Genomic DNA, 144,179 nt, shown 5'->3' on the forward strand with positions numbered 1-144,179 from the left:
GTGTCTTGAATTTAAACATCATGGAGGGCATGGATGGAATGGGATTGTGCTGATTTTTGTGTGTTTTTCGATTTTTGGGGGTGTTCATCGGGACTGGCCATGTGGGTGGGGGCCATTTTGAGTGCTGGTCAGGCAGGCCCTGGCCATGTGCTGGGAGGCAAGGGGCCATTTTGAATGCAGGCAGTGTTCTCAGGCCTGCACCCATTTTGCCTAGCTTTCATCCATTATGCCCAGGGCTAGTGAGTGGTGCATGGGCCTAGTCTTTCTGTGGGGTGTCTTGAATTTAAACATCATGGAGGGCATGGATGGCATGGGATTGTGCTGATTTTTGTGGATTTATTTTTGGGGGGGTGTTCATGGGGACTGGCCATGTGGGTGGGGGCCATTTTGAGTGCTGGTACAGGCAGGCCCTGGCCATGTGCTGGGAGGCAAGGGGCCATTTTGAATGCAGGCACTGTTCTCAGGCCTGCACCCATTTTGCCTAGCTTTCATCCATTATGCCCAGGGGTAGTGAGTGGTGCATGGGCCTAGTCTTTCTGTGGGGCGTCTTGAATTTAAACATCATGGAGGGCATGGATGGCATGGGATTGTGCTGATTTTTGTGTGTTTTTCGATTTTTTTGGCTGCAGCTGGGGCCTTTTGCCCAGGGGTAGTGAGTGGTGCATGGACTGAGTCTTTCTGTGGGGTGTCTTGAATTTAAACATCATGGAGGGCATGGGTGGCATGGGATTGTGTGGATTTTTGTGTGTTTTTCGATTTTTGGGGGTGTTCATGGGGACTGGCCATGTGGGTGGGGGCCATTTTGAGTGCTGGTACAGGCAGGCCCTGGCCATGTGCTGGGAGGCAAGGGGCCATTTTGAATGCAGGCAGTGTTCTCAGGCCTGCACCCATTTTGCCTAGCTTTCATCCATTATGCCCAGGGGTAGTGAGTGGTGCATGGGCCGAGTCTTTCTGTTGGGTGTTTTGAATTTAAACATCATGGAGGGCATGGATGGCATTGGATTGTGCTGATTTTTGTGTTTCTTTCGATTTTTTGGGGTGTTCATGGGGACTGGCCATGTGGGTGGGGGCCATTTTGAGTGCTGGAACAGGCAGGCCCTGGCCATGTGCTGGGAGGCAAGGGGCCATTTTGAATGCAGGCAGTGTTCTCAGGCCTGCACCCATTTTGCCTAGCTTTCATCCATTATGCCCAGGGGTAGTGAGTGGTGCATGGGCCTAGTCTTTCTGTGGGGTGTCTTGAATTTAAACATCATGGAGGGCATGGATGGCATGGGATTGTGCTGATTGCTGTGTGTTTTTCGATTTTTTGGGGTGTTCATGGGGACAGGCCATGTGGGTGGGGGCCATTTTGAGTGCTGGTACAGGCAGGCCCTGGCCATGTGCTGGGAGGCAAGGGGCCATTTTGAATGCAGGCAGTGTTCTCAGGTCTGCACCCATTTTGCCTAGGTTTCAACCATTATGGCCATGGGTAGTGAGTGGTTCATGGCCCTATTCTTTCTGTGGGGTGTCTTGATTTTAAACATCATGGATGGCATGGGATTGTGCTGATTTTTCAGTGATTTTCGTTTTTTGGGGCTGTATTTGTGGCCTTTTCACCAGGGGTATTGAGTCTTGCATGGGCCTAGTCTTTCTGTGGGGTGTCTTGAACTTAAACATCATGGAGGGCATGGATGGAATGGGATTGTGCTGATTTTTCAGTGTTTTTCGATTTTTCGGGGGTGTTCATGGGGAGGGACAGGCCATGTGGCTGGGGTCCATTTTGAGTGCTGCTAAAGGCCCTGGCCATGTGCTGGGAGGCAAGTGGCCATTTTGAATGCAGGCATTGTTGTTAGGCCTGCAACCATTTTGCCTACTTTTCAACCTTTATGCCCAGGGGTAGTGAGTCTTGCATGGGCCTAGTCTTTCTGTGGGGTGTCTTGAATTTAAACATCATGGAGGGCATGGATGGAATGGGATTGTGCTGATTTTTCAGTGATTTTCGGTTTTTGGGGCTGTACTTGTGGCCTTTTCACCAGGGGTATTGAGTCTAGCATTGGCCTAGTCCTTCTGTGGGGTGTCTTGAACTTAAACATCATGGAGGGCATGGATGGAATGGGATTGTGCTGATTTTTCAGTGTTTTTCGATTTTTGGGGGTGTTCATGGGGAGGGACAGGCCATGTGGCTGGGGGCCATTTTGAGTGCTACTACAGGCCCTGGCCATGTGCTGGGAGGCAAGTGGCCATTTTGAATGCAGGCATTGTGTTAGGCCTGCAACCATTTTGCCTACTTTTCAACCTTTATGCCCAGGGGTAGTGAGTCTTGCATGGGCCTAGTCTTTCTGTGGGGTGTCTTGAATTTAAACATCATGGAGGGCATGGATGGAATGGGATTGTGCTGATTTTTCAGTGATTTTCGTTTTTATGGGGCTGTACTTGTGGCCTTTTCACCAGGGGTATTGAGTCTTGCATGGGCCTAGTCTTTCTGTGGGGTGTGTTGAATTTAAACATCATGGAGGGCATGGATGGCATGGGATTGTGCTGATTTTTGTATGCTTTTCGATTTTCTTGGCTGCGGCCTTTTGCCCTGGGGTAGTGAGTAGTGCATGGACTGAGTCTTTCTGTGGGGTGTCTTGAATTTAAACATCATGGAGGGTATGGATGGCATGGGATTGTGCTGATTTTTGTGTGTTTTTCGATTTTTTTGGGGTGTTCATGGGGAATGGCCATGTGGGTGGGGGCCATTTTGAGTGCTGGTACAGGCAGGCCCTGGCCATGTGCTGGGAGGCAAGGGGCTATTTTGAATGCAGGCAGTGTTCTCAGGCATGCACCCATTTTGCCTAGCTTTCATCCATTATGCCCAGGGGTAGTGAGTGGTGCATGGGCCTAGTCTTTCTGTGGGGTGTCTTGAATTTAAACATCATAGAGGGCATGAATGGCATGGGATTGTGCTGATTTTTGTGTGTTTTTCGATTTTTTTGGGGTCTTCAACTGAACTGATGTTCTTCTGTCTTCCATTGCTTTTAGGTGCACAAGACTCAAGAGAACCACCAGTGCCAGGAAGAAGTCCTGCAGCGGTGTGTGTGCAGCATAACGTCACGCGACGTCACGTCTGGCCACAGACAACTCTGCAACTCGTGCAACTGCGGCCTGCTGTTCTGACCTGCTCTGAAGAAGATGGCCCCAAAAAAAGTACCCCGTAGCTCCTCTAGCAAGAAAGTTGACAATAAGGAGCAGAAGAAGCAAGTTACCAAGGAGACTGGTGTGCCGCCCGCCACATTTTTTGGGAATTCAAAAAAAAGTACACCTGCAGCAGCGGGATCTGCTGGGGACCAAGCTGGGAGCAGCACCCCCGCTCCATTGGGCCCAGTGCCACCACCACCACGCTAACTTAAGTCCAAGCCCTTGAGTGCTGCAGAGGCAGCCAGTCTACTTCTTCAATCACCATCGACCAGTGATGTTGGCTCATCGGAAGAAAGTAGCAGCAATGTCCCTCAATCAACACAGGTTGTTGTAACTTATCTGACAAGTGTTGAACAACCACAGCCGCAACAACAACCACATGTGCAAGTACAAGCCCAAGTACATGTGGAAGGAGAGGCAGCGCAAGGAGATGCGCAAGCAGAGGTGCATGGAGGGGCACAAGTGCCCACAATAGTTGTTCCTCCCGAAGTAGGGGCAAATCAGGAAATCGACATTCAAGCCGAGGTATCATTTGAGGAAGCCACTCCTGATCATTCATTGTCTTCCACATCCTTAGCAAGGAAAAGATCAAGGATGGTGTCTACATCTTCTTCAAGCCCACCTCCTTCTGATGATATGGATCAAACTTGGGAACCACCACTGCCATCTGAGAGTGAGGCACACCATGATCTGACAAAGCTAGCTAAGCGTAAAAGGAAGGTCCCCGAGCGTCTCAAAGTTATGGAGTGTGATGATGCTCAACAAGAAGTGGCGTATACTCCTGCTGATGAAGACTCTCACGACGACTATGCAGTCATCATACACGTCACTCCAGCCTCAGCGGGCATGCAGCAAACAGACATTTTGACCCTAGCCCGAAAAGCTGCTGAGCGTGATGATGTTGTCGACGAGGAGGCAATGGGAACACCACCATCATTGGAGTTAACTAGTACACCACCTACCGCTTCCATATTTCTTTCTCACCAGAAGGGACCTCCATCCACCTCGACCTCAATTAGTGGTGGTGCAAGTGCACAACGTAGTAAAGTTCGGCAACACAAATCCTCCACTTCATCTGGCATTAGCAGCATGACCACCACCAGTATCGCCTCCTCCGGCCCCCACAGACATTTCAAGTCCGCAGTTTGGGACTTCTTTAGTGTTTGCCCAAAAAAGGAAAACATAGCCATTTGTAGTATTTGTAAGCTTGCAGTTAGTCGTGGTAAGTTTGGTACCAACTATAGTACCGGAGGCCAGAGAGGTCATCTTGAGAGACAGCACACTGTTCAATGGTTTGCGCACCTAAAGGAGATCAAGGGATCCCGAACTGGAAGTCAACAAACTGTATCCGTTGATGTTTCATCTGATGATGACGAGGAGGAAGAAGCGTCAAACACTTCACTTACACCCAGTACCCCTGTCAGCACACCCCCTGTGAGCCACACTAAGAGTGTGGGAGAGGGTGAGACACCAATGCGAAAAAGTTCACCATCGAGCGTAACTGAGTCGAAGAAGTCCTCATCATCATCCCGTAAAATGGTCCAGCCCACCATTAGAGCCACGTTGTTTTCAGAAGCGCCATTTGATCGCAACCACCCACTGACGCGTCTGTATAACACTAAGCTGGCTAAAATGCTAGCTCTGGACATTCTCCCTTTTTCTTTTGTGGAAGGGGTTGGTTTTCTAGAATTAGTGGCAATGCTCAGCCCTAAATGGAAGGTTCCTAGCCGGTTCTATTTTGCTAGAGTCGCGGTTCCAGCACTACATGAAGATGTGCTGGAGGTGATTGGGGCAGCTTTGCAGAAGAGTGCTGTTCACACTATACATCTGACAACAGACATGTGGACCAGTGGCGCAGGCACTGATTACATGTGCATCACTGCACACTGGGTCTCTTTTTCAGGGGTTAAAGCAAAGCTAAATGCAGGTGTTGACCCGGACAACGTTTTTAAAGCTGCTTGGAAACATGCAACACTAGCCATGTTTGGCATGGAGAAAAGTCATACAGGAGAAAACATTTTGAAGGAGTTTAACACAAAGGTCTTTCAATGGCTGTCCCCCAAAAAACGCACGATTGGTTATGTTTCCATGGATAATGGCGCCAATGTAGTTAAGGCCATGGAGCTGGGTAAATATTTCAGAGTGCCGTGTTTGGCGCACTGTATAAACCTGGTTGTTAAAAAATTCTTGAGTGAAGAAAGTCCAGTGCGAGTTAGTGACCACCTGCCGAAGAATGTGCAACCATTTCAGCCTTTCTTTTAAAGCCCGGAAGCATCTGAGGGGCCTGCTACATGAACCTCGAATGCTAGTGAAAGCACTCATCCAGGAGGTGCCAACACGTTGGAACTCAACCTTCTACATGCTTGAGCGTCTGTATGAGCAGTTTACGGTACTCGATCAGTATTTCTTAACACTGTGTACAGCCCAGAACGACCTGAGGCTAGATGCGGCGCAATGGGAGCTAGTTAAAAGCCTGACAGACATGCTTCGTCCTTTTGAGGTCTTCACGCGTGCAGTCAGCAGGGAGGACTGTAATGTGGGAAAAGCTATCCCATTGTTGCGCATACTGGAGCACCAACTGAAGGCGGTGTCTTCTATGTTTTTAAAAAGATTTAAGTTTTTGCGGAGAAATTATTACAGCGCCTACTTGGCGATGAAAGTCTTCAAATGATCTACTCAGAACAGCATTACATTTGTGCTACTATTCTGGATCCACGCTACAAAAAGGCACTGGCAGGCAGAGCATTCTTTGCTTTTGGTGACGCAGATGTTAAAAAGTACAAACATTGGCTAGCTGTGTGTACCGACCGGATTTTCCGCTTAGATGGGATCAGCCCCTAGGGGCCCCACTGACCCAGCCGGAACGTAATCACCTCCCTCCTTAGAAGGTATTTACAATGGGTATGGATATATGTATGTACATTTCGTACCTAAGGATGGGGAAATAGCAATAAACATGCATAGGTTTTCTACCATATCCTATTCATATCAGCTAGTCTCGCGGCCACTCAGACCCAGACTAATCTACCCTGGGGCAGATATGACACACAATCCGGCGTGTCTACACACATGGGTCTGCAGCCCCAGTGCTCTCATTTACACACGGTTCACAATCTGGCGAACCTCCACGCTGGTCTCCTCCCCAGCGCTCTCATTTACACACGGTTCACAATCTGGCGAACCTCCACGCTGGTCTCCTCCCCAGCGCTCTCATTAACGCCACTTACCAATGACGACCACTTTCCTATGAATACCTTCAGTTTTCTCTCTATATGTTGGGAAGTCTCTCTCACTATTCACTAAGGGTTCGCTCCTACAATATTAGGAGTTAGTCAATTAATAATATGTACCTTCTGCTCCTGGCATCAAAGGTCCCCTCGCTTCCTATTTGTTTGGTCACTCCTTACCTGATCGGGATTTCACATCCGTTCATGCAAACAATGCTCAACTAGAAGTATAAGTTACCATGATTGAACAAGAATACAAGGCACATGTCAGTTCACTAAGAACTGGGGAAGTTTTTATTTTAACAATGATAAAATACACATACACAAATCTATGGGGTCTCTTGATTAACAGGGACTTTAACACACCGCTGAAAAGGAAAAGATTAGACATACAATAGCCTAGGGAATAAGGACAAGATTAAGGAACAAGATCACCTTGGGAGTGTGAAGTCTTGCTCTAGCTGTCATCTGGGCTCCCCTCTCGTCTGTGTCTTGGCTCATCTCAGATTCTCTCTCTCTCCTGCACTCTTGGATACACCTCTGCGCTGATCACTTTGCACTGGATTTCTCTCCCCCACGGACTCTCTCCACCTTCCAACTTCAATCTAATAGTTTCTGCCGCTCTGATCACCGGTCATTCCACTAGCTTGTTCATTCTGGGTACGGTCTCTGTGCCAATGTCCAATTAACTCCAGCTGCTCCCACAGGTTAATCCACGATATAGATAAGTAACTACTTCTGACTGCTTCCTTCAGTTCCAGCTCACTGACTGTCTGTTTGTCTTCTCTCTGTTCCAAGCATTTTCTGTCTCTTCTCCTCTTGCAATTCCACTCCTCCAACTCTACCAACACTCTCTGCTCCTCCAATTCAACTAACTGCAACTTCAGATCAGCTCTCTCTCTCTCTCTCTCTGCTCTTCCAACAACTTCTCTCTCTTCTACCACTCCAGCTCAACTCACTGACTCCGCCTCTGCACTTCACTGATATAGAACGCTGTTTCCTCATGGAAAGTTCCAGCCATCAGCCTGCCGCCCATCAGATCCCTGCACCACTCCACGTCAAGGACACACACCCAGCCGGCCGGCCTTTTGTTGTGTCTTCCACACAGAGAATAATACAGCCTACCGATAAGGGCTGGCCCAGACCGGTTCTCTCCAAGTGAACAACAGCTTTAACTATAAACTTTACCTTTTCCCTTGAAGCCTCTCAGCTCCATCAACATGGAGTCTGTCTAGTTCTGGGCCTATACGCCTGAGAAGGATGAAATAACCCTTAGCTCTGTCAGAGTACCTACATAAACCGTACCAATGTGTAATATAAAGTCAGGACCACAGGATCAAACTTCTACTATAAGAAATAATGACAGGCCAAAGCCAATAGGCAATAGATGGCCTCTTCTATGTCTGAATGAAAGGGCCTAAAAGGGCCAACACAAGCCAGGAACACACATCCTAGATGTGAGCAAGATTAAAGTCTATACTACTGCTAAATAGAGCCAAAAAGCCTGTCTATACACTGTGTCAGCCATGAGGCTTGAAAGAGAACGGCAGAAAATTGAAGGAAAAGGCAGTATATCAGCAGGCCATCCCCAGTCAAAAGAATCTACTTCTGCACCTGTGTCTGTGGCAGAAGTGACCTCTCAGCCGTTAAAGACACTAGCAACCGGATCATCTGCACCAGACACAACAGTAACATTGGGTGAAGAAGAGGATTGGCTAACTCAGCTTGGGTTTGCTTCTCAAAAGGTCCCAGCAAAAAGTAAGCAAAGTGGAAGAACCGTGGAGAACCTTGAGTCGATGGTGCAGGACTATCTGAATGACTCAACAGAGGTCTATGTTAATGCTGACCCATTGGCGTATTGGCATGGGAAAAAAGAATTGTGGCCAGAGATCTCCAACTTGGCTATAAACTACTTGTCTTGCCCATTCGCAAGCGTGTCTTCTGAACGTGTTTTCAGTGCTGCTGGTGGCATTGTAACTTGCAAAAGGACCCGCCTCTCGCCCAAAAATGTGGAGAGGTTAACAATGATCAAGATGAATCAGCACCTCATACCACCAGATTGCAAAGTACGAGAATACACGCCGGAAGAAAACGAGGAGGACAGCAACTTAGATGAGGGAATTTCTTCTCTGTTAGTTGACCTACTCCCGCCTAAATTCGCAGAGTATGAGGACAAACTCTTATTCCCTGACACCGAGCCAAGAAAATGAGCCAATGAATCAATAACTTTCTTTTTCGTCCTTATTCACTTTTATTCCTGTGTGTCTGTCTTTCTTTGTTTTGCACAGTTAATATAATTAAAACTTTAATCACCTAATCACAAAAACAAGCCCATCAGCAGAACTGTCTTCACTTATTTGCTTATTGATTTGAAGGTGCCGCAGTCTGCATTCCTCATGTTCACAAGTTCACAAGAACATGCTCCTCTATCCTCCTGCTCCAGACTCCTATTTCCCTCAAAGCAGAGGGCTGGATTACGCAAAATGAAGAAAGACTCTGCACTTGTGGAGGTGTTCTACTTCTTTGGGGGTAAGTTGGCGGGTCTTGGGGCATTGATGGGATGATCTAATACCGGATAAAACTGGTTTGGACAAAATCAGACTTGAAAACGTTTTTGCCTTTTTGCTCACTATCATGTTTTCTGGGGCCTGTTTGGGGGGCTTCCTGGTGTTTGTGGGTGGGTTTCGGGGTCTGGGAGCACTGCTGGCGCAGTCTAATGTTGATTGCATTTGTTTTCTAGGACATCCCTGGTGGAAAAGTGGAGTCATGACCTAGCTGCACGGCGCGTTTGGACAGAAAGCCGAAAAATATTGTTAGTATGAGATTTCCCATTTTTGCTTTTTGGCTGTTTGGGGGTGTTGTGCTTTTTTGCGGGTGGGTTCGCTGGTCTTGGGGCATTGCTGGGAAGGACTAATACCGGATAAAACCACTTTGCACCAAATCGGAGGCGAAATGTTTTTTGCGTTTTTGCTGACTTGCTTGTCTTTGAGGTGCTCTTTGGGGGGGGTTCCGGGTGTTTGTGGGTGGGTTTTGGGGATTGGGAGCACCGCTGGCACAGTCTAATTTTGATTGCATTTGTTTTCTAGGACATCCATGGTGGAAAAGTGGAGTCATGACCTAGCTGCACATCGCGTTTGGACAGAAGGCCGAAAAATATTGTAAGTATGAGATTTCCCATTTTTGCTTTTTGGCTGTTTGGGGGTGTTGTGCTTTTTTGCGGGTGGGTTGGCGGGTCTTGGGGCATTGCAGGGAAGGTCTAATACCGGATAAAACTTGTTTGGACCAAATCCATGAGGAAAAGTTTTTGCTTTTTCTGAAATTTCGCTTAATTTAGCGTTTTTTGGGGGCCTGTTTGGGGGGCTTCCTGGAGTTTGTGGGTGGGTTTCGGGGTCTGGGAGCACTGCTGGGTATGGATACTTTTGATTGCAAGAGGTTTGAAGCAAATCCATGGTGGCAGAGGGGAGTTAGGGCCTAGCTGCAGAGCGCGCGCGGAGTGATTTTGGAAATTGCCCTGGAAATGACTAAGTCCCCATTTTTGTACTTTTGCTTTTTGGCTGTTTGGGGGTGTTCTACTTGTTTTCGCCTGAGTTGACGGCTCTGTGGCCATTGCTGGGAAGGTCTAATACCGGATAAAACTGGTTTGGACCGAATTGGAAGCGAAATTTTTTTTGCTTTTTTGCTGACTTGCTTGTCTTCGAGGTGCTCTTTAGGGGGGTTTCCGAGTGATTGTGGGTGGGTTTTGGGGTCTGGGAGCACTGCTGGCACAGTCTAATTTTGATTGCATTTGCTTTTCAGGAAATCCATGGTGGAAAACAGGAGTTATGTCCTAGCTGCACAGCGCGTTTGGACAGAATTGACAGAAGGCCGAAAAATATTGTAAGTATGAGATTTTCCATTTTTGCTTTTTGGCTGTTTGGGGGTGTTGTGCTTTTTTGCGGGTGGGTTGGCGGGTCCTGGGGCATTGCTGGGAAGGTCTAATACCGGATAAAACTGGTTTGGACAAAATCCATGCGGAAAAGACTTTTGGGAAGAATGGAGGCAGCACCAAGCACGAAGTAAATCAACAGGAAAAGAGTTGTATCAAAAAATATATTTTTCTTTTTATTTTCGTATTTTCAAAGTGCACAGGACAGCCAACGCATTTCGCTCCCCAACCATGGGAGCTTCCTCAGGGCTGAAAACAACGTGAAATATACACTTATATTAATGAAATATACTAACATAAAATAATCACAGCAAAAAGACATACAAGTGTTAAAAACATAAGATCAGGCATTCGGAAGCCAAGGAGATGACACAAAACCTAAGGGGACACAATAACAATCCTACTAACTAGAGGGCATGTTACCCAAATTCGAGATATACAGACAGCAATGATGGTAAAACATGGTAAATACAGTAACCACATCGTTAAGAGAAATAATATACAACCATGTATTGCATCTAAGATTTCAGAAAAATGGGTCAGTGAGAAGAATAGGGTAGGGCAGAGTTCACAAAAGGAGGAAGCTAGAGAGGAATAAAAGTAAAGAGTAGAATACATTTAAATACTACTGAGCACGGTATGGAGTGTTAACCAGTTCTAATAAATGCAAAATGACTAATCCTAATTGTTCCAGAATATATACATAGTATTTCTCACCAAAAGTACTGGATGGTTAGTCTTGCTGTAGCGCAATAAAGTTGGCAAAGAAGCTGGCCAGTGTAATGATAAAGATGCTGAAATAACAGAGGACAGGATGTATTAATGTAAAGGTAAAAGCGGGATTGTTAAATCCTCAAATGAGAAACACCTGAAATATGAAGTAGACAAAACTATTCAGTGCGAGAGAACAATATTTAATCAGGATATATTAAATGTAAAGGTAAATGTGGAAGTGTTAAATACTCAAATAAGACACACCTAAAATATGATGTCATCAAATCATATGAAGGGAACAGTGTCTAATCAGCCTCTAATCAGCCTATGCCCTAGGCCAGACTAGGGGGTGGGAGACCAAAAAATCAATTAATCAATAAGTACCACAGGCTCTTCATCAGGTACACCCCTTGATCCTGGTGGTATTATGGGAATTTCTGATTGACCTAAGGGGTAGACTAAAAATCCTTGTCTCCTCACCTAGTGCAAAAATTACAATATTGGGAATGAAAGTGTCAACAAGCGTCACGGGCCGTCAGGTTGATCACACCAATTGTATGAACGGTTATCTCTCAAATTGAATCTAGAAGAAATAAAGATAGAAAAGTGTCATAAGTATAATGACACATAGGTGGTATAACCCAAATCAGGAAAGCCAGCAGTTTTGCTGGTATCGGTCCTATTGTGCTTCCAGGGCAATACGCATGATGCAGGGTTATGAACCCGATCTGAATAATTGTAAAAAAGGGGGGGAGCGGGTGGGGGGCGGCGACCGGGGGTCGATCTAAAGAGTAAAGGTTATGAGGGATAACTCACATTAATATCCTAGGTAGACTGTACGTGAAGCGACGTATGTGCAGTCCTTAATAAGCTGCTACCACACGTGCTACAATGGGAGATAAAAATCTAAAAGTATATTATACACCCATCAGCGATCAGGATAAATAAAAACGTGTATCTAAATTTCGCAGTATACATACTGTAATATTTATCCCTAGCGGTCCCGTTTTAAATATATATATCCTAAAGGTGCCCATTAACAAGGGCCCAGAGACAACATAGTTGAGATGTCTTGGCTCATAGATAGAACCAAGAGACCAAAAAAAAAGGAGAAGCGCATACATTGAACTCACCAGTATAGTGTAGCAGAGACACTCATCTGAAGTCTATATATTAATGTACCTAAATCGTGAATCAACTCAACTTAAATAAAACGCCCAGCATAACATGCATACATGCGGAGTATGTTCTCCCCACTGCCCCCGGACAGCATGCAAAAGAAAAGTAAAGTATAAATCCAATGTGCAAGATACACATCGAAAGTATTTAGAAGCGAGCGCATTGAAAGTGTGAATGCAGCCGGCTTAAATGGTCAACACCCAGAGGGAAAGTACTTCCATGTGCAAAGTGCACATTAAGAAAGGGTTTAAAACAAGCGCATATACATGCAGCCGACCGAAAAATGCAAAGGAAACTAACTACGCAGTAGGGGGTTGATAAAGAACCTGTTACAGCTAACGCTTACCTCCAGAGCTTCGTCTTGTAACCACGGCCCGCGGCGGATTCAATCGAATGGCATCTGTAAGATCGAGCCCGGTTTTTAAAAGCCGGCGCGCCGGTCACATGATCCTTAGTACCAATCTCCCGGGTGTTGGAAGGGAAAGCGACACCTGATCCAGCCCTCCAATGTGTGGTAAGCAAAAAAGGAAAGCAGCGACGTCCGAGTGTGGCGGCCATGATAGACTCGTCAAAAATACACTAAAAGGTTATAGCATACGTAATGAGTGAGCAAACATAATCAAACCTAGGGCAGTTTTTTACAATAAATATAGGTCGAAAAAAGAAGGAATAAAAAGGGAAACAAACCAGTGAATACGTTAATGCCCAACAACATGTGGAGGGTGAAAAAGAGGCAAAAGTGGCGCACGAAGATGGCGGCCATGATGGACTGATAAACAAGCCACTAAAGCGTTATGACAAGCTTATTAAGTAAGCGAATTTCGTCCAACCCCAGGCAATAATGTGCATAAAGGGGATGGAAAAAAGAAAGCAACAATGAGGACCCGTTACTGCTGGTGTGTGGAAAATGATCCCGGTCGGCAGAAAATATATAGAATGGTGTAAAATGATGATAAGGGAGTACCAGAATGAATAATCGGTCAAAAAACAATAAAAAGCCCCCAGAACCATAGAACTATCGGGTTGACAACCACGGCTTGGTGCATTGGTATCAGGATAAAGGTTATCTATAAGCCAAAAACAAGTTATTATTATTGCACAGTATGCACAGTAAAGGGTGAATGCACTAAAGCGCAAATAGATGAACATGAACATTCACATGAGGAGACAGAATAGGGTGGAGAGACAGAGTACAGAGTAAATCACATTGCATATGATTAGAATCGGTTTAGAAGGTCGTTTGGGTCACTCGAAGGTGGAAACATGTCATGTAGACCCAAAACGGAAGACAGAATGAACTGATTGTACAGGCTTGGGGATATCCAGATTTCAAAGAGATATACCAGTTACAGACAGCATAAAATTAGAATTAACAGTCAGAGTGGCAATGGACCAAGTACGTCTAACCTGAGAATAGGGCAGGAGATACACTATAGGAAATAGTGCATTTCGTTATCAGAATTATGTCCCTGGTTGATAGCTCGAAGACGACATATCCATTTGGCTTCCTCCCTCCTTAGGGTTAGCTCCCTGTTCCCACCTCTTTTGTTAAATGGGATATGTTGAATCGCATGGAATCAAAAGGTATCATCGTTTACATGTTCCAAATTGTAATGTTCCATTATTGGGTGTCTAGTGTCCCGATTGATGATTGCCTTGCGATGCTCTTGAATTCTAAGTTTCAATGGTCGTATACTGCTGCCCACATATATACGACCACAGGGACATCCTAGGACATAGACTGTATAGGGGGTGTTACAGTTACAGAAATGAGTGATTCTGAACCTGCGGTCGCTGTTGTATGAGAAGGTGATGGTCTTATTCCTACCCATCTCACAAGTGTTACAGGTTCCACATGTGAAGAAGCCTGTAGGTTTAGGAGCTAACCAGTTTCTTTCATTGGGGGGTCTAGTCACATAGCTCGGGCATAATTCTTTGCGTAAAGAGATGTCCCTCCTGTAAGTGCTCAGTGGTTTTTCGCCTATATGGTTTTTTAGGCCCTCATTTCCGGTTAACAGGTGCCAATTCTTCCTGAATATGTTAAATATTTTGTCACTATAAGTTGTATACTGGGTGACAAACCTCACTCTGCTGGATCCTTTATCCAATTTGGCTCTTTCATTCTTATTAATAAGGGTAGTTTCCCTGTCCACTGTCTCAACTCTGCATACCGCTCTGTTAATGGTTTGTGGGTCATAACCGCGTTTAAGGAATCTCAGTTTGGTCTCATTTACGTTTTCCCTGAATGTATCTTCTTCACTGCAAGTTCTGCGCACTCTTGTGAGTTCGCGAAACGGAATGTTTCTGATAACCGAACTAGCATGCGCACTGGAAGCATGTAGTACGGAATTACAGGAAGTTTCCTTCCGGTAAAGTTTGCTTTGAACCCGACCGTTCTGTACGTAGAACGTGATGTCCAAAAAATTAATACTGCTCTTATTATGTGACATGGTGAACTTCACATTGTAGGCATTATCGTTAAGTTAGACAAAATAGTTGGTTAGTTCCTCAACAGTCCCTGACCACAAACAAATCACATCACCGATGTACCTCCCCCAGAACACAATATGATTGGTCCAAGGGGAGGCACATCGGTCCCAGGCATGCTCCCTCTCGTACCACCCCATAAAGAGGCAGGCATACGAAGGAGCAAACCTGGAACCCATCGCGGTACCACTGGTCTGTTGGTACCAGCAATCATCAAAGAGAAAGTAGTTATTGAGTAGAATGAGGTCTATCATCTGCATAATCATTTCGTTCTGTGAGTAGAGCTGTGCATCCTCTCTATCCAGAAATGATTGGACTGCTATTTTCCCATATACTCTGTCTATACACGTATAGAGACTGGTGACATCCAGTGTGACAAAACTAAGGTCATCCGACCACTCGAAATCATTCAGTTTGACCAAAACATCCTTGCTATCTCGAATATAGGAAGGGAGACCCAGGACGTATTTCTGCAACTTAAGGTCCACATAGTGGGAAAGACCTTCAGTGGGTGAGCCCACCCCCAAGATAATGGGTCTGCCAGGTGGAAACCCATCTCCCCCCTTGTGAATTTTAGGGAGGATATATATACAAGGGAAGGAAGGGTGGGACACGTGTAGAACATTCCGTTTGGCGAACTCACAAGAGTGCGCAGAACTTGCAGTGAAGAAGATACATTCAGGGAAAACTTAAATGAGACCAAACTGAGATTCCTTAAACGCGGTTATGACCCACAAACCATTAACAGAGCGGTATGCAGAATTGAGACAGTGGACAGGGAAACTACCCTTATTAATAAGAATGAAAGAGCCAAATTGGATAAAGGATCACCCAGTATGCAACTTATAGTGACAAAATATTTAACATATTCAGGAAGAATTGGCACCTGTTAACCGGAAATGAGGGCTTAAAAAACCATATAGGCGAAAAACCACTGAGCACTTACAGGAGGGGCATCTCTTTACGCAAAGAATTATGCCCGAGCTATGTGACTAGACCCCCCAATGAAAGAAACTGGTTAGCTCCTAAACCTACAGGCTTCTTCACATGTGGAATCTGTAACACTTGTGAGATGGGTAGGAATAAGACCACCACCTTCTCATACAACAGCGACCGCAGGTTCAGAATCACTCATTTCTGTAACTGTAACACCCCCTATACAGTCTATGTCCTAGGATGTCCCTGTGGTCGTATATATGTGGACAGCAGTATACGACCATTGAAACTTAGAATTCAAGAGCATCACAAGGCAATCATCAATCGGGACACTAGACACCCAATAATGGAACATTACAATTTGGAACATGTAAACGATGATACCTTTTGGTTCCATGCGATTCAACATATCCCATTTAACAAAAGAGGTGGGAACAGGGAGCTAACCCTAAGGAGGGAGGAAGCCAAATGGATATGTCGTCTTCGAGCTATCAACCAGGGACACAATTCTGATAACGAAATGCACTATTTCCTATAGTGTATCTCCTGCCCTATTCTCAGGTTAGACATACTTGGTCCATTGCCACTCTGACTGTTAATTCTAATTTTATGCTGTCTGTAACTGGTATATCTCTTTGAAATCTGGATATCCCCAAGCCTGTACAATCAGTTCATTCTGTCTTCCGTTTTGGGTCTACATGACATGTTTCCACCTTCGAGTGACCCAAACAACCTTCTAAACCGATTCTAATCATATGCAATGTGATTTACTCTGTACTCTGTCTCTCCACCCTATGCTGTCTCCTCATGTGAATGTTCATGTTCATCTATTTGCGCTTTAGTGCATTCACCCTTTACTGTGCATACTGTGCAATAATAATAACTTGTTTTGGCTTATAGATAACTTTTATCCTGATACCAATGCACCAAGCCATGGTTGTCAACCCAATAGTTCTATGGTTCTGGGGGCTTTTTATTGGTTTTTGACCGATTATTCATTCTGGTACTCCCTTATCATCATTTTACACCATTCTATATATTTGTTGCCGACCGGGATCATTTTCCACACACCAGCAGTAACGGGTCCTCATTGTTGCTTTCTTTTTTCCATCCCCTTTGTTATGCTTAGATTCTATGCACATTATTGTCCTGGGGTTCGACGAAATTCGCTTACTTAATAAGCTTGTCATAACGCTTTAGTGGCTTGTTTATCAGTCCATCATGGCCGCCATCCCCGTGCGCCACTTTTGCCTCTTTTTCACCCTCCACATGTTGTTGGGCATTAACGTATTCACTGGTTTGTTTCCCTTTTTATTCCTTCTTTTTTCGACCTATATTTATTGTAAAAAACTGCCCTAGGTTTGATTATGTTTGCTCACTCATTACGTATGCTATAACCTTTTAGTGTATTTTTGACGAGTCTATCATGGCCGCCACACTCGGACGTCGCTGCTTTCCTTTTTTGCTTACCACACATTGGAGGGCTGGATCACGTGTCGCTTTCCCTTCCAACACCCGGGAGATTGGTACTAAGGATCATGTGACCGGCGCGCCGGCTTTTAAAAACCAGGCTCGATCTTACAGATGCCATTCGATTGAATCCGCCGCGGGCCGTGGTTACAAGACGAAGCTCTGGAGGTAAGCGTTAGCTGTAACAGGTTCTTTATCAACACCGTACTGCGTAGTTAGTTTCCTTTGCATTTTTCGGTCGGCTGCATGTATATGCGCTTGTTTTAAACCCTTTCTTAATGTGCACTTTGCACATGGAAGTACTTTCCCTCTGGGTGTTGACCATTTAAGCCGGCTGCATTCACACTTTCAATACGCTCGCTTCTAAATACTTTCGATGTGTATCTTGCACATTGGATTTATACTTTACTTTTCTTTTGCATGCTGTCCGGGGGCAGTGGGGAGAGCATACTCCGAATGTATGCATGTTATGCTGGGCGTTTTATTTAAGTTGAGTTGATTCACGATTTAGGTACATTAATATATAGACTTCAGATGAGTGTCTCCGCTACACTATACTGGTGAGTTCAATGTATGCGCTTCTCCTTTTTTTTTTGGTCTCTTGGTTCTATCTATGTTGCAATTTACTTAGGAGAGAGCCAAGACATCTCACCTATGTTGTCTCTGGGCCCTTGTTAATGGGCACCTTTAGGATATATATATTTAAAACGGGACCGCTAGGGATAAATATTACAGTATGTATACTGCGAAATTTAGATAAACGTTTTTATTTATCCTGATCGCTGATGGGTGTATAATATACTTTTAGATTTTTATCTCCCATTGTAGCACGTGTGGTAGCAGCTTATCAAGGACTGCACATACGTCGCTTCACGTACAGTCTACCTAGGATATTAATGTGAGTTATCCCTCATAACCTTTACTCTTTAGATTGACCCCCGGTCGCCGCCCCCCACCCGCTCCCCCCCTTTTTTACAATTATTCAGATCGGGTTCATAACCCTGCATCATGCGTATTGCCCTGGAAGCACAATAGAACTGATACCAGCAAAACTGCTGGCTTTCCTGATTTGGGTTATACCACCTATGTGTCGTTATACTTATGACACTTTTCTATCTTTATTTCTTCTAGATTCAATTTGAGATATAACCGTTCATACAATTGGTGTGATCAACCTGACGGCCCGTGACGCTTGTTGACACTTTCATTCCCAATATTGGAATTTTTGCACTAGGTGAGGAGACAAGGATTTTTAGTCTACCCCTTATGTCAATCAGAAATTCCCATAATACCACCAGGATCAAGGGGTGTACCTGATGAAGAGCCTGTGATACTTATTGATTAATTGATTTTTTGGTCTCCCACCCCCTAGTCTGGCCTAGGGGCATAGGCTGATTAGAGGCTGATTAGACACTGTTCCCTTCATATGATTTGATGACATCATATTTTAGGTGTGTCTTATTTGAGTATTTAACACTTCCACTTTTACCTTTACATTTAATATATCCTGATTAAATATTGTTCTCTCGCACTGTATAGTTTTGTCTACCTCATATTTCAGGTGTTTCTCATTTGAGGATTTAACAATTCCGCTTTTACCTTTACATTAATACATCCTGTCCTCTGTTATTTCAACATCTTTATCATTACACTGGCCAGCTTCTTTGCCAACTTTATTGCGCTACAGCAAGACTAACCATCCAGTACTTCTGGTGATAAATACTATGTATATATTCTGGAACAATTAGGATTAGTCATTTTGCATTTATTAGAACTGGTTAACACTCCATACCTTGCTCAGTAGTATTTATATGTATTCTACTCTTTACTTTTATTCCTCTCTAGCTTCCTCCTTTTGTGAACTCTGCCCTACCCTATTCTTCTCACTGACCCATTTTTCTGAAATCTTAGATGCAATACATGGTTGTATATTATTTCTCTTAACAATGTGGTTACTGTATTTACCATGTTTTACCATCATTGCTGTCTGTATATCTCCAATTTGGGTAACATGCCCTCCAGTTAGTAGGATTGCTATTGTGTCCCCTTCGGTTTTGTGTCGTCTCCTTGGCTTCTGAATGCCTGATCTGATGTTTTTAACACTTGTGTGTCTTTTTGCCATGATTATTTTATGTTAGTATATGTCATTAATATATGTGTATATTTCACGTTGTTTTCAGCCCTGACGAAGCTCCCATGGTTGGGGAGCGAAACGCGTTGGCTGTCCTGTGCACTTTGAAAATACAAAAATAAAAATAAAAATATAGTTTTTGATACAACTCTGGTCCTGTTGATTTACTTCGTGCTTGGTGCTGCCTCCATTCTTCTCAAAAGTTTCTATCTGGAATTCCAGGGGGACCGAACCGCAGCAGGTCCTGGAGGTTATCAGCACAACAAGACTGAATACTTTAAGGGACGTTGGAAATTTGAGGTGCTGTTCGCTTGATCCGCTGTGGAACATTTTTCTTTTGAAAAGGCTTTTGGCACTTTTTGTAACTTAGGGTTCGTTAGGGTTAGCACTAGCAGCACGATTTCATGTGTTTCGGGGTGTTCAAGATTTTTGCACCTGAGTTCTGGGGTCTTAGAGCACTCGTGGGAATGTGTAATTTTGGTTGCAAGTGATTTGAAGAAAATCCATGGTGGGAAAGGGGGGATTTGGCTTAATTAAAGAAAGCGTTTGCACTATTCTTAACTTAGGGCTCGTTAGGGTTAGCAGTATTTGTATTGCATGTGTTTGGGCGGGGGGCTGTTTGTGGGGGGGTTTGCGAGTCTGGAGCGATGCTGGGCATGGATACTTTTGCTTGCTTGCAAGTGGTTTGAATACAATCCACGGTGGGTAAGGGGATTTGGGCCTACTTTTACTTTCAAAGTACGTTTTGTCACCAGTTTTCTACTAGGCCTCGTTTTTTGAGATCTGACTGGGGTCTTCTACATTTTTGCGACTGGTTTTAGTAAGGGTCTGGGTGGGAGCACTGCTGGTAAGGTCTAATTTTGTTCTAAAACACAGTTTACAGTACACCTAGCTTGAGGGGAAAGATGCCCCAAATTAATTTGCCCATACTTATTTATCCTTCAAAAGGAGACTCAGACAGAGTAGGCACTTTCAAAAATATTGTACTGTCTATTAGGAAACTCTAAGTGTGACTTTTTGCACTACACAGCGTACATACCTTATATTTATTTGTCAGTGGTGTTCTAATATCACTTCCTGTTTTTCCATCAATAATTACAGGCCGGGTTTCAGTCTGTGCAATGGGAAAAAAAGGATGAAGTCAGGCTTCACATTAGCGAGCCGCAATTCAGCATCCGCCAGGCAGGCAGTGGACAGGGTGTCTTCTGGTCACCAACATTGATGGACGGAGCGTCAGCTGGAATGGAGGAGTCCCGCTAATAAGAGGAATGGTTTGATGCATGCAACTTACCAAATTCAACAGGACAACTACAACAACATACAGATACATATCTTTTCTAATTATCTTTAAAGTAATGTTATTGCTGTGAACTTCTATGAGTGTGAGTCTGCATTTCTTGGACCTTTGCTTTTAAATTCATCCCTACAGCAATTCTATAGGTTTTACTTCTGCTATTTTTTAAACCTAATTTAATGTAAGAAGTTTTTCTCTGAGTGCAGAGATAGTCAAGTGAAAACGCTGCAGCCCTGTACTGTCGCATTCTGTCATTCACGGTTGTCGAAAGTACTACTTACTTTTCAGTAACCATGCATGCAGTAGTGCATGCACTTCCTTTATGTCACTTAAAAGATTTATGGTTAGCTTTGTACCCAACGATTTCTTTATCTTCAATTATTGTTTGTCCATGCTGTGCTTTTTTTTTCCTTCTCCCAACAAAACTTTCCCAAAAAAAACCCCATTCCCATCCATTTTCAAAACCCTAACCCTCTTCCCCCGGGCTGTGTGGTTTTGATTGATGTGTGACTAAATGACAGCAATCATTCCACAAACTTGCTGGGGAGGATAAGGTCATAGCAACAGGCTGGTGAAGGAATCCGAGGATATATTCTATTCTTACTCAGCTTGACACTCAGTCACTATTGGCAAAGGAAATCAGATTTTCATGTGCGCCATCAACTTGATAGGTCATCAAGATTAGAACATCCTCCTCCTAGACGTGGCAAATTATTACGCTGCTGTGTCCTTCACCTTCGGTACTATTTCTTGTAGTAGTAGCCAATGTCAAAGAAATTCAACGCAAGTACTAGTTATACTTTCAATACTTTACCATTTGTTAGGCTACATTGTGGCACTGTTCTAGTGTACTGTCACCTGCTATATTCTCTATTGTACCGTTCTAATGCTACGGTAAGCACAAACAAGGTTTCATTTTCTTTTTTTTTCAGATGTTGCTACTGCCACTGTGTAACACCACTAGTACCAATGCAATGATGAGATTACATCCGCCCAGGATTGCCAACCTTAATCGCCATTTGCCGTGCAGCCAGCCCTGTGCCTAGCCCTATTTCCAAAGACAAATTACAGGTAAAATAAGCGTTTGGGGGGAGGAAGTATAATGGAGTATTAGGAGAGACGAGAGACTGACGCTAGTACTAGTAAAGTCCTAGGACTATTGAATTCACTTACTCTGTGAGAGGCACTTAGTTTTGAAAACATTTGGGTAATTAATTACACAACTTTAATCAAGATGCCACTTCAGTTTCACAAAAACAAAGTTACTGTTAAACCCCCACCCACCGGCCTCAAAAGCAGTAAAAAAAAACATGTATGCTAAGATAAAGTTTAAAGTATATTTATATCTCTGAAAAAAATAATCTCCCACAAGACCCAACCCACCCCCACTCCCTAACCCCAATGAATGTCTGTGAAAAGTCCAAAAAAGTGAAAAAACCCAACTCCCAATTCCCACCCCCCAGAAGTCTTTAACCCCATGGCTGCTAGGCGTTTTCCCGTCCTGCGCTGCAAATTATTCTTTTTCATTGTTTTATGACGAGCTGGCCTTGTCATCCGCGCACGGCAGGTAAGCGCCATGACGAGGCCAGCTCGTCATTAGCCTCGAAGGGGTTAAAAAAGGGGCAAGGGACAGTCTCTCCTCCTACTGCTGGCTGCTGCTGCTGACTTTCTGGGCCAGGTCGGAATGCTCCTTGCGGAGGGTCTCGAGCAGGGTTTTCGTGTTGAGCAGCTCCTGCTCGAGGTGGGAAACCCTCAGGGAAAGGCGGTGCATCCGTTTTTTGCAACTGCTGTGGGGGGCAGCTGATGTCTTTGCTGCTCGGCGGTGGCGGGTGGCTGCGGCAGCGGTCCCCCGGCTCCGTACCGCTGGAGACCTTCTGCGCTGACTGGGTGACCCAGGGAGTGCGCAGGAGGATGCAGCTGTGCCGGTAGATGTAGATGTAGACTGCGTGTCCCCCTCCTCCTGGGCCACCAGCCGCCGATATTCAGAAACAGTGGCCTCCAGCCTCCGTTGCCGGGCCCATCTAACCAGCTCCTTCCGGGTTGGTTTGGAAGGAGCATCTATATGAAGAAAGAAAGACATAGTCTGTAACCAATGCTCTTTAAGATTAACACAAAATGATTCAGCAGAAAGTGTGTCACAGTAGAACTAGCAACTTGCAAGTGCAGTACATAACTATTGTGGCCAGTATCTATCTAACCTTCCACTTCTTCACCCTTGCTCTAACATTAGTGGGAGTTTAAGGAATCAATTCTACGAGCACTATGGACTCACTCCATTAGAGTCGACTATGACAGTACACCAGTCTTATTCTTCTTCTTCTCTCTTGTTTAGCAAAATTGGTACGTTAACTTCTGCAAGCCGGCATAATGCCAGCGCAGTCAACTTCCACCCGAGAAAAACAGACGCCCGCCATGATGAGTGAGACAGACTTGCGTTACTGTACCAGTCCAGTACATGCAGGTGGTGATGCTCTTACTTTTCTATTACGGGTGGCACTGAGAATAATCTGTTACAAGGGCTACTGCTTAATTAATTTAACTTTCACCCTACAGTGCCTGCAAATGAATACTAGAAAAGGAAAATGAAGAAGATAAATAATCTGATTATCTATCACTGCACATGGTATGTATTTGATTACATATGGGATGACTTTAGGTGCTTTGCTTTCTATTGACTGAACAGTGATACATCCACACATGAATGACCGAATTCTACTAAACTTATTAACAGAGGTAGTGAGTGGCCATCGTAATGGCCGGATATATGCTGTGCTTGCAATACAAACTACTGCTACTATTCATGGTAGTATTCGGGCAAAAACTTATTTTCCTTGCCTTTCCTACACTGGGACGGACGTGCAGGTGCGGTGTTACATGCTCTTCAAAGTAACACTTAGTTCATCGAGTGACCGTCTACTCTCTCTAGATACACATATGCTATCTAAGAGTCAGATAGTACCATGATCCAGGCATCCATCCATTCAAACTATGGGGCAGATTAGGATTGCGGATTTCCCTCATCCTCTGGGCCGGCGGAATCCACCGCCGGCCCGGAGGATGCGGGAAATCCGCAGCGGACTGAAAAAGACCCTCTACCAGATTAGGATGGCTGGGGGATCGTTTTTCAGTCTGCAGCTTTTCTGCCGCGGTCGCCTCCCGTCCGCGGCGGAAAAGCACTAACATGGCTGGCGGTGTCTATCAGACACCGCCAGCCATATTAGGATGTCTGGAGGAACATGCCTTTACATGGCGGCATTTCCGACGTGCAAAGGCACACGGATTTTTGTTTGGGGGCCCGTTGCGGGCCCCCAGAGGTGAAGGGGGGTGGGGGGTGCACATGGGGGGTACCTATGGTACCCCCCTGCATTTGCCTGCACAAAGCGGCAGGCACCGCGCGGTGCCTGCCGCTTTGTGCATGCAAATGCACAACTTACATTTTTATCATTGCGGCGGGTGCTGCTTCAAGCAGCACCGGCCGCAATGATAAAAATGCAGGAGACCGCCAGGGTGGCGGTCACATCCTAATTACCACGTAGGGACCGCCGCTGCCCCTGCGGACGGTCCCTCCTACTCTATGGTGGCGGATGGACTCAGGTCCATCCGCCATCATAATAGGCCCCTAAATGTCAATCATTCTTCATGTCTCTAATCTGGACAAACCTTAAGTTTTCTCACGAGGAGCAGCACACTATGCAGTCTGCAATCTCAATAAGTAAGGAATATACGAGCTTACCACTGCCCGCCACTACCGTGGCAACCTGCACAGCAGTTTGGTCTGGCACTTGCACCGCCTCCTCCCCAGAGCTTTCCTCCTCCACCTCCGCGCTGGGCCCAGCACCAGATGTTCCACCTACAAAGTACATTTAAGAATGTTAGATGTCATAGACATACACCACTCACTAGTATTTTGTCTCGGAATGAAGAAATGTGAATACAGAAACCAATCTAATAATTTGTGACTGTCTACTCTAAAGTAAAAATGTCCCTTTTTCCAGGGAAGGGTGTTGTCTTGCTGCACTTTTTGGCACAACTGATGAATGCTTGCTTTTTAACACGCACCATTTTCCTCATAACAGACAGAAGCTTCACTTCTAAGAACAAATCATTAGGACGAAGGGACCAATGATTCAGCACCAAAAAGAAAAATGAAAGTTCAAACCAAGTGAGGGCTCGGCTCGCCCACAATAAATGTGTGAAATAAGAAATGACTAAGCACTTTTCCATTTTTAATGAACCGTTTATGTTTTATGACAAGCTTGATTTTAATAAATATTTTTACTTTTAATAAATCTTTAAAACTTAAATACACTCTGTGGTTTTTGGTCATGAGTGAATGAGCAAAAGGTTTTGCAATTTGCAAGCATGAGTCCGTGCCTCGGACACTTCTGGACTCTGACTCCGTACTCTTGTCCTGCGTTGGATAATCATCATTGGGGATCAATCATCGATGAATTTGGGAGCTAAATGACTCTGCCACACTATCTAGTCAGTAAGGAGATTGGGGGTTCTCCAAAGTCTGATATCACTGAGGTATGTGGAAAGAAAGTCTACCTGCGCCTATTATAATTGATAAACAATGCACCATTTAGTGTCCATAGTTCTGTTTGTGCAGATTTGTCCCTGCAACAGTAGTAGAATGGATTGTCCTCCTATCCAAACCAAAAGTAAAGTAGTATCTTATTCACCTTTTTATTGTTGGTAATTGCCAAAGCATAAACATTTAGAAGACTTGAAAAGACATTATGGACAATCCCAGAGGACCGCACTCAGTGCATAGAGCTATTGCTGACTGGAATGGGAGTTTTGTTTTACACCTTTTGCCAAATGTGCAATCTTAGTTAGCTACACAGACAGGCTAATAAGAATAATCTAGTAATACCACAGGGAGTCATAGTCGAGGCAGGATAAGAATTTAGATACAGTCTACAAGAAGATCAAAATCAAATGAGGAACGCTAGGAAAAATTAGGTACTCTATATTAAAATTAAAACTTACCGGGGCCAGCAAATGAGCCGTCGCCTGACCAATCCTGGCCTTGTTCAGCAGCAGCAGCAGCCTCCTCCAATGCTCTCTTGCCCCTGGGGGGAGCTGATGTACAACATGAAAGAAAGAAAGACCAGAAAACATGGATGATATTTGTCAACCAAATCAAACATTTCAAAAGAACAATAAAAAAATATTTTGGCAAAATAGCAAATGGACAAGTATATATTGACCTATCTCATGTGGTCTACTACGATATTAGTATTGCTTGATTTGCGGACCGTCGACTTGGAAAGTTATGTAACTCACCAAACAAACTACTAAAAAGGTTCGCCTAAGACTGTCAGGCAGCAGTCCGCAGCACGCGAAGTGACAGATAAAGTCCATTGTGATTGCAGATCAGCGACAACACTAAAAAGTTTCCTACTACATTAACCAGTCATTAAAATACTCAAACTATCAATCCACCACCACTATTTCTTCTTATTGCCAGGTGTACAAAGGACTGGACTTGAGTCTGTAGGGGCTGATTTAGAACCCCTTGCGGCTCTTTCGCTCCATTGTTGCGTGACTTTTGTGACGCAGCGGCAGAACAAAAGAGGCGCCATGGTGCGGCGTATATTAACAACGTGACGAATATGGGAGATGCATCACGTTGTAAAGGCTTGTGCCATCAGGGGGCGTTCCGGTGCAAGGGAGGGCGTTCCTGCGCAACAACGCATCCTAAAAGTGGCTGAGGGAAATCTACAAGATTTCAATCAGTCCCTTTGAGGACAATGATGCGTGACTCAAACCCTGCGCCTGCTTGTAGCAGACGTACGGCTTGACGCAGAATTGGGGAGATAGGGCACCCCAGAGCATTGCTGGAGCTGCGCCATCTTTGCGACGCAACTCCAGCAATGCGCCGCCTTTACGGCACAGATGCGTAACGCTTCGGTGACGTTTTGGGCCCATGGTGAGTCGCATTATAAATACGGCACACCATGGGTGGTGGTGGCGCGGTGCACAATTACTGGCGCATCCCTGCTACTTTGCAGGGATGAGCCGGTAATTAAAAATCTGACCCTTAGTGTCTAGCATTACGCATAAACTACACTTGTGCCTAATTTCACAGGCCAATGAAATGAACACAAAATCGAAAACAAATAAGCATAGTAGCAGCGCTACTGAGAAGGAGAGCAGTGCACCTGAAATGCACAGAAGATTTTGAAATATAATTTACCTACAATGTAATCAGCAGCATTATTGCTCTTGGTAAAAAACAAAAATTTGCAAGATAATAACACACAGAGCAGGAGAAAACAGAGTAGTAAAGAAATAGCTACTACTACTCACCAAGCCCGGGGATCTCAAGGTCGAGCAGATTGCGTTCCTGATCCAGGAGATCCGTCCAACTAAGCATGGGCGGAAAATCCGTTCCGCTCGCGGATTTTGCGGATTTTCGGGAAATTCGCAATCCGCGAGATTCGCGAATCTCCCGCAAAATCCGCAAATCCGCGAGCAGCGGATTTTGCTCGCACTGCTCGCACTGTTCGCGTGAGTGCAAAATTGCAGAAATACGCTCTTAGCAAAACTGAAAGTAACTACTTACCAGGTTCAAAAGTTCAGGCTCATCATTAGTAGCCATTTCCTGTAGTGCTTCCTGAGGGGCCCCTCCAGAGTTCAGTTGCCAGTTGAAACTATTATGTGACCCTGCTCTGAACCTCAGAATAGTTACACATATGCCACAAAGGTCCTGAATTACAGCTAAGGGAGACAAGCAGGAGCCAGGCTGGAAGTTAAAATCCATTAATCAGCCCCTAATTCATTATTGTCAGTTGGGGCAGGGCAGGTGTTGTAACTAATTTTGCAACAATGAAAGCACTTAGCAAGTGCAAAAGATCACTAATCAGGGCGCACTAAGGAAGCAGGTGCCAGCTAAAAAAATATTCTGTGACACATTAATCAGCCCCAAATTAATTCAGGTCACTTGAGGCAGGGAAGGTGTGCTTTGCTTTGCCGAAAATAATGTACACTGGACAACCAGAGGGTGTGGTGATGAAACAGAGGGTGGCATGGGTGGGCCAGAGGGTGGCATGAGTAGTCAGAGAGTGGCAGTGGTGACAGAGAGTGGCAGTGATGAAGAAGAGTGTCCCAAACAGGCTGGACTCGTAGAAACAACAAGTTCGCAAAACTTGCGACCCGACAGGTAAGTTCGCAAATTGCGAAATTGTAAAAACCCTCGCGAACTGGCAGAAACACGGGCGAACACAAAAAAAAAAATAATCCGCAAATCCGCGGGAATTCGCGGATTTTGCGGATTGCGAATCCGCAAATCCGCAAAATTCGCGAACGCGAGATCCGCAAAATTCGCCCATGCTTACGTCCAACAGTGGGTGGCCTGGTTGTAGGTGCGCCGGACCCGAGAGTGTTGGTACATGGCCCGGCACACCTTCTCCCACCGCTTCCCACGCTCCTGGATCCCGTACCCGCTAGCGATCCTGCCGCCTGCCATGATGGTCCTGGGGAGGCGGCGCTGAACATAAAAAACGAGTGCGGCCACCTCCTCCGCGCTGAAGATCTCCCGGGCTGTGACAGTCTCCCCCCTTAAACGCCCGCATGGGAGCCGGGCACTGGGTGCGGGACCCTTCCCCTTCTCAGGATGCTTCACGGCTCCCTTTACCATGGTCTGGGCAGAAAGGAAGCTACATAATAAAGAAGAAATAGAATAGGGAATAAGAAAAGAAAAGAGTTTAAAAAAGTAGTTTAAAAATAACCAAAAGTAGCAGAAAACACAAAAATATAGAGCTAGAAAAATAGAGGGATAGATAATAAGTAAAATAGATTAAAAAAAACTTCAAACAAGCAAAGGATGGCAGAAATTTAGAGAGGATACAGAAAGCATGCCCAGAACCATAGCAATAAATGAGAAACAAGATGGCCACGCCCATTCACGACCGCGTGGGTAAGTTCGCGCGAGATTTTACTCGCGATCACACGCGAAATTGTACTAGCGAGCCGCACACTTTGTGAGATTACACATCGCGCCCGGAAACGGAAATACGTCATGCAAACAAGATGGCCGCGCCCGTGAACGACCGTGAGGGTAACTTCGCACCGTTGCGCTACAAGCGGCTCGCTAAAACGCCCAAAACCTTGCGAACTAACACGCCGAAAAAACAAATCGCATATTCGCACGAATTTGCGGCTTCCGAATTCGATCTCGCGCAAATTCGCGCCCCGCGAATCCCGCGAAATTACAGAAAAACGAGTTTTGCAAAACTGAAAGCACTCAGCAGTTGCAAAAGTTCAAACTCATCTTTAGTAACCATTCCCTGTAGTGCTTCCTGAGGGGCGCCTCCAGAGTTCAGCTGCCTACTTGCAACTATTCTATGACCCTGCCCTGATCCTCACAGCAGGCTCATAGAATAGCTACAAGTAGGCCACAAAGGTCCTGGGGAAAAAAATTGCACTGCAACAGAAAGCAAATTACAGATAAGGAAGCAGGTGCCAGACTGGAAGTTTAAATTCAGTGACACATTAATAAATCAACCCCAAATTAATTCATGTCAGTTGAAGCAGGGCAGGTGTGCTTGCTTTCCCCCCCATAATCTACAGTGATGAACCAGAGGGTGGCATGGGTGAACCAGAGGGTGGCAGTGGTGAAACAGAGGGTGCTGCTGTGAACCTGTGATGATGAACCAAACGTAGAAACAACATAGTCGCGATTGTTGCGAACTGACAAGTAAGTTCGCAATTGCGAACTGGTACAAAACCCTCGCGAATTGGCAGAAACCCTTGCGAACACAAAAAAAAATCTGCAAATTTGCAAGAGTTCGCAGATTTTGCGGATTGTGAATACGCAAATTCACGAATGCCATATTCGCAAAATTCGCCCATGCTTAGTGGAGAGAGACAAGTACTTGGTGGAGGCATAGTCTGATCATTGCCCCATCTTATGTATCTTTTAATGGTCCACTGCTAGAACCGTAGTCCCTAACTGGCACCTAGACCCGGCAATGAGGAGGATCAAGCCTTTTGGGTTTTATTGGTTGAGTATTTCTGGTTTGACAATACGAGGTCGGCCTCATCGATGGATGCTGAATGGGAAGCCATGAAGGTGGTGATTAGGGGTTATTGTGTCTCTAATAAGGCGGGGTACAATCACAATTGTGATCCGATATTCGACATTAGGAGGTGGTGAGTGATGGTCTTCGGCGTGAGTTGGAGGGGACACCAGATGGGAAGTACAGGGTACTGGAGGAAAGGGAGAAATTTTTCGGGTTGGTCAAATGCCTGCAGCATTTTGAATATAAGGCATATGCTGCTAGGGCTCACGCAGAGAGGCGGGATGCTGGCTTGACTACTTCGGGATGAGTACTGGGCCCATACCATCCTCCGAGTACATGACTTCTCAGGGCAGGATATTTTCACTCACAATGAGATTAGTGGGCCGTTTTACCACCATTATAGCAAGTTTTACTCAGCAGAACCCAGGTGTAGTGATGCATACAAGGTGAGTTATTTCTCACTAGTATCGCTTACTACTAAGGTGGCGGACCTGTTAGGGGCAAATATTACTGAACAGGAAGTCTAGGGTGCAGTGAATGTCATGGCCAGGGGGAAGCTGTTCTATTTAGATGGGCTCCCTATAGAAGTCTATACAGCGTATGCTCTGGTCCATGTTCCCAAACTCATGGTCCTCTTCAATGACTCTTCAGCGGAGTCTGCTTCCTCCTTCTATGTGCGAGGACACTAATGTGCCATTTCCCAAGAAACATAAGGACCTACTCGTCCTTGAGTCCTACCCCCCACTTTCAATGCTTAACTCTGACTATAAAAAATACTGAGCAAGGTGTTGGCAACCCACTTGCTTCCCCATATGTACTCCCTGGTTCCCGTTGATCAGTCGGGCATTATCCCCATGCATAGCACTATGCCAAATATTTGTCTACTGCTTCTCACCTTGGACTAACGCAAGAGTCTGTTGCTGTGGCATTGGTCATCTCGGTGGATATCAAGAAAGTTTTTGACGCGCTCCAGTAGTAGTTCTCATATGCCAACTTGTTTTGCATGGGTTGGGTCTTCCCTTTGTCTAATAGTCCTGTACACTTGCCCAGTGGCTAGTTCCCGCACTGGCTCTCTGTTTTTAGAAGCTTTTGCTGTAAAACGGGGCACTCTGAAGGGTTGCCCCCTATCTCCCTTATTGTTTGCTCTCACCATGGAGCCATTTGCATATGGCTGGGTCCAAACAGGGTTGGTGTGGTGAGCAAAAGAACAATGGATTAAAGCCAGATCTTTATCACTGGAGTGAATGTCTGCATTGATCAGCATTCCATCCATCATTTGTTCATCTTGCTTTTTAGGATTTTGTTAAGCCTTCCTCTCTTTTTAGTGTGTGGCACTCGAATGTGCTCGTTAGAATGGTGTGATATATGTGGGCCAGACCGCTTCTGCGGATGCTGTATTAATGCAAACTCCTGCTCTCTGTGGCTCGACGTTGGGAACGACTTGGTCTCCGACGCTGGATGGCAGACTTGGTCACCTTTTGGGTGAGCTTTTTGTCAGTGGTGAATTGTTTACTTTTTATCCCTTCGGCAGTCTTATGATCTTCCAGCAAGGCATTTCTTGTTGCACAGTGCGTTGGCGAGTGATGGAATTTGTGGATGGCCAGCTGCCGGAATATGATTGTCTTCACCTGCTTTTTATTATCATAGGTCAGATTAAGGCGTCACACTGCTGTATATGGTTCTCCTGCAGGGGAGCCAGCAAAATCTTTCGGAGCTCCACAGGTGTTGGAGAATGGATATTTTTCCACCACAGACTGATCAGGCTTGGAGGGATTGTGGAGTGCACTGCAAAGGTTTCCCAGAATGCTCACTATAAAATCATCCAGTCCTGTTATTTGCATCAGGTCTACCTTACCCCTAGGGGCATACATATCGAGGGGCATATTTACGAGTTCTGGCGCATCACTGCAAATCAGCAGGGATGTGCCAGAACAGATGCCGCGCAATTCCTTCCCAGCGCCACCCGAAATGTGTCGCATTTACAATGCGGCGCACCAGGGGTGGGGCGATGCATGTCGCATCCTGTGGCCTAAGGGTGGTGCATTGCTGGAGTCATGTCACAAGTGCGATGCATCTCCAGCAATGCTAAGGAGTGCCCTATGTCTAACATGCTGCGTCACTCCTTACACCTACTTCAAGCAGGCACAGGGTTTTGACGCAGCATAGAAGTAAAAGTGACTCAGTGAAATTTTGTAGATTTCACTGTGTCACTTTTGCGAGGTGTTCCTGCACCAGAATGGCCACCCTGCGCCGGAACCCCCACATGAAACCTAACGCAGGTTTCATGTGGCGTCGGGCTTTACAACGTGACGCATCTCCCTAGATGCGTCACATTGTAAATAAGGCGCAACATGGCGCATGGCTTACGCTTAAGCTGCATCACAGAAATAATGCAACGGCGGCGTAAATGTGGCACATGGGGCTTGTAAATCTGCCCCCATGTTCCTGGTGGCATTGTATGCTTGCCCCTGATGTGCTACGAAGATCTCAGCTTTCTGCATATGGTGTGGTCATGCCCTTTATTGTCACTATACTGGTCATTGGTCATCCGAGTGGTTCACGGTGCCACTGATTGGAATTTTGTGCTTAGTTCTCAGCTGTGTCTACTGGGCCTTCAAGGTCACGCCATGGCCTGGAAGGCTACGGATTCTGGACCAGCCCCTAATTCTCGCTTGCAGTCAGATCAGGATGAGTTGGAAGTTGTCTCGGGCTGGATATATATTGAATGGGGTTTCAATGACGAGATGGGAGGAATGTGAGAGGGAGGCACTTTGCAGGGGAGAGGCCAGGGGAGTGCAGTGGGTGCCAAAACTGCCAGCCTCGGTACAAAAGGGTGGTGATGGACGGAGCATCTGAATCAATCAAACACTCACACCCAGTCAAAAGATCTGGATTTAATTCATCACCGTTCTTTAGCCCACTCTGCCACCCCAGTTCAGACATGGCTATATGCAAATCAGTCTGACCCTGTGCCTCGTGGGAACAGTCCAGCCCGAACTGCCAAGCCATGTCTTCCCTGGACCGGAAACAAGCTTCCGAGGACCGGTTTCTGGCATTCCAGCCGTCTTCAACCTGGCTTGCTTGAATCCAGTGGCAAAGTGAGCCAGAGACTCACGTCTGAGCATACCCTGCCACACTTATGGCGGCCAAAAGTGGTACAAAAGGGGGTGGTGATGGACGGAGCATCTGAATCAATCAAACACTCACACCCAGTCAAAAGATCTGGGTTTAATCCATCACCGTTCTTTAGCCCACTCTGCCACCCCAGTTCAGACATGGCTATATGCAAATCAGTCTGACCCTGTGCCTCATGGGAACAGTCCAACCCGAACTGCCAAGCCATGTCTTCCCTGGACCGGAAACAAGCTTCTGAGGACCGGTTTCTGGCATTCCAGCCGTCTTGAGCCCGGCTTGCTTGAATCCAGTGGCAAAGTGAGCAAGGGACTCACGTCTGAGCATACCCTGCCACACTGGTATACTGCTATGATGGCCTGTCCTCGAGTGAGCAGGACAGTTGTGTTATTGTAGATGAACCCATTTTTGCAAGTCTTTTCGCTGGCTGCTACCTCATTGGTCATGACATAAGCCCGGCCCATCCGCTGCTAAAGATGTGTGGTTTCTATGATGGTTGGGGCATGGAATGGTTAAGGATGTCGTAGTATGGGATGTATGACGTTACAATGCATACTTTTGCAACGCATACCGTTACAACGCATTTTTTACAACACAACATCCATTACAACGCATTCCATTACGACGCATGCCATTACAACTAATTTTTAAAAACTGCCTTTACAACGCATTCCATTACAATGCATATTACCTTTACAACGCATACCATTACAACGCATACCATTACATTGCATGTATGGTAAGTATTGGATAGTGTAGGGGTACAAATTACTATTCTAACTCCAGGGTGGTGCAACAGTAGAGTAAGTGTTGGATAGTGTACAGGTAAAAATTACTATTCTAACTCCAGGGGGTGCAACAGTAGGGTAAGTGTTGGATAGTGTAGGGGTAAAAATTACTATTCTAACTCCAGGGGGGGCGACAGTAGGGTAAGTGTTGGATAGTGTAAGGGTACTATGCGTTGTGATGGTATGCGTTGTAATGGTATGCGTTGTAATGACTGCGTTGTAATGACATGCGTTGTAGTGTCATGCGTTGTAATGGTGGCGTTGTAATGGCATGCGATGTAATGGATGTTGCGTTGTAAAAGTTTAGTTGTAATGGTAGTGCGTTGTAAAAGTTGCGTTGTAAAGGTTGTTTCCCGAAATATGTTTGGGACTGGCTGAGTGTATGGGTGACTGTGATGAAGGACAGGGAATTGGCTTTGGGAAGGAGCAATGATATTAATGTATGTCTCTATTCTTCATTCTTGGTTGCGTTGCCTCCATAGTCACTGGCCCAACCACCTGCTAATGATATTGCCTCCTCATGCATTATCTGCCGATTATGTAGTCTAACAGGTTTTTTTCTCTCTATTCTTTTGTTTAGTTTCTTGTTGTAATGGGAAATTAATTAAAACTTTTTTATAAAACAAGGAATCTTCACTATTTACCCAGTAACTGTTGAAATAATACATCTTAGAAAAGGTTATGTACTATTTGGCCAGGGGTCAAGCAAACAGCAAAGAAACTTCACTTGTTACCCAGCTGCTATTAAAACAGCAGACAATATTTACAATATGGCAGCAGTCATGCAAATAGAAAATAAACTTAACAATTATCCTACCTGCTGGTTTAATAGCAGAAATTATATATTTATATACTATTTTATCAGTAGCCTGTCAAAAAACATAAACATTTTAACATTTACCCAGCTGCTACAGAACTACTGTGTTGTTTGGCCAGTTGCCTTGCAAATAGAACATATTCTTCATTATTCACCTGGTGACTCTCTAAAAAGCAGACAGTATGCACAACTTGGCCAGTAGCCATGCGAATAGCAGAGGAATTTCTCTGTTTACCCAGCTGCTGTCATTACAGCTTAAATTGTGTTATGCTGATTTCAACAGGTACTTACCACTAGGTAGAGGTGCAAAGAAGGAGTGAATATAATTGGCGTCCATCTCCTTATGAAAGTTAGGGTCCTGAAGTATTATTAATTCACTAGCAAAATGTGGTTATAATTTGCACATACTTTTTGTAAATGGAATAGTATTTTACAAATCTACCTATGTACTATTGTGTTGGTTAAAAAAAACTGAATTGCAGGAGGTTGCAGAATGACCTGCCAAATTAAAATTACGCAGGTGCCAATCTGTGACTATTTGCGATTGGCTATAATCACATGTATGGTGGCCTGCATGTGACAGTATATCACCAGCCCTATATCTGCACTCCAAAATGAAAAGCTTTTTTTTTTTAAACAGCTCATGTTCCTTAAAGGAACCAGTGCTGCTTTAAAAACCATGGGGCATATTATCAACAACTAGCAATATTTATCACTTAATAAGCTTAGCGACAATTTTTCTATCGCTGTGCATCGCCAGATTTTATCGTAGAGATAACGTGCTATTAGCAGCGTTTATCTTAAATGCAATAAAATATCCAGCGATAGCGGCTTAATGCGTGAATATCACTGGAAATCCAGCGATATTCAGGCATTAACGCCAATATGGTCTTAACCTGAATATCCACCTCCCATTGGATATACAGGTTAAGAAGTGCTATGAGCAGGTGTTAGTTTTCAGCGATATTCGTGCTTAGCGCAAATTTTTTCATCGCTACGTCTGCGTTGATAATAGGCGATAGCGATGTTAGCGACTACTTTCAGTCGCTAACAGGTTGGGTACGCCCACTTTGCATGTCATTAGCGATAAATATCGCTGACATGCAAAGCGGGCCCCAAACCGCTCGCTATCACCTAAAAGCTGTTGCTAACTGATGTTAGTGACAGCTTGCTAATAGGGCGAAGAAATTATTGCCGCTTTGCGGACGAAAACGGCCGCAAAAGTGGTGATAATTTCATATCGTCTGCCTTGCTAATAAGCCCCTATGTTTTTCATTTTGGAAAACATCTCTCCCCCTGAGGCTGCCAACATGATTTTTCAGAGGGAAAGAGGGGACTCTTTCGTTTTTTTCAAATTAGGTACTATGCCAACATGGAGGCCATTCGCTCATCCATGGTTTGAGACAGTAATTGCCGTGGTAAGCGATAAATAAATTATTTGATGAATTGGAAGGTACTTGGGGGAAATACCTTTGATGTCCTCTCCTATTCACAACTCAGACACAAACGCAAACTTTTTTTCATGAGTTAAAGAATTTTTCAATTCATAAATGGGATTTTGTACAAAATGATAAGCACCTTTGTGGCTAAAAACTTGGTAATTTTGTGACATAAGGCCATTAGTGCTAAAGCTGACTTTATAGGAAGGCCTGGGTGAAATTCAATTATTCCAGAATAATCAAAGTAATTTTGGCAATTTTGCATTACTCTTGTGATGAAAAATGTCAGGAAATTACTTGATGACGCCCACTTGAGCAATTAACAGTAATATGGGGCACCAATTCTAATCCAGGAGCACAGAAACAATGAATTTAGCATGCATGAGTGGCTGCTGGTTGCTGTTATTCCTTGCAGTAAGTACATTCTTAGCACAAAATGCATCATTGGGTCAATTTTGAATGGGAGGGTGCATTTTGGGCTAAGACAATAGAGCTAAATACTGGGCTATGCTCCTCGCAGCTTTGTACTTCCTCTTACTCACAAAGCCATGGCATATATCAGGGCCAGATTTAGGGTTATCAAAAGTCTCCATGTTATCTTTTCTGCAGAAAATAAGTGCATTCTGGAGTTAATAATTCTGGTTCACTTCAGTTAAACAAATCAGACTAAAATAACTGAAAGCAATGACTTGTAAAAGCAAATGCCAGAGCTGGAAATGTTGTATCCCAGTGACATTGGGCCCGATTCACAGAATTAACTTAAGTCAAAATCCTAAACTTACTACTTTTTGTATTCACAGAATGCACTTACTACTTTTGGTATTCACAGAATGGATTTACGATTACGACTACTAACTTTACATCCGCACTCGGGCCGGAAATTTCTGCCCGGGGCAGAGCTTCTGGCCCTGAAGCGGAGCTTTTGGCTTGGACGCGGAGCTTGCGGCCCGGAGGCGGAGCTTCCTGCTTGGAGGTGGAGCTTCCGGTTCGGAGGTGGGGATTTAGCCATGGCCTTAATCTCCACCTCTGGCCCGGAAGCTCCGCCTCCAGACCAGAAGCTCCACTTCCGGACCAAAAGCGCCACCTCGAAGCCAGAAGCCCCGCCTCCAGGCCAGAAGCTTCACCTCTGGGCCAGAAGCTCCACCTCCGGCCCGATTGCGGACGTAAAGTTAGTAGTCATAAATCCATTCTGTGAATGCCAAAAGTAGTAAGTGCATTCTGTGAATACCAAAAGTAGTAAGCTTAGGATTTTGTCTTAAGTTAGTTCTGTGAATCGGGCCCATTGTGTCATCTTTAGGGCGAGCTTATCAGAATAGAAACAATTGCATATGATCCCTTATAAAGTAACCCACGTGGTATAATTGAGAGACTTCATTTAAATCTCATGAATGAAAGAAGAAAAACTATGTGCCTGATTGAGAGTTTGGGGGATGGAGTTAACAAGGTTGGGATGAACTCTGCTGTTCTCAGCTACCTTCACCTGCCAAATTTAGAGTTGTCCTTGAGGCCTGTAGACAACTCTTCACTGGCAAGAACCGCTGTCATGGTGGTACCTGTCTATGCAGGAAAGGTTTGACAGACAATACCCTCAAACATGATGGCCACCAGGCAAACTTGTAAAAATAAATTGATATTCTAAAGAATAATCCCAAACTGGTAGTTTGATTTTGAAAAACAAAAAAGTAATTCTCCCCACATAATTGGAGTTTTCACCCAGGGTGTTGGGGGTCATTATCTTTTCCTGTATCTTACAGCCAGGTTTTACTCTAAATAGGGGGGAGGGTGTAAAGTCCATCATTCAACGATCTCTATATTGTCAGGCTGCCAGGGGAAGCATTCCATTGCGGAGCCATGAGCAGAGGAATGACACTATAATTAATTGAACTGAATGTAATTGAAATATGAATGAATATTCACAGTAAATCATAGAAAGACATACAGGCATCAAAGACGCAAAGAAAAGAAATTCACAGAGATATTTTGATCATTGACTTTATTAAAAAATATTGTTAGAAAAAGGACACAGAATACAGAGACATGTTGTTACCACCATTCTTGTAACCTGCGAATAAATCATTTCACAGTTCCACTTTTATACTGATTTTCCAGACAGGGAATGTGGACCCACTATTGAGGTTTCAGAACTGATTCGGAGTGATTCTCTTTCAAATGTCATTTTCTGACTATAGCTTAGATGCAGCCTTTGTGTTAGGTGAAACGTCTCACAGCAGTAGCAATAGTGCTGGATTCAAGCAGGTTTATTCAATTCAAGGACACAATAGATCATGAGATCTTAGCATTTCACTGTCATCAGCCTTCATAAGCAGTCCTTATGCACAGACAGACAAAAGAGCAGCAGAGCTTAGAAACAGTGTCACTTTTAAAAAGAGAAACCTCTGACCTATCCCTTACTCCTAACATCTACCCTACATTGTCGCTCAGGAAGGACTAATCAGCTGTCCTTTGCTAACAAGGACTCCATAGAATTTCTGTGGAAAGCATCCTCCCTCACTTCAATGCCTGGATCTCTACCTTCCATCCACAGGGATGTAATCAATACACTTCCACTGTCTAGGGAACCTGTATCTACCATCCATCACTACATGGAAAATGCATCCCAATGGTACATGCACTTAGACTTTCACCACACACAGTCTTACAGCTACACACTTGCTGCATATTCATCACATGGAATGTCTACCCACAGGTCTGGGGGTTATGCCATCTACTCTACCGGTCTTGACACTCATTACCTCTTTGGTGGCCTTACAAACACTACTGCCACTGGGGTAATTAGCGGGCACCTAAAATGAATGGTGAGAGGAACCTCTACAGTGCCAATCCCTCACAGTTGCCAACCAACCTGAAGAAGTGCTTCACCTTTGCCGCCTGTATCCACATGACATCAGCAGGTGTTTCCATGATACTTTGAGCATGAAAGAGATAACAGTTATTCTTGTGGGATGAGCATGATCTGCATGCATACACAGAAAACTGAGGTGTATTTATACTTTTTATTATATTATTATTATTTGTATTAACTAAATTTAACTTTACGGGCTGAGTGAATTTATTTATTTATTTATTTTGAAGCTTATAAAGCACACGGCTACCCCCAACGGGGGTATCCTGGTGCTGCAGACAACAGGCTAGAGAGGGACGATAGCGACGAGAGACTAGAAAACAGCCAGGTTTTCAATTTACTCCGGAACAGTAACTCTGATGGAGAGAACCTAAGATCTAATGGAAGACTGTTCCAGAGTTTCGCGGTCCCTACTGCAAGCGCTCTGCCCCCCATTCTGGACCGGCGAAAACATGAGTGAAAAGGAGGCAGAGGTCATTAGATCTGAGAGCTCTTGTGGAGCAGACAGGTTTAAGCCTATTTCTCAAATAGGCAGGACCAAGGCCTTTAAGGGCCCTAAATGCAATGACCAGTGCTTTAAATTGAATACGCCGAGTCACTGGCAGCCAGTGCAGCTTCCTCAGGTATGGAGTGATCGAATGACGGTAAGGAATGTTACCAATCAGCCTAGCAGCCGCATTCTGCACGATCTGCAGTCGATTGATCAAGTAAGCAGGAGCCCCGACATGCAGACTATTTGAATAGTCAAGATGCAAGGTGATTAATGCATGTATGATGGTCCTACATGAATCAAGAGGCAGATAAGGAAAAATGTTCCTGATCATGCGAAGTTTGCCGAAGCAGGTTGCGGTGACTTTGTTAATTTGGGTTTTACACGATAAAGTATTGTCAAATTGAAAACCCAAATTACGAGCTACTTGGACAGAGACTGGAGGAGGATTTAGCTCCGAGGGCCACCATAATGTGATAGCTAATGGGGACTTCTGATTAAAGAACAAGACTTCCGTCTTGTCCGTATTAAGTTTAAGTTTATTAGTAGTCATCCAAGAATGTTCCCCTCACTGACACCTAGTCACCAATAAGCAAGTTATTTTTTTTGTAAGAGCAAGTTAATCTACCTTAACTTTGTGGAGCTTCCATTCTATGAGACTGACTGTTCACCTTCCCATTTAATGCCTTACTCTGAGTGCCAACGTGTAGCAACAGTTTATCTGTGGCTTAATCTATGCCCCCCCTGAAGTTCACTTCTAGGGACACCAATGATAGTCTGGTTAGTGGTATTTTAAACATTGCATATAATAAAACATATAGAGAACATAATGCAGATGTAGGTAATGGCCCACGCAGGCATGGATAATATGTGCCATTGCTGTTTTGGGTAATTGAGGCTGCCACTGGAATTATGCAAATAAAACAAAATTTGTAACTAACTCAAACAGATCAAAATTTACTAAAATCTAAGTGATATGTGTTGCCATGCAGAAGAAGGCCCTATGTAAAAGTTGACAGGCCACCTTTCTGTTTCTTTTTACTATACTTGTATGTTAAACTGATGCAGATTAGGTTAACCTTTTGCCTAGGCAGTGCTATCATTACAAAATTATGAAGTAATGCCATCACAAAATGTGGCACATTACGTCATGTAATTTGCCTTTTCTTGATGCATAATTTAGTCAATAATCACAGGGAGGGACAAAGGGCAGTTTAACGTCCAGCATACTTGCCCCAGGAATGTAGTCATACGTAGAGGTGTGAAGTTCCTATAGTGAGGAAGGTCAGAGGAGTCTGAGGGATCAATTCAGGGAATCTGATCCTTCAGGAGCAAGAGCCCTCACACACCCCAAGGGGTGTCATGCTTCATCATAGGACAGCTCCTCTTTGGGGCGGCCCTGCAATGCCCAATGGGCCCCACAGAGGGGCTCTTTGCCGGAGTTATTTTAAGCTTCCGTAGTGAAGTATGAGGTATGATGTGAGGGTGTTGTGAGTGAGTAGAGTGGTGGGTAAAAAAAAACTTGAGGTTTTTATGAGGTCAATATTTAATCTGGGGAACCCTTGGTTATATTAAAAACAGATATAGAATCGATTGGATATAATGGCCAACATTAGCTCTAAGTATAAGTGTTGGTCAACATGTTTCTCACCAGAAATGTCACAAAGGATTGAGGCAATTCATCAGGATCATGAGATGTGAACGACTAAGGTACTCAAAGGGAGGACGGTTGGAGGTACATGCTTTACCTAAGTGCCGTGCCATTCCTAGTGCATGAGGGTATGTAATATACCTTGGTGCAATCAATAAGTCAACCGACCGTTAATGGAGGGAGGCTAAGGCTCCATGAGCAATGGTGAAGTCGCACTCGAAGAGCATTAGTCGAGTCCAGGGTAGGTCTCACGCTGTCCGAGGCGATGTTGAACCGCGGAACGTTGCTCTTCTAGTGCGATTAAGCCAAGATATATTCCATACCCTCATTCCGGCAAGAAACATGTTGACGAACACTTATACTTAGAGCTAATGTGGACCATTATATCCACTCTAGCCTATATCTATTTTTAATATAACCGAGGGTTCCACACATTAAATATTGACCTAGTGAACACCTCAAGTTATTTTTAACCCACCACTCTACTCACACATAATGCCCTCACATCACACCTCTTTCTTCACTATGGCAGCTTAAAAGAACTCCGGCAAAGAGCCCCCCTTGCGGGGTCTATTGGGCATTACAGTTCCGGCCCAACGAGGAGCTGCCCTATGATGAAGCATGACACCCCTTGGGGTGTGTGAGGACTCTTGCTCCTGAAGAATTAGATCCCTGACTTGATCCCTCAGGTTCCCCCGACCTTCCTCACTATAGCAACTGCACACCTCTACGTATACCTGCATAATTTAGTCAACCTGCTGTATAATTTGCTCCTTCCATGCTGCATAATTCCAATGGCCCTGGTAAAAAATGTAAATTACTTGGTGAGGGGTTCACATTCAGTGTGAGGGATCACATTTTCAATGCGACTCCTTGGATTTAAATTAATCGCCTGTCCATGCAGTACTCCTCCCCTTACTGTATATTCAGGGGACACCATGTCTAACTGGCTTAAGCTATCAAGCTTAAGTCAGCTTATGTGTGACATTTCATTGTTTACAGCAGCTAATGTGTGACATTTTCAGGCCTTATGTGTGACACTCTGACTAACATCTTAGGAAAACGTTGTCTTTGACCCAAGCAGATAATTTGTATGCACACGTAGTAGGACTGTTCCCTACTTCTTGTTCACTGATCATTTGTGGGTGACTAATTGTGTCAGACATTTTACCTAGCACTACAAATTGACTTAATTTGTACCTCTCACAATAATCGGAATCTACTTTCAGCAATAATTCTCTTACAACCACCTGTCACTATCACCCTCTGCCCAATAAAATCATATGCTTGGTCCCCTTCTTTGCAGTACTTTAGACATTTGCTTTTTATCACTGACTGTCTTGTTATACACGAGGAAGTGATTTATTTTGGAAACCAAAATAACCAGTGCTGCTGTGCATTCCTGTTATGGGATCTATCAGAGTTTGAAAACAGAAACTTACTTTGTGGAAACAATGAAGGAAAAGTCTTCCATGCTTCATTTATGTACAAAAACGATCTCTTAGGTCTTACACAGTGACCTCACATTTTTCCATTTCAGCTATGAGTAGTTAATGCATGGCATTCTGGTACTTGTAGTCCTGTCTATAATGGGAACAGCAAAATAACAAGAGCCAGGTTTAAAAAAACCAAGATACATCTGACAAGAGAAAGGTTGAAGTCTCTCCTTTAGAATCCTGCAACTCAATGTGGTTATTTAAATATTGAATTCACTAAATATTTTAATGTAACATAAAGGCTTTTCTTTGGTCTACAAAAAATACATAAAGCACTTTTAAATATTTCAGTAAAGGAGGTCACTTTCATTTGTCAATGCTGAGCTTTTATTGGTATGTATTTGTCAAATACTTTTCACTAAATGTAGTGCGTACTGCATTTTAACATTATCCAAAGTTATTCAAAGCATGCCCCAACAAAATAAGAATTCTGGGTTTCCATTAGATCCTTTAATGGCAATGTTGTGAAATTACTTGCAATGACTAGCATTTACTCCGTGGCCTTATGCTTTTCCCTTGTCAGTACATGCTTTAAACAGCTATTGTAAGAAGAAAACACTTTAGAATGTGTTCTACAGCAGTCCTAATTTTTGAATAATCACCCAACGATATTGTGGTTGTAGAAGTAGATTTAATGTGTGGATGTAGGGACCTCTGGGACACAGCTTCATCTTCCCACACAGGCGTGGAACTGCCTTTCCAACCCTCCAGCTCCCGGTAACCCAGCAACCACAAGATTATACATGTTCAACATAGATCATAAGAAAACAAACTAGCAACACATCTCCCTTCATAAAAATAAAAAAAAACAATAAATAACCTTTGACATTATAAAACATGTTTCTATGCACAAACATAGTCATCAAATTTTTTAGGTCTTACAAGTATTAGAAACATCACCAGTGTGAGCAGACAATTCATTTTTGTCAAACACCCCAGCAAAATTAGAACTCATTCTTTGATGAGATCTTGAAAACATCTTTAGCTCAGTATCAGAACACAATGAGACTTTTCTTGTGTTCTACCGATTTCCATCTTCAACTTCACACTGTTCACTTTTGCACAAACCACCTTTTCTTGGAGGTGGCCATTTCGAACAACCCTTCCTGGATTTGTCACCCACAAATACTCTGACAAACATCCCTTGAGTAAAAACACGCTTGGGCATAACAATGTTCCTATTATGGCGATCACAATAACCTTTTTGATACTTCTGAACTCTCTCTTGTAACTTACTTAAATCTACATCATGTTTACCAGCTCTACACATCTAAGCTGGCACAGCTTGAGAACAAGGAACTCTTCCCTTGAGAAGAGAAAAAGGTGTTTCTTTAGTTACAGAAAGTGGTGTTGTACGATACGACCACAACATGTTCCTAACATGATCCCTCCAAGGTTCCCCATTAGTATATGCCAATTGAACACACTCCACCAACACTCTATTGAAGCGCTCGACGAGACCATTACCCCTTGGATGATAAAGAGGAGTGGTGCTATGCTTGATTGCCCATCTGTCTAAAAAGGACTTAAACTCATCAGTGATAAATTGTGGCCCATTATCGGTGATGATTTCATCTGGGCAGCCTTCTCTTCTAAAAATATCCTCACAAAAAGAAATTACATTACAAGACTTAATCTCCTTCACAAAAGCAACCTCAGGCCACTTAGAAAAATAGTCAATCATGACTATTGCAAACCTCTCTGACATACCCAGAATATCAAAAGGACCACAAATGTCTATTGCTAACTTTTCCCATGGACCCTTGAGAAATGAGGATGATACAATTTCAGTTACTCTAGAGCAATGAGTATTGTCACTACATGCCCATGCAATGCAATCACAGACAAAACGTTCCATTTGAATATCCATGCCTGCCCACCAAAAACTCTCCCTACACTTCCTTTTCAAAGCTGACATGCCTCCATGTCCTATACTTAACAAAGAAGGGAGGTAGAGTACAAAGTAGGATTCCTACTCCACGGGCACTGATACATAAACAAGGAGAATCCTACTACCAGTTGGAAGGAAAAAGTGAAGGAAGGGGGGAACACTCAGTGTTGTGTAAAATACCCCTCACACACCAACAGGCCCCTTGGTGTCATGCTTCATCATCGGGGTCTTCGCACCCCGCTAAGGGGATGCGGCACGCTACGACCTACGACTACGCGGGAGCGTTGACAAATCAGACTATGTGTGGTGTGGTGTGTGTTGAGTGCAAGTGAAGGGATTGGATGTGAGTGGGAAGTGTAGTGAGAAAATTAAAAAGTACCTGGCTAGTGGGTAAAAAGAAAAACTTTATTCCGTACCCCTGGCTGGTGCTATTAAAAAAAGTGCAAAAGGGCGAGGTTTTGTGTCTTAATTAGGGACAGAACCTCTGGTGTGCGTCGACATGTTTCGGTACAGGTGTACCTTCTTCAGGACGGGGCACAACTCCCAACCCTACTCACGTTTTTCTAAAGAAATAGGATTTTGTTCTAATTTTTCTAAAAAGTGATTACACTCATTAAAGACGGCTACAATGTGCCTACAGCGGTTCTCTGGAACATGTAATTACATGTCCTGAAAAAAAGAAAAAACCATTAGGTTTGGTTACCATATAGGGTTGGCTCAGACAGGTGCAGTCACCTGGAGCCCCAAACAGTTGATTTAACCTGTAAAGGAAAACAGACATACAAAACACACAACACACAGACACATTTAGGACAAACTTAGGATTCTGTGTTTTTAGACATACTTATGGTATGAGTTGGCTAATGCCTCATGAGCAAGTCCTGAACATCAAGGTAGGTAGGTGGATCCACAATCTATAAGGATAGAGGAGTGGATTCAGTGTTGTTGTTTCTACTCACTTTTTGACTCTGTAATACACCTACAGAGGTCGGACTCTGTTTAGCAAATACTCACGAAATCCGCCTATATTGGCCTCCTTCTACCACCCTGTGCTGCTCCGCCGTAAATGGAGTACGGACGAGCTTGGTGGTATATAAAGGGAGATAAGGTGAGTTCCCATTGGTTAATTAGCGGAAATGGCAAATGACCATATAAGGGCGATACCCGTGTTGCCGCCTCCTCCATGCATGTGATTTAGTCACATGTAACATGGAAACCTCCGTTATTTGTTAATTACCGGGTTTTGTATGCCCAAATATGGATTTTCCGCTTGCCAGCCACTCACTTGCCGATACTTTCGCTCACGCTGGAGGAGCGCCCGTGTGATGCAGCCGCCGCTGTCTCCCGTTCGCGCATGTGCACTGCCGGGTCTCCGGTATTCTATTGCGCATGCGCAAAGGTCGGATGTCGACCGCGCATGCGCGTTGGTGTTTGCGCTAGTCATCAATGGTGCTTCTTCGCCCGAATATATCCTCATTGTTCGTTTTGTTGTTTGTTGTTTACAAAGTAGAATTGTAACTAAATAAATCGATAAGGGCTTTTGGTTCTAGTAGGTCTATTCGTTGTTTCAAAAAGTTTCAGTGCCATATCATTAGAGTGAGATAAATACTCTGATGTGGTTGACACTATAATACATGTTATTTATACAGGAGGTAATACATGTATTTGCCCTGACTACAGGAGTGGTTCCCCGATTTGCGTTTGTTATTACTCTTGTTTTTCGGGGGTGTTTAGGAGATTTGGCTCCACGGTATGTCATCATTGAGTCCAGTGACATGAGTTGCCAGGCGGAACACCCAACGTTGTTCCTTTTGGAACAGGCCTGATTCAGAGGGTAATCGCTCAATGACGGTCCAGCGTAGATCGTTGACGCAGTGTTGGTGTGACAAGAAATGTGATGCCATCTTGGTTGTTGTTTTTTTGCAGCGTATATTACTTTTGTGTTCCCCTATCCTTATTTTGACGGGGCGGGTGGTCATGCCTATATATTCTAGTCCGCAAGGGCAGTTTATTAGGTAAATCACATTCCTCGTATTGCAGTTGGTAAAGTGGCGCTGCTCCCATGTTGTGCCATTTCTGAAGGTTAGGTTTTTGCTTTTCTGGGTTTGATGACAACAACTGCAATCCCCACACGGGAAATGACCCTGTACACCAGTTACATTGAGTCTCTCCATCTGGTTTTCCCGTGGTCTGGTATGGACCACGATGTCCTTTATGTTTTTGCCCCTCCGATGTGCATGCATCGGTTTCTCAAAACTCAAGTCTCCACAATTCAATATGCCCCAGTGCTTATTAATGACCTTCGACACCTGGTTTGATATGGTGGAGTAAGTTGTTACACAGATCGGCCTCTTATTTGCTTCTTTTCCTTGGAGATTTTCTTCTATGAGTGCCTCCCTGTGATTGTTTTTTGCGCGCTTCATCGCTTTCTCGATGGTTCTGGTGGGATATTGCCTTTGTACAAGTTTAGTTTTTAGATCTTTCGCTTGTCGGTTGAATTCACTCAACTCTGTGCAGTTTCTCCGGAGTCTAAGAAATTGCCCATAGGGCAGATTTTCCCTTAGATGTCTAGGGTGGAAACTGTCGTAACGTAGCAGACAGTTTCTGGAGGTCGGCTTGAAGTGTGTAGTGCTTTTTAGCCTTCCGTCCTCACTGTAGATGTTTAGATCTAGAAAGACCATCGACGTATTTGAAACGGTGCTGGTGAATTTTAGATATTCGTTCTGGTTATTTAGCCAGGTTACAAAATTCATGGCGCTGTTGACATCACCGTTCCAGATGATCAAAATGTCATCGATGTATCGTTTCCAGATGCCAATCTGGGAACGATAAGGGTTACTTTCATGTAGGATCTTTTGTTCCTCTAGATGGTAGACGTATAGTCCTGCTAAGCTTGGAGCAAAAGTACTTCCCATGCTCGTTCCATGGGTTTGTAGGTATAGTGTCTCCTTATACTGAAAAAAATTGTCTTTCAGGGCCATGGTGATACACTCTAGGACAAGATTTCTCGGTGTTTGGTATTTCCAAGTTTTGCTGAAGAGTACTTCTTTGATGATCTCTAGTGTCTCTTCATGGGGCAGGCTTGTGTATAAGCTCTCCACGTCCAAGCTTATCAAAAGCTGCGTGGTTGGATCAAAGGTTGTATCTTCCAGCAGTTGTAGTACCGATTTGGTGTCCTTCAGGTACGTATTTGTTGCTTGTACCATCGGTCTAAGAAAGGCGTCTGAGAATTTTGATAGGGGTTCCAGGATGGATCCAATTCCAGAGACTATTGGTCTTCCAGGTGGGTTGTCAATGTTCTTATGTATCTTGGGGATACAATAAAAGTATGGTATCCTAGGGGTGGGTTGTTGCAGGAATTCAGCTTCCTTCTTGCTGATCCAGTTGTGGGCTAGTCCTTCCTCCACCATACCTCCAATCCGAATTCTTAGTCGTTCTGTTGGATCACTCTCCAATATTTTATAGTTCCGTTCGTCAGACAACAGACGTTGGCATTCTCTGTCATACTTCTCAAGGGATTGTAGTACTATTGCTCCTCCCTTGTCAGCTGGTTTGATGACTAGCTCGCTGTTGGCCGTTAATTCTCGAAGTGCTCGCTGTTCTTCTCCACTGGTGTTGTAGAAGACATTCCTCCCTTGTGTGTTCAGCTTGTTGACCTCTGTTATCACCGCCTTCTCGAAGGTTAGAATCTCTACGGGGATGCCTGAATCGGGAGGGGTGAAGGTTGATTTCAGCCTCAGACCCGTGTCTGTCTTTTCTTCTGGCAAAGGTTTGTCCTTGAAAAAAGCCTGTAGTTTCAGTTTCCTGAAAAAGTCTTGTAATTCTACATTGAGTTTGAAAACATCAGGTTTTTGAGTGGGTACGTATCCCAATCCTTTGTTTAGGATATTTTTCTGCATCGCTGTCAATGTGATGGGTGTGAGGTTTACCACTAGGTCCCCCTCTTGCTGGTTGACGGTTGATTGGGTAGTGATCCCGTCATGCTCCGGGTTGTCCGGGCGTTGGGCTGCTCCTGGTCTTCCCACACTACATTGTTCCCTTTCCGGTTCTTCCCTCGTGCGTTCTGGCGCGCCCCTAAAAAAGGCTGCTGTTGCCCTCCATACGGTTGTTGTTGCCCGTAATAACCATCATTGTATTCCTGGTTCCACATTGGTCCAAACTGGAAGGGGTTGAATTGTGGTGGACCCATGAACTGTTGGAAATGGTTCGGTGGTTGGTATCCCCGCCATCCTCTTTGTCTAGGGTACTGTTGGCGTCTCTGTCGCCATCCTCCCCTGCGTTGTCTGTTCCCTTTGTTTCCACTCGAATTGGAACCTGACGAGCCAGTGTCTGAAGTTTCACTGTCTGTGTCGCTGTAGTTGTTTTTTGAAACATAATCCACTTTTGTGTAAGGATACGCACTCTCAGGAGTAAACTTTGCCACATCTTTGGTCAATTTGTTAGTTTTGCTCTGTTTTAGGTTGAACTCGAAGTCGGTCATTTGTTGATTTAACTCCTCGAGTCTCGTTTTCAGATCCTCGGTTGACATATATGTCTTCAATTGGATCTCAATTTTATTTATTTCGATTTTGAGTTCTTGTGTAATCCTGGCAGCTGTTTTTATTATGAGGACTAACCAATCTCTCGAGCAGTGCCAAGAGATTAGTGACCACTCCTTCTTGAAAATCATGTCGTGTTGAAAAATTAATGGTTCGTTTTTCACAATCAGGCCAGGGAGTGCCATTTTGTTACGTAAGTACTGGGTCATGAACAGCCCATGCAATGCTGCTTTTATTTGGTTACGCCTGAGGTTCAGCAGTTCATTCCAATCGTTGGTTTGCGGGCCTGTATCATGATTGCACAAGCCCTCAAATAGATTGCCGTCTGCTAGAATTTTATCGATCTCGTCCTCTGCAAAAGTTAGGCCATGTTCGTCTTCCATTATGGGTGGACCGCTGGCTTCTTTTTTATACCTAAGTGTGTGTCTTTTAATGTGTGTGTTATGTGGTATGTCTGTAGGGAAAACTCCCGCAGCTGCGCGCTGCCTATAGACTATACTTAACAAAGAAGGGAGGTAGAGTACAAAGTAGGATTCCTACTCCACGGGCACTGATACATAAACAAGGAGAATCCTACTACCAGTTGGAAGGAAAAAGTGAAGGAAGGGGGGAACACTCAGTGTTGTGTAAAATACCCCTCACACACCAACAGGCCCCTTGGTGTCATGCTTCATCATCGGGGTCTTCGCACCCCGCTAAGGGGATGCGGCACGCTACGACCTACGACTACGCGGGAGCGTTGACAAATCAGACTATGTGTGGTGTGTGTTGAGTGCAAGTGAAGGGATTGGATGTGAGTGGGAAGTGTAGTGAGAAAATTAAAAAGTACCTGGCTAGTGGGTAAAAAGAAAAACTTTATTCCGTACCCCTGGCTGGTGCTATTAAAAAAAGTGCAAAAGGGCGAGGTTTTGTGTCTTAATTAGGGACAGAACCTCTGGTGTGCGTCGACATGTTTCGGTACAGGTGTACCTTCTTCAGGACGGGGCACAACTCCCAACCCTACTCACGTTTTTCTAAAGAAATAGGATTTTGTTCTAATTTTTCTAAAAAGTGATTACACTCATTAAAGACGGCTACAATGTGCCTACAGCGGTTCTCTGGAACATGTAATTACATGTCCTGAAAAAAAGAAAAAACCATTAGGTTTGGTTACCATATAGGGTTGGCTCAGACAGGTGCAGTCACCTGGAGCCCCAAACAGTTGATTTAACCTGTAAAGGAAAACAGACATACAAAACACACAACACACAGACACATTTAGGACAAACTTAGGATTCTGTGTTTTTAGACATACTTATGGTATGAGTTGGCTAATGCCTCATGAGCAAGTCCTGAACATCAAGGTAGGTAGGTGGATCCACAATCTATAAGGATAGAGGAGTGGATTCAGTGTTGTTGTTTCTACTCACTTTTTGACTCTGTAATACACCTACAGAGGTCGGACTCTGTTTAGCAAATACTCACGAAATCCGCCTATGTTGGCCTCCTTCTACCACCCTGTGCTGCTCCGCCGTAAATGGAGTACGGACGAGCTTGGTGGTATATAAAGGGAGATAAGGTGAGTTCCCATTGGTTAATTAGCGGAAATGGCAAATGACCATATAAGGGCGATACCCGTGTTGCCGCCTCCTCCATGCATGTGATTTAGTCACATGTAACATGGAAACCTCCGTTATTTGTTAATTACCGGCCGATCTGTGTAACAACTTACTCCACCATATCAAACCAGGTGTCGAAGGTCATTAATAAGCACTGGGGCATATTGAATTGTGGAGACTTGAGTTTTGAGAAACCGATGCATGCACATCGGAGGGGCAAAAACATAAAGGACATCGTGGTCCATACCAGACCACGGGAAAACCAGATGGAGAGACTCAATGTAACTGGTGTACAGGGTCATTTCCCGTGTGGGGATTGCAGTTGTTGTCATCAAACCCAGAAAAGCAAAAACCTAACCTTCAGAAATGGCACAACATGGGAGCAGCGCCACTTCACCAACTGCAATACGAGGAATGTGATTTACCTAATAAACTGCCCTTGCGGACTAGAATATATAGGCATGACCACCCGCCCCGTCAAAATAAGGATAGGGGAACACAAAAGTAATATACGCTGCAAAAAACAAGAACCAAGATGGCATCACATTTCTTGTCACACCAACACTGCGTCAACGATCTACGCTGGACCGTCATTGAGCGATTACCCTCTGAATCAGGCCTGTTCCAAAAGGAACAACGTTGGGTGTTCCGCCTGGCAACTCATGTCACTGGACTCAATGATGACATACCGTGGAGCCAAATCTCCTAAACACCCCCGAAAAACAAGAGTAATAACAAACGCAAATCGGGGAACCACTCCTGTAGTCAGGGCAAATACATGTATTACCTCCTGTATAAATAACATGTATTATAGTGTCAACCACATCAGAGTATTTATCTCACTCTAATGATATGGCACTGAAACTTTTTGAAACAACGAATAGACCTACTAGAACCAAAAGCCCTTATCGATTTATTTAGTTACAATTCTACTTTGTAAACAACAAACAACAAAACGAACAATGAGGATATATTCGGGCGAAGAAGCACCATTGATGACTAGCGCAAACACCAACGCGCATGCGCGGTCGACATCCGACCTTTGCGCATGCGCAATAGAATACCGGAGACCCGGCAGTGCACATGCGCGAACGGGAGACAACGGCGGCTGCATCACACGGGCGCTCCTCCAGCGTGAGCGAAAGTATCGGCAAGTGAGTGGCTGGCAAGCGGAAAATCCATATTTGGGCATACAAAACCCGGTAATTAACAAATAACGGAGGTTTCCATGTTACATGTGACTAAATCACATGCATGGAGGAGGCGGCAACACGGGTATCGCCCTTATATGGTCATTTGCCATTTCCGCTAATTAACCAATGGGAACTCACCTTATCTCCCTTTATATACCACCAAGCTCGTCCGTACTCCATTTACGGCGGAGCAGCACAGGGTGGTAGAAGGAGGCCAATATAGGCGGATTTCGTGAGTATTTGCTAAACAGAGTCCGACCTCTGTAGGTGTATTACAGAGTCAAAAAGTGAGTAGAAACAACAACACTGAATCCACTCCTCTATCCTTATAGATTGTGGATCCACCTACCTACCTTGATGTTCAGGACTTGCTCATGAGGCATTAGCCAACTCATACCATAAGTATGTCTAAAAACACAGAATCCTAAGTTTGTCCTAAATGTGTCTGTGTGTTGTGTGTTTTGTATGTCTGTTTTCCTTTACAGGTTAAATCAACTGTTTGGGGCTCCAGGTGACTGCACCTGTCTGAGCCAACCCTATATGGTAACCAAACCTAATGGTTTTTTCTTTTTTTCAGGACATGTAATTACATGTTCCAGAGAACCGCTGTAGGCACATTGTAGCCGTCTTTAATGAGTGTAATCACTTTTTAGAAAAATTAGAACAAAATCCTATTTCTTTAGAAAAACGTGAGTAGGGTTGGGAGTTGTGCCCCGTCCTGAAGAAGGTACACCTGTACCGAAACATGTCGACGCACACCAGAGGTTCTGTCCCTAATTAAGACACAAAACCTCGCCCTTTTGCACTTTTTTTAATAGCACCAGCCAGGGGTACGGAATAAAATTTTTCTTTTTACCCACTAGCCAGGTACTTTTTAATTTTCTCACTACACTTCCCACTCACATCCAATCCCTTCACTTGCACTCAACACACACCACACATAGTCTGATTTGTCAACGCTCCGCGTAGTCGTAGGTCGTAGCGTGCCGCATCCCCTTAGCGGGGTGCGAAGACCCCGATGATGAAGCATGACACCAAGGGGCCTGTTGGTGTGTGAGGGGTATTTTACACAACACTGAGTGTTCCCCCCTTCCTTCACTTTTTCCTTCCAACTGGTAGTAGGATTCTCCTTGTTTATGTATCAGTGCCCGTGGAGTAGGAATCCTACTTTGTACTCTACCTCCCTTCTTTGTTAAGTATAGTCTATAGGCAGCGCGCAGCTGCGGGAGTTTTCCCTACAGACATACCACATAACACACACATTAAAAGACACACACTTAGGTATAAAAAAGAAGCCAGCGGTCCACCCATAATGGAAGACGAACATGGCCTAACTTTTGCAGAGGACGAGATCGATAAAATTCTAGCAGACGGCAATCTATTTGAGGGCTTGTGCAATCATGATACAGGCCCGCAAACCAACGATTGGAATGAACTGCTGAACCTCAGGCGTAACCAAATAAAAGCAGCATTGCATGGGCTGTTCATGACCCAGTACTTACGTAACAAAATGGCACCCCCTGGCCTGATTGTAAAAAACGAACCATTAATTTTTCAACACGACATGATTTTCAAGAAGGAGTGGTCACTAATCTCTTGGCACTGCTCGAGAGATTGGTTAGTCCTCATAATAAAAACAGCTGCCAGGATTACACAAGAACTCAAAATCGAAATAAATAAAATTGAGATCCAATTGAAGACATATATGTCAACCGAGGATCTGAAAACGAGACTCGAGGAGTTAAATCAACAAATGACCGACTTCGAGTTCAACCTAAAACAGAGCAAAACTAACAAATTGACCAAAGATGTGGCAAAGTTTACTCCTGAGAGTGCGTATCCTTACACAAAAGTGGATTATGTTTCAAAAAACAACTACAGCGACACAGACAGTGAAACTTCAGACACTGGCTCGTCAGGTTCCAATTCGAGTGGAAACAAAGGGAACAGACAACGCAGGGGAGGATGGCGACAGAGACGCCAACAGTACCCTAGACAAAGAGGATGGCGGGGATACCAACCACCGAACCATTTCCAACAGTTCATGGGTCCACCACAATTCAACCCCTTCCAGTTTGGACCAATGTGGAACCAGGAATACAATGATGGTTATTACGGGCAACAACAACCGTATGGAGGGCAACAGCAGCCTTTTTTAGGGGCGCGCCAGAACGCACGAGGGAAGAACCGGAAAGGGAACAATGTAGTGTGGGAAGACCAGGAGCAGCCCAACGCCCGGACAACCCGGAGCATGACGGGATCACTACCCAATCAACCGTCAACCAGCAAGAGGGGGACCTAGTGGTAAACCTCACACCCATCACATTGACAGCGATGCAGAAAAATATCCTAAACAAAGGATTGGGATACGTACCCACTCAAAAACCTGATGTTTTCAAACTCAATGTAGAATTACAAGACTTTTTCAGGAAACTGAAACTACAGGCTTTTTTCAAGGACAAACCTTTGCCAGAAGAAAAGACAGACACGGGTCTGAGGCTGAAATCAACCTTCAACCCTCCCGATTCAGGCATCCCCGTAGAGATTCTAACCTTCGAGAAGGCGGTGATAACAGAGGTCAACAAGCTGAACACACAAGGGAGGAATGTCTTCTACAACACCAGTGGAGAAGAACAGCGAGCACTTCGAGAATTAACGGCCAACAGCGAGCTAGTCATCAAACCAACTGACAAGGGGGGAGCAATAGTACTACAATCCCTTGAGAAGTATGACAGAGAATGCCAACGTCTGTTGTCTGACGAACGGAACTATAAAATATTGGAGAGTGATCCAACAGAACGACTAAGAATTCGGATTGGAGGTATGGTGGAGGAAGGACTAGCCCACAACTGGATCAGCAAGAAGGAAGCTGAATTCCTGCAACAACCCACCCCTAGGATACCATACTTTTATTGTATCCCCAAGATACATAAGAACATTGACAACCCACCTGGAAGACCAATAGTCTCTGGAATTGGATCCATCCTGGAACCCCTATCAAAATTCTCAGACGCCTTTCTTAGACCGATGGTACAAGCAACAAATACGTACCTGAAGGACACCAAATCGGTACTACAACTGCTGGAAGATACAACCTTTGATCCAACCACGCAGCTTTTGATAAGCTTGGACGTGGAGAGCTTATACACAAGCCTGCCCCATGAAGAGACACTAGAGATCATCGAAGAAGTACTCTTCAGCAAAACTTGGAAATACCAAACACCGAGAAATCTTGTCCTAGAGTGTATCACCATGGCCCTGAAAGACAATTTTTTTCAGTATAAGGAGACACTATACCTACAAACCCATGGAACGAGCATGGGAAGTACTTTTGCTCCAAGCTTAGCAGGACTATACGTCTACCATCTAGAGGAACAAAAGATCCTACATGAAAGTAACCCTTATCGTTCCCAGATTGGCATCTGGAAACGATACATCGATGACATTTTGATCATCTGGAACGGTGATGTCAACAGCGCCATGAATTTTGTAACGTGGCTAAATAACCAGAACGAATATCTAAAATTCACCAGCACCGTTTCAAGTACGTCGATGGTCTTTCTAGATCTAAACATCTACAGTGAGGACGGAAGGCTAAAAAGCACTACACACTTCAAGCCGACCTCCAGAAACTGTCTGCTACGTTACGACAGTTTCCACCCTAGACATCTAAGGGAAAATCTGCCCTATGGGCAATTTCTTAGACTCCGGAGAAACTGCACAGAGTTGAGTGAATTCAACCGACAAGCGAAAGATCTAAAAACTAAACTTGTACAAAGGCAATATCCCACCAGAACCAGCGAGAAAGCGATGAAGCGCGCAAAAAACAATCACAGGGAGGCACTCATAGAAGAAAATCTCCAAGGAAAAGAAGCAAATAAGAGGCCGATCTGTGTAACAACTTACTCCACCATATCAAACCAGGTGTCGAAGGTCATTAATAAGCACTGGGGCATATTGAATTGTGGAGACTTGAGTTTTGAGAAACCGATGCATGCACATCGGAGGGGCAAAAACATAAAGGACATCGTGGTCCATACCAGACCACGGGAAAACCAGATGGAGAGACTCAATGTAACTGGTGTACAGGGTCATTTCCCGTGTGGGGATTGCAGTTGTTGTCATCAAACCCAGAAAAGCAAAAACCTAACCTTCAGAAATGGCACAACATGGGAGCAGCGCCACTTTACCAACTGCAATACGAGGAATGTGATTTACCTAATAAACTGCCCTTGCGGACTAGAATATATAGGCATGACCACCCGCCCCGTCAAAATAAGGATAGGGGAACACAAAAGTAATATACGCTGCAAAAAAACAACAACCAAGATGGCATCACATTTCTTGTCACACCAACACTGCGTCAACGATCTACACTGGACCGTCATTGAGCGATTACCCTCTGAATCAGGCCTGTTCCAAAAGGAACAACGTTGGGTGTTCCGCCTGGCAACTCATGTCACTGGACTCAATGATGACATACCGTGGAGCCAAATCTCCTAAACACCCCCGAAAAACAAGAGTTATAACAAACCCAAATCGGGGAACCACTCCTGTAGTCAGGGCAAATACATGTATTACCTCCTGTATAAATAACATGTATTATAGTGTCAACCACATCAGAGTATTTATCTCACTCTAATGATATGGCACTGAAACTTTTTGAAACAACGAATAGACCTACTAGAACCAAAAGCCCTTATCGATTTATTTAGTTACAATTCTACTTTGTAAACAACAAACAACAAAACGAACAATGAGGATATATTCGGGCGAAGAAGCACCATTGATGACTAGCGCAAACACCAACGCGCATGCGCGGTCGACATCCGACCTTTGCGCATGCGCAATAGAATACCGGAGACCCGGCAGTGCACATGCGCGAACGGGAGACAGCGGCGGCTGCATCACACGGGCGCTCCTCCAGCGTGAGCGAAAGTATCGGCAAGTGAGTGGCTGGCAAGCGGAAAATCCATATTTGGGCATACAAAACCCGGTAATTAACAAATAACGGAGGTTTCCATGTTACATGTGACTAAATCACATGCATGGAGGAGGCGGCAACACGGGTATCGCCCTTATATGGTCATTTGCCATTTCCGCTAATTAACCAATGGGAACTCACCTTATCTCCCTTTATATACCACCAAGCTTGTCCGTACTCCATTTACGGCGGAGCAGCACAGGGTGGTAGAAGGAGGCCAATATAGGCGGATTTCGTGAGTATTTGCTAAACAGAGTCCGACCTCTGTAGGTGTATTACAGAGTCAAAAAGTGAGTAGAAACAACAACACTGAATCCACTCCTCTATCCTTATAGATTGTGGATCCACCTACCTACCTTGATGTTCAGGACTTGCTCATGAGGCATTAGCCAACTCATACCATAAGTATGTCTAAAAACACAGAATCCTAAGTTTGTCCTAAATGTGTCTGTGTGTTGTGTGTTTTGTATGTCTGTTTTCCTTTACAGGTTAAATCAACTGTTTGGGGCTCCAGGTGACTGCACCTGTCTGAGCCAACCCTATATGGTAACCAAACCTAATGTTTTTTTCTTTTTTTCAGGACATGTAATTACATGTTCCAGAGAACCGCTGTAGGCACATTGTAGCCGTCTTTAATGAGTGTAATCACTTTTTAGAAAAATTAGAACAAAATCCTATTTCTTTAGAAAAACGTGAGTAGGGTTGGGAGTTGTGCCCCGTCCTGAAGAAGGTACACCTGTACCGAAACATGTCGACGCACACCAGAGGTTCTGTCCCTAATTAAGACACAAAACCTCGCCCTTTTGCACTTTTTTTAATAGCACCAGCCAGGGGTACGGAATAAAGTTTTTCTTTTTACCCACTAGCCAGGTACTTTTTAATTTTCTCACTACACTTCCCACTCACATCCAATCCCTTCACTTGCACTCAACACACACCACACATAGTCTGATTTGTCAACGCTCCCGCGTAGTCGTAGGTCGTAGCGTGCTGCATCCCCTTAGACGGGTGCGAAGACCCCGATGATGAAGCATGACACCAAGGGGCCTGTTGGTGTGTGAGGGGTATTTTACACAACACTGAGTGTTCCCCCTTCCTTCACTTTTTCCTTCCAACTGGTAGTAGGATTCTCCTTGTTTATGTATCTATGCCTCCATGTCCCTCATGCAAAATCTTTAACAACCTTTCTCTTAAACTAATAGGTACTACCAACCTATTACCTCTTCTCAGCAAATCATCAATAAGATTAAATTCTGACCAAACCAGTTTGAATGGCAACAGGTCCTTATGTGCTTTCTAACCTTGTTCATCACCCAAAACATCTCTTACTTTCCCTAACACCTCATCTTCATCTAAAGCCCTTTTCCACTCCACTTGACTAATGGCACTGCAAACATCCTCTACCTCAGCTACTATCCAATCATCCTCTTTACAATCTTGTTCAACATCCAACGGTAACCTTGATACACAATCCGCATTTATATTCTTTGCTCCAGGAATATATTTAATGTCAAATACATATTCCTGAAGACAATACAACCATTTAGCTATCCTAGGAGTAGCTCTGCTCGCTCCCTTTGTGGAAAAAAGATCAATCAAAGGTTTATGATCTGTATGCAATTGAAAATGGTTTCCCCATACAAACATTCTAAAATACTGTATGCCCCACCAACAGGCTGAAGCTTCCTTCTCAATTGCGGAATAAGTAAGTTCCGCACCCTTCAATGCGCGAGACGCAAAAGCTACAACCCTTTCTACACCATCATGTATTTGAATAAGTACAGCACCTAAACCATAGTTGCTGGCATCCGTAGAGACAATAATTTGGTCACTAGGATTAAAAAGTTTCAAAGAAACAGCATTTGCAATACATTTTTTGATGGAGTCAAAACTTTGTTGACATGCAACTGACCACTCAAATTTAACTCCTTTCTTCATCAATTTCCTTAGCTCATGCACTCTGTCTGAGAAATTATGCACAAATTTAGAATAATATTCGGCAAGGCCGAGAAAGGATCTTAACTGGTCCTTATCTTTTGGAGCTGTTGCTTTCTCAATTGCCTCTACTAAATTCTGTTTGGGTTTGACACCCTCACTGGACAAGGTGTGTCCTAAATACTCAACTTCGCTCTTGCCAAATTTGCACTTTTCCCTAGCTACTGTTAGGCACGCATCCGCTAGTTTCTTGAGAACCTTTTCTAGATTGCAATCATGAGCGGATTCATTTTCTCCCCACACTAAAACATCATCCTGAAAAACTACTACTTTATTTAAGTCAGATAGAACTGATTGCATTACTCTGAAATACAGACAAAGTTGACGCCAACCCGAAAGGCATGCGTAAAAATTGAAAAGCTCCAACAGGAGTAATGAAAGTTGTGATTTGTCTCGAATCTTCATGCAATAAGATTTGATGGTACGCATTTGATAGATCCAATATAGTAAAATGTATACCTCCTTTCACAGTGGCTAACAACTCATTAATTCGGGGAAGAGGATGGCGGTCAACCCAAATTTTATCATTTACATCTCTCAAATCAATGCACATCCTAATTTTGCCATTGGGTTTTTTAGCCAAAACAATCGGACTTAACCAATCCGACGCCTCAATAGGCTCAATTACTCCTTCATTACAGAGTCTATTTAGTTCTTCTTTTAATTTGTCTCTTAAAACAAAAGGCACATTCCTAACTTTGTGCTCTTTAGGAACAGCATGCTCTTTAAGAATTATCTTGTGCTTAAATTTTTTAAGACAACCCAATTTTTCACTGAATAGCTCAGGAAACTTGGTACACCATTTGGATATTTCCCCAGAGAACATTGTGAGTACCTGTAAAGGATGATTTGGATTTAAAATAATATCAAGAGCTCTTTGATCTTTCCACCCCAACAAGGACTTGCCTTTATGAACCACATAGAGTTTCACCATAGTTTCCTACCTTGAAATAACAATTCTGTTTCAATAAATCCAATAATAGGTCATTTTACACCACAATAATCTTTTGGAAGTACATCAGTAGATTGTAATTCTTCCAACTTGCCTCCAATACTTTCCCATGTGAACTTATCAATTATGGTATAGGGAGAACAAGAATCCGCCCATATTTGTATATCCTTCCCTCTTATTTTGACATTGCATTTTGGAGGACGATAACCCTCATCTTTATTTATCTCACATTCCAATACCTGTTCATGTTCTATCATCATGACTTCAAAATCATTATCCTCAGTAGTATCATTATTGTGATCTATAACCACACTATGATCAAAGTTGCAGTCATCAACCAGATTGACTGCACTTTGAGAGGGACCAGATGTCGTACACCATCTAGCAAAATGTCCTAGTTTTTTACATTTATGACATCTAGTTTTGATAGCAGGACAAAAGTTTGCATCAGCGGTATGCTTTGGACTACCGCATCTAAAACAATATTTGGGTCTGGGTTTTGAAATATCGCGTTTAGTATCAGAAAAAGTTTTTTGAAAAGTCTTTTTCTGGCTTTTATTTACAACATGAACAGACTCATTATCTTGTACGGCTTTCTTTGAAGCACCATTAAGTTTCTTCATGTATTTAGAAGTAGTTTCCATTCTTTTGGCAACAGTTAAAGTTTTGTCCAAAGTGGGGTCTTTTAAATCAAGAAGTTTTTCTTGAATTCTAAGATCAGACATTCTATTAATTAATTGATCTCTTATAATATCGTCTCTCATGGTATTAAACTTGCATGTAACTGCTAACATTCTTAAACTTGCTACATATTGTTCAATAGTTTCACCAGAAGATTGTGCATGTGAAAAACATGTGTGTCTCTCAACAACCACATTTACTTTTTTTCCTAAGTTGTCTTCTAAAGCTTTTAAAGCAATGTCATACACATCCACATTGTTATCACCAGATGATTCACAATCAATAACAGTTTCTACAGATATTGTTTCCATTAATGGTAAAGTTTTCAAAACATTTCTTCCCTCAGGACCCAAGAATTGTTTTAAAATAGCTAATTTCCTTTTTGAAACAAAAACATCACCACCAATAGCTTCAAGATAGGTCTCAAACGTTTCCTTCCAATGCTTCCATAACATGCATGGTTGACCAGGATTTTGTAAGAAAAATGGTGGTGTAGGAATAACTTGGGAAGAGATATTCATCTAATAAGTGATGTGTTTTAACTAGTATTGCCTAAAGTAAACAAAAAATAAATAAATAAATAAATAATTACAACACAATAATATACTAGACAACTCAACAATAATTAAGAAAATAAACCTAAAGGTTATAGAAAGGTTATAGTTATATCAGTAATATTGATATGGTGTGTGAATCACCGTAGATGATAGGAAACACACAAGAATTTATAGTGTGTGTATCACTGAAAATTTTCAAAAATTTCCAAATGCATGCCACCACGTTGAAAAGTGTATTTGAAAGCACTCAAAACACTGGTTTGTGAAAGTTATGCACGATTTCCTTAATGAGAATAAAACAGCGCTCAGAATAGTAAAATAGTACCAGTAATGATGTTAGAGGTTTTAAAAGTAATCGTTTTCACTGTTATTGCCGTTTATTTGCAATGCTGAATGTCGAAATGCTGTTATATGAAGTGCTTTCACTGCGTTCACTGAAAATTAACACTGTTGCCAGGTAGAAGTGGCTTCCCAGAGTGTTTTGCGGTTCTGACGTTATGATTCTGACGTGATAGAGAGTGTGACATGCAAGTTTCGGCTGCTTTGTTTAGAAGCTTCTCTGCGCAGGTGTGTACACTTCACTCGTGCGAACACAGACAGGAGTTCTGTGCGTCACTGAAGAGATGCCAGCTGTGTTCTCTCTGCTCGTGCAATAATTTCATTTGTAATGAAAACGTCTTCACTTTACAAACTCCACACTGCGCACGCGAACATAACTCGTGCAGAGGCAGAAGTTTCGATCGTTGCTTTGTAAATTAAAAAATGCACATTCAGGTAACAGATTTTCCTTACTCGACGATGAATCCAATTTCTCACTCTTATGGTAAAACGAAGAATAGTAATAATGTGACTCACAGTGGACGGCAGTCAGAAATACTTTAAACTCAATCTTTAAAGTTAAATCAGGAGATAAACAGCCGTTCTTCACACATTACGCGCACAACTTGACAGCAAGAAAGATTAAAATAATTTCGAGTGTCATCAGATTGTAAATGTTGAAAGCGCAATTAGTCTTAAATGAAAAACGGTTAAATTACGGGTTTTCATTTTCTCAAAAAGAATTGAGAAAAACTGACAGTGGAAAAATAGTTGATGATAACCGCAGGAGGTTATTTAAGTAGTGTTAGATTATGATAAGAAGTATTTTGTGTCACAAATACCTTATTCAGAGGTCACTTTGTAGCTGAAGTTTCCAAAAATAAGTTGTAACTTTTTTTTTTAATCTTCAGCGAAGGTGTTCTTCAATGATAATGAAGGATCCCATCCTCTGTCGCCAATTTTGAAGAATCACCCAACGATATTGTGGTTGTAGAAGTAGATTTAATGTGTAGATGCAGGGACCTCTGGGACACAGCTTCACCTTCCCACACAGGCTTGGAACTGCCTTTCCAACCCTCCAGCTCCCGGTAACCCAGCAACCACAAGATTCTACATGTTCAACATAGATCATAAGAAAACAAACTAACATGTAAAATATAACACTAATGACCCCTGAATAATAGCTTAAGTAAACAAAGACATAAAGGCAATGTTAAAATGAATACAGATTATTTCATATAAAGTTTTACTTAACAATCATGTGTAGGCCTTTGCAGAATCTTAAAATGTGAGGAGCTAGCTGGCATTTGTCTCTGTGAAAGGTGAAAACCCTACTGCTACTCCATTGCTGCCTCTTCCCTCTAAAACCTGCAGTGCTCTGTGGAAGACGCTCTTTCTCAGGGGTCCCCCACCCACTCCTGTAAGGTGCGTGGCAGACTCAGACTGAAAAGAAACAAAAAGGTTATTTGATTTATTTTCTGTATGGTGACAGTACTGTATCAGGTCAAAGCAGGCAGAACACTACAGCTGCATTACAGACAAACACAGCACAGAGGCACCCTTCCTGGAGAGAAGACCGGGGTCCCTCAGCTCTGCAGGGGTGTTTGTTACTTCCCTGACTTCTCTGCTATCTGTATATCTCCACCACTCTTCATATAATCCTTAGACTTTCACAGACCATTTGTCTGGTGCTAAAGCTATCATTGCTAGCCTTGGTTCCTAGTGCTATCACACCTGACAATCACAGCCCTATGTTACTAAAAATCCCTCTTTGGGCATCTAAGACAATCCATCTGGAGCCTTCCTCACGTCCTCTTATTTTCATCAGAACTTTCTTATGATACTGAGCTCCCCTTTGCTGATTTCCATAGCTCTTCAACTGTGTTAGCCAGTGACCATTTTTGCTGACTTCAGTCTTTCAGTTTCTCTAATTCTGTCTGCAATTCTTCACGGTCCACACTCCTTTTCACACATTCACTTTTAGACCCCTCTGCAAAGCTGCAGTCTCTCTGACCTCATATCCACCCTCAGACTACAGTGCCAGCATTTGCCATAACTCAGAGGTCAGAGTGTAACAATTTTCAGTTTTTATTCGCTTTGCATGCTCTGAGTTTTCACCAAATGCTAGCCTATATGTGGGCTACAAATGTGGCAAACTACTTACTTTTGAGCAGGCGGTTCTCAAAGACCTGAAACAGGCGACAAAACAGGTTCCATTCCACAACCTTTCCAAAATAAAACTTCAAGCAATCAAATCCCTGGCAGAGAATAAGAGTATCACCATCAAACAGGTAGACAAAGGAGGTGCAACGGTCATACAGTCAACTACAGATTATGACATTGAATGCCAACGCCAATTGAATAACTGAAAATTCTATATACCGATTGCCACCAATCCCACACCAAGATTAACAACAGAAATTTCTAGTGCAGTTTTTGAGGCAGAGGCTAACGGCTGGAGAGGCAAGAAAGAGGTGGGTTTTCTGACCCCCAAGGACCCAAGAACGCCTTATTTCTATACCCTGCCTAAAATACATAAAGGCACACCACCAGTCCCGGGCAGACCCATAGTTTCGGGCATAGGCTCCATTTTGGAGCCTCTCTCAAAATTCTGAGATCACTTCCTCCAGCCACTGGTCCAGTCAACCCCTTCATACATACAGAACACCACTGACATCCTAAGTGTTATAGGGGAATTAAGGTACACAGAAGATATTAACCTACTTGTGACCTTTGATGTAGAACTACTGTACACTAACATCCCCCAACGTGAGACACTTACAGTCATTGAATCTGTTCTCAATGAGGTAGAGTGGACATCGCCCATACCAGTCACATTCATAATGCAGTGTGCTACACTGGCACTCACAGAAAATGTCTTCGAGTACAACAAACAACTCTTCCACCAGTCTCAGGGTACTTACATGGGGAGCACCTTTGCCCCTAGTGTGGCTCTCCTCTACATGGCAGCCTTGGAAGAGTAGGTGATCCAACACTCTAACAACCACTTCAAAGAGAACCAGAGACTGTGGAAGAGATTAATCGATGATATTCTGATCTTCTGTTCATCTCTTTGCGAGCCTGATTTAGATGATTTAGATGATGAGCTCACTACCGCCTGGTGAAGGCTGGCATGCAGGGCCGCATCAGATTTATCAGGCATATATGAACATTGGGGCTGGTAGAGCCCACCAATCTGATCCACTGATCCGACGTGTGTGCCGCTTGGAAGGGGCCTGTCACTGCCCTCCTCTGGCTCCTCTTCAACCTCCATACTGTCCTTATTGGGGCCCCCTGCTGGGGCGGGCACAGTACCCAGCTGCATGGACATTTCAGATTCCTTGTTTTTGACTATCACAGTCACAGACCCTGACGTTATTGGGGGTACTGGAGTTCCTGGAGATACTGGAATTCCTGGGCCCACTTAGGTAGGGAAAGGGAGAGGGGGGTTGGAGGTGGAGGAGGGAGAAGCAACATCTTGGACCGTGGCCCCCTTTGTGGAGGCTTGGCTTACCTCATCGCCCAGGGGGGTGTCCTCAATCTCTGCGCCGTTATCCTGCCCTGAATCCGTGTTTTTAACAGAGTCTTTGGATGCCCTCGCTCTCTGCAGGAGCTCCACTACATAGGGTCCTGCCATACGATCCTTGGGAGGGGCTCCCCCCTTCCCTCTCCTTGGTGGTAGTGGTGTCAGAGGATCGTGATCAGGGTTAGGGGAGAGCAGCTTCCTTGGGCCTGGTAAACACGGTGGGGGGTCCCAAATACCACTCCCCCTACTGACACCTCTATCGCCTCTGCCGCCTCTGCTGCCACCTCCACATGGGCCTGGCGGGCCGCCGGAGCTGCCCTTGCTGCTGCCGCTGAAAGTGCTTTTGGAGGCATCTCTGGCCCCTCCAGGACACCGCCTCCACTGGCACTGCTACCTGTAACACCAGTCGGCACCACGGGCAGAGTAAGGAGCCTTTGAACAGAATCCCGCACTAGCTGTTGTAGTGTCCGAGCGATGACCGCAGTGAGGCAGACCTTCCAAAGCCTCTGCCGATGCCGATTCACCTGCCTCACTCCTACGAACATCAGGAGTAAATGGGAGCATGGAGCGAGAAGGGCAAGGTAACAGCGAGGAATGAAGACACAGCGATGAGTGATGAGGGACTAATGAGGAGCGGTGAGGAGTGATTCTCTTAGTAGCTTGGCCGCTGCTGTAGGATGCTGAAGGGGGAAACAGGGTTGTCAGATGCGGTCAGACACGCTACGGTGCAACGCAATGCAGTTTCGGAGCACCCCCCCCTGAAGGTGACCAGGCGATAGGTGATAGGCGCTGTGAAACTGCCAGCTTGCGCCTTCAAGGTATGATCGCACAATGGGATCAATGGTTTTGGGTTTCGGCTTTCATCCGCGGAGTCTGCGGTGGCCCACAGAGCAGAGCCTGCCCTTCATGTCTGCTTCAGATAAGGCTTACAGATACGGCATGGCTCGCTCTGCTCTCCTGGCTCTGCTCTCACAGGATCACAGGATCACATACAAGAGTCAAAACGCCACTGCTACTATCTCGACAGTCGGCCAGCTAAGCAGGGGCCGCCATCTTGTCCCAATCGCAGATGAGATGAACAAAAGAGGAAGGAGTGGGGGGAACTGGAGCAAGAGAAGCAGGAGGGGGAGAAAGTGGAATAGGAGCCTAGTGACTGTTTCTATTCTCTATCTGAAGGAGCGGAGTTGTCTGATGATAGAACAAGTACAACGCTAGGGGGGAGGAGTGCAAATTCGAATGGAGAAGACTCAGAAGACGAAACCCCTCAAACAGCTGTCTAATCCGTACTGAAAGGGGTACAGAACAGTGGGGGTCATTCAAGTGAAAGAAGAGAGCCATTCCAGGATAACTGATCTATTACCCCCATGCAGAAATCTAAAGAGGTAACGCCAGTGGAGAAAAGTGGACCCTCAACGCTAGATGTAATACATTAGGCCGTTCTGGCCCATAGAGATGAGACTAGACAGGATAGTCGAAGACCCAAGCAGAGATGAGGAAAATGCAGGGCGTTGTAAACAAGCTGTCAAAGGCATTTTCAAATTTGGGTGACAGAGTTTCGAACTTGGAGGAGAGGATTGTTGGTACAGAAGCGGATGCGTCTTAGGCCACATCCATGGCAGAGGAACATTCCGCGCAGATCAGGGACATCCAATGGAAACTCGAAGAGTCAGAAAACAGGCAGAGACGCAACAATCTTCGTGTACTGGGAGTGCAGGAGAGTCTTGAAGGGGCCGACCCCAGAAGATATGTAATTGAACTCCTCAAAGGGGTTTTTCTCGAACTGTCAGAATGGAACTGGTCATCTGAAATTCAAAGGGCACACAGCATCCCGCTGAAACCTCGGACACCGGCTAAGGTCGGGGAGAGACCCCGGGCTTTACTCGTCTTTTTTGGTAACTTCCTCTTGCGGCAGGCAATATATGAAAAGGCGAGGCCAGATGCCAAAAGATCAGTCGGTGGGGTCTCCTTCTTTGTCCGCCCTTACTTTTTCCATGTGACAGTGGAGAGACGCTGGCGGCTAAGGCAGCTCATCAAACCATTTCAGGACAAAAAACTTCAGGTGTTCTTGATCAACCCAGCGCACCTGAAAGTAATCAATAATGGTTCTGTTCTATATTTTGCGTCAGATATCAAGGCTAAAAAATATCTGGACACATTGGACAATTAAGAGGCTGTCCTGTTGTAAGTCCTGTAAACAAGTAGTGAACAAGTTCTAGAGCTGTTGGTTCTTTGGTACAATGAGTATTGATGGCTCTTTCAATTTGACAAGCATTAGAGGAGGATAGGGGGAAAGGGGGGCACGCAGGGTTGGGAAATGGGAAATGAGGTCTATGTCTGTAATACGGATAGCCAGTTACGAGGTTAGTGGGGATAGCGAGCAGAACTCCCGAATTAGTAGATATCTGAGTAGGGCTCTCCCCCCCCCTGTATGAGGCAAGACCTGTTAATCTCTTTCATCCATCTATGATAAGCAAGGGTCACTGTAAGGATATTTGTGCACAGCAAGTTAGCCACTGCCCACTCTCGCAGTATACATCACATGCTCAGACTCGTGTCTGAGCGTCCCAGTGGAGTGGAAGGGTGTTTTAGGGCTGGGTGGGTGGGAGGGAGTGTGGGGGTGGGGGTGTGGGGAGGGATCAAGGTGGGGTGGACGGTTCCATGAAGGGGAGAAAAAAGTTTACCTGGTACGTGGGTCTCGATTTGGTGACCACTATGCTTTTAGTATCAGCATTACACAAGTTGGTAAAGAGGCAGATGTTTAGTATTTTTGTATTAAGTAGCAATGGGGAAGCTTAAGATAGGTTCTATCAATGTGGGAGGGCTGAATGATTGTTCAAAGAGGCCAAGACTGGGATATTTAGCGAAATCTAATCAGTTTGATCTAATCTGTGTACAAGAAACCCACTTAGCACCGCACCTCCGAGACGTCATCAACTGCTCCTTCAACTCCGCTACCTTCCCAGAAGACTGGAAACACGCTGAACTCACCGCCCTTCTGAAAAAACCAACAGCGGACCCCACCGAACTCAAAAATTACCGCCCCATCTCGCTTCTTCCATTCCCGGCCAAAGTCATCAAGAAAGCCGTCAACAACCAGCTCGCCGCCTTCCTCGAAGCCAACAAATCCCTCGACCCCTCACAATCTGGCTTCTGAGCAAAACACAGCACTGAGACCGCCCTCATCGCAGCAACAGACGACATTCGAACTCTACTGGACAATGGAGACACAGTCGCCCTCATCCTCCTCGACCTCTCTGCAGCATTCGATACAGTCTGCCACAGCACCCTTCTACAACGCCTCAATAACATCGGAATCCAAGGAAAAGCACTTGAATGGATCACCTCGTTCCTCACCGGAAGAACCCAGAGAGTCCGCCTTCCTCCATTCAAGTCCGAGGCCTCTGAAGTCATCTGCGGCGTACCTCAAGGATCCTCACTCAGTCCCACCCTCTTCAACGTATACATGAGCCCCCTCGCGGCCATCGCACGCCAACACAACCTCAACATCATCTCTTACGCGGACGACACTCAACTGATCCTTTCTCTCACCAATGACCCCAGCACCGCCAAAACTAACCTACACGAAGGAATGAAAGAAGTTGCCGAATGGATGAAACAAAGCTGTCTGAAACTGAACTCAGACAAAACAGAATTCCTCATCTTAGGCACATCCCCCTCTGCTTGGGACGACTCCTGGTGGCCGGAAGCCCTCGGAAAAGCACCCATCCCGACAGACCACGCACGGAACCTTGGCGTCATCCTGGATTCTTCACTCTCAATGAACAGACAAGTCAGCGCCGTATCCTCTTCCTGCTTCAACATTCTTCGCATGCTCAGAAAAACATTTCGCTGGATCCCCTCCGAAACAAGGAAAACAGTCACCCACGCTCTGGTCACGAGCCGACTGGACTACGGAAACACCCTCTACGCAGGCGCCACCGCTAAACTCCAGAAGAAACTCCAACGAATCCAAAACGCCTCAGCCAGGCTCATATTAGACATCCCACGCAACAAACACATCTCTGGTCACCTTAAAGACCTCCACTGGCTACCCGTCAATAAGAGGATCACTTTCCGACTGCTCACCCACGCACACAAATCACTCTACGACATCGGACCAGATTGCCTCAACTCTCGACTGTCCTTCTGCACCCCCTCCCGCCAACTACGTTCTTCCAACCAAGCCCTCGCCACTGTACCTCGCATCAACAAGACCACCATGGGAGGCAGATCCTTTTCATACCTGGCTGCTAAAACATGGAACTCACTCCCCGCTTACCTTCGCCTCACCCAGAACCACCTAGCATTCAGAAAGCAGCTTAAAACGTGGATATTTGACAAATAATCCTCCTCCCCTTCCTAAGCGCCTTGAAACCCTCTGGGTATGTAGTGCGCTATACAAATTTTATGACTTGACTTGACTTGACATCTATTAAGTATGAAAGGTTTCGATCTGCTGGTTTGCTCCTCCCAGACATCTACTATAAGGGGTCTAGCCATACTGGGAAAATCTTGTCTAGGGGGGATTGATTGCTTGCTAGCAGACTCTAGAGGTCCCTGGACAATCGACAAATTAAAGATTGGGCTCACACTGTGTGTAATTTATGGATCAAACCAAGATGACCCGGTAATATTTAATAATTTGGAAATAGAACTAGCGAATTGGCCCTCTCCTCTCATCTGCTGCGGAGATTTTAACATCTCTGCTGATCCTAGGGGTGGGGATGGGTCTAGAAGGTATAAGGTTAGTAAGCCCAGGGTGTATAAAGCTCTGTGCTCCCTGGTTGACTCGCATAGTTTAATAGATGTTTGGGGACACATAGAGCAACATGATCCAGGTTTACATATTTTTCACACCCGCATAAGAAATATTCTAAGCTAAATTATTTTTTAATTTCATCACCAGAAATGTCGAGGGTGTGGATTAAAAAACTTCCGAAACTTATCTCGGACCATAATCCCCTGGTCTTAAACTACGACTTTGAGAAAACCCCCAAAATTAGATCGAGATGGACATTTGAGAGAAGACTCTTGGCCAATCCCCAATTTACAGAGCACTTAAAAAATGGGCTGTAGAATTCTTTGATGCAAATAGGTTTAGTGCCTCACGTAATTGTGTCTGGGACACCTTTAAATCAGGTCTCAGTGGGGAGACATTTAGTTTTTCAGCTAGGCAGAGGAAGGCCGACTGGGAAGAACATGAGGAGTTGGTTGGGCAGCTAACAAAGGCAGAGGAACAACATCTTAGTGATATTATATGTGGAAAGGAGACTGCTCAAAGTGTAGATAAAATTGTGACTATTAAGGTCGACATGAATAAATGGATACCTCAGAAACATGCAGAGGAATATCAGGTGCATAGGCGAGCAATGTATGAAACTGGGGAGCAGGCTGGGAAGCTTTTGGCTCTGAAAATTAAACAGGGAAACAGTAGAAATATTATCTTAAAAATACGGGAAGATGATCAGCCATTTGTAGAACCAGCTGATATCTGCAGAGGATTTAAAAACTTCTATCAGCACTTGTATACGGAAGAGGATAGGACTGCACGGCAGGGAGGGGATGTCACGACAGTAGGAGGGGATGATAATCTTGGCCACAAACTAGAAGATCTAGATAAACTTATGCTGGAGTCCGATTTGACTATGAGCGAAGTCGAAGAAGCTCTGCAAGAATTGGTGGCAGGGAAGGCTACAGGGCCAGATAATATCCCTATCGAGGTATACAAGTGCCCTCAGGATGTTTTAATACCATTTATGTTGGATCTCTTCAATGGGGTATTCTGCTCTGGAGCTGTTCCGGACTCTTCGAGAAGTACAAATATTGTTGTTTTTCATAAAAAGGGGAAGGTCAAGGAAGATCCAGGCTCCTATCGCTCAATAGCTCTTATAAACGCATACACTATAATCTACTCGAAGGTCTTGGCCAAGAGGCTGGGGGGGGATCATTGGCGATCTAGTCTCGCCATGGCAGGACAGGTTTGTACCAGGTCACGACACTGCTGATCACATCAGGCGGGCGATCGCAATATTCGACGCCCAGTCTGCCATGGGGGGTCGGATTGCCATGATCCTCCTCGATGCAGAAAAGGAATTCAATCTGGTCACATGGAGCTATCTGTGGGGGATATTGGAGCAGAGGGGCTTTGGACCTAATATCATGAGAGCTATAAGGGCTATGTATGCCAATCCTGTAGCAAGAGTCCAATTAATGGGAGTCATATCTCGGGGGACTCGACAGGGATGCCCTTGCTCCCCAATTCTATTTGCCTTTTACATAGACTCCCTAGTTAGGAAGATACTAGGCTGTGTGCATATCAATCCTGTGGTGTGCAACGGTTTTGAAAAAAAGCTTATGGCACGGGTTCCCCAGCGGTCTTCAGCGCCAGGATACTCCTTGGAGTCACAGTGCGCTTTACAAGTACACCCACATTTACATTTATATGCAGATGATCTAGCAATAACAACCCCAGGCTATGGCTGCTCTGATAGAAATCACCTCGGACTTTGGCCAATACTCAGGCTACCACCTCAATGAATCTAAAACCCAGATAATCTGCACCAACAATATACAAAAGATGGATGGCAGATATATGGATTCAGCTGTTTATCTGGGTGTTAGTATCAACGCTAAGGTAGATACAATTGTTAAGGATAACTCCCTACCAGTTATTAAGACCATTACTGCAGAGCTAAAAAGAATTCATTGTGTACATCTATCTCTAATAGGTAGAGTTAATGTCATTAAAATTACCATGTTCCCAAAGCTACTGTACCTATTTCGCACTATCCCCTCGGTGGTCGGCAAAGATGTGCTAAGGTCCATAGAAGCAGCCTTTGCTAATTTCATCTGGCAATACGGCAAAATCAGACGGTCTATAAAACACCTCTCATTACCGTTGGATAAGGGGGGGGTAGCGGCTCCTAATGTAAGATTTTATATATTGAGCTGTCTCTTTAACCAGATGGCTATCTTGTTGGATTATGCCCAAAATACATCTGACCCTCCATTAGGGGTTAAATACCCACTCTCCATCTTTAAGCTGTTATTGGGTAAGGAGACTACCGGCATACTCTTACTAAAAACTAATAAGCGCTATTAAAACAAAAAACGCTGCAAGATATTGGAAAGTGCCTGACAGGTTTGGAAGAGTATTCAGAAACTTCTGGGAATTCTGAAAATTAATTATTATACCACACTTTAGAATTCTAGGCTGTTTCCGTTTTTAAGTAGCGATAGTCTCTGGGGTCTGTGGGAGGGAGTAGGAATTAGAAGAGTTGGAGACTTGTAAAGTGGAGAGAGAATACTAACCTTTAATGAAATTCAGGGTAAATATCAAAATTCCCACTGCCCAAGGATTTAAATTTCTGCAGTTGCAACAAACCCTTTCAAGAAGAAGGTCAACTATCACCCAAGGGGGCAAAAATACTGTGGTGGAATATATTGCAGGTGGGGGGGGTAAAATTAATCCTATCTATAAAGTCCTTATCTTAACTCTGCAGGATGATATTTATAAGACTGAAGCAGCTTGGATGGCCAAACTGGGGGATCCAGCGGTTGATTTAGTAAAGGCGTTAGATTTGGCCGGGAATTGGTTCCCCTCTACAAATCTGAGAGCTCAGCATTATAAGACAATATTCAACTTATATTTTAACCCAGCTAAGTTATTTGGGTGGGGTATGAGGGTTGATAGTAAATGTCCTAGGTTTACAGAGGAAGCAGCGGATTTGCCCATATGTTTTTTACTGTGTAAAGCTCTCAGAGATTCGTAATAATATCCAGAAATTTTGGGAGGGGTTGCTAGGTATTGAGATCAGTCTAGCCCCTACACTGATGATTCTTGGATATGACAGCAAAGTAAAACTGAATAAGAATCTTTTGTTTTTATCTCAGTAGCTATCCTTCGGATTATTCTGGCAGCAGGTTGGAAGGATAGCGAGGACCTGTCCTTCCAGATGTGGCTCTCTCGCCTTTTATGGATCCATAATATAGAGTCTGTCCTCTATAGGGAAAGAGGTATTAAAACCAGAGAAGTAGGTTTGAAACTCTGGGCCCGCTAAACATCTAGAGAGACTCCCGCCTATAGCCCTGTTGTTATGTTTTTCTTGCAGTAAACAGAGAAATTAATTATAATATTAGCCACAACTGTTACATCTGTAATGTTGCCTTCTCTCATATCGTTTTTATTTTTTTGGTATCGCTTTGATACTTGCACAGTGGTCTTATTCTTACTGTATACTGTATTTAATGGACTGTACCAGGTATCTAATTAAAAAAATAAATTAATGAAAAATAAAAAGATCTTCTGATCTTCTGGAGGGGAGATTTGTCCATTTGTGAAGACTTCTGCAGGTGGATAAATACTAAGGGGCTTATTAGGATGACGGGCGGACTTTGCCCGCCCGTCATTCCATCGCAAATCGGGACCGCCCGCCATAAGGGCGGGGGTCCCGGGGGTGCTATTAGGATGTGCCCGCCACAATGCTGAAAATGCACTTTCACATTGCCATTTACAAAGCGGCAGGCACCGCACGGTGCCTGCCGCTTTGTAAATGACAATGAAGGGGGGTATCACAGGTCCCCCACCTGTACTTCACTTCAGAAGACCGCATGCCTTTCCATGGTGGCATCGCCGCCGCGGAAAGGCACTGAAAACCAGACATCATAATATGGCTGGCGGTGTCTATTAGACACTGCCACCATATTATTCCTTTTCCGCCCCGGCCGCAAGGTGACCGGGGCGGAAAAGCGGCGGACGGCTTTCCGTCAGCCGTGGTGCCCCGCCATCCTAATATGGCGGGGGGAAATCTGGTTATGATATCGGGCGGATTGCCTCCGCCAGGCTGGCGGTGGCTACCGCCAGCCTGGCGGAGGCAATCCGCCCGATATTATAATGGGCCCCTTAGAATGAGTATCTAAAATTCAGGCACACCATTTCCCCCAAGTTGTATACCTTTTTTGGACCTCACCATTAGACTTGACAATGGGCAGTTGAGTACCACCATGTATTAAAAAAACAACTGATAGGAACAGCTTATTGCTGTACAGTAGTCATCACCCACAGGCCCTCAGAGATAATCTGCCATTTGGCCAATTTCTGCATATTCGGCGAAATTGCAGCTCAATTGAGGATTACAAAAAGGAGGTAGAGTCATTATCTAAGAATCTGTTGGACAGACAGTACCCACCCAAGCAAATAAATACATCAATGAAAAGAGCGAGGAGTAATCACTGAGATTCTCTGCTGGAGGTCAAACCAAAAGAATCCTCGGATACACTGACATTTGTCACCTCTTTTACCACAGATTCTAATAAAATAAAGAGGATTTTTAACAAACATTGGAGGATTCTCAACACAGGTTCCCTAGAGATTCCCAAACCTCAGTTTGCCTTTAAACGCACTAGAAACATCAAGGATATACTTATCCACACCAGACTCAAACAGTCAAACACCAAGAAGCAGAGATTCCAATGGGACCTTCCACCAGTCCTAGGCCATTATCCCTTTGGCCCATGTGCAGTGTGCCCCCAAACAAGGCCCACCAAGGAGCTAACCCTTTCCAACTCCTTCACCTGGAGGATCACAAAACACACAAACTTCAACACAACTAGATGTGTGTATCTCATAACGTGCCTATGTAACAAACAAAAACATAGGGATGACCATGAGAGTGATAAAAACAAGAATAACTGAACATAAAAGCAACATTTGTTGTCAAAAAACCACCACAAGACTGTACACACACTTTAAAGAAGAGAAACATCCCCCAGAAATTCTACGGTGTGTGGTACTAGAGAGTCACCCTCATATTACACACTAACCCTCTTTAGAATGGAACAAAGATGGGTTCACCATTTGGGCACAGACCAGCAGGGATTCAATGGGGATATCCCTTGTGGGACGCTTGCAAAAAGCTGATTACTTGGTTTTCGAGCACTGTGTTCCCCAGCATAATGACCATTCAGAAATGTACCTGTAACAGCTGTCAGCACAAGGTTTCCGAAACATATGTCAACAAGCGGCTTCCACACCACAAGCCGATATGTTTGACACATTTGCTTTAAATTAGGATGAGCACATGCACCTCATAACAGGCAAGAAGAAACAATATAAAATAATACACCACATGTTACACCAGAGGACATGTTACTCTATGGGATTGGGTGATGACGACATTACAGATGCCACACCTTAAAACAGGGACTGCTTGCCACGCTAAGCCATATTATACATATGCTCTGGGGTAGCATCCTAGCCCCTCCAAGATGGCCGACAGCAATCACTATACTTCCGGCCTTATCACCTAATGACCTATGGACTTATCATACAAAACCCGCTTTACAATCTGGTTCTTAGACAAGTGAGAGGCAGAGGTCAACCGAAGCTCAGAAAACCCAAGTTTTTAGTACTTTCCTATATTGTGTTTCAGATTTATGCGTTCTCAGATGCATTGGCAGTAGGTTCCAAGCTCTGGTACCTAATACATCCATTGGTTTTCCTCCCCTAGTTTTGCATCTAAAACTAGGAGGTCTGAGTAGGTTGGCTGACCTGAGAGTTCTGGTTGTACTGTGAGGGGTGAATCTTGATACAAGGTATTTTGGCCCTAGTTTGAGTGAGGCTCTGAATGTGATAAGGAGAATCTTGAAGAGTATTCTCTTATGTAGAGGGAGCCAGTGAAGAGTTTTAGGGCTGCTGATGCAGAGGACCTTCATGGTAATTTCAAAACCAGCTGTGCCGCTGCATGTTGGACTACTTGGAGTCTTTTTAATGTTTGTTTGTTGGCTCCTGCCAGGAGGCTGTTGCAGTAGTCAAGTCGCGTCAGGATCAAGGCGACTGCTACTGATTTCCTTGCTGCGAATGTAGGTAGATCGAAAATAAATTCAAAGATTTTATAAGGCTGAAGCAGGTCCCATCTACCATCAGTGCATGTGGTTTGAAGCCGAGGGCATAGTCAAACTGCACTCCCAGGTTTCTTGCCACCGTTACCGTATCAGGTGGAGGTGACATACCTTCTGGCCACCACTCGCAGGGTGAAAATCAGACCTCTTTCCCTATAGGTAGAATCTCAGTTTTATCGGTGTTGCACCTGAGGTGGTTATCCTTCATCCACTGGAGGACCCTGATTAAGCATCTTTTGAACTTAAGTTCGGCCTCCTTGTTTTTTTATCTAGGGATAAGATCATTTGAATATTATCTGTGTAAGAAGTAACTTCGCTCCGAAATGAAGTTTATTAGTTAGCACCCCTGTAGCAATTATGCATTCCATAGATAGGAAGGCTCCAAGGGATACAGCTTGTCTGCGCATGGAAAGGAAGGATTTTAACCAATTCAAGGCGATGTTTGAGAAACCGCAGGATTTGAGTCTAGATAGGAGAATGCAGAGTGATATGGTATCAAATGTGGCTCATAGATCGAGTAGGATCAGCGCCGCCTTCCTACCTCTGTCAGCTATCATTTTAAGAGTGTCCGTTATTTCCTGGAGTGCGAATTTGGTGGAGTGCTTGGGGCAGACACTGGATTGTTGAGGGTGGAGAATATTTGCAAGAATGGTTTGAAGAGAATGGTTAGATGACATAGACAACTTCTAGAAGCAACAGAAGTAAAGGAATAAGCACAAATGCTACTCATCATGCAGAATCTAGTGGGTAAGAAGGACTGCAAAATAATCAAGAACCACCCTGTTAAAAAATCAGCAAACTAGAACAGTGTGTGTGAAGAGTTCAGTACTAGAGGGCTCATTACAATGGCGTAGCGATCGCCACCGCCGGGCCAGCGGTGGCGATCGTTATGCCATTGTAATGAGAATTACCCACCGCCATATTAGGATGGCGGTGGGTATCGCGGCACATGCAAAGTCCGTCCGTCGCTTTTCCAACAGTGGCAATCATTACGATTGCCTGCCGAGCAGAGCTGGGCCACTAATATGGTGGCGCTGCCTAGCAGGCACCGTCCACCATATTAGGATCAGGGCATTGGACAGGCGTTTTCAATAAAAGTATTTATTGAACAGTCTTATTTCTGATGCAGAAGAAATGAACTGCTACAATCGTAATACTGGCTGTGAAGTATAACATGTACAGCAAGAAGAGTATTATAAAATAATACTGTACAAGTATGGTTTCTAAGCCATAAAATACATACATAAATAAAGACTAAAAGTACTCAACTGGTGCTTCTAAAATACGCCTACCCCAATGTACCTAACCTAAGTCTAGTACCAGGGAAGAAGTAAGTGAGGTGTAGCATAAGTTTAGTATTCTTTGCCAAGAATCTATCCAAGATTTCTCTTACGGTCTAATCAGCTCCGTACCTTGGTTTAGAATGAAGGAGGTCTGGTATCTCTGTCTCGGGACTAGATTTCCCAACACCCCACAAGTGGAGCTTGGAAACACTGGAGCTGGATTTCTCAGCAAGAAAAAAGACTGCGTCTCTCTCAGTGCGTCAGCTGGAGGGTCGGCTTCCTTCGGCACATGCTGTAGCGAGCTGCGTCGGGCAAGTAGATAGTCGAACTCCTCCAAACCACTGTATGTTTGCTAGGGCAAGTGGGCATATTTATACCTTGAAGGTGCCAAGTTGACGTAAAGTTGGACATAATAACGTCATCAAAGAATCGCAGTTCTTTGAAAACTCCATGAGTTCTTGGACAAATCAATATTCAAGCAAGGGGAAGTCCCTGACTGCTGAAGCTGAGTTTTCCTAGAAATCGTGCTTGGGCTATGTCTAAATATTGTTATGATTTCTATGCCTATATAAGAACAGGTGATTTATACCTATATAAGGGCATGAATCGGGAAAATTACACTGGGGACCTAAAATGCTGTACAACACCAACTTTATTATGTTCGAGGGGGGCATGGCCAACACCATGGCGTGCTAAGACGTGCGGCTCCAGAGCTCCCGGCGAGCTGCCCAGAAATCCGACTTTAAAATCACCCAAATCGCCATCCAAATACTGGAATCTGATCGAGGGACTCTTGTGCCCTCCGAGAGCAAAGAATCGAGAGGAATTTCTGTTCGCAGCGCTTTCTACACGGATTTTCCGACATCGCTCGGAGCGCCAAGCCGAAGACAAGATGGTGGCCCCACCTTGCGGAGAGCAGCGGAGGTACTGACACCTGACCTCCTTGCTCGGTGACCGTGCCCTGCATCTGAGAGAGAGGGCGACACCGACAGGCCATCGGTTGCTGGACCTGGACGTCCAAGATCTAGACGCCGGAGAACTCAGAAGGAGGTTCCTCCTCCCTCCCCTGCCGGGGTGACGACGGTGGAGCCCCGCGAGGTGACGCAAGCGACCCGGAGCCCGGCCGGAGGCCCTTGGCCACAGTCCTGAACACCGCTGCCTGCTACTTGAAGCTCGGAGACCAACTGCCTGGTTGTGAACACTGGAGGAAGAGCGCGCGGTGCCGGTGGTCGCCTTCTGCAGAGCGGGGAAGACCGAAACCCGCGAGGCCCTCGTGATGACACTCTCCAGCCTGTCCGGGAGATCCAATACTCCCGACCGGTGGGCCCAACGAACCGCTTCGGCACGACATGGGCAAGAAGGAGATACTGCCCAAAGGGCCCAAGCAGGGGCCGATGGACAATTATGCTGCGCCACGTCTGGTGACGGAGGGCCTGCCTGTTGCGCCCGGACCGCGCTCGGATACCGCATTGCTTATGGAAGCCATACAGGCCCCAAGAACGGATATCCAGGAATCCAGAGCGGCCCTGGAGGTCAAGATTGGCGAGGTATGCTCGGAGGTGACACTTCTGAGACAGGACTTTCGAAATTTGTCGGACAGGGTCACCTCGGCAGAGACGCCGATGGGCGAGGCCGAAGATTCGATCACAACCCTTCGGAAAGATATGGCGGAGCTCAAAGCATCCCATCGCCAACTGCTCTGGAAGGTGGATGACGCCGAAAACAGAGCACGGCGGAACAACCTCCGCTTCGTCGGCTTTAGAGAGGGGATCGAGAAGTCCGATATGGTGTCCTTCCTCCACGCGTGGCTAATGGAAACCTTCCCAACGGTACAATTCTCTCCCTGTTTCATCATTGAAAGGGCTCATCGGGCCCTTCTTGCAAAACCCCCGGAGGGAGCGAGACCGTGACCGGTCATTGCGCGTTTTCTGAACTTTCCCGACAGAGACTTGATTCTCAGAGAGGCGAGGAAGATGGGAGAGATCCGGCAAGAAAACGCGCATATCATGATATTCCCGGACTATAGCCAGGAAGTCCAGAAACAGAGGAGATCTTTTGATACGGTGAAGGCCAAGCTTAGACACTTAAAGATTTCCTACATGCTCCTCTTCCCAGCCAAACTTAAGGTGATCTACAAGGAGCAGTCCCTCTTTTTCACACACCCGGAAGACGCATGGCAATGGTTAGAGGAGCGCCCGATCCTCAACAGTAGAGAACAAGCTGGGCGAGACATACTGGAGACATCCCTGTGAAATGCAACCAACTGGTAAATTCCGAAGGCGCAGAGATTGAAATCTAGGAGATCTAAGAGACTACCACCGGCGACGCCATACAGAGGCCGCCGGGGCACTGGACATGCGAGGAAAGGACGTTAGGCCTCTCCAAAAGGTGCGACAGCGACAGGATCTAGATTTGCCGCTCTACGGTCCAATACGCGCTCGGAGGGTGAGGATGAGGAAGGACTTGATAGTCGCATGTCTGGAGGCGAAGACGACGAGGATGGAAGTCAATCTGTACACCCGTTGGTGAACGAGATCCGGGTGGTGGAGCAAGACTTATCTGGACAACACAGTGCACCCGAATCAGAGACCCATGACTCTAAATCTTAATAGATGGTGGCTGGGGTCGTAGATACAAACGAGCCGATGTCCCCTCAGAACAATGGTGAACTTGGAGAATGAAAAATGGCAGCCCGTTTCAGGGAAGCACGCAAGTTGACACGCCCTCCTGTTTTTCTAAGTTTTACAGTTTTTTGGGTACAGTGCTGGGAGGGTCTGGCGGGTGGGCGACAGGCCTACTACTACGGAAAGTTATGTCCTGCTCTGGGATAAGACTGGAAGGGGAGTTAGGTGGGGAGGAGGGTGGGGGAAGGGGTTCTCAAGTTTGTATTGGAGGGGGTTCGGGTGGGGACAGTTGGGGGGGGAATGTTTTAGCTGGAAATACGCAGCAAAACGTTCTGAACATCCACAGCACCTGCACGTGCCAGAGACATAACACATGCACTCACCGAGCATTCCAATGGCAAGTGCCATAGGCACCCCACATGAGGGAGGCAAGAGAATGAACATCCTGACATGGAATGTCAATGGTCTGGGCTCCAAGATTAAGAGAGGCCTAGTGAATGCTTACATTAAAAGGGTGGACCCGGATATCATCTTCTTACAAGAGACACACCTCAAGGGCACACAGTGCGCCTTCATTGCTAGAGGTCGATACAGGGTTCTGGCGCATGCGGGGTATACATCGGATTCCAGGGGGGTGGCAGTCATCGTAAAAAAGTCCTCCCCATTCAACATCTCCCGCACTTGGCTAGACCCTCAAGGAACATACGCGGGAGTTCAGGGAACTAGGAACAGATGCACCTATACACTCCTCTCTGTTTATGCACATCCTAAACTACAGTCCCGTACGCTCACAGCGCTTGCCAACATACTCTTAGACACAGCTAACACAGTACAAGTGGTGGGAGGCGACTTCAACGATGTTATGAACTCCGGCCTCGACAGGTCAGGAGACACTTCGAGGGACGAGCGAGGGACGAGCGAGGGACGAGCGAGGGACCACACTATGCAACCAAATGTCTACAATAGGCCTTACGGATGTATGGAGGTGGCTCCACCCGACACAGCGAGCATACTCGTACTATTATGGGGCACACAGGGTGTTCTCCCGACTCGACTACGTCTATATGTCCCGCCAGTATTTAGGGGTGGATGCCACAGCAGAATATAGAGCCAGGGGCATTTTGGATCACTCGCCATTATATGTGGGGGTGGGACAGAAACGGAGTGGGGACACGGGTTCCTGGCGCTTAGCGGCCTGGGATCTGCAAAATCCGAACATACTGAGAGGCATACGGGCAGACATTAAGGTGTATATTGCAGATAATGAGGGCACGGTAGACTCCAGTGTTACCCTCTGGGAGGCTCTCAAGCCAGTGCTGAGAGACAGAATAAAATCCAGACTGGGGGAAGAAAGACAGAGCCTCCAGGCAGAGATCGCTGCCCTATACTGGGAGAGGGAGTATCTGACCCATAAAAGCACTGATACTCTCCGGAAACTCCTGGATGCCCAGAAACAATATAAGGAACTGATAACCAATGAGGCGATGACCCAGTCCCTTGCCACCCTCCACCGATTATATGATGTAGGGGATAAATCAGGAAAACTCTTAGCGTGGCTCAGTAAAAAGGAGCGGGAGGCAAGATGGGTAGACAGTATAAATACCACAGATGACACCACTGTTAGCACTGATGTTGCAATTGCGGAAGCTTTCGCTACCCATTATGAAAAGTTTTACGCAGCTCGGGACCTTGCGACCCAGGAGGAAGCCTTACAATATTTAGACGACACGATCCTACCGGCCCTACCCCCGAGAACATGGAGGACCTGGAGGCAGACATAACAGCTGATGAAATCACGAATGCCATCGCCAGGTTGAGACCGGGCAAGACCCCTGGCCCCAATGGCTTCCCAGCGGAGCTCTTTAAACGCGCGGCAGATCTCCTGACCCGCCATATCCGGGACCTCTTTGCGGATGCCTTTGAGGAGGGAGAGCTCCCACCTGATCTCGCTCAGGCGACAATCGTCCCAATCTATAAAGAGGGCAAACCACGAGAGGATTGCGCCTCCTATCGGCCCATTTCCCTGCTAAACACGGAGGTGAAGCTGTTAGCAACCATCTTGGCGGCCCGCCTACGAACAGTCATTACAGATCTGGTTCATCTAGATCAATCAGGCTTTCTACCAGATAGGGCAACTAAACTGAACCTTAGAAGAACACACAATTGGCTGCAAGAGGTGAAGGGACGTAGTGACCCACATTGGTTCCTCTCCATGGATGCCGAAAAGGCGTTTGACGCGGTGCACTGGCCCTTCCTGTTTGCGGTGCTCCGTAAGTTCGGTTTCGGGCCAAACTTTATTAAATGGGTACAGCTTCTCCATGCAGCTCCGAGGGCCAAGGTGAGAGTGAACGGGATACTTTCAGGCGAGTTCCAGATTCAGAGGGGCAGTCGTCAGGGATGCCCCCTGTCCCCTCTCCTCTTTACGCTCACCATTGAAGTGCTAGTGGCCAGTATCTGACAAAACGAAGACATCCACGGCTTTGCGAGGAAAGACACCAACGTGGCAACAGAAAAGATCTCACTGTACGCAGACGATGTCTTGCTCTACATAACTAGGCCAGAAACCTCAGTCCCAGAGCTCTTCAGAGAGCTGGAACGGTACAGTGGACAAGGAGGACATAAAATAAACTGGCATAAGTCCGTGCTTTATGACCCAGGGGGACACGACCAGTGGGGGAGATTGCCGGAAAACCTACTGACAACCACAGACGGTTTCCAATACCTCGGGATTTATATCAGCGTAAACGCGACCCTCTCGTTCCAGAGGAACCTGGAACGGATCATGACCAACGCGGTGGCAGATATGGAGAGATGGCAACAGCTCCCTTTAACACTACTGGGCAGAGCGGACATGTACAAAATGATCATCCTACCGAAATTCCTCTATGCTTTTCAAAATGAGTATTATCCGTTACCAGCAACGGTCGTCCACAGGATACATGCGGACCTGAGATCCTTTCTTTGGCTGGGCAAGCACGCCAGGGTGGCTTTGTCCACGCTTCAAAGACATCAGTATAGTGGGGGGATTTCGCTTCCCAACCTAGAGGCCTACTATTGGGCGGAACATTTAACACCAATAAATGATTGGTTACACGCCCCGGCAGATCACCCAACCTACGTGCTGGAAACGACGAAGCTATCATCAAAAAACCTACTGTGCTATCTCTACGGGACCTTAAGAGGGGCGCCCCTCCTCCCGGCCACATCCATAACACTTGCCGCTTGGACAAAGGCCACGAGACGCATGGGCTGGGAAAAAAGGCCCACACGGCAAACTCCGTTGTGGCACTGCCAGTATTAGCAGAGCTACACAAACTGCGAGGTTTCCAAAGGTGGGACGACATCAGCATTTCTACTATAGGGGATGTGATAGCCCAGGGGGACTTAAAATCTTTCCAAGCTCTTAGATCAGACTTTGGGCTACACACTGCACAACATTTCAAGTACCTCCAACTACGACATGCTTGGCGAGCCCAACACATTACACTCACAGACATCCCAGAGTATGCACCGCTGGAGGGGAGACTCCTTCAAGAACAGATAACGGAAAAAGCGGTCTCACTGACATATAAAACGCTAACTAACCACATGCCAGGGGATTTGGCAACCCTCAGGGCTACGTGGGAGGCCGAGGTTGGTGAGATGGAAGATCTGGACTGGGAAATAGGTTTGATGCATCCCCGGGAGGTGGCAATCAAGTCACGCTTACGGCTTATCCAATTCAATGTACTCCACCGGACTTACTACGATAAGTTATGGCTAAGCAAAATGGGGAGGGTGGAGGACCCGCGATGTCTTCGATGTCATCAGGGAGAGGGGGATTTTTACCACACAATATGGACATGCGACATAATACAAATATATTGGACACAGGTTTTTAAGGAGTTAGAAGAGGTACTAGTGGCCTCGATCCCGCAAGATCCCAGACTGGCTCTTCTGGGTATGACCACCGAGGTGGACCTGACCTGCCCACTCCTTACATTTTTAGTGCTTGCATTGGTAGTTGAAAAGAGGGACATCGCAAAACACTGGGGAGCGACGGAACCTTCAGATCTGGAGGAATGGAGGAGAGGGCTGGATCTGTATATGGCGGCCGAGAGGGTGACCTATAATGCATGGGGATGTCCCAAAAAATTCCGCAGGGTCTGGTCTAAGTGGAGACAATATCATGGGCTTGATGGGGGATGTGAGGGGGGACGGCCTGCAGGGAATATGAGAAGGGGAACAAGGACCTCTCTACAAGGAGGAAGACGAGACATCCTAAATTTGTGGAACTCCGTAGGGCATCTGGGATCAATGGTTCAGAACTGTGACGAACATTGCTGGCAACAGAGAGACAAAGGAGGGGATGGAAATATGATTGCTGATATTTTTCTTTTGTACATATGTGTTGAGGATAACCAGCTTATGTTCTTGTTCGTTAGGGGGTGGGGGGGTTCAGTAATGAAGAAGGAAAAAAGCAGATACTAGGATCGCCCGTTGAAAGCCTACATTTATATATGCAACGGAGCCGACAGTGCTCACTCAGGACTCGCCGCCCAACCTTAGGGATGTGGGCTAAATGGCCGTGTATCCTTCTGTTGACTATGAGATGTGATATTTATGATGTATACCTGAAACACCTGATTGATTGTCTGTGGCTTCCTGTGTATCTGCAATAAAAATTCAATTAAAAAAAAAAACTTTATTATGTTCGACATTACTAAATTCAAGCATTTAAAACATATCTAAAGCATGTGTTTACAATCCCACCCAAAAATACATAAAATGCATTTAAATAATGGTTGTACACGAAAATGAATATTTGTGCTGTACGTTAGGTAATGGTTTCATTCAAAGCATATAGTATGACATTTGAAATGCTATCAGAATGAATCATGAAATCACATTTATGAAATGGCTCTCAAATACAGAAGATAAAGTCGAGACCATTCCATTGCAGAATACATAAACTGTTTTAGGTTTGTGGACAAGGTCAAATATTGTCTCTAGGAAGTATTCAAGGAATTCTTGTTCTCTAAGAATAGTTTTACTTTAAGCAGATTACTTTGTGCCAAAGTTTAATTTTGGAAAAAAGTCAAATCAAATCATAGAAAAATAGAGTTCTAAAGTTAGAAGGTTTTTTTTCTAGAAAAACGAAGGTCAAATTCAAAGTTGATAGAACGCTGGTGCTATTTTCAAAAGTTATTCTCTGTGTCAGGAGAAAACATTAAATCTTCCAAGCTGGCAAAGAAATTGACTACCACAGTAGGTGAAAGTTGAACCACGTCATTAAGTGGATCAATCGTACACAGATGAGAAGCATTAGCATCAGCGTCAGTCGCATTAGCAATGTTCGCAGTAGATGGTACCTGTGTGTCTGTTGGTCCACGTATCTTACCGTCAGCTGGATGTGCTGGTGAGACCTCAATGAATGCCGTCATCTGGATTGGTAGCCGCTGGGGACTACACAATGCATGAGCCATTACCGAACCAAGCAAAGCGTCAACATCAGTTGGCAGTGCTGATGGAAGTGTCAGACAAATATCCAACACGCATTCCTCTACACATAGCAGGCATCGTAGAACAGGTAAGATGCAATCTTGCAAGATTGGTCTGAATGATAGGAACCACGTGGTATTTAGATCTCTCAAACGAGCCAAGCCAAGAATCTGTATCATGCACTCACAACACTGCATTGCCAGAAGAGTGTTCTCCATGGTAATCTCGGTATCGCTGGTGACTGGACTTGCCATATCGGAGCAGAATGAACAAGAATAATATTCCTGCTATGAGTCCCAAAATGAGAGGCAGGCCGCCAAACACACAGTGCACGAAGTTTTAAAAAATGCCTAGGACTGCTTCAAAGGGTGCTCATAGTTCCGAAAAAATCGTCTTAAATACATGTACAATATCACTGTTATCAGACATGTTTAAGATACAGCCTAACATTTCTGCAAAATCTATGAGGCAGTTCATTGATAATAGGGCAGGTATCTCTGCAGAGGACCTTGCAACTTGCAGATCATATGTCTCTTTGGACGAGGTCAGTTGCACAGTTTTTTGTAAAAGAATGGCTTTCATTCTGCTTAAAGTATCAATTCGTATAGAAGAGATGTTCAGTGAAGGCCATAGCGGCGACTCCCTGTCTGTCTTAGTTTTAGGAAACAATACTTGCATACAACAAGTGACCCTGGCTGACACACTAACGAGATAGGCTATCCTTGGCATCATTCCACAACAGCTGTGATCATTCAACATTATGTAGCTCCCATTAGAAAGCTGCCTAAAAATTGGATCTATCACTGCTGCCGGAGAACCTTGCAGGTGGCAGGATAAGTTGGTCGAAGAACCATCGCAGGCTCCATGTAAATTAATACCCTGACATAAAAGCGTATGTTTTTGCAATTTGTACAATTAAGAAATATCTCCTTTTCCCCACTCCAACATTTGTGTGTGTATGGTAAATCCCAGGTCGACTTTATGTATTCTTTACACAACCTTTCATACTGGCCTGCTGGTATGTGTTTCAAGCAATACTGAAACTGGAAAATCATCACTGGCAATGTGATGGTGCCATGTATTATCCATTCTACGGCTGGTTTCTCAGAAACGGTTAATGGTAATCTTTCCAGTTTTTCTGTGCTCAGTTCCGTATAGTCTGCTCCCCTCTGTGCCAAAGATACTTGTTTATCTGTAAGGTTAAATCTAGTAAACAATGACGTGGTGTTGATTAGACACCAATGCACATAGCCTGAACGAAGATTTTGTAACATCCAGCCTAGCAGCATTATAGAACGCAATTGAGACTGTCCATGTTGTAACATGAGCAAGTCTTGTTCCATTATGCCTATGGCAGAGGATACAATGCTGTCTAAAGAATGAATTCTGGATGACAGAGTCGTTAACACATTGTAAACTACAGACAGAGCTTTCTCTAAATTAATACGATCTATTTCTCGTATTCGTTCTGCAGTTTCCATTTGCGTGATTTTCCATGCTTCCTTATAAGCAGCATATATACCGGCATATATGAAACGTTTATGACATGGTTTACGAGGTCCTTGTAAGAAGTCTATTAAATCAAGTTCAAGTTCAAGTTCGGGCATTTGTATAGCGCACTGCTCACCCAGAGGGTCTCAAGGCGCTTGGGGATTTGGTTCATTATTTGTCGAATAGCCAGGTTTTAAGTTCTTTCCTGAAGGAGATGTGATTTTGATAAGGCGGAGGTGGGTGGGGAGTGAGTTCCAGGTCTTGGCAGCAAGGAAGGAGTAGGATCTGCCACCCATGGTGGATTTTCGGATGCGCGGGACAGCGGCGAGGGCTTGATTGGACGATCTTAGTTGGCGGGTGGGTTTGTGGAAGGACAGTCGTGTGTTGATGCATTCGGGTCCTAGATTGTAGAGGGCCTTGTGTGCGTGGGTGAGAAGGCGGAATGTGATTCTTTTGTTGACGGGAAGCCAGTGGAGGTCTTTTAGCTGATGCGTTTTGGATGCGTTGGAGTTTTTTCTGTAATTTTGCTGTGATTCCGGCGTATAGTGTGTTACCATAATCCAGTCGACTCGTGACCAGTGCGTGGGTGACAGTCTTTCTTGTCTCGAGGGGGATCCAACGGAAGATCTTTTTGAGAATGCAAAGTACATTGAAGCAGGATGATGAGACTGCGTTGACTTGTCTGGACATCGAGAGAGAGGAGTCTAGGATAAAGCCAAGGTTACTTGCATGGTCTGTGGGTGTGGGTGCTATGCCCAGAGTGGAAGGCCACCAAGAGTCGTTCCAGGCAGAGGGGGAAGATCCTAGGATGAGCACCTCCGTTTTGTCTGAGTTGAGTTTTAGGCGGCTATGCTTCATCCATTCGGCTACTTCTTTCATGCCTTCGTGAAGATTGGTTTTGGCGGTGTTAGGGTATTTGGTGAGGGAAAGGATTAACTGGGTGTCGTCTGCGTAAGAGATGATGTTAAGGTTGTGTTGACGCGCAATGGAGGCGAGTGGACTCATGTAAACGTTGAAGAGGGTGGGACTGAGTGAAGATCCTTGTGGTACGCCACAGATGACTTGGCCTCGGAGTTGAATGGGGAAAGTCGGACTCTTTGAGTTCTCCCAGTGAGGAATGAGGTGATCCAGTTCAAGGCTTTTCCTTGTATGCCTATGTTGCTGAGGCGTTGTATAAGAGTGCTGTGGCAGACTGTGTCGAAAGCGGCGGAGAGGTCTAGAAGAATGAGGGCCACTGTTTCACCGTTGTCCAGTAGTGTTCGGATGTCGTCAGTCGCTGCAATGAGGGCGGTTTCGGTGCTGTGTTTTGCTCGAAACCCGGATTGAGATGGATCGAGGGAGTTGTTGGATTCAAGGAAGGCGGCGAGCTGGTTGTTGACTGCTTTCTCGATGACTTTGGCCCGGAATGGGAGGAGGGATATGGGTCGGTAGTTTTTAAGTTCAGAGGGGTCTGCTGTGGGTTTCTTCAAGAGGGCGCTGAGTTCGGCGTGTTTCCAGCTTTCTGGAAAGGTGGCAGAGTTGAACGAGCAGTTGATGACATCACGGAGATGGGGTGCGATGATGGAGTCCGCTTTGTTGAAGATGTGGTGGGGGCAGGGGTCGGTTGGCGAGCCAGAGTGGATTGAGTTCATTAGGCGGATGGTGTCATCAGTGGTGATTGGGTTCCAGGCGCTGAGGTTGTTAGTTGGCGGAGTAGGATCTGAGGGGGGTGGGGAGGGTTGATCGCTTGGAGTATTCTGGAAGCTGTTGTGGTTGTTGGCAATTTTGTTGTAGAAGAAGGAGGATAACGCATCGCAGAGGTCTTGGGAGGGAGTGATGTCGTTAGATGCTGCGGTGGGGTTAGTGAATTCTTTGACGATGTTGAAAAGTTCCTTGCTGTTGTGAGTGTTGTTGTCGAGACAATCCTTGAATGCTGATTTCTTGGTGGATCGAATCAGCTGGTGGTGTTTGCGGGTGGCTGCCTTGAGGGTGGACATGTTGTCCGTGGTTGGGTTTTTTCTCCATGTTTTCTCCAGGGTGCGGCATAGCTTCTTGGATTTTTTAAGGTCATCATTGAACCAGGGAGCCTTTTTGCTGGCTGATTTGATCTGGTGCTTTTTCATGGGTGCTAATTCGTCAGCACTGTGGGTGATCCATTGCTTGAGATTGGTGGCCGCTTGGTTTGGGTACGATGAGAGGGTGGGAGGGTTTTGGTTGAGTGATGAGAGGAGTTGGTCGGAGGTGATTTTGTTCCAGTTTCTCTGGGGAATAGGTTGTGGGCGGTTGTGGGTCAAGGTGGTTTTGTAGCTGAAGTGAACGCAGCTGTGGTCCGTCCAGTGTAGAGCTGTGGTGCGATCGAAAGAGATGTGCTTGCTGGAGGTGAAGATAGGGTCGAGCGTGTGTCCGGCTAAATGGGTGGGGGTGTTGACAAGTTGTTTGAGTCCGAGATTGGCCATGTTGTCCAGAAGGGTGGTGGTGTTGCTGTTGTGTTTGTTTTCAAGGTGGTAGTTGAAGTCCCCTAAGAGAATGTAGTTCTCGGAGGCGAGGGCATGTGGGCTGACGAAGTCCGTGATGTCATCGCTGAATTGAGTGCGGGTACCTGGAGGCCTGTAGATGAGGGTGCCTCTGAGTGTGGTCCTAGGGTCGGTGTGGATTTGAAAGTGGAGATGTTCGGCGGTTGCAAGATTATCGTCGGGGCTGGTCGTGATTTTGATGGTGTTCCTATTGATGATGGCGATGCCTCCTCCTGTTTAATTGGTGCGGTCTTTATGGATAATCTTGTAAGCGTCCGGTATGGCTATGGCGATGTCGGGTGCTGACGATGTGTTCATCCATGTTTCTGTAAGGAAGGCGATGTCCGATGACGTAGTGTCGAGTAGGTCCCAGAGTTCCGTTGCGTGTCTGTGGTCCGAGCGGGTGTTGAGCAGAATGCACTTCAGGCGGTTAGAGTCGGAGCTGTGTGTGGCGGAAGTGGATTTGGTGAGGGTCCTGAAGCAGTTGAACTTGCAGGAGAGGCAGGCGAATGGGCCGTGGGTACGTCCTGGGGTGACTTCGCATCATTGTGGTGTGCGTCCGGGGTTTAGGGCGAGGAGAATTGCTGCATCATATGTAACTCTAGTGGGCTGGGTGCGGCGGGGACCAGAGGGTCTGGCGCTGGGCACGGTCCAGGCGCGGACGGGCGTAGACGGGCTTACCATTGGCGCAACTTCGGCGCGCATGGGGCGCGACCTCTGCGCGTGAACGCTGCGCGAGGATGCATCTGTCATATGCGGATAGTGGAGGGGAGGGGCGAGGGAGGAGCAGCAGGGAGGCGGTAACGTGGGGGGAGGTCCGGGCAGGGAGGGAAAACAACAACAAAATGGCTGGCTTCAGGCCAAAATCACTTTTGGAATGGGGCAGAAGCGAAAGTGCACGCGAGGCACAATGAAAACAACAACAGATAACCGATTTCTAAACACTAAATGCAGTACTCAGAGGACAGTAAAATCACCACATAACTTGTACAGCAGCACAATGCAAAGGGAGCGCGCTATAGGTATAGAACTTTGCAATCAAACTAAGTACAACGAGCAGCAGGCAGGCACCAATGCGCGATTAAACAAATGAGAGCTACGCTGTAATGCGACGTCCCAGGTGGGTCTAATGCGGACAGGCAATGCAAATTGAACGATACCGCTATGGTGCAGGCAGCTGGGAGGGGAGCGACCGCTTCTGAAGCTCACAAGACGGTCACAGCGTCAGAGGTGCCGGGGGAGCCAGGAGTATCTGTGGGAGGGAGGAGCCGCAGGGAGGCGGTAGCGTGGGGGGAGGTCCGGGCAGGGAGGGAAAACAACAACAAAATGGCTGGCTTCAGGCCAAAATCACTATTGGAATGGGGTAGAAGCGAAAGTGCACGCGAGGCACAATGAAAACAACAACAGATCACCGATTTCTAAACACTAAATGCAGTACTCAGAGGACAGTAAAATCACCACATAACATGTACAGCAGCACAATGCAAAGGGAGCGCTCTATAGGTATAGAACTTTGCAATCAAACTAAGTACAACGAGCAGCAGGCAGGCACAAATGCGCGATTAAACAAATGAGCGCTACGCTGTAATGCGACGTCCCAGGTGGGTCTAGTGTGGACAGGCAATGCAAAATAAACGATACCGCTATGGTGCAGGCAGCTGGGAGGGGAGCGGCCGCTTCTGAAGCTCACAAGACGGTCACCGTCATCTTTAAGTAAAGTTAAGTGTTGTTTTATATGTGGGAGTGCGGATTTTTGTAGCCAGTCAAGGCACAGTTTTCCTACACTGTATGTTGTTATTATCCCTGGATGTTGTCTCTGGACATATCTTGGATCTGGCCTAGGGAATGTGAACCCTTCTGTTTTGTTCAGGAATCTATCTTGACAGTTGTTCGTGTCTGTGGGCCAGATCAGCCATTTTTTTCCAATCAGGATTAGTTCTGTTTTGTTGTAAAATATACTTCACGTCTACCTCGTCATCTGTAGTGCCATTACGATCAGGTGTGGGTTTAGTTATGGACGGTTTGTTTAAGTCTTTTATCTTAGCGAAGCCAAGACAAGATGTCTGTTGAACTGTGTCATTTAAAAACATTATTTGTTCTGGGATGATGCAGGCCCTGGAAAAGGCTTCTAAACATTGCACCTGCCAGTCTTTTGTGCCCCAGACAGTTTTTGTCTCAATGTTGTCTTTCCAAAAGTCAAAACCTAAAGTGGACGCAGAATAAATTTGCTTAGTATTAATCAACATACTTTTTATTCCTGTCCTATTAACATTTTTAAAGTAAAACATTTCTGGATTTGTGACATTAAAACCTGAGAAGTATGGAAATTTTTCATAAAATGTTTTTGAGCTACCCTTTGGTGGCGTTGGACAATGTTCCCATTGATTATACGTAAAAACATTTCTAGGGTTTGCCGATTTATGCAAATAATGATGACCATAATGATTAAAACAATACATTTGTTCATAATCTGATGAACCTTCTAAGTATTCATGTTTTGTAAATTTTTCTGACATTTCTAAGTCTGTCATCGTGTTATTAACAGTCTCAAAGTCCCAATCATCAGAAAATGTGCTGGGTGAAACAAAGTCACTCAAGGAAACTCTAAATTGATGTAGAATCTTCAACAGCTCTACAGGACCATAAATGTCATAATCAGTTCTGTCCCATGCTATACCAGCAGGTAGAGGAACGGCTGTGATATTTACTGATGACAAGTCTCTCTGTTCTTGATGGGATGATTTGTGTGGCTTCAGCTGCAAGTTGATGTTCTTAATTGCTGTGTCCATTTTACTATATTTCCCATTTATCAGCATTCCCAAACTTAATACAAGAATGAGCCAAAGTAGGAGAAAAAAACGCCTAAGACAATCCAAAGTTCAACCCGTGGTGATACCAGATATGTATTTGCAAGTTGATGAAAGAGTTCTGTTACTTGTGCCTTGAAATTTGTATTTGCTGGCGTTGTTTCAGGTTCAGTGGGATCCTCAGAAAACGTATCAAAGTTGAAGAAATAGCCAGAGGCAGTTTTGTCAATTGTTGGTATTGCATCAGGATTACTTGAAATCACTGGAGCTACTTGGTCCCTTGTCATACTAGTATAGTCAGATGCTATACCATTGTAGGCAGGAGTGTCTTGACTAACTGTTATTTGGGTTTCAAGAGGCACAAGTTCCATGGCTTTGTTGCATAGTCCTTCTTTTCTTACTGCAGATTCTTCCAAGGTGATGAGTCTCTCAGTTTGAACCTCTTGGATACCTCTTGGATAGTAGAAAGATTTGGTCTTCTGCTACATATTTGGAGTCCACTGGGCCTACTACTTATTATCGGCCACATGATGTGCTTTTACCAGGTCGATCTGTGGATTGCTAAGACAGGAACTGGTTTTCTGTAGGAAGGCCCAAATTCCTTCTTGTACGCGATCTTCTCTCTGACTAGATCCCCAATCTTTGGAATCCATACAGGTCTTGCTGGGACAGGTGGTTTTTCTTCAGTGGTCGTTGGCTTCTGTAATGTGTTGCTTAGACTACGTCTTGTTTCATTTAACTCCTGCAAAACAGCCAAACGGTCTTTGATATCAAAGAGTTTTTGTTCTAGCACTGAAGCATGACGATCGAGGTCTTCGACAATCATTCTAGTAGCAAAAAGAATTTCATATGGAGTGATTCCACCCAGAGAATTTCTTGGCAGATTGTTTAAACTACGTTGGACACTTATTAGATGTTTGACCCACCCGTCACACGAGCCTAATACCCTAGCTGTTATAGATTGCTTTATGTCCCGTTTTTTTCTTTCCTCTACCGAATTGCCCTCAGGATGGAATGGACTTGAGTACCGCAATGCAACGCCCAGATTGGCCATGGCCTCCTTGTAAGCTCAAGAGCTAAACGTAGGACCATGGTCACAATGTAGCGTGCCGATTGCGTATGTGCCGATAAAGACTCGCAAATCTTTTATAACAGTTTGGGCGTCAGCCAAGCGCTGAGGCCACATCCAAATAAATCTGTCCTAATAGTTGTGGGGCCGCATTCGTCTATGCGGACGTCTGCGTGTAGACAGTCTAATGCTGTCTAACAATGGTGTCTGTACTGGGCTGGCTACACTGTAGTCAGGTATCTGGCGGCTCGCTCTGCTGTGATCTCTGTTGCAGTCAGGGCAATTAATTGCTAATTCATAAATGTGGGCATTCATCCCTTGATCCCTTGATATATCGGACCCTCCCCCAGATGTGCTTCTGTATCAAAGCACCTCTACGTTTCCTGTTTGGAATTGCCCTATCCCCACTCCAGGGATTCGAGCAAAAGGAACGGTGTTTGCATCAAATATGTATGAATATTCGAGTGGATAGTTTAGATGTAACGCTGCACTGCTGCCTTTGCTTGTGGCATTGACAGCTAGCATTGTTTCGCCGTCTATTTTTGTTTTTGAACGAGTAATTGCAGCTACGGAAGTCCTTTGCACAGCTGCGTTCGCGGCTTCATCAGCCAATTAATTCCCTGCAACGTGAACGCCATCACGCTGATGACTCAGTGTATGGATCACATGAGTCTTTTGTAGTTCTTTCTGTAATAGAACTACTTGTCCCCAAAGCAATTTATGCTTGATTGTGCCACCTTTTGCATCTTTGAAACCGTTTTGAACCCAGTTCTGCAAGTATTCATTGTAAGATTGAATGCAGTAATACGAATCGCACACTATGAGTGTGGGGAATTCGTGATCGGTATTTTCAAGCGCCATCTTGAAAGCCTGTAGTTCAGCTCGCTGTGTAGTACAGTCTCTGAGGGATTGTGTTTTTGTGACCATAGGTCGGAATTTACCATCACGCCAGCGACCTTTAACAATCGCACATGCAGCACTATAAGCTTGTTTACCCCCAATAGCGGGCTGTGCTGGTCCGTCTGTATAAATTATACATCTGTAATGTTTTAGAGGCAAAATCTCAGTGGGCAGAGGACATACTTGTTCATATTGTAGAAATTCTTGAGTTTTCAAGTAACGGTCAAAAACGTATCCATCGTCTGTTGCAGCAAGAGAATTAACCCACTGTATCCACCTTGGAAGTAAAGCCTTTGCATTCGGAATGCTCGCTTTTGTCGCTGCCTCTAAAGCAGGTACAGGAGTAACAACCATTATGTGTTTACTCTGTGCAAGGGCTCTCTCTTTTGCTACTGCAGTTTGAACCGCTGTCAGAATTTTTTCTGTTGAAGTGAATTTCATTTCAGCTTGTGTTCAGCTTCGACAAGGTAACTGCTTTATAACGCCGTATTGTAGCTACTCTGCGTTTATAAGCGCTTTAGAGTTTCACTCGCGGAAGCGGGCGCCTTATTTTAAAACTGCCCATTTTTTCCATTATTTTATTTGCAAATTTTGTTATTATCCCCCGATTTTAAAATCGGTTCACTAGCGCTTACCTGCACTATAATTGGCTTCTTCACCACCGCTTGAGCGGGTCCTGAGGTGCTTCCCTTGCTGAATCTGCAGCCATTTTGGGGGTTGGATGGGCGCCATTTTGGGCAGCGCTCTAGTGTTTCAGGCACACTCACGGACCTCTATTTAAGACGGTCACTTGAGGTGAGTCGGCCTTGGACAAGGTAACTGCTCTATAACGCCGTATTTTAGCTACTCTGCGTTTATAAACGCTTTAGAGTTTCACTCGCGGAAGGAGGCGCCTTATTTTAAAACTGCCCGTTTTTTCCACTATTTTATTTTCAAATTTTGTTATTATCCCCTGATTTTAAAATCGGTTCACTAGCGCTTACCTGCACTATAATTGGCTTCTTCACCGCCGCTTGAGCGGGTCCTTAGGTGCTTCCCTTGCTGAATCTGTAGCCATTTTGGGGGTAGGCTGGGACATTGTATGGGCGCCATTTTGGGCAGCGCTCTAGTGTTCCAGGCACACTCACGGACCTCTATTTAAACCTGTCAATGGAAACCCGCAGCGGGCGCACCGTAATTGCGCCGGAGTCGAGCCAGAGTCAAGCCCGTCTGCGCCCTTCAGCGCTAAGGAGGCGCTAGGCGCCTGGGACTCTGCCCCTCCAATGACAGGAGGTTCGTATTCTAAGGAGGAGTTGTTGAACGTTAGACAGCTGTCGCCATATTGTGCCCTTGGCCCTTATGACCCGTTATGTGGTCCTTTCAGCTACGCTTGTGGCAACTTTTCCCTTAGGTCCCCAACTCCCATCTCAGCATTTGCTGAGCTTATCAATGCTGATCTACCACAGTCAGGGTCTTGGACCCACCGAGAACTCAGTGTTCTACACCTGAATGTGAGATCGATGGTTAAAAATCATGCTGCGATCCACGATCTCATTCTGGAGGAGGCCCCAGATGTTCTCCTCATGACTGAAACGTGGCTATCGGAGGAGGCTACAGCTGTAGTGAATCTGGCACTCCCGCAGGGTTATGCCATCTATACCCATAATCGGACTTCGAGGGGAGGGGGGATTGCTATGGTAGTCAAGTCTTGCTATCCTTGTGTCCGGAAGGTACTGAATTTGGTTGGCTGTGAGAGTGCACACTTTAAGGTCACGATCAGTCATCATTTTTCGTTCTCTGGGCTCTTGGTCTACCGCCCACCTAGCAATGATACTGCCTTCAGGAAAGCTTTTCCTGAAATGGTTAGTTCTCTTGCTATGGGCTCCGCTAATTTTAGCATTCTCGGAGATCTCAATCTCCATCTGTATTGTCACCTCACTTCTTCGATCAACAGCTGCACTGCAGATATGGAGGCACTACAGTTAAGCCAGCTGGTCACTCACCCTACACATGTGGGTGGACATATATTGGACCCCATATTCTCGAATCTGGTGGGGGCCAAGGTGCTGCAGCCAAGCCCGTTCGCCTGGTCTGATCACTTTTTAGTGAAATTGCATCTTACGATCGGTGATCTTCCTTTCAAACCTTCAGATAGAGTCATTTTTAAACGTCCTTGGAAAAAATTGAAGCTTGATGATTTTCATCGTCTTCTTGTTGAAAATCCGCTTGGTTCCTTTAATGAGGTAGAATCTGGTTATGATACCTTCTGTGCCTGGATTAGCCGGGCCTTAGATATCTTGATTCCTGCCGCTTGGAGCAAATGTCATTCCTCCGAACCAAGTCCATGGTACGATAATGCCTTGACACTGCTGAAGAAAGAATGTAAACAAGCTGAGAGGGTTTGGCGGAAATCCTATGAAGCTGGGAGAAAGACCATATACCTCGCCAGACTTAAAACATATCACAGAGCCATATGTAGGGCCCGTGCGGCCTTTTACTCTGAGGAGTTTAAAAATAGCTCTAATGCGTTGAAATTGATCTTTAAAGTCTTGAAGGACTTGACTGTGAAAAGAGCGCCTAAAGCAGAAATTTGTTCTGAATCTCACTGTGAAGATCTAGCGGCCTTCTTCCTGGATAAGGTTGAGACTATTTATCGTTCTTTCCCTTGCTCTACTCTTCCGAGTGAGGCATCGAAAGCTATCTTGCCCACGAATGCAGTCCTATCGACTTTCCCCTGCTTATCGGAGGAGGGGTTTAACAGGCTGGCTACTAAAGTAAAATCAGGCTCTCCTGCGGACCCTCTTAGACTGGCGCAGTTTAGGGAACCTTCCATTCTTTGTCTTCCCCCTCTACGTCAGCTTATCAACATGTCCTTTTCCTCGGGCACTGTGCCAATTAAATGGAAACAGGCTTTTGTTACCCCGATCTTAAAGAAACCTATTTCAGACCTCCTTAAATTGGAGAATTATCGTCCTATCTCCTTGCTGCCATGGGTTGCAAAGGTGGCAGAGGCCCATGTCTATGGCTTGCTGTCGGAACATCTACACAGGGCCAAAATCTTAGATCCTACCCAGAATGGTTTTCGTGCCGGTCACAGCACCGAGACAGCTCTGCTCTCGATGATGGAACATCTGTGGTCAGTGCTTGATTCCAGTCAGACTGCGGCACTGGTGTTACTTGAACTCAGTGCCTCGTTCGACACGGTCTCACACTTGATTTTGCTGCAACGTCTGGAGCAGGTTGGTATCTCTGGTGCTGCATTTGACTGGTTCCGGTCATTTCTAGCTGATCGTTCATTTAGGGTAGCGATTCCGCCCTTTGAGTCCAAATCCTATGCTCTCAAACAGGGAGTGCCTCAGGGGTTGGCACTGAGCCCCACTTTGTTTAATCTGTATGTGCAACCGCTGGCTGCGGTCGCCAAGCGTTGGGCATGAATATGGTCTCTTACGCTGACGACACGCAGCTGGACGTGTGTTATGGCTGGGTTGTCTGTGTAGATGGGATCAGCCCCCAGGGGCCCCTATGACCCAGCCAAAACGTACTCACCTTCCCTCCTCAGATCGTATTCACAATGGATAGATTTACAGATATATATACAGGTCACACCTAAGGATGGGGCATGATAATATACATATATATAGGAATTTTCTACAATATCTTATTCACATCAGTCGGTCTCGCGGCCACCCTGACCCAGACCGGTCTACCCTAGGGCAGATATTGCGCACAATCCGGTGCGACTACACATGGGCCTGCAGAACCCTATGCTCCCGTTTCCAAACGCTCAACAATCCTGTCGAACTCCACGTCAGTATCCCCCCTGGCGCTCTCACTTATTCAAGCCACAATCCTGTGGGTATCAGCACTGGTAGTCCTCCCCAGTGTTCTCACTAACGCCGCATATCAACGACGACCACATTCCTATGAACAATTATCAGGATAATATCTCAGTTACCTACTCGGAATAAAACTATAATAATAACTTTAAACACGGTTCCAAATTGTATGGTGTACTTTCTGTTCTTGGCATCAAAGGTCCACTCACTCCCTCCTTGTTCGATCACTATTTACCCGATCGGGATTACACATCCGTTCACATAAACAACTCTGAACTGGAAGATGCATTTACCGAGATTGAACAGGAACACAAGGCACACGATAATTCCATAAGAATTAGGGTATTTATTAACAATAGACACAAATCACATTACTATACAACATAACTTCTGCAAAGAAAAGGTAAAGATTAGAGCTGGTCGGACGTCACCTGATTAATATGAAGTTTGGACTCGGCAGTCATCTAGGTTCCCTTCTCGTCTCTGTGTCCTGGCTCGCCTCGCAGTCACCCTCAGCCGTCACAAGTACACGTCTGCACCGCTAGGCTCAACCTCGTCTGCTTCCCCTCAGGACCTCGGAACCTTGCTGATTATTAGCTACCGTCTCTCTCTCTCTCTGTATTAGTGCGCTCCGCGCTGCTTCTCGTTCAGTCTATCTCAGAGAGTTTCGGTCTTAAATCTTTCTCCGACTTCAAAGATGGCGACTTGTCCACCATGAACATGAATAATGGCAGAGATGCTAACGGCTAGATGCCGCCTACGGACTAACTCACAAACTGACTAACACCTTCGCTAATATCAAAGCCCGTTCCTTCATGGAAAGTTACGGCCAGTAACCTGCCGCCCACCAAATTCTTGTACCTCCCCGTACCAAGGACACTTTCCCAGCCGGCCGGCCTGAAGTTGTGTCTTCGGAGTGGAGAAAAATACATTCCTTCGATAAGGGTCAGCCTGAACCGGTTCTCTCCAAGCGAACAACAGCTTGAAACTAAAACATTACTCTTCACCTAGAAAGCCTTTTCGAGCTACTGGGCAGAAAGCAAAATGGAGTCTGTCTCGTTTAAGGCCTACGGAGCCCATAATATGCATAGCTCCATGAAAAGTAGCCTAGCATGTTAGCAAATGAGCAAATCATGACTAATACTTATATATCTATCCCCTATCTTAAGTTCATAAGCCTTACTCTAAGGAAAATGGTACGAAAATGCCCTAATATATGTAAGACAGGGTCCCTGTCTATCGGCCTACTCCCTATACTATGGGGGTGATAGGCTGGAGTCACTCTCCATCATTCTCCTTCTCCAAAGAGCTAGCAAGAAGACAGCCATAACATTACACCCCTTGACTCCAGTCTATTAACCACAAACTAAATGGAGCTAACGTCAGTAGACGAATAATATGAAACAAAATTAACTGATCTACGACCCTTACTAAGTCTAAAGAAGTGCAGCAAGGAAGGGATACACTGAATAAAGCAACAAATAGCTATTAGGATACAAATAGCAACAATAACCCCCCCTAAAATCTGTCGTAGGGAATGCATGTCAGGGAGCCAATTAAAAAGCCAGTCAAAGAAACCCTGATCTATATGTTGTCTAATTTCTGCAGTCAAGTCGTGGAGTTTGTCAATATGGGATTGGATAGCTTTAGAATGGTCAGACAAATTAAAACAGCATAGACCTTCAAAATCGGAACAATCATGACCATGTTTCAACAATAAATAATCGATAGCCGCACGGTTTTGCAAAATAGCTCTACGTTCACCTTGGGAATCTAATAATAAGTCTGATAAAACAGTAGACGTTTGGTTAATTGACTTCACCATCCAGCAGGCCATTTTGCCGATTGTTTTGGCATTATAAACGGCCAATGCTGGCACACCAATAATAGAAAAAGCTAAACCAAGATATTCTGATCGGGAATAGAGATGAACAGAGGAATCACAATCTTCATGTAATGACATTGAATCTCGGACCATACGGGAATGTGAAGAAGGATGTGAGGAAAACATTAGTAAACTCAATCTAGTGATGGCACATGGACCACCAGAAATATTCGCAGGAATATAGGGCCAAGATGAATTCCCACAAGAAAAGAGCCATCCAGCTGGCAATAACATTGGACGATAATGGCTAGTGGCTACTACTAAACGTTTACAGGTCATATTATTCTTAACTGAAAGACATGAATCCGGAAGTCTCTTTGAACATAACAAGCGTTGATGAAATGAAAAGGTAGTAGCGGCTTGGAGCTTCAGCCGCAGACACTCGGTAATAGCTTTAGGGTTACAGGTCATAATGAAACAAAGATCTCCAGGGGTAATATTAAAAGTAGTAATTCTGGAATTAACAGAGACATCAAGGTCTGGAATAAGAGTACATGAGGGGCAGAATTCATGTGCTGCAAAGTCACCCAGAATAACATTAGGTCGGGCATTAGAAAAATTAAAAATATGGTGGAGTGTCTCAGTGGATGCAGGGACAGCTACCAGACAGGTCGCTAAAATGTCAGTAACGCTCTTCATTGGGGTAAGACAGAAATGCGGAGAGTTCGTCACCCGCTTCGGGAGTGTGATCCAAAAATTCGAAGACGTCTGCCACGCAGACCGCGGGGCTCTTATTATCCCATCAACCGGCGTCGGTGGATCCTCTCCTCTCCCGGCGTAGCAAGCCAAAAGGAGTCCAGCGCCGACACATCCTGCAGCAGCAATCCAAAGAATGATCTGGAAGAATACAAACACAAGCCTTAATCATTCTCGTAAATAACATTTATCAGCTGGGACAGCTTCCCAGCCATCTTTCCCTGGCTTCATCACCAAAACGGTGTTGTCATGACCGGTCGCAATAATATCAGCCTGTTCAGGAGGATTTTTAGGCGATTGCACCCATATTTTAGCTCCTGGAAGATCAGACGATCCGAAGCCTTTTTGTCCTCGCACAGTTAGCAACGTTGGGGCAGAGCCTTTTTTGATCTCACCACTGAAGACAGGCATAATCAGTAACTGAGCAACACGGTCAGACTTTTTGATAAACAAATCCGTCTCACTGCTATTAAGCAGGAGAACCTTAATCTCTCCCTGATAATCACTGTCAATCACTCCTCCGAGCACTTGTACACCTTTCAGGGCCAGGCCAGATCTAGGGGCAATTAATCCAAAACTACCGGCAGGTATAGAGACTCCAATGCCAGTTTCAACAATGATTCGATCTTTTCCTGGAAAATGTGCATCATTTAATGCATGCAGGTCTAGGCCTGCGGAACCTGGGGTTGCTCTACATGGAGCCAAAGCACCGGGGGCAATTTCCCAATATATAATAGTGTGTGACATAGAATTAGGTTTTGCATCAACATGTGGAGGAAACAAACGCATCAAAGGAGATTCAGCATGTAACAAAGGACGATTATTTAAAATCAACAAAGCTTGAAGTAGAACATCCCTCCACTGGCTGTAACGGTCATCAGTCAACTTGCGCAACTGTTCTTTCAACAAGCCATTCATTCTCTCAATCAGTCCTGAAGCTTGTGGATAATATGGAATATGAAACACCCAATCAATGTTATTTTCCGTACAGAATTCCTGCACCAATCTTCCACGAAAATGGGATGCGTTATCTGATTGAATTTGGAATGGGACACCATAGTACAGAATAATCAGCTCCAGGGTTTTAATCGTATTCACTTGGGTAGCATTCTTACAAGGGAAAGCGACCAAAAGGCCACTATAAGTATCAACCACTGTGCAAATATATTGACAATTTCTGCTCATAGGGAGCGGACCAATGTAATCAATCTGCCAAATTTGGGCGGGCAATTTACCACGATGTAAGAGACCTCGAACAATCTGAGGCACCTCTTTTTTCCTAGAATGCTGGCAAATGGGACAATGTAGAATGACATCTTTTATCAAAGAAAAGGGAATATGAATTCCTCTATCGGCAGCCCACCTGCTAGTGGCTTTCTCTCCAAAATGTCCTGCTTTCTGATGGGCCCACTTCGCCAATCCCGCCAAATCAGAATCTTGCATGTCAACCACTGCCTCAGAAATTTTAGACTGTTCATCTGCAATATTATGAAAAAATTTGTCAAGGGAGTCAATTGGAGTATGAGCATCCACGTGAAAGATTGTTACAGTACTCTGCGGGAGCAATTCCCAAATTTCTTGCCATAGTTCTTTTCCCCATAATTCTTTGGAATGCAATTCCCACTTATGAGAATGCCATGTTGGTAACCATACCGCCAGTCCATTCGCAGTGGACCAGGAATCAGTGAAAATATGACATGTGCCTGGTAGCTCCTGTTTCAAAACTTGGTAAACAGCATAGAGTTCAGCATATTGACTACTCTTACCGTCTCCAGTTGTGCATAACAATTTCTTTGTAACCGGGTTAAAAGAGACAGCTTTCCAATGTCTTTTGTCACCAATGAACTTCGCAGAACCATCCGTAAACCACACATGTTTTCTATCCTCCGCGGACAGATCATCAAATGATTTACCCCACTGCACGGGAGACTCCTGCACCACGGGAACCGAACATTCACTTTCCACCTCATTGGAGGGCGCCTGCGCCACTCGCTCGTGTAAAACTGCCACACCTTTCGGACCCACACGTGCCCTGTCCTGAATGTACCATTTCCATTTAATCACACTAGCCTCCTGAGCATGTCCAATTCGATGGGACTTTGGTGAACTCAAAACCCATTGTATAATGGGAATTTCAGGTCTCAAAATCACAGCATGGCCTAGGGTCAATTGCTCGGTATCCACCAGAGCCCAATAACAAGCAAGCAACTGTTTTTCAAAAGGTGAGTAGCGCTCACCAACTTCTGGTAACTTTTTGGTCCAAAAACCCAATGGCACTTTTTGTCTGACCTGCTTTTGCCACAAACTCCAATTAGCATACAAGCCTTCCACGGACACATTCAAATCCACATCACCTTCATTCACGGGCCATAAATCCAAAGCATACTGGATAGCTTCTTTAGCCAAATTAAAAGCAGTCTGTTGGGGCTCACCCCATTCAAACGCATTCTTTTTACGGGTGACTCGATACAGTGGAGCTAAAATTTGACTCAAATGGGGAATATGCTGACGCCAAAATCCAAACAAACCAATAAAACATTGAGCCTCTTTCCTGTTTCTGGGAACAGCAAAATCAAGTATTTTTCGTTTAACCTGTGGAATCACCTCTCTGTGACCCTCATGCCAATTGATTCCTAAAAATTTCACAGCTTGGGATGGGGTTTGTAATTTGTCAGGATTAATTTCCCAACCTTTCGCTCGCAAACAGTCAATGATCTGATCTAAATGGGACTGCACCTGATCTTGCGTTTCACCTTGGATCAAAATGTCGTCAATATAATGACAAACCTGAACTTGTGGATTCGTGGGTACTTCAGACAAATGTTCAGCCACCAGCCGGTGACAGATCGTAGGACTATGTACATAGCCTTGAGGAAGACTCCGGAACGTCATTTGACGTCCATTCCAAGTAAAACTGAATTGTTCCTGACATTCGGGGGCAATCGGAATTGAAAAGAATGCATTAGCAATATCAATGGAAGCATACCATGTACCTGGATGTTTTTGAATTCTCTCAATCAGTGTGACAATGTCAGGCACTGCAACAGTCAATTTGGGCGTATTTTTATTCAATTCTCGATAATCAACAGTCATGCGCCAAGAGTTGTCACTTTTGCGCACGGGCCAAACGGGATTATTCCAAGCAGATGTGACCGGAGTAATGACTCCTGCATCAACCAAATCCTGAATCGTAGCGGTAATTTCATCATGACCACCTGGGATGCGATATTGCTTTTGAGAAATTACTTTTGTTGCCAAAGGTATTTTAACAGGTGGCATGCGTAAACGGCCAACCCGTACGGGTCTGGTCGAAATGTACTGTCGTATACCAAATTGATAGTATCCATCATCCAAATGCAAAGTCATACCTTTCAAAATGTCAATTCCAATGATGTATTCCAAAAGTGGCACAACCAACACAGAGTATTCTCTACGAGGAATTCTACCAATTTTAATTTCAAGTGCAGTCTGAACCGCGGGTGTTTCTTTACCACCCAGACCAGTAATCGTAAAGGACTGTCCATGAAACTTTCTCGATTTACCATGAATTAGAGTGGCCTCCGCCCCAGTATCAACTAACGCTGGGGCCCTTTGGATATTACGATGTTTCCAAAAAATCTCAATATCTACATAGGGTCTGTAATCTCTGTGGGCCCACTTGCGTACCGGAGCTTGACCTATTTCCTAATCATTTTTCCCGCGTTCTGTCAACCAAGATAAATCAGGGTAAATGCTTTCGGCTTTCTTTGGTACTAGAATGTCTTGTTCATATCCGTCTCCAGTACGAAACGGATTAGTGTCATGTTCAAAAAGATGTGAATTATGGTCAGAGAGTCTGTTACGACCCTCCCTCCTTCGTACGTCAGGGGAATAACTCCTTGCATCTCGTCGGCTGTCGGAAACACGATCATCACTTCCTCTTTCACGATCATCCTCTCTCCCCCTTCCATCATTACGACGAGGGGATCCATCACGTTCATAGCGCCGATCACCACGGCGATCAGAATTCACACATCGTCTCTCATCACCACTGTCATCCGAACCACGATCATACTCATTCTTTCGCACACGACGGGCACCCTCCTTTCGATCCAGACCACGCTTACGAAACATATCCCATAAGCGATTATTAGGTTCACCATCAATGTCTTCCTTTTTGACACCATCAGCAATGAGAGCAAGGAACATGTCACGTCTAGAGAATTTATAATCACCACCAGTACGACCCTCAGGCCGAGATTGTCTTTCAGGTTTAAACCATTCACCCAGCTCACCAAGCTGACGAACAGATTCAAGCACAACAGACAAAGGGTTGCCAGTTTGGTTAATCAACAATGTCATCATGACCTGCTTGTAAGCAACAGGAGCAGAACGTATAATGCGATTACGCACAGAAGATGTTAAAAGACCATCCAAAAGTTTATCAGCAGTACTAAGAAAGATAGCCGTTTTCATGACCTCTTCTTTTAAACGTTGCGACGCATCGCGCAGAGTGTACCACGGTTTCTCATCAGTAGGCCAATCAGATTCTGTTGGATATTTATGATTACAGCCATCGGACGCAAGCTGGAGCAAAGAAATTTGACCAGCACCATTATAATTCCGAAAATGATCCTGAATCGTAGAATCAGAACTCAAAGAGCAAAATCGTAAGCAATCAACAGCATCGAGCATAATACCGGCAGCGCCAAGCTCATAAAGACGCACCATCCAGGTAAGCAAGGCCTCACCAGGCCGTTGTCGAAATCGTTGCAGAATGTCACTAACCTCCTGCTGAGTAAAATCTTCAATACAATCAAGAGCTATACCACCCGGATTACCAGGGGCCTGTTGTAATTTCCGTCGAAAAATCGGGTGAGCTGAAACTGCGGGAAGAGCTTCCGAGGAAGCCCGCATCTTAGATTTAACAGCACAATCAGGGCAAGCTACGTCATCCACACGGGAAGAACGAGCACGGTCACAATCGGGAGTTGAATCAATGCATGAAGCAGATTTACAATCACGTCCGGAGCGAGAAGATTCGCGCTTGTCACCCTCCTCTGCCGAGGAGTCAGAAGTATGAGAATCCCAGATATTACCATCCCACTCATCGGGGTTCCAATCCATTCCAGCTTTCGCTACAACCATACGCACTTTGCGTGTAGATACACGACCACGACGATGTTTATACTTATATCGTGCAATACGGACCGCAGCTCTTTCAGCAATGGTCTGATATGTCTCAAGTTTGTCGGCAAGCAATTTATTTTGACAACGCAACAGAGTATGTGCATTTTGTAATTCAATACACTGTCCTTCCATATCTTTAAACTGCTTCTGTAGCTGAACAAACTTCTCATGCAATATTCTGTACGCATTAAGAACAATCCACCCTCTGCGTCCTAAAATAGGAAGCTCATCACCCTTCACTACTGGCGCTTTCTGCAGGCACGATACCACATCGGCAGGCTCCGCCTGCTCCAGACATGAAGACCAATTTTCACTCAAACCAGTAGAATCAGCCCACTCACGTGCCAAGGCCTCGTAAGGGGTACATTCCCAGCCGGGAATCTGAATCGGTAATTTGAAAACCGACGATGATTTTTTCGCAAACATAACGATACACAAAAAAGTATATATACAATTATAAACAAAATTTTATACGTACAAGCCGAGCGCAAACCAACAAAATGAAAACAACACAATGCACACAGGCTTCGTAAACAGTTCGTGACGCCAGATGTTATGGCTGGGTTGTCTGTGTAGATGGGATCAGCCCCCAGGGGCCCCTATGACCCAGCCAAAACGTACTCACCTTCCCTCCTCAGATCGTATTCACAATGGATAGATTTACAGATATATATACAGGTCACACCTAAGGATGGGGCATGATAATATACATATATATAGGAATTTTCTACAATATCTTATTCACATCAGTCGGTCTCCCGGCCACCCTGACCCAGACCGGTCTACCCTAGGGCAGATATTGCGCACAATCCGGTGCGACTACACATGGGCCTGCAGAACCCTATGCTCCCGTTTCCAAACGCTCAACAATCCTGTCGAACTCCACGTCAGTATCCCCCCTGGCGCTCTCACTTATTCAAGCCACAATCCTGTGGGTATCAGCACTGGTAGTCCTCCCCAGTGTTCTCACTAACGCCGCATATCAACGACGACCACATTCCTATGAACAATTATCAGGATAATATCTCAGTTACCTACTCGGAATAAAACTATAATAATAACTTTAAACACGGTTCCAAATTGTATGGTGTACTTTCTGTTCTTGGCATCAAAGGTCCACTCACTCCCTCCTTGTTCGATCACTATTTACCCGATCGGGATTACACATCCGTTCACATAAACAACTCTCGACTGGAAGATGCATTTACCGAGATTGAACAGGAACACAAGGCACACGATAATTCCATAAGAATTAGGGTATTTATTAACAATAGACACAAATCACATTACTATACAACATAACTTCTGCAAAGAAAAGGTAAAGATTAGAGCTGGTCGGACGTCACCTGATTAATATGAAGTTTGGACTCGGCAGTCATCTAGGTTCCCTTCTCGTCTCTGTGTCCTGGCTCGCCTCGCAGTCACCCTCAGCCGTCACAAGTACACGTCTGCACCGCTAGGCTCAACCTCGTCTGCTTCCCCTCAGGACCTCGGAACCTTGCTGATTATTAGCTACCGTCTCTCTCTCTCTCTGTATTAGTGCGCTCCGCGCTGCTTCTCGTTCAGTCTATCTCAGAGAGTTTCGGTCTTAAATCTTTCTCCGACTTCAAAGATGGCGACTTGTCCACCATGAACATGAATAATGGCAGAGATGCTAACGGCTAGATGCCGCCTACGGACTAACTCACAAACTGACTAACACCTTCGCTAATATCAAAGCCCGTTCCTTCATGGAAAGTTACGGCCAGTAACCTGCCGCCCACCAAATTCTTGTACCTCCCCGTACCAAGGACACTTTCCCAGCCGGCCGGCCTGAAGTTGTGTCTTCGGAGTGGAGAAAAATACATTCCTTCGATAAGGGTCAGCCTGAACCGGTTCTCTCCAAGCGAACAACAGCTTGAAACTAAAACATTACTCTTCACCTAGAAAGCCTTTTCGAGCTACTGGGCAGAAAGCAAAATGGAGTCTGTCTCGTTTAAGGCCTACGGAGCCCATAATATGCATAGCTCCATGAAAAGTAGCCTAGCATGTTAGCAAATGAGCAAATCATGACTAATACTTATATATCTATCCCCTATCTTAAGTTCATAAGCCTTACTCTAAGGAAAATGGTACGAAAATGCCCTAATATATGTAAGACAGGGTCCCTGTCTATCGGCCTACTCCCTATACTATGGGGGTGATAGGCTGGAGTCACTCTCCATCATTCTCCTTCTCCAAAGAGCTAGCAAGAAGACAGCCATAACAACGTGACACTGAGTGGGAGGGCTAACATTGAGGCCCCTAGGTTTCGGGCTGGACTTCTGGCAGTAGCGGGCTGGATGACAGATAACTGTCTTCAGCTCAATGCTAAGAAGACAGAGGTCTTGATCGTGGGTAAACAGAGCAGCCTATGGGGCGATGAATGGTGGCCTCCAGAGCTAGGTGTTACTCCAACCTAGGTGTCGGAGGTTAAAAACCTGGGTGTCTGGTTGGACTCTGCCCTTAGCTTTTGTAGTCATACAAAAAAAGTGTCAGCCACTTGTTTCAGAATCTTGCGAGGACTCAGACCTATTCTGAAATTTTTTGATGCCCCTACCAGGCAGTTGATCCTGCAGGCCACTATCCTATCACGGCTCAATTATGCCAGTTCGCTCCTGTTGGGGACCAATCAGGCAGAAATCACTCGGCTGCAGCGTGTCCAAAACGCTGCCGCTAGAGCCTTGGTGGGTTTACCGAGGTTTTGTTCCGTGAAGGAAACTATACGGTCATTACATTGGTTGCCTATGGCAAAACGGATCGATTTTAAAATTCTTTCCCTGTCTTTCAAGATCCTTAAATTGTCCTCCCCCCAGATACTGGAGAACCTTCTTATTCCTTATGTACCATCTCGGTCACTAAGGTCTTTGGGTCAAAATCTGACTGTGGTCCCGCAGTTTAAGCTCTGCCGTGCTGGGGGTCGCTCTTTTCGAGTTTTAGCTGCTAAGTTATGGAACTCACTTCCATCTCAAACTCGTGCATTGGATAATTTGTTGAAGTTCAGGAGAGCTAAAAAACCCATCTCTTCCCTTCTGCATCTTAGGATTCTGCCTTCTGTCACCTGATTATCTGATGTCTGTTGTGTTGTGCCTTTTACCTGTCCAAAGCGCAGGGACGCCCTTTTGCTGGGGCAGCTGTGCGCTATACAAGTGCGGATAACATAACATAACATAACATTGTGTGTACAAGTGTGATTTATAAGCTATTGGTACCTTTTCACCTTCATGAAAGGTTAAGTATGTGAATCCGCATCTCCCTGGAATGATTCGGATTACAAGTTTGCGTACGTTTACGCGTGTCTGTAAATGGGTTGTTGCTAACATGTCTGTTTGCACTGAACACAAAACTTCTGTGTGTTTTTGAGTCCAATTAGTTGATTTGAAATCAGGTTTGATTAGTTCATAGAGAGGTTTAACCCTTTCTGCGTAATTTAGAATGTAAGTTCTTCCGAAGTTCAGGAAACCTAGAATTGACTGTAAGTTTTTCAGCGTTTTTGGAGGTTGGAGCAGCGCACACTTTTCTAAGAAGTTGGCTGCCAGGCTTTTGCCTTGAAAGTTTGTATCCTAGAAATAGGACATTGAGGTGGGCAATTTTTGATTTTTCAAAGTTGAATTTGTACCCTTGCGAAGCCAAGTATTATTAGGTGGTCACTCTGTTCAAGTGCCTGTCCAAGTCATCGTCTGTTAGATAGATGTCATCGACATAAGATAATGCCCCATCATCATACATTTATAGTAACTCTGTTACTCTGGCTGAAAATAACCCTGGACTATTCTTGAATCCCTTGGGGAGACGACAGAACTGATGATGTGTCTTCATAATTGAGAAAGCGGTCAAGTACTTGCTTTCAGGTACAATCTTTTGACAGAAGAAATCGTTAGAAATATGTTATGTAGTTTTATATTTTTTGGGCACGATGTTATTAATCAGTTCTGCACTGTGTGCCTTTTGTACCGCAAAAGTTTTGCAACAAGAGTTTAAATGTCTGTAGTAAGTATGGGCCGAAAATTTGTTCCGCTCGCGGAATTTGCGGATTTTCCGCAATTTTGTGAACCGTGAATCTCGCGAAATTACGGAAAAATCTGCGAATCCGCGAGCGGGACACATTTTTTCCAGGAAGCACTTACAGGGTTACAGCAGGTGCCCAAGTTAAAGCTAATTTCTTTTTAACCATTTACAAAATGGTTACAAAGAAATTAACTTCAACTTGGGCACCTGCTGTAACCCTGTAAGTGCTTCCTGAGCGGTGCTTCCTTGCCTACTTGCAACTATTCTCTGACCCTGCTCTGACCCTCGAAGCAGGGTCAGAGAATAGCTACAAGTATGGCACGAGGCTCCTGTCCCAAAAACTAAACCTCAAGAGGAAGCACTTACAGATAAGTAACAGGTGCCCGAGTTGAAGCTGAAATTCAGTAGCGTTTTAATCAGCCAAAAAATTAGAGAGCACGTCGAGGCTGGGCAAGTGTGCTTTAACCCCATCCCTGCCGTCGGAAATTAGTTGTAATACTCGAGGGAGGTCTTTGCATCCGTGAGTTTCTCGAGCGAGATCCCCTTGTAGTTCCTGTGGCCAGGAAGCTGCTTTCTCCTCACCTGCTGCCCTGCTTGCTCTCTGACCCTTTACACAAGAGGCATGTCCACACGCATAGAAGCCCCACACCACACATTAGCAGTATCAAAAGTTTTTCCTGCCCTTTCCCAACTATGATGGACAGCTCATTCAAAGGGACCTCGGCGCCTTTTGGCGCAGTGGCAAAGTTACAGGCACCCATGGTCAGTGGAGACAAATCTTCTGGCCCTTTACGCAGCTGCAGTGTAGGAAAAGCACTATACATTTACACAACGAAGTAGCACTTACTGATTAGCCAGTACTCCAGTTGAGTAGAGGTATTGCACAAAATGGTGGCATCTTCGTGGATAACTATGCAGGGCAGGATTCATTCTGGCACGATGCTCCTGTCTCAAAAATTAAACCACAACAGGAAGCACTTAGTGATATAGCTGGTGCCCGAGTTGAAGTTCAAATTCAGTAACGTTTTTAATAAGCCCAAAACATTAGTGAGCACGGTCGAGGCTGGGCAAGTGGGCTTTAACCCCATATCTGCTGTTGAAAATGAGTTGTAATACTCAAGGGAGGTCTTGGCATCTATGAGTTTCTCGAGCGCAATCCCCTTGTAGTTCCTGTGGCCCGGAGGCTGCTTTCTTCTCACCTGCTGCCCTGCTCGCTCTCTGACCCTTTACACAAGAGGCATGTGCACACGCATAGAAGCCCCGCACTCACACTAGCATAATCAAAAGTTTTTCCTGCCTTTTCCCAACAATGATGGACAGCTCACTCAAGGGACCTCGGCGCCTTTTTCTGCAGTGATAAAGTTACAGGCACACATGGTCACTGGGGACAAATCATCTGGCCCTTTACGCAGCTGCAGTGTAGGAAAAACACTATATATTAACCCAACGAGGTAGCACTTATTGATTAGTCAGTAGAAAGTACTTCAGTTAAGTATGGTGCAAATGGCAAAAAAATCCATGATTTCGCAGGAAAATTCACGAATTTGCAGATTTTTTTGTGAATTCGCGGACCGCAGATCCGCAAAATTTGCCCATACTTAGTCTGTAGTCCAAAACTAGACGATATGTATTATCTGGTTTGGAGACAGGAAACAAAGGATTGTTCATGGACGAGGTACATGTTTCAATCCCCCCTTGGCATTCAAGTTGATCTAAGATCTCCCTCGCCTGTTTTTAATCTTCTTACTTAACTGGATACTGCCTCTGAGCAGTTGGTTGATTTATTAACTGGATCTTATGGTGAGGGAATCCTCAGCCCATCCCACATGATTTTTATATAATGCTGGAGCCTGGGCTACAGCCCATTTTCTGGTATAGGTGTATTTTTTATGAATAGGAATATGATTTGAGAAGGCTGGCATAATGATGTTTTTGCCATGTGGGCACTCCCTGACAAATTCAGGTGGCCAGTGTTGTTCAGCCAGAAGAATGTCATAACCCTTAGAGAGTTTCTCCCAAAAGAGTGCTCTTATTTTCCTAGTTATGTCCCCCTCTATCCTGAGCGTTACTTCATATAATTCATGGGGTACACTAACCCTAGTACCGGCAGTTTCAACTTGAATGTATCTATTCAAGTCCACTGTCTCCAGATGATCCTTCAGGATCTTGCGAGCTATGGTAATTTCTGCTGCGCTGTCCAGCATTGTCCGAGCCCACTCCCCGTTCTTGAGTTGTGTCCTCAAGATCCTCGACATGTCTGATTTTTAGACCTGCTACCTTCTTTCTGATGAATTGTGGTTTCTTATTCTTTGGAACGTGTTGATCATCTTTGGACTTCATGGGTTCTTTCTTGTGTTCTGATCGTCCTCTTCTTTCCCATTTCTGTGAGGAAGTCTGAAAGGTACGAGAGGAACGTGTATCAGTATCTTGATATCTATCAGGTTTTCTCAAATTATCCCTAAACCTGAGGTTATACCTCTTTTCAGAGGGCTCCTTTTGAGGAGACCTACCTCGGGATTGAGAACGCTTCTCTTTAGGAAGTGTCTCTTTAGTGTTTTCCCACTTCTTTTTAGGAGTAGTGAGAGTGTTTTTAATAAAAACCTTTTCAGGATTTTCTGTTAGTTGGGTTTCACTGGTTTCCCACCCAAACTATCTCTACCTAGTTCTTCATAGGATTTTTCTATTATTCTGGCCAGTTCATACGGTTGCTCAGTTACATCAATTTCTTTTAGTTTTTGGCGGATTGCCACGGATGCTGCTTCACCTTTAATATTAGCTAATATTATAGCTGAGACCTGTTTGAAATGTTTCAGTAATTTCATACCTAGATTCAAAGCAGGCTCTGCCCCGTATTCATTTTGAATCTGTTTCAGGACGTCTGGTATGACCGCCATTGACAGATCACCTTGAGTTTTTGTGTAGATTGCAGCAAAGACTGTACCTCAAGTGTCACAGTCCTTCAGGTGTGGTGTACTCCCCATTGGTAAACAGATTGTTAGAATCCTGGGTTTCTCATGAGGTGTACTATCGGGAACTACTGCCTCGATTTGAGCAATTGTTTTAGCTAACCGGAATGGAATTTTTTTCCCTTTTTACGGGTAATTTGCCAATAACCGATTATATAGTCTATGGTGTTATTTTGTTTGTGTTCCCCTGATGTGGGGTGTGCTGTGGAATCCTTATTGCAGGTTGGACTGTTAGAGTCCTGTATGACATATTGAACCAATTGTCTATGTATTTTAATTAATTGTTTTAGCTGAGCTAATAGTTCTACATCTGTCATTCTTTCAATGTCAGGATGTGGTGTATAGCTGGCTAGTACCGGCCATGTTGCTCCTAGTCTACCTAGTGGATCGAGCCCGGTAATGTGATTTTGATGTTGTAGGGCGCCTTTAAACCAGAGTGCATGCTCTTGGTATGTTAATGGAATTTTACTGTCCTCGAAAGGAGAGTATTCCGCTGGAGGTTCCTCTATCTTGTAGAAGTGGAACACATGTGTTGTTGGATTTGCTTCAGGAAAGATAATCCATGAATAGAATACCTCTGTCTGCCGATATTCATATAGAGAGGTGGGTGTTTTCCATAAAAGTATTTAATGAACAGTCTTCTTTCTCATGCAGAAGAAATGAACTGCTACAATCGTAATACTGGCTGTGAAGTATAATACGTAAAGCAAGAAGAGTATTATAAAATAATACTGTAAAAGCATGATATGGTTTCTAAGCCATAAAATACATACATAAATAAATAAAAACTAAAAGTACTCAACTGGTGCTTCTAAAATATGTCTACCCCAATGTACCTAACCTAAGTCTAGTATGAGGGAAGAATGAAGTGAGGTGTAGCATAAGTTTAGTATTCTTTGCCAAGAATCTATCCAAGATTTCTCTTAGGGTCTAATCAGCTCCGTACCTTGTTTTAGAATAAAGGAGGTCTGGTATCTCGGTCTCAGGACTCTATTTCCCAACACCCCGCAAGGGTGGAAACACTGGAGCTGGATTTCTTGGCAAGAGAAAAGACAGCATCTCTCTCAGTGCGTCAGCTGGAGGGTCGGCTTCCTTCGGCACTTGCTGTAGCGAGCTGCATTGGGCAAGTAGGTAGTCGAACTGATCCAAACTACTGTGTGTTTGCTAGGGCTAGTGTGGGCATATTTATACCTTGAAGGTGCCGAGTTTGACATTAAGTTGGACATAACAACGTCATCAAAGAATCGCAGTTCTTTGAAAACTCCATGAGTTTTTGGGCAAATCAATATTCCAGCACGGGTAAGCCCCTGACTGCTGAAGCCGAGTTTTCCAAGAAATCGTTGTAGCTTTTCGGAAAAAGTGGAAGTATCCATGCCTGTATTTGAACTGCATGGGCTGCGTCTAAATATGGTTATAATTTCTAGGCCTATGTAAGGACAAGGTGATTTATACCTATATAAGGTCATGAATCTGGAAAATTAGACTAGGGTATACAACAGTACACCATCCAAGATATACCATCACTTGCCCAAGAATGTACCACACTGTTCACTTGATTGGGAAAAATGAAAAATTACCAAATGAAACTCCACTTATGAAGACATCAGATCAGTTGTTCAGTATTACCACACAATTCTGTTCTGTCTACAAATGGTGGTTCAAGAAGAATTTCAAGATCCCCTCAAAACTGACATAATTTAAGAATCAAAAGGACCAACTCCACGGGTATTCCTGGTATTATGACTATCCAAATAAAACTCAGACAGAAAAGTGTTACTGCGTGTTGGCAAGAGCCAACCCAACACTACATACACTCAATGGGACCAAGATCTTGTCAAAGTTAGACCTCAATAAGGGCTACCATCAACTCAGACTCCACAAGGACTCTCGATACATCACCTTCTTCAGTGAGCATCTCAGAAAATTTCAATACAAAACACTCCATTTTTGGATAATCATTAGCTGCAGAGATCTTTCAGGAAGCCATTCAACAGGTCATCAGGCAAACTATCAATTTCTTCACTTATAGCAATGGCCACCTGGTCTTCCGAGAAACAAGGGTCGAACTTGACGAGACGCTGAGGTGTGTCTTCCACGTTATGGCCAATCTAACCCTGAAGTGCTAATTTCATAAAGGCCATTTGTTTTTGGGCACACTTTCTCTAACAAGTATGTGAGACCTGATCTAGATAAGAACAAGGCATTAAACAACACTGCAGTGCCCTGCAATGACTGTGAAATCCAATATTTTCTAGGGAATGCCACCTACTGCGAGATATTGCAAGGATTAAACTATTATTAGTGCACCTTTGAGAGAACTCATAAAACAAGAAGGAATTTTCAAATGGATTGTTGAATGTTACAGAGTCTATCAGCCAACAAAAAGAGAGGGCCAGTGGAGCCGAGAAAATGGTATACTTTAATCCGTAACTGTGCACAGAAATCAGGAGTGACATTTGTCCTTCAGCTTAGGTACCTTCCTCACTCTGCATGAACAAGGGGATAAAAAACACCTGATTATATCCTATGCAAACAGAAGAATAATGGACAAGGAAAAAGCCTAACTGATACCAGAAAGGGAGAGCTTGGCGATCATGAGTGCATGGAAACACTATCACCTCTTCATCTGTGACAGACATTTCACAAATAGAACTGACCACTACAAATTACTAACAATATTTGGAAATTTTCAAATCAAAGATGAAACCTTGGATTGAACTCTGGGCAATCTATTGACAATATAATGATGACATAAAGCACAAGCCTGGAAAATACAAAAACCTATCAGACTACATGACTCGACGTCCACTGACATCTACAAAAGTAAAACCCTCTCTCTTAGAGGAGTGCCTCAACTCTGAGACGGAGCAAGCATCACCTCCGTCCTTCTCCATCAAAAAAATCATTGGTACAGCGCGAGCTGACCTCACGCTACATGAAGTGACATGGAGAGTAATGAAACACAAGTGGCAGCAAAAAGAATGCCACAAATGTGGTCATGAAATTGAAATGAAAGAACAGGCATCATTCAAACAAGTGAGTGATGAACTATCCGTGACCTGCTGTGTGTTCCTGTTGAGAGGGGCGGTACTGTTATCTGAAGAGTTTGCGCCAGCAGGTTGTTTATCTAGTACATAAAGATCATCAAGGACTCACAGCTACTAATACAGCAATAAGAAAGTGAGTATGATTCCATCTGCTTGATCAGACAGTAGCAGATGCAATAAAAGAGGGCCACACAGGTCAAGCAATCAGTCAACTAGACAGTATTTAGAGCCAGAAGGCAGTTGACTGCTTTTAATCCTTAAGGTTCAGGAAATACATCATGGTAGTCATGGATGAATACTCAAGGTTCCCATTAGTAAAGCAACTGTCCTTGACTAGTACATTGGTGACAATCCCTGCTCTCAATGAAATGTGTGCCACCTTTGGCATTCTTGAAACTGTAAAAACAGACAATGGGCCTCCATTCAACTGATGGGAGTATGCTTGCTTTGCAGGACACCTGGATTGTAAGCATCATATTATGACCCCCATTGCGGCCTCGGGCAACTGGTATCGTGGAGAGATTCTTCGTAATGCTAAAAGAGACAGTGCAACAAGTGAAAGTTGAAAGGAGGCCACTTGAGCAAGCTCACAACACAGTCCTAAGAGGCGGGCCTCTCCACAAGGGTGGAGGAGCATCGCCCCACTGCTTTCTTGCAGTGCGAGAAGCAGAAACATAAAATGGTAATAACTTTAAGTTATTACCATTTTATGTTTGGTTGCGGGCTGGGCTGCTCTGCGAGCAGGCAGGGCAGGGGAGTAGAGGTGTGCCCACTTCTGAGTGTGCAAAGACTGTTTGGGCAAGACCTAAGGGGCCAGCCAAACCAGTCATGCGCACTTTACCCTTCTCCATGCAGGCTGCAGTGCAGCCTGCATGGAGAGCATGGCCTCCCCAAAAGCCCCAGGCTCGGTGGCATCCAGACCAATAACAACACTGCTTGCAGCATTGTGATTGTCTTTGGGGAGGTTGCCTGGCTGCCAGCTTCCTGTTCCTGCTGGAGGCAGGAAAGCAGGAGAGCAGGATAGCAGGAGAGCTGGAGCAGAGAAGACACTGGACCCGGTCGGGCAAAGGTTAGATTATTATTATTTTTTCATTATTATTATTAAATTAACCCCCCCCCACGCGACCCCACCACCCGTGAGCCATGCCAGCCGCGACTGCCTAAAGGAGCACTCTGCAAATCGTACAGGAAAGTGTCTGTCCACACTCATAATTTCACAGTTTAGAAAACAAGAAAGAAGCAGTCTGGCAGTCGGACACTCAACGAGAAGAAAAAGAGCGCCTGTGAGGCAAATAGGGCAAGTACAGGAAAAGCAGTCAGCCGTGGCTGGCAGTGGTACTACCTGCAGGGCGGTGACGTAGGGAGGGGCAGGGTGGGGGGTAGTAATGTATGGATTACGGAGTTTTACAGGTAAGTAAACATTTAAATAAGTAAAATAAATTTTGTTGCGCGCACTGCATTGCATTTGGTGATGCAGTGCACTCAATGAAATTTGTTTTATTTATTTAAATGTTTACTTACCTGGGAAGCTCTGTAATCCATACATTACTAACCCCCACCCTGCCCCTCCCCATCCCCACATCACCGCCCTGCAAGTACTCCCACTGCCGGCCGCGGCTGATGCAAGAACTCTAGCAGTCATATGGACTACTCAAACTCATTTTAAAGGGGGGAGTCATATCCTTATTACAATATATTCATGGGACACCGGGACCTTGAGGACGTCAGAGTGACCCTCCTAGATTGTTCACTGTATCCTTGGGGCAGGGACAGGAAGCAGGGGCTGAATAAAGGATAACGGCAGGGCTTTAAGTGGGCCGGGTCCCGCCTGTGCTGAGCACTGGTATCAAAAAAACAATGGTCCTAGACCTATTAATTATACAAAATGACTTAAATCAATAATATCCGCAATATTTTGTGAGTAGAGCAACCACAATCCGTCTGCTCTATTGTACTGAAAAAACTTTGTACCACAAAAGAAACCTACACCACCATTAAAAGAGATTACTTTTGATTTATTAACTTATTCATCATCTTTTTTGTTTTTTTGTATTTTAACAAAATCCGGTCGGGCATAAGACGAGTCGAAACGTCGACGGTATTTTCTAATCACCCTTGGACCAACTAAAAAAGAACTTTATATAGTGCAAATTACTTTCCAGATATATGTCTACTTAAAAAGTGTTCTGATTAAAAAACCTAAAAAAGGTTGGCCAGGGTCTCAATACGGCTAAGCATATGTCCGGTATTGGTCTGCAAATAATGTGAATAATATTTTCTCTATCCACTAATTTGTTTTCTTTTCCGTTCACTTGTTTTCACAACCTTGATCACCCCCTTTTTGCACAATTCCTCTCTTGGGCAACCTCTGTTTTTATCAATTTGGAAATGAAATGTTGTGTATAAAATGAATTGTTAAAATACAAAAAAACAAAAAAGATGATGAATAAGTTAATAAATCAAAAGTAATCTCTTTTAATGGTGGTGTAGGTTTATTTTGTGGTACAAAGTTTTTTCAGTACAATAGAGCAGACGGATTGTGGTTGCTCTACTCACAAAATATTGCGGATATTATTGATTTAAGTCATTTTGTATAATTAATAGGTCTAGGGCCATTGTTTTTTTGATACCATTGAACGCCCAGGTCCACACCTTATGGGTTACCCCATTTTCTTAATGGTTACCTTTGTGCTGAGCACTGGCAGTTTTTCAAAGGGGGCCTCAAAATGGGTCCCTATTGGGCTCTGTTTTATGGCATAGCACAGGCAGTCAATTTTTGAGAGCATGCACATCGATGTGCGCATGCTCATTTTGCTCACGTCTCACTAGTGTACTAAAGCACTCAGCCCACTAACATCCAGTGCCCAAGTTCATTCTGAAAGAGCGCACTCCAAGGGCCCTGCCCATGGCCAGCACTCCTCTGCTCTGTAACTAGGTCAACGCTTCACAAGTCCACTTGAACTAATGGCACTATATTGCAACCGAAGTCTTCGGATTGAGAAAAAACATTAACAAAACATTGCCGATCCTATCACATTCCCCAAATATTTGAAAGAAATCTGTGGGCCTCGCACTTATACTACACTTACATAGTTTGTTTTACAGACCTGCTAATCAGTAATACACCTGGGGCCCGATGTAGGTAAAACTCATTTACCGAATTTAAAATACCGATTTCTACCGAATCGGTATTTTGAATTCGGAAAATGATATGTAGGAAAAAAAAATCGGTAAAATACTGATTCGGAAACAATCGGTATTGTGTTTCGATACATACCGAATCGGTATTCACTGATTCGGTAAATACCGAATCGGCAAATACCGAATCGGTAAAGGCAATACAACCCTATGGGCCAAAAGGCCCATAGGAATGCATTGTAAATACCGAATCGGTATTTACCGAATCGGTATTAGCCGAATCGGTAAATACGGAATCGGCGAATACCGAATCGGTAAATACGGAATCGGCGAGCAAGTAAAAGTGAAACTAATGACAACAGCCAATGAGGTGGAACCACCCTCCCCCACCCTAGCAGGGAGTGGCTACCCAGGCAGGTGCAACTCATTAGAACTTTCTGGAGAGGCAGCCTGAGCTGAGCATTCAGAGTGAGCAGCAGAGAGAGTGTTAGCACAATCCTGGTCAGTGTGGAAATGGCAAGCAGCTCTGAGAGCCAGAAGGCTGAGCGCAAGCGCAAGGCCAAGTTCAGCAGCATGGAGCTCCAAGTATTGGTGGAGGAGGTGGTGACGGTCCACAGGCAGCTGTTTGGGAGGCTGTCCCTCACAGTCCCAAAGAGCACCAAGAGGAAGCTGTGGAGTGCAATCGGTGAGAGGGTGAACGCAGTTGGTGTCACCCCCAGGAGCCTGGACGACCTCAAAAAGAGGTTTTATTACATACGCAGCCTCACCAAGAGGAAATTGGCCGAGCTGCACAAGCAGGCAGGACTAACAGGTGGAGGCAGGAACCCGGCGCCACCCCTCACTGACCTGGAGGAACTTGTGTCCACGACAATTGAGACCGAGAGTGTGGTGGGAGTTGGGGACCTGGACAGCTCATCCAGAGCTACATCAAAAGGTAAGAAGCATGCGCAGCATGACGCACCCTACCAGACACCTCCCCTTTAGCCCCAATGCACAGCCAAACCCCAGCCCAGTACTGCTAGCAACATACATGAGCAATGCATCATGGTAAATGTAGTCAGCTATTGTAGTAACAAATGCCAGTGCACATTCAACTGAAATGCACCTAAAAACTGAATCAGAGTATTGAAAATGAGATGTGCAATGCTTTTATTGTAGTGACTGTAAGACATTTGCACTCAGTTCACAAATGCTTCTTTATACCTAGGGGCACCATCAGGCAGTGGAGCAGCAGCTACACAAGCTCCAGCTCCAGCACCATCAGACAGTGCGGTGGCAGGGCCAAGCAGCATTGTACCATCACAGGAGGAGGAGGAGGAGGAGGACAGCAGTGCCGTGGGCAATGAGGATGACACAGGACATACCCTCTCATTTCCCCACTCCCCCCTACTGTCACTAACGCCCCCATTGCAGTTCTCACCGGAGAACTCACCCACACAGACCCACACACCACCTGCCACATCTCCTGCCGGGAGCATCATCGTTGCACCATTGAACATCATGGAGGGAGCAGCGGGTCAGGCTCCAGCACCCACCCCTGCAACACCTGTGGCACACCAGCCCACACAGCAGAGCAGCAGCAATCGGCGCCGGCCACGCACATCCAGCAGTGCTTTACCAGCACGGGAGGGCAGCGTATTCCAAGGGCTGGAGGGGAGCATGGTCCGGATCCAAAGGATGCAGGCCAAGTCAATCCTGGCTTGCCAGCGCCAATTGCGGGAGCACAACCTGCAGATGGGGGAGATGACAAAGGGGTTTAAGAGTTTTGTTGATAGCAAGAAGGAAATAGCAACTGGACTGGGGCGCATGACTACTACCATAACCCAGCTGTGTAGTCAGATGGAGGAGCACGAGCACAGTAGGCGCAGGGATGCCCGCGTGCAAAACCGGGCAATCAACCGCCTTGCCACAGCAACCGCCCAGCTATGCCGCCGAGGGGCTAACATGGAGGACTGCCTCACCCAGAACACTGCAGAGGTGACCAGGGGCATGGCCCGCATCACCACTGCCATGGAGGCACTAATTATCTCAAACACGGTGGTGAATCCTGCCCTGGACGTGGGCGAGGCTGGGGACAGCAGCAGCCGCAGCAGCCCGGCCAGCGCTATATCTGAGCCGCGCCGGAGCACCAGGCGCTCCGCTGAGGCAGCCGGACACACAGAAGGGGGTGAGCCACATCCAAGTGGGTCAGCTAAGTGCAGAAAGAAGTGAGACTGCCAGGGTGGGTGAGGCAACCCGGACCATTTACATTCCCCACCTATACTTTACTTATTTAATTTGTTGCACATCAGTGCAGTAACGTTGTGCCAACATTATTAAATTTATTTTTTCCACATCCATTGACCTGTCTGTGCATCTGTACTCACTCAGAAATAGTTTTCTGTTATCTCTTCACGTCTGTATCTGCCATCACTTGGCATAGACACCTCAGCAGGTTGTGTTTGTGCACAGCAACGTCGTCGTCATGGTCCTCGTAGTCTGACAACTCCACCTCAGTGCCCTTCTTCACCGCAAGGTTGTGCAACATTGCACAGACAGCTATGATCTTGCAGCAGGTGATGGAGGTATACTGCCTTGCACCTCCACTCTTGTGCAAGCATCTGAACCTGCTTTTCCAGATGCCAAAGGTCCGTTCTACTACATTCCTTGTGCTTTTGTGGGCCCAGTTATACCTCCTTTGGCTGGGTGTAGAGGGGTTGAGATAGGGGGTGAGTATGAATGAGCGGAGGGCATATGCACTGTCGCCTAGAAGGAAAAGGGGTAACATTACTCACATGCATACATGTACTCTACTGTGCTACTTTGTGCTATGGGGGTCTGATGATGTGTCTCACCTAGGAGGTATCCTTCACCAAATTCCCCAGCTGTCAGCCGTGCATAGATGCCGCTGTTTTGAAAAATGTACGAGTCGTGGGTACTCCCTGGGAATTTTGCTACCAGGTCTGTGATGGTGCACTTAGCATTGCAGATCACCTGTACATTGATGGTGTGCGTAGACTTCCTATTGCGGTATATGTATTCTGTGTCAGCAGGGGGGCAAATCGGAATGTGCGTGCCATCAATGCAGCCGATGATTTGGGGGAATCGTGCCATCTGTTTGTACCAGTTCTGCATGGGTTGTAGGGAAAGATATGTATTGGTCCATCCTCTGCATCATGGCGCCAAGGAATTTGTTGAAAAACCTTGACAGGCTGCTCTGGGTCACCCCTCCTACCGCAGTGACTCCACTTTGATAGCTGCCAGACGCAAGCAGGTGTAGGCTGCATAGCACCTGCACGTGCGTTGGGATGGCGTGTGCCCTTGGGGTGGGGTGGTCCAACAGTGGTTTGAGGTCCCTGATGAGCTCCAGAATGGTGTCTGAGTCCAGCCTGTACCTCTGTAGAATCTCTGCCTCTGTGATCATGAACAGGGTGATCCTCTGTCTGTAGACCTGTTCCTCTCTTTGCCATTCCCTCTCTCCTTCCTGCTGTAGCCGTAGCCGCCTTGCAATGACATAAAATGCCGCCATCCTGCAAGTTGCATTGCATTTTGGGTCTATTTTTATGGGTTGCAGTTGGTTACCACCTGATTGGAATCCATGGTAAATACCGAATTTGAAATACCGATTTTGAGGCAAAATCGGTATTTCTGTGCTTCCCTACATCTCAATCAGAGTTTTGGCCTGTCCGATTCGGTAATTTACCGAATCGGTAACTCTACCGATTCGGTAGATAGTCCGAATCAGAATATTTACCGATTCGGTATATCTACCGAATCGGTACATGGTCAGAATCGGTATATTTACCGAATCGGTATGTTACCGATTCGTTCTTTTACCGATTCGGTGTATTTCCGATTCGGTTTATTTCCGATTCGGTAACTGCGCCGATTCGGTATAAATACCGAATCAGACGGTTTTCTGCGTCCTACATCACGATGGCTGGATACCGATCGGTAAGGGCCGAAAATCGGTATTTTCGGCCGTTACCGATCGGTATTGGGCCACCTACATCGGGCCCCTGGTTACTAATTCAAACGTTCACGTAGATGAGATCTGGGAGGACGCCTGGCAAACACATCACAGTCATTTCCAGGAATACAGGAACATGTGCCATTTGGCAGAACTCCCAGATTACTACGATATCTTCCAAGAAGGAGTCTAAAATAAGCATACAAGCTCACTTTACACACGAGCATAGTCCAAAACACATGGTGCTATAATAAACAAGCACTGGCAAAGCCAATAGCTCCCGCCTATGCTAGAGCTATTGGATTTGGCAATGTGTTTAAGCCATTGATTTAGGCCACGCCCCTAATTTACTAAGCCACACCCCTTAAAAGAGGTTTGACACGCCTCTTTTAGGGCACCCCAGGCTTTTTTCCCCACTTAAATCCCTGGGTAACGGTCACTTGGGTCGAGAACGAGGAGCTAGAAAGACGAGCTCCTCATTAGCCAGGCAGTTCGTGTGATTACGTTTCCAACATTCTGAGTCAAGGTTCACGTGAAATACCACTCGATACCAGAGTGCTTCTTCCATGGTCTCGATTCTCGACTGCCACCAAATAACACTCCAAGGACCCGAGCTTCCGTTCTCTTCGAATACAGAATACAAGTTCACATGCTTCGTCCACAAATCCGCCTGAAGGCGTGTATTAGTGCATCCGCTGCTGTGATCCACAGCGAACCTGGGGACCATGTGTGCACAACTCGGATGCTGGTCCAGCCTTTAATCCTCATGGCAATGAATGAAGTGCCATTGAGCTGAGCGATTCTAAATAAAGCCTGTTTGCGCTTTCTTTACTCATTACAGGCGCAGCCGTTCTTGGTTGCTCTTTCCTACCCAGTAATGGTGACTGGCGGCCTCGGTGAAGGGAGTCTGCTAAGACGCTGATTTATACTCATTAACTGGCAGTTTAAGCCCATTAGACAAGTGTCCATGGAGCCCCGTGGCCTCCCTGGGTGTTTCTCCAGTTCCATTATAACTATAAGCCTCCTCTCTTCCAATAGTGCCAACGGAAGCGGAGCTGTGGAAGGAGCAGAAGGACTATCTGGCAAATTCAACTCTCCACTGCGAGCCCCGCTGCCAAGGGGAGAGCACTTCCTCCCAGGCCCGGCTGTTCCCCATTTACTCATCCCCAGCCTCCGCTGCGAGGTAATAACCACGCTGCTTCCCGCCTCTTTCATTCGCTCCCACGCGGGCCAGTAGCGTGTGACAAACGTGAGGAATACAGAGAAAAATCCATATTGTTTAATATACTTTTATAAATTAGGTATTGATTGGCTGAGGGGAGCACTGTATGTGAACAATATGTGGAATATGAGATGTGTTTTTCTCTCGAGTCACTTGTTATGCGGCATTAACTCACTGGGGTTGGAAGTCAGTTACTGACTCATGGCTGGGGGCGCGCATCCATCCCTCGCTGCACGTCGACAACTCTTGCGCGCCCCCAGGTCCCACAGCACCGCAGACATAAAGTATCTGAAGGTCACCACACTCTGCTAACTCTGCACAGAGCGGGGGCTCCGGGGCCTCGGGACATCTGTTCCAGCAAACACAGACAAACGCGGAAAGAGCCGGCAGCGGGAAAACATCACTGGAGCCGAACGTGCCCAGGCGAGGCTGGCGACGTCTGAATGGCAATGAACTCAAGTTAAAGTAACTCCGAGTCCGGGATGCGGCCAGACATCACCCGCGCACTAAGTGGAAGAGGCCAGACAGAAACAGGTGGAGTGGACCAGCTGCGGGTAATGTTTACAGCTGCACACACAACACCTACTGTTAGACACTCCCTAGAAGAAGCAGAAGACTAGCTCCACAAGACCAACCCTCGAGCCCTAAAATAAGAAAGGTAGGTCCGGGGCAGGATTGACAGGTGAGCTGGGCGCAGGATGCAAAATGATGCACAGGCCCTGCCAGTCTGACAGGTGGGTCGGGCGGGATGGAAAACGATGCACAGACCATGGCAGTCTGACAGGTGAGTCAGGAGTGGGATGGAAAATGATGCACAGACACTGGCAGTCTGACAGGTGAGTCGTGGGCAAGATGGAGGATGAGGCACAGCATCTGGCAGCCTGACAGGTGAGTTGCTGGCGGCATAGGAACAAGATGCACCGACCCTGTCAGTTTGACAGGTGAGTCACGACCAGGATGCAAAAGGATGCATAAACCCTGGCAGTCTGACAGTTGAGCCAGGGGTGGGATGTATAATTATGCCCATACCCTGGCAGTCTGACAGGTGAACGGGGACAGGATGGAACATGATGCACAGACCCTGGCAGTCTGACAGGTGAACGGGGACAGGATGGAACATGATGCATAGACCCTGGCAGTCAGACAGGTGAGTCGGGGACAGGATGGAAAATGATGCACAGACCCCGGCAGTCTGACAGGTGAGTAGGGGACAGGATGGAAAATTATTCACAGACCCTGGTAGTCTGACAAGTGAGTCGGGGGCAGGGCGGAAAACGACGCCAAGACCCTGGCAAATACACTGGCAGTCTGACAGAGAGTCGGGGGAGAGACAGGAACAAGATGCAAAGAGCCTGGCAGTCTGATAGGTGATTGAGGGGCAGGATGGGGAAATGATGCACAGATCCTGGCAGTCTGGCAGATGAGTCAGGGGAAGGATGGGGAAATGATGCACAGATCCTGGCAGTCTGGCAGATGAGTCAGGGGAAGGATGGGGAAATGATGTGTGAAATGTGTCTGTCTGACAGGTGAGTCACGAGTAGGATGGGAACAAGGTGCACATACTGTGGCACTCGTAGGTGAGTCAGGGCAGGACGGGGAAACAATGTTCATTCCATAGCAGCCTGACAGGAATGGGGAAAAGATGAGTGAAGTAATGAACGAACATGTCCTATAAAGTGCAAACTGCTGCTCTGAAGAGTGCCCCAGTGGTAAAGACTGAGGAATAGGTGACAGGATTAAGTCTGACCGAAGAGCCAGGTGTTGAGGGTTTTTCTAAACAGTGATTCCAAAGCTGTGGAACAATCCTCAAAAGGGAGCTTATTCCAAGCCTTTGCTGCCAGAAAAGAAAAGGAGTGTGCACCCCTTCTGGCAAGGCATATCCTTTGAACCTTAGCCAGAGCTGCACGTGACGAGTGTAGATGCCTCCCCGGAGAGTAGGGAAGAATTCTAGCTTTCAGGTATTTAGGCCCAGAGTGGGAAAAAGTCCTGTGAGTCAGAACCAGCACTTTATAGAGAATACGTTACTTGACAGGGGGCCAAGGAGGCACGTTCAGCTATGGGGATATAGAAGTTCTGAAAGGCAGTCAAAGGATTAGCCGGGCAGCCACTTCCTGCGCGATCTGGAGTCTTTTAATCAAATATTCTGGGATTTCCAGATACAGAACATTGGCATTGCCTAGGCTGGAGTTGATTAAGATGCATATACCACGGCACTAGCAGTCTGACAGATGAAGCATTGACAGTGTGAACACAACTGTTTCGGAGTTTTGTTTAATCCAAACCATCATGCAAATGTTGCCTTTCCACATTTGGTTCCCAATTTTTCCAACATCTTTGACTGGTGGTGTCACCAAAAGAACCCACCCAAATACCACTTCTAATGTACTACTCGCACCCAAAGTGCTCCTCCTTTTACAATCTTAGGGATTGATTTACCTTCATATGTATGTTTGGTTGCTTATATAGTACAACCCTAGCTAGGAGATCAACCATAGCACTGAACCTAGTGAATAATGGGATATGTCTTGGCTCCTGACGCTACCTGTTACGAGTATTTTGGGCACAGCCACTTTCCTATCACCCTAGGGGAGGACTACTGTTGAGAGAATCCAGCGAGCTCACCCCTGTATGTAACCTTTCTAAGTGTTTGTGTATGTGTCTGTGTTCTCGGGTGTACACAATAAAGCTGCCACATTTTGGTATCCTTGCACAGCCTTTGAGGGTTCCCTGATATTTTTTACCATCACTAACCTGCATACCTCCGACCAGAACCCTGGGGACCAAAAATATCTTTACTCCAATGCCAGTTCTAAGGTTTAGCCCATGAACACCCAGGGACTTATTTACAAGAAATAAATGCAGTGCAGTACTGCAAGCCATTTGGCTGCACCACGCTGCATTCATTTTGAAGCAAAGGGATGCGTCATATCTACAACAGTATTACGAATCCCTTTGCTCTCCCCTGCACAGGCGCAGTATTAGCTGCCATGCGCTGACACAGGCACCCTTGCACAATGGTGCACAATGGTGCAAAGGTGCCTGTGTCACGGTGATGATTGTTTTTGTGCAGGAAGGAATACCTTCCTGCACAAAAACAATCACAAGAGGTGATTTCCTCTTCCAATCTGCGCTGCAGAATGCAGCACGCATAGAAAGAGGAAAAAAATTGAGGAGGATTGAAAACATTTCTCCTTGTTGCGCCTCTTTACAAGGCATTTCCAGGTTTTCAATGTTTTGTAAGTCTGGAAATGCGGCAGAAGCCATGGGTGTTGCGCGGGAAAACCACAGCAACACCCATGGCATGCCCCTTTCATGCAAAGTGTTATGTGTAAAGGGGCCATAATTACAAGGACACAAAATGCTGCACAGGTTGGCTTTACCTGTCCTTTTAAATATGGGGCAGCAGGATGTGCCGCCGATGCGTCACAAAAAGTGAAGCGCAGGTGGTGCAAAAGCCTTGTAAATAAGTCCCCCAGAATCCTGGGGCCAACAGAAACAAACATTAACCAACCATCCTTACGGTGTGGCCCCCTGAATTTTTCCTGGTTGTCATTATCATTATTGAGAGTGAAGGGAGGTTGCATAGAACATAGACACTTTCTGAAAGAACACAGGCTTACAAAACATTCAAAAAATCCACAGTCCCCAAACCTTTAGTGACTTTTCGCACTTAAGACCCAGCTGGGCATTTTGAAAATGTTCAGAGTCAAGAACCTTTTCTTACTATACTATGACGAATAGCAGGAATGACACATGGCTGCGCCTTTTTTTATTTTATTGAGATTGAAATCCTCAACACAGTAGTAACCCAAGCGCCTGAGCTTCTGTTGAATGTTCTTAAATCAGCCAAACGCACACAACTCTGTGACTTAGGCAGTATAGAGAAAGCAGTGGTTCATTTAGGGTCCAACTTAACAAGTGTCAGTCACTTTGGCTTTCCTTTATCTGATCCATCTAACTTGCTCAATTTTTAATCGCGTATTAAGGAAGCACTTTAGCAACCTCGCTTTCAGTAGAGGTTTATCTTTTTATTAGTGATAATCATTGTCTAATATTATGTCTTAACCAAATCCACTAACCACAGTAAGCCATGACTGCTCAATCCCAGCTATCTCTGGTGAAACAAGGAAACTGAGAGGACCATGTCTATTCAGTCCAATGAAAGGTGCAGTTTGTAGAACCTGGAACAGAGAGGATAAAATAAAAATACTAACCAATGATACCCGCCTGCTCTAGGAGGAGAACCATGATGCACTTCCCAGTACCATCTGGCAGATAAGCCCGGGAAGGATGGGAGCAATGGCACGCTTTGGGGGTCAAATCAAATCAAAATACGCTTTATTCGATTTAAAAACAATTAAATCATAAAAGCACCTCACAAAAACAAAGCCTTAAAAATATATTGTATCAATTCATGTAAGAACATTGGAGATACAATACAGATTTCTTTAGACATCCCTGACATGAATAAAATCGGAAATCAGTTACGCTGGGCGCTGTTTACATTGAGTTTCTAGATCTCACCACCCCTTTCAAAAATATAGCTATATGGCCAGTACAGATTACATCATCCAAAAATTGCAGTTTTATAAATGCAGATTGACACTGTCTCAAACTTTGTGATTTTAAAATGGGTATGATCCATCTCTTCCTGAGTATGGTGTAAAACTTACAGAAAAAGATGACATTGGGGTCATTATGATTGTTAATGGATTGCCACCGCCCAGCCGGGGGTGGTGATCCACCCGCCATCACAACACAATTTACCACTGACATTTTACTATGGCGGCGGTACCACGGTGGACTTTAAGTCCGTCCGCCGCTTTTCTGCGAGTCGGCAATCGTCATGAATGCTGGCCGGGAGGAAAAAGCCCACAATATGGTGGGAGTGCTTGCAGGCACCGCCATCCATATTATGATGATTGCGGTGGGTATGCCTTTCTATGGCGGAGACTCTGCCATGGAAAGGCATGTGGGATATTACTTTGGGAGCCCGTTGCAGACCCCCGGTGGAGTGGGGGTCTGCACTGGGGGTACCTATGATACCCCCCGATATTGCCATGCCCAAGGTGGCAGGCACCGGGCGGTGCCTACCACGTTGTTCGTGACAATGCACAACTTGGGATTTTAACAATGCGTACGGTGTTGCAGCCAGCAGCACCGTCCGCAAAGTTAATGTACCAGGATGCGCCTGGCAGTGTGGAAGGTGCATCTTAATAGAGTGGGCGGGACCAGCGCACCTATGGTGGGCGGTCCCAGCTCCGCAAGGATGGCGGGCGGACAAAAGTCCGCCCGACATCCTAATAGGCCCCTTAGATGGAGAACCAGGAAGATGTGAAGGGGTCCAAATAGATAGATCAAGAAAAGCTTAAAAGGTGAGTCAGGACAGGATGGGACGATGATGCACATACCCACTACCCAGGCAGTCCCACCCGGCAATGTTTATCATTGTAAACACTGCTGTCTGATCCTCCAGAGATAACAATGGTGCCAAAGGAGGAGCAACAAAATAAAATAACCCCCACTTTGAACTACATTCCAGATAGCAATTCGCAAGCATTTGAGGCGAGTGAGCCTAGCTGTCATTTAGAGGACTGCAGTTCCATGGCATTTCAGAAATGCCTTTCCTTTCTTATATTTTCTCAATCATTATTTGCAGCTTTCTTTCCATCTTTCTATCTTCTTTTCTCTTCCTTCCTGTATCCATCCTTCTTTCTCTCATCCATACATCCTATTATCCTGCCTTCCTTTTCCTTGTCCATCCATCCATCATGCTTCCCACCCATCTGTCCCTCCTTACCTCTTTCAATTCACCCATCTCTCCTTCTGTTCATCCATCCTGCTATCCCTCCATTACTTATGACTCTTGCCATCCATCTTTCAATCTCTCGCCCCCCCTTCTTTCCATGTTTTCTTGTTCCATTAGTTCCCCGAACCCTTACTTTCCTCTGGGAGTGGTACCTATTTGCTTCTGATTCGAGAACAACATACTCCGATCAAAATCAAAAGACCTCAAAAGAAGCATTTAAATGTTTTATATTGATAAGAACTGACAAGAGACGCCCACTCTCCAACACCGCAAAACTTCATGACGCCTTTCGGCTCTACTACTCCCTAAAAGACCCCAACAGTACTGCTGGCCGGTGGGGCACCCGAAGCGCCCCCTGTTTCTTCTCCAGGGATTCTCCCTTTACTTGGCATTGAAGACTGACTAGTTGGTTCCAGCTTGCCACAAAAGATATTTCCTTTCTTCTGTACCCGGGGGTGAGGCTTCATTGCGCACGTTTACTGCACTGCAGGGATTTTGATCTTTGTGTGTTGTCATTCTGTAAAAAGCTAGGACGTGATGTCAGCCAGGGGTATATGTGCTAGGTTAGGGGTAGCCCTAGCTGGAAAAGCCTCATGCCCCCTCGACGCCCCCTCCCCGAAAATGGAAAACCCCTAGCCCTACAAAGCAGTTATTTGCCCATCTCTGTCAGCCAAAAGGAATTACAACTTTTCCTCCTCACCGAACACACTAAGGGCCCGATGTAGGAGCCCTAATACCAGTCGGAAACGGCCGATTTTGGCCGTTACCGACCGGTATTAGGGTTTTCTAATGTAGGAGCATGCTTTACAGATTCGGTATTTTACCGAATCTGTATTTACAGAATCGGTAAAATTACTGAATCAGTAAATACAGACTCGGTAAAAATGCCGATTCTGTAAAAGCACATGTAGGTAGCACATCTTTGAGTGCCGCAGGCCTTTCAGATTCGGTATTTTACCACCCAATCCAATTGGGTGGTAAAATACCGAATCCAGGTGTGCATGCACATCTGTGCATGCACACCTGTGCAATGTGACACACAGACATGCCCTTAGGGCATGTCTGTGTGCCACATAGCACACAAGTCCGGAATTGGGGTGCCAGAGGGTGTCAAAGTGACACCCCCTGAACCCTTGCAAAAATCGGAATTTACCGAATCGGTAAATACCGATTCGGTATTCACCATTGATTCCTATGGGCTTCAAGGCCCATAGGAATCAATGGGGGATACCGATTCTGTATTTACAGAATCGGTAAATACCGAATCTTACAGATTCGGTATTTACCGATTCTGAAATACCTACATGTGCCCCCTTCTATTTTACCACTTCTTAAATACCGAATCGGTAAAATTCGGTATTTTAGAAGTGGTAAAATAGAATTACCTACATCTAGCCCTAAGTCCTCCCTCCAACTCTCTCCTACCTTTCCACATTACACTGTATTATAATTGTCGACGCATGTGTGGCAGCTGACGGGAAGCCGTGAGCTCCGTAGCCTCCAACCGGTTTGCTCTAGTAGAAGTATTGGTAAACAGTTACCTGGACTGCGAGGGTCACGAAGGAGCATATTTAATAACCGCCGTTACACCCCATTGAACCCGGACATAAAACTTTCAGCACCAAGAACAGCGCCGGAGCGGCCTGCGGCGCTGACCAGACGTCACGGCAAACATGCTGAAGACGAGGGGCAGAGGGCGAGGATTTCTATAGCTTAACAGGCTGTTTAAGTATGTGTCGCCTGGAAGTTGAGGGAATGCACAGCACGACAGAAAATAACAACCAGTCACCTCTCCCTTCTTAGGCTTTGCAAGGCTGAGCTAAGGCTGCAGGCATTGCCAATCCTGCCATGCTAGTTTTTTTGTAACACTGAACGGCCACATCCACGAAGTATTTAAGCGGTCGGAAACAATCAATCGGCCTGTGTCCTGCCGCAAAAATGCTTTTACATGTGTTCAAAACGCATGCAGTAGGTTACCAAATGGCAATTTAAGTTTGCGATTCGGTATTTGGAAAGGGCGTGTTTAGGGCGCCCCTTTCAAATAACGAATCTGAATGGGATGTTTGAATGTTTTGTGACCAAATTAGGGTAGTAAGACATTCATATTATACTGACTCCTTGAAGGAGGTGGTAACCCTTTTGCAAATGGGAAGGGGGTCCCCCAAACCATTGCATACTCTTAAGAAATGAAACAGCAGATTTTTTAATTTTTTTTTTTTTAAAAACATCCTTAAGAAAAACAGTTGCATTTAAACAAAAACACATTCTTAAGGAAAACATGTGCATTTAAACAAAAACACATTCTTAAGGAAAACATGTGCATTTAAACAAAAAAACAACTGCTTTATTAAAAAGCTATTACAGACATGGTGATTTGATTTGATTTGATTTGATTGGGTTTTATAGAGCGCATAGCTACCCTAGGGCATCCCAGCGCTAGTGACCACGGTCCTGTAAGGTGAGGAATCATGGGAGGAGTGCTCAGGGGAAGAGTAGGGTCTTTAGTCGTTTCCTGAACCTGAGGTGGTTGTGTTCTTGCCTCAGGGAGAGCGTTCCATAGTCTGGGGGCGTTGTACGAGAACAGGCGACCGCCTGTTCTGGCCTTCCTAATTCTGGGGACATTTGCAAGGGAAAGGGAGTTAGATCTTAATTGTCTACTTGACTGTTGTTGTGTCACAAGTAGCCTGAGGATGGGAGGGCCTTCATTGTGCATTATTCTGTGGGCAATGCACAGGGTCTTGAAATTGACCCGTTCTTTTACTGGCAACCAGTGCAGGCTTCTAAGGGCTGGTTTGGCCGAGTTCCTCGCTGTGGTTCCTGTGAGGATTCTTGCAGCCGCATTTTGTGCACATTGAAGTCTGTGGACTACAGAGGCTGGGGCCCCCAGATACAGGACATTTCCATAGTCTAATCTGGAGTTCACCAGCCCCTGCATCAGGAGCTTCCTGGATTGGAGGGGGAGTAGATGGAGAATCTTTCGTGCCATGTTATGTTATGCTATGTTATGCTGTTTTTTTTATAGCGCACAGCTACTCAGAGAGTGTCCCGGCGCTTTGGTTGCACACCTATCTCATAACACAACAAGAGGGAAAAGAAATAAAAAAACAGAAGATACAGAAGAGAGAAAAAAACAGAACCCAGGGCGCAGCTAAGAGGTGAAAAGCCAAGTTTTAAGCCCTTTCCTAAAAGCCAGTAGGTTAGACGTGCTGCGTAGCATCACTGGCAGCATGTTCCAGAGCTGGGGGGCTAGCAATCTGAAGGAACGGCCTCCAATACGTGCCCTTTTGACACGAGGAACATTGGCAAGGTACAAGGACCCTGACCTCAAGGACCTGGCTGGATGATAAAAAGCCAGCCTTTTTTGAAGGTATTTCGCTCCGGTAGTATGCAGCGCCTTATGCGCCAACGTCAAGGCCTTAAAGATTATCCGCTTCCGAATGGGAAGCCAGTGCAGTGCCTGCAGGAGGCCCGAGGCTCTAGCACGGCGAGATAGTCCAAAGATAGCCCGTGCTGCCGAGTTCTGGACCACCTGTAGCCGTTGAAGCAGATATTCCGGCAGGCCAAGGTAGAGAATGTTCGCATAGTCAATACGCGAACCAATTATCGCCTGCACTGTGACCTTCCTGTGCTCCTCTGATAGTAAAGGGAGAAACTTACGCAACATCCGGAGCAGGCCAAAACACGTGCCGGTAAGGCCGATTATCTGGGAGCGCAGTGTGAGGCCATTGTCGATCTTAATCCCAAGGTTTTTCGCCACCTGGGAAGAACTTGCTGGTGGAAACATGTTCTCCGGCCACCATACCTTCCAGTCCGGATCTACACTGCACCCGAAGAAGAGGACCTCAGATTTATCCGAGTTGCACTTGAGGCTGTTATGTTGGAACCACTGAAACACAGCCTCAAGGCAACCCCGGATCCTCTCTCCGTTAAAGTCCGCACCCCTCTCACAGGTGAAGAGGAGCTGGGTGTCGTCAGCATAAGAAACGATCTGAGCCCCGAAAGACTCCGCCAAAGCCGCCAGAGGGGTCATGAAGATATTGAAAACGGTCTGGGCCTCCGCGGCGGAGCAGGCGGAGGCCCAGACCGTTTGTCGACGGCCCGTCAAGAAAGAACGAAACCAGTTGAGCACCGTCCCCCTAAGACCGATCTCAAAAAGTCTTGCGAGGAGACCCTCGTGGGGGACGGTGTCAAAGGCCGCCGACAGGTCTAACATCACCAGCATCGCCCTACCACCCGAATCCAGCACCTCCTTAATCGCCTCCGAAACTTCCAGGAGAGCTGTTTCGGTACTAAGATTGGTGCGGAAACCTGATTGAGTAGGGTGCAGTAGGTCATGGGACTCCAGATAATCGGCGAGCACCTTATGCACATATTTTTCGATGATTTTTGCAAAGGCAGGCAGAAGCGAAAAAGGTCTATAGTTCGCTAGTACCTCCACATCCAGACCAGGCTTTTTGAGCAGGGGGATGATCATCGCCTGATTCCATGACTGAGGGACCACACCCTGAACCAGAGAACAATTCAACAGGGGGTTGACAAAAGGATTGATGACTGCCGCCATTTTCGCCAAAAACTTGGCGGGGCAGGCATCCCGCGGAGAGCCAGATTTTAGACAAGCCATCAAATCCAACGAAGAGGCCGTAGAGAGAGGAGGGAAAACTGCTAGAACAGGGCCAGCACTGGTCGGGAGGACCGAGGTCTCCTCCACCGAGCAAGGCGTCTCGGACTCCTGCACAGGGAAGGAGTCCTGGATCAGACGGATCTTGGAAATAAAAAAGTCTGCTATAGCCCTGACCCAAGGCTCAGAAGGGGGAGTCTGATTCGACGTCTTTATAAGGCCGAAGCAGGTTCCAGCAGTTTTCCTAGCTTGAGTTTTAAAACTGAGATCCTGGTCCAGCCATATCCCTGGGCTCTTTACTTCGGATTTGGGGGTTGGTGGAGTTCCCATGCATGGTGGCCAGGGAAGGGGTGTGGGGATTTTGTTAGGGTTTCCCAGGAGGAGTATTTCTGATTTGTCCCCGTTCAGTTTTAACCAGGAATCGCACATCCACTGGTGCACCTTCTCCAGACAACTGAATAGATTAGAGAGGGCGTTGTCTGATTGGTTGAGGGAGACGACGAGCTGAGTGTCGTCAGCATACATTATTGATTTGATGCCAAAAGGCTTGACAACATCCTCGAGGGGTGCCATGTATACATTAAAAAGAGTGGGGCTCAGGGAAGATCCCTGAGGTACCCCACACTTGAGTGACTGAGCCTTGGAGATGGAATACCCATCTGTCACTTGGAAAGACCTGTCTTCGAGGAAGGATGTTATCCAGGCTAATGCGGAATCCGCCACTCCAATCAGCCCAAGACGGTGAACAAGGGTTGCGTGGTCCACCGTGTCGAAGGCGGCACTCAGGTCGAGGAGGATCACTGCCACTGATCCTCCTGCGTCCATTATACCCCTAGCTTCTTCGACCACGGCTAACAGTGCGGTATCGGTCCCTTGTCCTGGTCTGAAGCCTGTCTGGGACTGGCGGAGGAGGTGATTGGTTTCTAGGAACTCCGAAAGTTGTTGGTTTGCTACTCGCTCAGCAATTTTGCTAATTGCCGGTAGCAGTGAGATCGGTCTAAAGTTAGATGGGTCCGTGGGGTCTAGATGCGGTTTTTTATGAGAGCCTTGACTGTGGCTTTTTTCCAGTTTGTTTCCAGTGGCCTGCTGACCCCAGAAGATCACCATCCCTTTGATGGCTGCGATTCCCTAATGGGTCCTAAATTGTGACCTGCCTCAATATTATTCATGAGGTAGGTCAATTTGCAACCCACTAGGAATTGCTAATGAAAGTCATAAGAGTTTCATACATTAGGAAGACCGATTTCCTCAATGCGATTCAGAGAGAATCACACTCAGGAAATCGTTATTCCTAATGTTAGTACATCTGGCCCCCTCATGGTCTTTTATGTCAACTTCACCTGTAAAGCACACCACCACCACAGTTGCTACTGTGCCTGATGTGCAGCACTCGGTTAACACCCACTTTATGGATGCTATAGCACATCATTCAAATGATCCCTCTGTTTTTGGTAATATTGTCATGAGGAAAATGGCAAGCAAAGTGAAGGGTCAGGTTACAGGTAAGGGACCTGCTGGAAGTCAAGGTGATGTTAACCTAAATAACGCCCCTTTGGCTGACTATGGGGCATGTACGCAAGGCGATTGCACCACCGGTTAAAGGAAAACGGGATGCAAAAACAAAAAAATGAATTGATTTTGTTTCATTTTTTAAGGGCACACAGTGATCCCTTAAATCACTGCCTGCCCTTAAAAAATATTATCCCCTGTATTTGCAAAGGGGAAGAGGTCCCCTGGGGTCCCCTTCCCATCTGTGAACCCATTCCACCCGCCTGAAGAGGACAGTAATTTGCGAGTGTTTTGGGCCGGCAATTGCAGACACAAAACATTTGTACATAGGGTTGCGCACGCTATGAGGAAGGGAATGCCCCTTCCTAATAGCAAGTCACAAATCCCTATCTTGCGAATCGCAAAAAATTGCAAGTCGCAAAATAGGGATTGTACATACCCCATGCTGTTCTTGCATGGCAAACGTGTTCACAAACCCATTTGCGCATGCAAACACTGTTGTACATCTGGCCCTAAGTTGGCTATTTGATCCAATGGCATTTGGACTTTTTTGCCTCAATTATTTAGATACAATAAAATGGTTTGGAGGGTCCCTTTGGTGGTCAGGGCTTTAATAACTTTTACAGGTGACTCCATAGTGGTAACTTTTAGTAATACCCACTTTACTGGATATCTGTTATGGGAATTGTCATCTAAGCAATGTGTATCTTGTGGCATTGTACCTCTCCATTTGGGTTTATTTTATAAACACTTATCATCAGCTGTCTCCACTTAATGTCATGCCCCAGTCTCTCAACCTAAGGTTTCTCCACCCCATAAGGTTTTTCATAATGTACCTATTAGAATTTTTTTTAACAATTGAGTAACTTAGATGCCAATGATTGCATGTACTCCTCCTTGTTTCTCATCAATATTTGGCAAGGTGTGAAACCAGGCCCATGGGGCCATCTTTTTTTTCCCATAAGACATTCTTTGCTGAATTGATGTGGGCGTGGGGGGCAAAAGGGATTGCATTAGTTGGATGACATTTTTTTTAATGTTCTCAGAGAATTTGTTTGCAATAGACTTGGGAAATCAATAATAGCTTATTTCTAGTTGGTTATTGCAGTTTTTGTGTCCCAGCCAGCAGTTCTCTATCCAGAAGGTGCAAGAGTGATCTTCTGGTCCTGTCTGCCCTGAGCTTAAATTGTAAACTAGATCAGTTGGATCCTGGGTTACCTAACTTGCTTGCTGTGCAACAGTCATTTTACCAACACATGCAGGCTCTTAGGTATTAACTTTTCTCATACCTACAGTATCGCATGCACAGGAGACCAAGTCAGATCATTATGTAGCCTTCTTGACTGGCGCTCCAATCCTGCTGAAGGATTTTTTTCCAGTTTTGCTTACCGGCGATTTAGATCTTCACATTTGCTGATGCTGTCCTATGCAGGATTTGAATATATATTGGTCTTCCATACCTGTTGATCTGCATTTTCATTAGTCCTCTTCAGGAGAGTGCATCAATTTTCTTATTCATGATTGTAACTTTTCTTTGACTAGTAATGGTCCTGCTGACTCTGGTTCTATAATGGATAGCCCCAAATTTACAGTGAGAGGGTAATTCATGGTGATTGATTTAACTGTTGTATCATCTGTATTAGCTTCTTCCTTACTTATCTATATTGTCCTCAAGAATTCTGGGAGCGATCATTACCCCCTGACATCCTTGTTTTCTTGAGCCCTGCTGGAACCGGCACTTTCTGTTTGACCGAGGCATCACCCCAGCCAGTCAGAACCTACCACTCAGGGGCGAGTGATAACACACACTGTAAACCTGCACTCACCCTTGGGTAGCTTGACACTGAGCAGTCAAGCTTACCACAGAGGCTATGTGTAAAGCATTGGCACAGCACTTACTCACAATACATACCTTGAGCATCACAAAAAAGACTTCACACTTGATGTTTGTAAACACACATAATAATCAACACAACATGAACAGCATGTATTTCTAGGAATAGATCATATTGGGAATTATTACTAGCAGTACTAGGCCCAGCCGTGGTCAAATGGCATCAGCAACATTCACATTTAGGAAATAGCCTAATCTACACTGCCCCCAACACCCTTATGCGGTGCAACATGTTGTCCACCCCAGGCTCACCCTAGCAATTCTTTTAACTCAATACTATGCAGCTATAGGGTGCACCCTGGGTCACAACAATATCAGAAATATGTACATACAACAATTTATAACACTTTTTAGCAGCACCGCGGGCCGAGGCCAAGCAGATAAAACCAATGTCAAATGTAATGCTATTCTGGCAAGAAATCAATGTATCAGGCAATTTGCCATCCAGTGTCGTCAATCACATACTGTTCCCCACTGTCACTCCAACACACACTCACTGTGCACTGCTATTTGGTACAAAGGAAATCAGATAAGTCCGAAGTTAGAAGCGCTCGCACACATACGCGCTTTGCACCCTATTGCGGTGCAACTGATACCCAGCAGGTCAATGGGTTACACACTGCAGACTGCTTGGTCCCAAGCCTCCCTCTGCCCTCCCACTTACCTCCACTATCCTACACTCATGGACTAGAGACACCCTAGAGACACCCTGGAGAAGCACTAGGTCGCATGTGGCTGAAATCACTCCTAGTCAGGGACCCAGGAAAGCAGGTGGCGCTAGGCAGGAAAGTCAATTAGGAGGCAGTGACTAAGGGTGTTTGGCAACCACGTGATAAGTTCACCCACAGAATGCATAGCAGACCTGTGCAGAGGGCAACAGACAGTTACCCAAAGGGTTCCCCATGGCCCTTCCAGCACCAGCCTAGTTCTGCAAAGCACAGGTGCGGCCATGCAGTATCTTGACCCACTCGATAGTTCTGAGAAGTGTTCCTCCAGCCTAGTCACTCTCACCACCCAGGTCGAAGCCGGGCAATACTACCTGGCAATACAGTGTCGTCGGGTAGGGCTGGGTGAGGAGGGGGCAGTTGGTCCCCCGTGACGAGGGCCAAGTACAAGAACAGTCGATGAATGGTGAATGAATTGGGGGGGCTCTCAGAAGAAGGAGGCACACTGTCAGGTACAAGTTGATCAGAGTTGCACCCAGGCAATTCGGGCGCAATGTAGGGTACACAATGATACCTTCGCACCAGACCGTTCTGGTCACACACAAAGAAGAGTTACAAAATCCAAACCTCCTAGGAAATGAGGCACAACATCTGGTGCATGTCAATTTTGGCTGCACCAGACAGCTCCGATCACACACAAAGAAGAGTTACAAAATTGATACCTCTGAGGAAATGAATCACAACGTCCAGTGCACATCGATATTGGTTGCACCAGACCGTTCCGGTCTTACACACAGATGCAAGTTCAGCAATGCCTCGAGAGGTAAAACGTGGCACTACTATGGTTACGCCCCCCCCCGACCCCCCCTCTCAGAGGGTCACAGCCTCTGAATCAGACACCGCATGGAATGAGGATGCAGTTGCCGAGTTGCATGAGAGGGATGCGGCACAATCGGTGAAGCATGCCACACTGGGTCTCGTAACTGGGGAATCAGCTAACCACTGAGATGCTTATAGGTGCCAAGGTCCCCACGATACGGGTGTCACACACCTTAGTTGCTGGCCAGAAGTTGGGGCTCCGCATGAGGCAATCCAGTCTCCAAGCACAATTCTAAGTTCTATGCCACGCTACCCAATAAGAATCCAGCAGATGATGTGGGCACTTGAGAGGGCACCACATTTCAGATGTCACAGGTAGATGGTGTGGGTCATTCTTAGGAGGTCTTTGATGTCCTGAGATCTCCAAAAACAGGGGGCAAGCTCATAAAGCCCTTGGAGAGCACACTTCAGAGTGTCACACAGAAGCAAGCAGTCAGCCCAAAACAGCCACTATTCAAGATGGGCACGGGGTCCCTTTCATGGCAGTAATCCTGCTTGTGCACAAGAGTCCTCTGGCAATGTGCACCACAGAGTTTCAGGTTCTCTGATCACACATCTCCACAAGCATATCTCACCTCATGCTGAAGTATAGAACCAGTGTAAAAGATACTGACTGTTTTTAAAGTCTTTGAAAGTAATAAGTAGAAACTCAAGAAATAAGTATTAGTCGAATATAACTTTTATTCTCAAATCATTGAATACTCATGGTTAAGCCAACTCTTGTTTCATGACAACAAGTCACTGCATCAGTTCCATAGGATATGTTCCATTTGCAAACGCATGTTAATAATTAATTGGGACGATACTGCAAAAAGGTTAAAAAAAATAGCAAATAGGTGATGGGTTCTTTTTAAGTTTTAAGAATACTTTAGATCCAGTGTTTGCTGTTAATATAATTCCTACAAACAGTGATATTCAAACCATTTTATTGGTACGATGGCCGATAGCTAATGGCGTCTGGGGGATTATTTACAGAAGAACCCAGCATCTATATTACTACACTGCTTTACCTTTATGCATAATGTCCCAATTAAATATAATCATGCATTTTTTAATGGAACATTACCCATTACCCCGTTGCAGCCGGGGTAAGGGTAACTGGACTGGTTACATGTAGACATGTGTGCACACATGTGTGCACCCGTGTAAGGGCTGCCCGTGGGAGAGTCCTGTTGTGCGCAGCCCATGAGCAGGTACGGATAGAATGGTGTGGCAGGAATTATGCAGAGTTGGGTGGTGACATGGAATAGGCTTCATCATGATGAGAGACACATGTGAGGGAAAGTCAGTGTGCTTTACTGTTTTCACTGTAGGAACACTCCAGTACTCTTCTATGAAGATGAGGACGACATGGGGTAGTTTCACTTCCCAATGGGCCTACAGATATTAGACACGCAACAAAGTACACTGTGAGTAGTGTAAAAAGTAGAATTTTGCGGAGTCCAAACCCATATTTGTACTGCTTTTGGGTCACCCAGAAATGTCATATTCCTCTGACTCAGCTCAGAACCAGAGCCTGGCTGGGTGTGAACCTGCCAGGCTGGATTAATTACCTTCCTCCTCAAGCTGTAGCATCAGAGGCCTAGCCCTTCACTCCAAGCATTCCAAGGGCGAAGGTATCCTCTCCAAGAGGGAGGTATAAGGGCGGAGCTGCAGGTTACCCATAAGCAGCTGTCACCCTGTGCCAGGCACCAGGTCTGCAGCCATGAAGGCAGCAAGAGGGAAAGGGTTTTTTTCAGAGGGTGGGACCGGGCCCCCAACGAGGTTGTAAAGTGGTGTGAGGCAGCCCAGGGTGGCAGTGCAGCTCTCCCTGAGCAGCAGGCGAGCCGCTGCTCTATTATTCGCAAGAGGGGGAAGATCGCCCCATAATGCTTTGCAGGCCATAGGAAGGCCTGCCTGGAAACCCACCAGCTGAAGTGCGTGGAAGCCACAAGAAGATGGGGGTCATCTCTAATTGGTGGCGGAGGTGCAGGGGAACAGTAGAAGCAATGCTGACTCCCCCAGCACAAAAGATGAAAGTCCCTCACTAATTCTCTGGGAGACTTACACATAACAACCCCTCCAGGATTCAACCATCATTTGAATTCAACCTTTGGCTGCAACTTTGGTTCTACAGTTGAGTGTAAGCATTTGGGACAGCACCAAGGTGTTTAGTGCTGAACTGGGGATGTCTTGAGAAAGGCATCCTTTAGAAGTGAAGATGTGCAATTGCACCAGAGGTGCATTTGCTGGCTGTTCTTTGTGAGGGACTGGAAGTCAAACATGAATTGTGAAAGCATAAGCATAGCCGGGTTACGAAAAGATCAGCTATAATAAGTACTGTAATTTTAAGTGATGCCTAAACATGTATTCTTGCTGCTGCATTAGGTGAAGAACAGCCTCACTGTTAACCACTAAGATGTAGAGGATGGTCAGTATGAGATGCTCAGTCAGGGCTATGTGTCACTATGGCAGGTGTGCCCATTTTAATCGCTTGTTGAGATAACGGGGAAACCCCAATTTACTACATAAAACACATAGAACAACACCATTTTATACATAAAGGGCTAGTGCACACTGGCATAACATGTCTGTTACAAAGTATGATAAGATCTGATGACGTTAACAAAAGACTGATCAACCATGTCCTGAACGTCACATATTTTAAAAGCTAATAATCCATTCATAAACAAAGAACTAATTAATCCACCACTATTTCATTGCATTCTCACTCCATCTACTTGCACACGCACACAAACTGGTAACACACTCTCGTGCACACGCAAATAATGTTATTGTCTGGTTATCTGCCCCAGGATTCAAGAACTCAACAAGTGGACATTTTGCATTGGGTCTACGGATGGAATAACACTGGCCTTTTGTTTAGAGTCTAGGCCCTTTAGTCCTTCCTTTTGTTGCTAGCCAGTTTAGGGTCAGAACTTTGGAAGGGTTATGGCAGGAGCCTCGTGATTGTTCTTTTCGGTGTGAAATATGAAATATAATGCATTTTTAAAGTAACCCACTAGATATTTATATGTATTGAATTTGGTCACTTTTCTGTTCTGCATATCAATCCCACCCCTTTAAATACCTGCATGAAGAAGAAGTCTCAGTTGAGTCAATGCTGACACCCACCCCGACCACAGCGAGACGAGTACTCCATGGGGTCGTTGCAAGATGCCTTCATTCACAGTACCCAGGAAGCAGGCTAGGCAGAAATGTAGACACGACAATCTTTTGTACTGTCAGCACCAGGGATCGTCCTGACACCCCTTCTGTTCTTCTTCTCTTTCCATGTCTCTTTCTCTCTTCCTCCTCTATGTTTCTTTCTCCTCCTCCATCTCTATACCCCCCTCATCTTCATTCCTATTCTCATTTCTATCACCCTTTTTTTCTTCTCCCCGTCTAGCGTCCTACATCGTTTTCATTTTTCTCCCACGCGTTCCTTGTGTACCTTTCTCTTCACATCGCTGTGTTTTCCTCTCCTTGTTGTTATTGTCCTAGCTTTCCGCCCATATCTCGTCCCTCCAACTCCCTTATCACTGTTCCACACTGCTGAACTTCACTTTCTCTTCTCACTTCTTCCTTTTCCAATCCCACCCTCTCCCTGTTTAGTTTGCTCTCCCTTGTATCCTTTTACTCTGTCATTTTTTTCTCGATTTCTCCCTCTCCCTTTTTGCCCCTTCCTGTAATTTCTTTCCGTCCCCCTCAAGCCCGCCCGCCCATGTGCCTCTGCCTCCTTCATCCCATCCCTCGCTTAACAATCTCAAACGCTCCGTCCTCGGCTGCCATCTCGCAGTTTGCTATTAATTAGCCCCTCTCAGTCTGGGAGACCAGCTCAGCCGGGGAATTATTATAATATGCATGAAATTAAAAATGATAAAAGAGCCGTCATTAACTCCCAATTCACCCCAGAGAGTGAGATATGGACAAAGCCGGAGATACGACACCGAATCTCTCTTCATCCTTTGCAGGCGCGAACAAGCCTATCACAGCGGCTGATAATGCATTCACCACGTAACAGTCACGGTTTAGTGGCTTACAAAAAGCTTCAATGGGCTGTGCGTCTTCGCTTTCATTTACTAGCGCCCGGCTCCGGCCGCCATTCCGCACGTATCGATATCAGCTGCGACAATCACACGGCTCCTTTACACTGCAGTACTAATCACGGGGTGACGAAGCGAGGGGTGCAGCGCATCCCCCCACACCCGCAGCTCCCCCGCTTCTTGCAACTGGTCTTTCCCATGTAAGGAGTTCGGCTGGTCCTGCCAGCATGTAGAGGAGCTGCTAGGTTCATAGTGCTTGGTAGGGCCCAGCATGCTGGCGCTTTGTTTTTCCACTACAGGAGACCAGCAGGCCGAGGCTCTGCAGGAACCGTACACCAACACAGCATGTTGGGGAAGAGGGGGAGCAGCACAGACCACTGACACCAGGTTTGTGTGAAAAGGGTTGCTACATTGAAACAGGTCACAGGTGCACATCACAAAGACAATATGGGGCTTTGCCTTACAAAACTACAACCTCACTATACAAAGTTGATCCCATATGTTAAGCTACCATCACCCCTAAACACCCCACCCCCACAGCAAATTAATTTAGGAAAAGTGCACTTGCTCCAGAGCTGATCAACTACAACTGAGACCTTTAAACTCCCCTCCTCTTTTGCTACAACAATGAACCTCTCACTAACTAAACTTCCTACAGAACCTTTAGCTTCCTGTCTCGTCCAGTCATGAACGTGTCTACTCGTTCCCTTACCGAATGGGTGAGATCTGACGGGCACAGCGTGCCCAAACTTTTTTAATTTAAGAAAAACAGTTCCTCTACTTTTATGAGAAGACAACCATCCTGGGATGTTTAATTCTTAGAGTTGAAATGCTTCCACTAAAATGTCCGGCAAGGAGTCTCCTGTGCTGTGAAAGGGAAGGAGGGCCAGGCAGCTAAACAAGTCTTCCTGCCATGGTGCCTGCTTGCCTGAAAGAGATGTAAATGTGCGCAACTGGCTAACCTGCAATTGTAAAGGATGCTTGGAAGTGGGGATTGGCGTTAACACCTTCAGTGCTCGTGACGAGAACAGCTCGTCATGAGTCATGGTGGAGCTGTGCTCATGACGGGATAGTCTTGTCATAACGGCTCCGTGCCGCCCACACCGATTAATTTCACTCCTGTGAGGGCGAATTAATCTGTAGGCGGAGTCGCAACGAGACAAGCTCGTCATGAGCACAGCTCCACTGTTAAACAACGATAGGTACGCAGTTCCCCAAAGAAGGAAAGAAGGCTAAAAAGTGAGGGAAGGGGATGGACCACGAAGTGGTTGAAGGCACAGTTAAGGGGGAGGGGGATCCTCCCTTTCAGGACAAAAACCCTCACACACCCAGCAAGTTATGTATCATGCTTCATCATA

Source organism: Lissotriton vulgaris, chromosome 2_1, assembly GCF_964263255.1.
Source record: "Lissotriton vulgaris chromosome 2_1, aLisVul1.2, whole genome shotgun sequence".
Lineage (NCBI taxonomy): Eukaryota > Metazoa > Chordata > Amphibia > Caudata > Salamandridae > Lissotriton > Lissotriton vulgaris.